Consider the following 105,854-nt stretch of genomic DNA (forward strand, 5'->3'; position numbering starts at 1 on the left):
GTCATCATCATCACCATCATCCTCATGATCGTTGTCGTCATTATCATCTTCAGCATCATCACCATCATCCTCATCATCGTCGTCATCGCCATCACCACTACTATGAACACAACCAGTCACAACCATCCTCCTATATACATCAATAATTTCATCACCTTATTTAGTAAGAAATTACCAGTTTACCACCAGACACTAGACCCCACCACCACCACCATGCACCAGTCATGAGCTGAGGTCATCAACATCCTCCAAATTTCTTTAACACGAAACACAACTTCACAACAAGCATGACAAGTCATGATCATGCATGCCATCTGTTGCTTTTCATTAATATTCACTGCAACATGCTGCAAAGCCACGGCAGTGAGTTAGTTTGGATCTTCACAGCTAGCACAGACATTCCTATCATAGAAGTATTCTACATTTTATCCTTGTTATACACGTGTTAAACCAAAGAGTTGGGAGGACAGGCCGAACGTTAGAACTGGCGTGCAATTCGAGTACCGGTATGTTACTATGTAACAAAATTAGACCCGGGGACGGGACGGTGTCCAGTTATTTGACTGAGTTAATCAGGTTAATATATTATTTGTGAAAAAGACGAAAAGAATACGAACCTTTGTCACTGTAATTTTGATTATCCTCTGTCTCGTTTCAAACGCTGCCACTGCTACACTGTTGCTGAATTCATGCAAGACAATCTTGCCCACAGAAACAAAGCCCTTTGTTTTCTATAAAATATTAGCTATAGTAGTACAGTATGCGATCTGCAAAGATGCGGCATTCAGCGGCAATCCGTTGGTCCACGTCCAGCTCGCATGCGCCCCCGGATCTTTAGTTTGCATGCTCAACGAGACACTTTCAAAGGAGCAGTGTTTGGAGGACGTATCATTGTTTACATTGTACGTCGAGGATAGATGGCGCTATGAATTGAATAGTTTGGTCGACATACATTTGTATTATCATTTTTATCATTTACCTAACTTCCTCGATTATGCTGATTAAAATTATATTTATAACTGTCAAAATTAGTAAATTCAATAATTGTATAAACTTCGTCAATATTATTTTTCACATTTCGAAAATACAATTTCATTTGTATGTCTTGGGAATTAAGTAAAAACATGTTTTTATCTTCAAATTTCCTACAGTATGTTACATGAAAATTCAATTTCATTTAAATTTCTATTTGATTTATATTTGATTTGAATTGTTGAACTCTTAAAAACTGTTGTTACAAAAAAAATAATAAGCAGTTCACATTGTTCTATATAAGTTATTATTTTTCAATATGTAGATTTTAATTTTATTTTGTTCATATCCGTTTAAATAAGTGATAAAGCACGAAATAATGATGACCTTATTGGGGTGATATCGATACACCAAAAAATCACTAAAAGGCAAGATATTACTAAATTTTTATTTTCCACAATTCAATTCTAAAAATGACATTAAACATCAGTTGTAAAAAGTTGCACAATACACTCGATGTAATCATATTAAGAAATCGAATGTTTTAAATATGCCTATGTGGTTAATTCGGTCATTGTATGGTTCTGAATGAAAGAAGATACAGAACAAAAACAGTTGATAGGACAGATGTAGGACTATTCTCCTGTGTTAATAATTAATTTGAATGACTGGGGAAGTATATCCAAAATACATACACAAACAGGATAACGAGGCATTTTTATAAGTGCATAATATTATACCAAACCACCTGCGGAACATGACTATCAAGATTTGATTTGACTTTATTTTACATATTTCACAAGTTCAAACAACAATATGAAAACAATATCAGAAAACTCATGAGAATACAATCAGACAAGGCATAACAATTAATTCAAATTAAAGAAAATAGCGATTTGGAATTAAAGACAATTTAAAAGAGTGAAATATGAGGGAACCTGCATAAAAAAGCAAAGCTTGTTAAGTCTGCAGGATCCAGAAAAAATACCAGTCTTAATGAGTAGGAGAGGACAGGTATATAAGTAAATTGAAAGTAATGCAAAAATGTGACAATTGTGGATATGTAAGGAATACAAAAAAATAAAAAGGAGTCTGCCAGACTGCCACTCTATGACTATTATTTATTACTCATTACTCAGCCAGAGCGTATTAACAAAGTACATGTATATAAAAGTTTACACAGGGAATTTATAAGAATTGATAAGCATCGCTTTCAATTTACGTTTGAATATATTAAGTGAGGCACGTATACCATATCATGGGGAAGATCGTTCCAAAATCTGGGCCCTTCAAATGCAATTGTTCTCTGAGCAAAGAGAGTGCGAGTCACCAAGTCACTGAGTCAAACAGCGTTTATAAGAAATGTCGCTCCATGTACAAAAATGCATATGAAATATTGCTGATATTTCATCTAAAAGCCAAAAAACTATCTCTTCAAATTTCATCATATTCTGATGCCAAATAAAAATTCATTTCAATTTTCACTAAACTTAATAGAACAAACGTGGCAAGAGTGATGCGTAAGTGAGGCAATTATGTACGTAACACACTCCCTATATAGCTTTTTTTTTGCGAAATCCAGTTCTTTTCAATTTGATAATAAACAAGCTCTTGATCTTGTTGGTTGAATGAAGCAACATGATACAACAATGCTAAAATATCGATTGTATTCAAACCACGCTTTGCATAAAAAAGAGAAAATATCAATATGTATATATATAAGTTTTATGCCTATTTTTTTTGGAAATTATAAAAGAAATAATGAGTGTGAGACGCCATTACTTCCTTCATTTTGGCATTCCACCCGTGTTATTTGTGATATCAACAAAAAATTTAAAAATGCTGTACCTTTCTCCTTTTAAGATTTTAATGAAATAAAACAAAGCACACAGCGTCATTGCTTTTGACTTCTCTCTTTGTATGTTGTTAACGGGTTGTTAAAGGTTAAGTCCACACCGAACAAATATTAATTTGAATAAATAGAGAAAAATCAAACTAACATAACGCATAAAATTTCATCAAAATCGGATGCAAAATAAGAAAGTTATAACATTTTAAAGTTTCGCTTATTTTTCACAAAACAGTGATGTGCACAACTCGGTGACATGCATGCAATAGTGAGTGGATGACGTTATCAGTCTCCTCATTTGCATACCGACCAGGATGAGCATAACTGTTTTGTGAAATTAAGCAAAACAATTGTCATAACTTTCTTATTTTACGTCCGATTTTTATATTATATAATTATATATATATTGGATTTTATTGCAATAAAAACTATCAAAATACAATCACAAGCAGTCAAAGACTGAAATGTGTGAAAGTTTACATGTACAGATAGAAACATAACAAAATATAAAGTAACATTATAAAGAGATAAATAATTAAATACAATACAGATTCATCTAGATGAAAAAGAAATGTATATCATAAGTAAATACCAAAGGCCATAACATAATTACTACAAAGTGTCACCAATGAAGAACAGGGAGGGTAAAAGATTAGGGAGAAAGAGGGGAAGGATGAGAAAAGGGAAAGAAATAGGGATAAGACAAAAGAAAAGGGAAAGAAAGAGGTGGAAATTGGAAAGAGAATAAGAGGCAACCTTAAAAATAAAAACTCATTATACAATACGAGACATTTAATAATGGTTACTAACTAAAATGTAAGTAAAGTAATATATTTTTATAGTTGATTTTGATGAAATTTTCAGTGTTATGCTTGTTGGATTTTTCTCTTTTTATCCAAATCAACTTTTTGTCGGGGTGGACTTGTCCTTTAAGAAGCACGTGGGAAAAATCGAATACTTTATATCAACGCTTCACATTTTGGTAAAGTTGGAACAATCTAGTATAATAGGGGCGTATCCAGGATCAGTCAAGAGGGGGAGGCACTTTTCATATTAGGGTCGGGGGGGGGGGGGTAAATTCGTCCACTGCCAACTCATCACATGGCCTACTTTCATTTCGTCTAATGCCATTCCGTCCATCGACATTTCGTCTAACAACATTTGGTCCAATAACTATTTGGTTCAATAATCATTTGGTCAAACCATCACTTCGTTTAAGACCATTTCGTCTCATAAGCAGTTGGTCTAAAATGGATTTTTTTTATTTTCATTCATTTCGTCGAATTAAAACTTAGTCCAATTAGACCAAATGGTATATGGACTAAATGGCTATTGGATCAACTAATTATTATACGAAATGATAGTGGAAAAACTGATGGTAGACCAAATGACGAGTTGGTAATTGGCCGAATTGGCATTAAACCAATTAAAAGTAAACCCGGTAACAAGGCCCGCACTACCGGATCTGCGCCTATCCGTTTAAGGGCCTGAATCTTGTCATCTGGTATAGCTCTATGGTATCACCATGGAGATAAGGATTTATGTATGTCTAGAAACTAGATTCCAAACAACGCGTTTCCATGGCAACAGCATGATTGTTTCTCCTGCAGGTATTTAATATTTCATATCTTTCATGTCTTATTCCTTCTTTATCTCTTATAACTAAACAAGCCAACCATCTGCTGGCGGCAACAATCTTTATACGTATAGATAATTATTATTCGCCATTATCAAATTTACAGAAAAAATACTGTTTTTCACATTATAATATATATACAAGACAAGCACAAACTGTATTTCTTTATTTTCAAAATATTGAAATTCTCTAAAACATCAATAATCTTAGTTTAGGCCTTAGTGAATTTTGTTATTCCCCTTGTTGAAGGTCAAGTCCACCCCAGAAAAATGTTTATTTGAATAAATAGAGAAAAATCAAGCTAGCATGACGCTGAAAATTTCATCAAAATCGGATGTGAAATAAGAAAGTTATGGAATTTTAAAGTTTCGATTATTTTTTCACAAAATAGTGATGTGCACAACTCAGTGACATGCAAATGAGTCAGTCGATGATGTCCATCACTCACTATTTCTTTTGTTTTTTATTATTTGAATTATACAATTTTTCATTCTTTACAGATTTGACAATAAGGACCAACTTGACTGAACCATATAGTATTAAACAACGCTAGCTACACATGTTAAGGGAGGAATTAATTGATGTTTCACTTGACAATGAGGAGAAAATTAGAATATTTCATATAATAAAATATAAAAGCAATAGTGAGTGGATGATGTCATCAGTTTCCTCATTTGCATATACCGACCAGGATGTGAATAGAACTGTTTTGTGAAATTAAGCGAAACTTTAAAAAGTCATAACTTTCTTATTTTACATCCGATTTTGATGAAATTTTCAGTGTTATGCTTTTTGGGATTTTCTCTTTTTATTCAAATCAACTTTTGTTGGGGTGGACTTGTCCTTTAATTTGATTTATCTTCGGAAAAATATTTGCAAATGCGACAATAAAGTAACATAAATGTGCATGATATGATATCAACGTGTGCACGTGATTTTTTTTAAAATTGCAATATTTTACAATATCATTAATAGATCAGGTTTAGTTGTAGCAAATCAGTGATATGTTGCCAGAAAGAGATCGGCATTCAATTACTAATTTGCAAATAATTGCAAGACTTATGACTGATCTATATGGACTCCAAAATAGATTTGCAATTGATTGCAAGGGACTCGCAACACTCCTTTAGTGATCTCCAAGAAAAAAATATATAGTTAAATCGTATCTAGCTCGTGAGCTTCATCGTATCTTGCTCGTGAGGTTCATGACTCATGTGCCTTCAAATCCTTCCATAAACCCGCAAGCCACTTTTCTTTTGGGCTTGACTTGAGAGTTGTACGACTCGACATGCTCGTGTTCCGAGGAATAGCTCGCGTCGGTGTGTACATCGTGGGCTTTGCCTGCGATGGGTACGAGCATTCGGCATTGGCTACGTCGTGACTTACTGGACCTTTCCTGTACGATCTGTATGGATCCTTCTTGTAATGTATGGTGGCGATGCCATCTTGTGCGCAAGGTCGAGAAACCGATGCGGCTATCAGATGCGTGAGAGCTATGGGAGGTATAACAAAATGATTTGAGTAAAAAATCATTCAAAGGGGAATCCACAATAAAAATGGATTTAATAAAGGGGGAACCCAAATAACCTAAGCCCGTTTTTTTTTTCACTGCTTCAAAAATTAAGGGGCGGTCTCAACCCCTGCCCCTCCTCCATGCGCCGCGTCTGTTCGTACAATAATGTCTTCGGTTATAGTGAGATTGATACATGGCCTCGGGAAGGGGGTCGCTGAGGGGGGGGGGGGTGTCTCAAAGGGAAATCCCAATTTTTTGCTTTTTTTAATGAATACATAGGATGCAAATACACCCATTTTGGTTTGAATCGTCTATGTTCTTTAGATCGATCTATACATTTCTCGTAGCGACAATCAGGTCATTTTTTGACAGAGTTACCCCGTTTTGTCTCTTAAGTCCAAAGTTCTGCCAAAAATAATCGATGACCTTTTTTTTGCCCCATCCTCAAATCACTAAATTCCGGATCCGCCTATATGTTATTTCATTTTTTTTTATGTGCAGTCTATGAGCGCCGATTGTACCAATATTATATAGAACAATTATTTGTTATATATAATATTGGTACAATCGGCGTCTCATAGCAGTCAAGTCTTATTTCACTTTCTATCAGTGGTGTACACCAGTGATGTATATATAGAGCCAACATTTGTTATGGGATCCAGTCGTGACAGATGTGACATAAAAAAAAATCTACTAGGGAGGGAAGCGAACGAGCACAAATTTCGTCCTTTTTATAAAGAAATGTAATTTTGTGATAGATTTTGACATAATACTCCAAGAAGATCGTATTTTCCCTTTCACCATTCCTTTCCCTTTTCTTCTCCTTTATTTTCTTGGACGTTTTTTTTTTTTTTTTTTTTTTTTTTTTTGGGGGGGGGGGGGTCATCCGTTCATGGCCCCAAGCCCCCTCCCCCATCTGTGCACCATTGCTTCAAACTTACCAACAGTGAAAGATATGAAGAGTAAGCGAGTCATCATCATCATCTCGGCTTTATGCGAGTCTTATCTTTTCTTTTGTACCAATTTAATGAAACCTAAACAAAGAAAAGGAGAAAAATAGTGTTGAGCACAGTGGGCGTAATGAGCCAAAAATATTGAGGGGCACAACATGACGTGTTTGACAATTTTTGAAGGCTCCGGAGAGTGAAGCGAGCTAGCAAAATTCTTGACCTTTTGAAGTGAAAAATCTAATTCGGTGATAGAGTTTGATCACCAGAATATAACATTAAAAATCTTACCATTTTGTCTCTATTTTCTTGCTTTTTTTCCATGTTAATTTTTTTTCTTTGTCGTGGAACTTTTTGGGGCCATAGCCCAAGCCCCCCCCCCCTTCTCCCATCTGTACGCCAGTGGCTGAGCGAAAGAAAATCAACATCTTTGCCTTATATCAGTCTGGCTTTTTCTATAACATAAGTAAATCCTAAGGTGAAGAAACCAACAAGAGGAGGGTTGCGCGAAAAACAAAATTATTGTGTCCAAAAAATAAATTGAATAGTATGATGATCCAAATACCTAGCTCTCCCACTGTCTTGCGATCCTTTACGAAAGCCACGATTGACATTTCGTAACTGATCGCGAAAATGTTTGAACCATTTAAAAATTTTCTACAATCAATACGATGATCTGATACGATCTGATAAGATCACTACGACTACTCCACGATTAAGTACGCCGTTTTGATCGTAGCGCGAATCGCGACAGTGCATGGGAACTATTGCTTTCCTTTCAGCTTTTGACAAATTAAATCATGCTCTGAATTGCGAAAGGTTTTTTTTTATCCCTAAGGGGGAAGGGGGAGACGTCCGTCTCCCATAGGTTGGTAAATAAATTCGAGGGGGGACACGCCCATCCCCGGGAACACCACCAAGGAAATAAATAAATAAATGGGATTGGTAAGCTTACCGGGGCTATGGCTCATAATTTTACAGATGAAATTACAGAAAAGGAGACCAAGAAAAAATAAATAAAAACGATAAAAGATAAATACATGACCGGACGGTGGTTCTGATGTGGTAGAGCGCCTACCTCATGAACGGAAGGTCGTGTGTTCGATCCCAGGCCGAGTCAGAAAAGACTTTAAAATTGTGACCTTCTGCCTTCTTGCTAGGCGCTCAGCATTTAGATTGGAGAAGGGTATTGTGCAAGGCCCGCTGTAAGAACAGCTTACGGCTGAAGCGCATGGCTACCCTGGGTAAATAAGAGTTATCATTATTATCATTACAATATCAAGAACTTTACCTTCCTGCTATCTCGAAAATAGGCATCCGAAGTTTGAAAGCTCCACAGAGAAGATGACAGATTTATAGGATCAGGAATGGTGAAAGAAGTGAGTATATAGGCCTACCTATAGCCTGCTCATGAATTATCTTTTGATGTTAGCAACTGTTTAAATCACCTTGCAATATAAACGCACACAAAATGGTTAAGTCTGACTAACCATAATTATAGCGACAGCGGCGATATGAATTTATGATCATCGCAGAGTGGCGCCAAGTGAATTAATGATAATGGTCGTATGTCGGGGATGGGGGGAGGGCAGTGGCGTAACTACGGGGGGCATGGGGGGCACGTGCGTGCCCCCCCCCCCCAATCGGCTGGCCAAAAAAAAAAAAAAACGGGGAAAAGGAGAAAAAGAGGGAGAAAGGGAAAGAAACGTAGTGGGGAAAGAAGAAATTATTGTTAATTATAATGTTATATTATGTTATAATTATGTTATGTTATATTACATTAAAAAAAATCATAACTTTATGAAACATAATTTGCGCAGGGCCTATGTCTTCATTGTTCCTGGTGCTCGCATTGTATGTTTAACAAGATATATAATCCTGTTGTACTAAAACCTCCCGTTTTCAAGTCAATATACACCAAATATATTTCCTCGCACTTCGAATTATTATTGTTTATGTAGTGACATATGCTTCTATTTCATGACTACTTAAAGTGATTGCCCCATTTTAAGGTCTTAATATAAACCATTTCCTGTCCGTGCTTACGTTCGCATTCGTGGATTGGTGAGATATGTCTGTTCTTCATGAATTCCCAAAATCAGTCGTTAAAATGTCCCTTTTCTGATCTGAATATCAAAAATTTTCAGCTTGCGCTTCGCGCTCGCATCATTTGGTTAGTGAGATGCGTATATGATAATGACTACAAAAAGTGCTTCATGTGTCATTTACATGTAATTCTAACAAGATCAGCATGCGTTTGACACTCGCATTAGATGACTATGGTGAGATATGTACTCTTAATGGATTCCTTAAAAAACAGTCCTTATATCCCTGTTTTGGGTCAATGATATGCAAACATTTAAGCTTGCGCTTCGCGCTCACATATTTTTGTGAGTGAAATACGTATGATCTTCGTGAATTCCTACAAACAAGCCTTGAAATGTCCCTCTTCAGATCTGAATTTCCTAAATTTTCAGCTCGCGCTTCGCGCTCGCAATATTTGATTAGTGAGATGCGTATGTTAACCATGATTACAATGATTACAAAAAGTGCTTCATGTGTTTAGATGTATATTATTCTAACAAAATCAGCAAGAGATTGGCACTCACAATAGATGACTATGGTGAGATATGTATACTCTTAATGGATTCCTAAAATATAGTCCTTAAAATGTCCCTGTTTGGGGTCAATATATACAAAAATTTCAGCTCGCGCTTCGCGCTCGCATGGTTTGTTTAGCGAGACAGGTATGTATTATGATTACAAGAATTTGCTTATAATGTCCTTTTTAGGTCTGAATTTTAAAAAAAATTAGCTCGCGCTTCGCGCTCGCATTATGTGATAAGTGAGATACATATCCGTTTAATGACACTGTTCTAAAAATGTCTCTATTATGTCAGTATACCTGGCAACTGAGCGCACTTCGCGCGCTCTTTAAGTGACTCAAAATTTTTGCTGGTGCCCCCCCCCCCAATGCCGTGACCCACGGTACGCCACTGGGGGAGGGGGTAGCGCCTCTGCAGGGGTGTGTATGCCACGCGAGGAATAGAAATAAGGGGAGAGGTTTTTTTTAATAGTAAACTTAAACTTCGAATAAAGCTATACACTGTTCCATTCACGATTACCAGCATCATTGGGGCTTCTTAATTACTTTGTGAAAAGAGAAAGATTCCCGATAAAACAAGAGACAAATAATGAAAGACACTGCACACACACACAAACCGCACAAGATAGCTCTAACATTATTCATAATGATGGTTGGTAAAAATAATAATAAAACAAACTTGTAAAAGACGTGTATATCCACTTGGTCAATTAGCATTTGGTCTAATCACCATTTGGTCTAACCATTACTTGGTCTATTACACAGTAAAAAAAAATCATACAACGCTGTTTACTATATGAACCTTACAGTAATTGTTTAAACAGCTTAAACAAGTGTTTAAATCTTAAGCAACAAAGTTAAATTTTCAATATCTAATCTTCAATAAATTAAACATGATTGTTTAAACGGTTAAACAAATACTGTAAGGTTCATATAGTAAACAGCGTTGTATAAAATCTTGAACAGCGTATTTACTGTGTATGATGTGAAAGTCATTGTAGCTTGTCCAGTATTTTTAGAGAGTTTGCGCATTTACTATACGGAGACACTCTCTACTTTAACAGCGATTCCTTTGAAAATGCAATTAAAATCACAATGATAATGATGATGATAAGACACACATTAAGTTGGCCATTAAGTTGACCTATTCCTAACCCTATACCTGGTTGGGTGAGCAAGGGTCTAAAAAAAATTGTATTTTTTGTACTTTTTCTTATTATTGCATTGTACATGCTACCTTGTTTTTTTATTTCTGAAAGTGCCGAATAAAATAATGATAATGGAGAGCTGAGAGGTTTTTGTCGAAAGTTGTCAGATCATCCGACGATTTTCACCGGAATAAAAATTATTGCGAATATGTGGTTGTCCAGAGTCAAGAGTTTCCGATGCTGTACCAGTCCACCAACTTTTGACAAAAGCCTCTCAGCTCTCCATTGTGATTTGACTTGCATCTTCAAAGGATTTGGCGCGTTGTAGAAAGTGTCTCCGTATAGTAAATGCGAAAAGCGCGGACTGTGAGCGCCACCGCCACAGCGGTTACTGACCGGAATGCTCCCCTGGAGTGGAGGATGTGATTGAATCCGATGACCGGGATAATAATAATTATTTGTTAAAAGGAGTTGTTGTAATATGAATTGATAAACCCATCTTTTTTTTCTTGTCAGAATTCTTTCCAGGGGATTATGACAATTTCTGTGTAAAATGTTAGGAGGCATTCAAATATAGCAAGTACTGAAGTGCACACGGGTGCTAACTCCCTTTGAAAAGCTTGTGTGGACTTTATTTCTCAAATATAAAAAAGGAACCTTTTACGAAATGACAGAAAAAGACTCCTCACATTTTCATTTTTTGTAGAAAACAATAGGCTTTAATTAAACGATTGGCGAATTTGTGAAGAGATCAATCATTGAGAAACACTCTATAGATAAAGTACATTAGAACAAACTATCTATTTGAATGTAATTGAGGAAAATTTAAAAAAAGCATAATACTAAACATTTCACAAAAATCAGACGTGAATAAGAAAGGTATAGCATTTTAAAGTTATATTTATTTGCACAAAAACGACTAGGCAGATCGCCCGTGATATGAAAATATGATAGCCGATGATGTAAAACTATCAGCTTTTCTTTTTTATTCTATACTAAGAATATAAGACACGAAGCCTATCTTTTGTTAATGGTTTATTAATTTTGTTTCTTTTTTGTGAATTTAGTTATCTTAATGGATAATGTAAAAGTCATCATTATTATAATGTATTGAGTTAGGGTGGATATCCTCTTTATGGTGTATTATTAATTGGTCTAATACCAATTCGTTCAGTTACCAACTCGTTTACTATAATTAATTTTGGTCTACCATCAGTTCGTCCACTATCCACACGGTCTAATAATCTAATCATAATTTCGTCCAGGCACTCACCATTTCATCTAATAAATGGTCTAATAGCCATTTAGTCTAATTGAGTGTTAATTGGACAAGAAAGAAAAACAAATGAATAGTAGACAAAATGGTTATAAGACGAAATGGTCATAGTTATAGACCAACAGGTGATTAGACGAAGCAATGATTTTGACCAAATGGCTGTTAGACTATAAGGGAAGTTACTGAGACCATTTGATGAGTGGACGAGTTGGAAATAGACGAATCGGCAGTTTACCCTCTTTATCATTTGAAGTAAAATCTGAAACCACTTGACATGAAACTATCCGAGGATTCCCTGACATAGCAACACCCTATTCACACCCTGCATGGATCCAATCACGAACCGTAGGCGAATAACCCCTTGGTGCATACATTCTTAATTCCGAAGCTTCGTTATTCCGAAGGTTCGGTTATTCCGAAGGTTCGTAATTCCGAAGGTTCGTTCGTCCGAAAACGAAATGATTAACGAACCTTATTTCGTTTTCGGACTAACGAACCTTCGGAACAACGAACCTTATTTCGTTTTCGGATTAACGAACCTTCGGAACATCGAACCTTATTTCGTTTTCGGATTATCGAACCTTCCGAATAACTCCACAAATGTTCGGATTAACGAACCCTTTTACGTTTTCGGATTAAAGAACATCAATGTATCGGCAATTTACGTGTTTCGGAATTACGAACCTTCGGAATAAAGAACCTTCGGAATTACGAAGTGTAACCGGAAGGTGCATGCATATTATAGTCTATTGTTCACTCACAGTGCATTCCATGATAACGACATGGAGATAAGTCACTTTTCAAAAGTGAATTACAGTCATTGATCTGACATCTCCATTACTTTTTTTAACAACTGTATATACTATTATCTAATGATTTGTGATTTGTTGTTTGGTGTCAGATCAAAGAGCACGAAATTCAACTATATCTAACTTCATCTATCTATTTATTATTATTTTCTTTAATTCTACTTATTCATTTGTTTATCTAGTTCATCTATATTTATCACTTCTTATCCATTTTTTATTCATTTATTTAATTTCTCATTATTTATTCGTTCATTTCTTGCAACCATGACAGTTTGATTATTCAGAATATGAAAATCATGCACATGCACGCATAAACAATACGGATAAAATTAAAAAGGAATTAAGAAATAACTAGAATATAAAATGTATTTCGCCCTCTATTTTCTCCTTAGGTCTCTCATCAAATCGGATAATGCTCTCATAACCTCGGCCTGCTCCATAGCAGCAACAAGTGCCTGTATGGTGTTCCCAAAAAAATAAAAGAGAAAAAGAAATTTGAAAGATGAGCAATTAAACAATTTATAGTTTGATACCAAGATTATAGTTGATACCGTCGTCATGAGGAACAGGACAGAAAACTGAGGATACTATTAAATATTATATTCTTAATAAAACATCTGAAACGGGCCGACGGATGACCATTTCTTTCAAAATAGTTATGACTTAAGTTTTTTAAATGGCACTAGACCGGATTTGAACCGTCATTGTTTAGAATCCCTAAAACAATAAAAGTGGGTTTACTCCTTTGATGATGATGCTTGATTAAAACAAAAGAAAATAAGATGACTTACCTCTTCTCTCTTCACATCAGAAGCTAAGTCTTCTTGACGCTTTTCTGCATTAAAATTCACGAGAGAAATAACATAGAATGTTAATACAGTCATGTAAACCATAAGCTTTAAAAAAGAATAAATAAACTATGAATATCCCAAACTTGCCTTTTAAACTTTTTTTGATTTTCATGTGAAATTTGTCAAATGTCATTCAACACACGATATTGTGTTGATTGTTATCAATAATGCCTTTAACAAATAAAATGACAATAAACAATCAAATATTACAGGTGATTTAATCATTGAGTTCACCATTTCTGGTTGTTCGTAAATCTAGCTGTAAAACTATACAGGGGCGCGTCTTACAAAGAGTTGCGATTGATCCGATCAATCGCAACTATGGAAAGCCAGCAAAGTCAACATATAAAATGCTTGTTTTTTCCCCCAAAAAATCTAGATAATTGTGTATGTATATCCATAAATTCATTAATTTCTTGACAATTTGGTGTGTTCTCCTTCGTTTACAAAGCACACTTTGCAAATTTACTCTAGAAAAAAATTATGACTCTGATGGATTTCCATAGAGTTACGATTGATTGGATCGATCGTAACTCTTTGTACAACGGGGCCCAGGTCTACAATCACACAAAGGAAACCAAATCTGGACCAATCAGAGATATTACATTATTTCTAATTACATCGGCCGTTAAATTTGGAGTCAGTTTCGATCGTTGGTATAACTATGACAGAGTAATGAAATGTATCCGTTGCTCTCATTTATATTGATGTAATGATATTGAATAAATAAGTCAGTAAAATTTACTTACTTGGTAGACCACCACCACGAACTCTCAAAATAAGAATCAGAAAAATTACAATTTGAGTAAACAGGATCATAAATAAATATTTGATTTTGATTTGATTTATTGTTTTCTTCTGCATCCATAACATTCGTATTATACATTTTTCATAACATAATAAACATAATATGCTAGCATTTTGGCATGAATCATAAATAAAGAGTATTAAAAAGATAATTTCAGACAAAAATGATTAACTATAATTATGATATTCACAATTTGCAGGAGAAGGATTGTCATCATAAGCAGATTGCTTGAAAAAAATGACAATAGAATGCAAACCGTACGCATTTTTATTATTTTTTTTGCTGGGGGGCAGGAAGCGTAAACGCTTTCGAAAAAAAAACTTCACCGCCGCTTCTGGTTAAAAAAATCTCGTTGTAATATTATATACTCCAATCACACAAACAAAAGTACTACCGGACCGATCAGATATATTATTTCTACGCTCTTAAAATGTTGGGCAACATACTGTCCACACAACAATGGATTAAACAAATTATCCAACTCCGGGTAGTTTTCAACCAATACTGTGTATTTTTCACCCAAAGCACACATTATTGGTTTAAAATTATCCAGAACTGGAAAAAGTTTTAACCGATTGTTATGTGAACGGTATGTTGCCCAACATTTTTAAGAATGTAATGACACCAGCAGTTTCGTTGGTGTTACTTTGACAGAGTAAAGGCGACCGCACACCTTATGATTGGTCTGCGACCCGATTTCAGAATAAAATGTAGTGGAATTTGATGCTAATATTGAGACTTGAAATATCTTACTGTGTAATGTTCTTAATCATCGTACGAATACCTATATGTTTAAATCTGTGACTATGCTATCATCCTTCTTAGAATAAAAGCAAATTTAATATCTAGTCATAATGACGTCATAACAGTCTTACGATTGGCAACGATTTGAAACTAGTTTGGCCTTTACTCCAAAATAAAGGCTTGCAATCTTTCGAAATGGTTATATTAGTATTCTTTCAATCAATTTTAACCTCAAATAAAATGATATATTCAATTCACATTTGCAGAAAATGAGCAAAATTCGATTTTTCCAAAATCGAATCGCCAACAGTCGTAAGGTGTACGGTGGCCTTAATGGATATTGGTGAAAAAATATGTTGATGTTGAATAAATGATATGAAAAATTACTCACGTGGGCGCCAACCACTGTCAACTGTCAAAATCAAAATCAGAAAAAAGTACAATTTGAGTAAACGTTTTTTTTTTCGTCAGGAAAATCAGTAAATGTGCATGTCGTGGTGCCATGACTCTCGCCTTCCAAACAGTGGGTTGTGGGTTCGAATCCTAGCCATGGCGCGTTTTCCTTCAGCAAGAAATGTATCCGCACTGTATACTGCACTCGACCCAAGTGAGGTGCGGGGTACCCGGTAGGATTAATTCTTTGCATGCACTGAGCGAGCGCCGGTGATGGTAGCTCAAGCCAAAGCAGGGGTAAAAATTATAGCAGCTCTTTGTATTCTCTGGCAAAAAACGCTATATAAATCCAGCAATTATTATTATTATTATCATCATCATTGTTATTATCATTATTATTATTACTATTACTACTACTATTATTATTATTAATATTACACTCTAAAAAACGAAGTGCTAATTCAGCTCTTAAAGAGCGTGTATAGTGACTGCACTTCGGAGTGCTGATTTTTTAGTTCAAATTTGAACGAGAAAATCAGCACTCCGAAGTGCAGTCACTATACACGCTCCTTAAGAGCTAAATTAGCACTCCAGTTTTTAGAGTGTATTATCATTATTATTATTGTTATTATTGTCATTATTATTAAAGAAATAGAATGCAAGCTTAATTAATTTAGGGAAATACGCATGTATTGATATAATATGCAGGGTGGGGTGGGGTGACGAAAGGGACGAGACGACCTCTCTTATTGACAGCGATACAAAATTCGAAATTAGAGGGGGCTGCCCCCCCCCCCCCCTCCGGATCGCTGCCAATGCATGTACATGCAGGGCCTATTCTGTTCATACCAACTACACCCAGTAATGGCAGCGAACAATTTTAATTCTGAATATTATTTTGTCCAGGCTTACACCGGAAATACGAAATGAAATGAACTTTCGAATGTTTTTGCTCAGACCGCCGTCTGACTTTTCATGAAATGAAAATGACAATCAACTTTGATATGAACAGCAAATATCGCTATTATTGTTAAATGAAAACGAAAGGCCTATGTTATTCATAAGAGTTTAAAATTTCGAGTCTTTATGTAAACAAAACATTTTTTAAAGAGAATGAAGTCTCACCTGTATCATTGTCTGTAGAATCTGAATTGAAAGAAAAATGGAATAATTCATGTAGGAAATAATTAGGAGACGATACATTTTAACACAGGATGTATGCATAATGATTTATTTTTTTGTTTTATTATGATTAAATCGTATGTATTGCATTTTATTAGGTTTTATTGTAATAATTAAGCTTAATCGAAATACCAATAACGATAACGCTAAATATAGTTCATTACCCTTCGTTGATTTAAAACAATCATGACAATCACAATCAGTTTCCTTATGATGTAGAGCCGTTATCAAAGGATTTCGTTTATTTGAGTAAGCAAGGAAAAGGAATTTCTCCTGCATTGCCAAATATTTATGTTGAAAATCAAATGGAATAAAAAGGGTAGAAATGTGTAAACAACATTAATTTTACCGCTTACGACCGACTGTGGATGATTTACATAAAACACAAATACTAATGGAATAAATTGGCAAATTATGTTCTTTTTGACAATACCATACCGTTAGATGCTTGTATGATTTTGCAACTCTTTGTCTCTATTAAATAGGCTTATGATTATTTCTATTAACAGAGAAATCAAATCTGACCTGTTTCTTGAGTATCATCGGTTGTGGTATCAGTGGTATCTAGTGTACGAGGAAGAAAGGAAAGAGATTAATATTACTATGTTCAGATGAATTCTTTGAATTCATGAGAATAACACGATTTTTTTTTGATTGGTTGTTCAGGAGTCTTTATTGAACATAGAGTACATTTATGGCATGGCGGCATTGTGTTGAGAGACAAGATACTGACGAATTGAGAGCTCCGGGTGGGTGTTTCATAAAGCTGTTCGTAAGATAAGAGCGACTTTAAGAACGACTGGTGATCCTTTATTTTGGTAAATGGTATACACCATTGGCGATGGTTTAGCGCGTAAGAAAGGTTCACCAGTCGTTCTTAAAGTCGCTCTTAACTTACGAACAGCTTTATGAAACGGCCCCCTGGTCTGATGGCTCCTAGTCAGGTGTTACAATCATTGTTGAGTTTGAGAAGAGTGTTGTATGTGTGTGTTGACGATAGGCTGGAAGTGGATGCTTATTTACCAGGGAGGAGGATTCCATCGTATTTCTGCTGGAACCATTTCATGGCTTTCTCCTCGTTGACACGGTGAGTGCAGCCGACGCGTCCTTTCCTGCGCCTCCGAGTGTGGCCCACACTGAACCCAGGTCGCCCTAGGACAACGTAGAAGTCCATGTCATAGATTCCAATACTGGGGTCATACTTGATTCCAAGATCAATATGTTCCTGGATACCAAAGCCAAAGTTGCCGGTGTCTGAGAAATTGCCCTTGTGTAATTCATACTCCCTGACCTTCAAATCCCTTCGTCTCCAGGATTTCTTCAGCCTTCGGACCACGAACGGTGCAATGGACAGCAATACCAAATGATCGCACAGTGTAGCGAGCTTTGGAGAAGACTGGGGACTGTCCAGTCAGGGCTCCAAAACCGTTGCAGCGCGGGTGCATGATCAGTCTATCACCACTCTCTCCAACGTACGCATATGTTGAGGTAGAGCTTGCGGATTCGCAGCTCACGCAAAACATATTCTTCTTCTCATTGTCTTTTTCGCCTTTGTCCGCCATGTTTGATAGAAAGAGCATAATAACGCAATTTTTGTAATGTTCTCTAAAGATCTCTAATGATCTCTAAAGATTGTCCAAACCGCGCTTTTCATCAGGAACTGTGACACCTTTAGCCTTGTTCAGACGTGGGTTCCAAATTGGAGATTACGCATGGGTTAAAATTCAAAAGATATTTCTTTTATCAAGACCGAGACGTAGTCTGTTTTGGGTCGGAGGAATAGTCCAGGATAGAAGAGGCATAACCTTGTTTTTTCATATATACAATATTTTTTGATGGTTTCTTGTCAATTCGAGGGTGCTGATTACGAATCTGAATGATGCCACTCGTGTAACCTTAAGCATTTTCCGCAAATTGGCAAAATCCCATATGGCCGCCAAAATATGCAAATTACCCATGAAAATCATAAAATCGCCTGCACATTGGCTATAAAATATGCATGAAATTGTGTGGCAGGAGTGAAATACTCTCTGAAAAAATAGTTTTTGACAAAATATTTATTTTATGGATATTTAAAATGGCCGCCATAGGCCCCTGTATACTCTATTATGTACAATATGAATAGAGAAAAACAATTTTCACCAAAATGAGCACTAAACTGCAAGAAATTGTGATATATGAACGAAGTACTGTATGCAAATCACCATTACTAATAACGAGATATATCATTTATTATGTCTTGTATTAATTTTAGAAATGTGAAACAACATTTAATGCTTGCGACAGATGAGGATTTACATAAAACATACCATACCATCAGAAGTTGATTGTGTTACTCTTTGTCTCTATTAGGTTTATGATTATTTTCCAGTAAAGTGGATATCGGTCACGTGAAAAACAAATGCTCAGTCATGGACGAAAGTGGGCGCTGTGGAAAGTGACCTTTTTTAACATTGTGAATGCATAAATTGAGCAAGATGTCTGTGAAATTCAGCCGAGGAGGATGATTTCATTTCTCTTAGTTTATTCAAAATTTTGACATTTCCAAGAAGAAATTTTGTCACACTCATATTGCCTTAGATCAGTTCTTGCTTATTCAACAGCAATCACCCATACACCTGGATTTTGTGAATCCTTCACCAAAACTATCTTCGAGCTTTAAAAGAGAAATGAAATCTAACCTGTTTCTTGAGTATCATCGGCTGTGGAATCAGTGGAATCTAGTGTATGAGGAAGAAAGGAAAGAAATTAATATTACTATGTATAGATGAATTCTTTGAATTCTTTGAATTCATGAGAATAACGCGATTTTGGTAATAATCTCTAACTTGTCTAAAGATTATCTAAACCGCACTTTTCATGAGGAATGTTGACACCTATAGCCTTGTACAGACGTGGGTTCCTATCATAGTCGGAGTAAAATTATATTAGGCATGGATTAAATTTCCAAAGATATTTCTCTTATCAAGACCCAGACGTAGACTGTTTGGGTCGGAGGAAGGTCGGTCGGACGAAAGGTCGGAGGAGTGCCCGTCTTGACAGAGTTGCTCCGACCTTCCTGGTCGGAGTATCTTGGTCGGAGTTACTCTGGCCAGACTGGCACTACTCCGACCTTTACTCCGATCTTTCCTCCGACCAAAACAGCCTACGTCTGGGTTGTGATAAGATAAACATCTTTTGAATTTTAATCCATGCATAATGAAACTTTTGCTCAGACTATACATAGGTATTCACGTCTGAACGACCCATTGGCAGGTGCTGTGAAACATAAAAAGTAGAATTAAGTTGTCCCTACAATAAACAATATATTTTATTAATATTTATTCGGCACTTTCAGAAATAAAACACAAGACAGCATGTATGTCCCTACAATAAAAAATATATTAATATTTATTCGGCACTTTCAGAAATAAAACACAAGACAGCATGTAGATTGATTGATTGATAAAAAATTAACGACACTATCAACACATGCGTGACAGCATGTAGAATGCAAGAATTAAAATAGTACAAAAAATAGAAATATTCTTAGACCCTTGCTCACCCAACCAGGCAGCCAGGTACTAGGGAATAAGCCAACTTAATGGCCATGGCCCACAGGCCTTCCCTGCCATAATTTATTGTGTATACTTTTCACATCGCCTGATATATTTAAGTCAATATCCCACCATCCTTTGCCCGAAGATTGCCAAATTATGCAAAGGAACATATAGTTTACAGGCATAAATGTAATTTGATTCTGCGAAACCCAACTGCTTGCAGACGACATCTGCATCGCCCTTGCCCCACTGGTCATCGCATATTGTCCCCCAAAGGCCATTGTGGAGGATTTCTACACGGCCTTGCGAATTAGTGCTGCCCTCACCCGCAAGTCGAATTTCTAAAAGAAAGAAAGAAAGAAAGAAAGAAAGAAAGAAAGAAAGAAAGGAAGGAAGGAAGGAAGGAAGGAAGGAAGGAAGGAAGGAAGGAAGGAAGGAAGGAAGGAAGGAAGGAAGGAAGGAAGGAAGGAAGGAAGGAAGGAAGGAAGGAAGGAAGGAAGGAAGGAAGAAAGAAAGAAAGAAAGAAAGAAAGAAAGAAAGAAAGAAAGAAAGAAAGAAAGAAAGAAAGAAAGAAAGAAAGAAAGAAAGAAAGAAAGAAAGAAAGAAAGAAAGAAAGAAGATAGAAATAAAGAAAGAAAGAACGGAAGAAAGAACGAAAGAAAGAAAGAGAAAAACAAACAGCTTAAAGGTTGTTTTACAAAAATTAGTCAAATTGTTAGCTTATACAGTTTTACAAAATTTGATGGTGATGCTTTCGTACCTTTTCTAAGTTATTGCTAAGAAAGCACGAATGCTTGTTTGTGAAGGTGAAAAGAAAACCCTTTGGACATTATACCGCAATCTAGAAATAATTAAATCATTTGTCTACTTATTTCTATTTTTAAGCGAATCACATCTTTGCAAATAATTTTTCTTTGTTGCTATAATCGTGGACTAGGCCTAAATTATCTTACACCTCCCTGCTTTTTTTCTCACTTAGTTCTTATTTTAGATTTACATCAGAAGACTAGCTTGGCGTCATAGAAAACGCTGCCCACAAGTTCTTTAGTATTAATGGTGGATAATAACTCAAAACCAAACCGATCGACTGTGTGCTATTCTTAAAGGTCAAGTCCACCCCAGAAAAAAAAATTGATTTAAATAAATAGAGAAAAATCAAACATGAATAACGCTGAAAACTTCATAAAAATCGGATGTAAAATAACAAAGTTATGACAATTTAAAGTTTCGCTTATTTTTCATAAAACAGTTCTATGCTCAACTCAGTGATATGCACATGAGAGAGTCGATGGTGTCCCTCACTCACTATTTCTTTTGTTTTTTATTGTTTGAATTATACAATATTTAAATCTTTACAAATTTGACCATTAGGATCTCCTTTCTTGAACCACAAAACGTTAAGATAATAGAATCCCACGTGTTCAGGGAGGAATAAAACTTTGTTTCACATGACAATGACGAGAAAATCAAACTATTTCATATATCATATAATATATTCAAAAGAAATAGTGAGTGATTGATGTCACCAGTCTCCTCATTTGCATACCTACCAGGATGTGCATATAACTGTTTTGTGAAATTAGGCGAAACTTAAAAATGTCGTAACTTTCTTATTTTTCTTCCGATTTTGATGAAACTTTTAGTTTTATGCTGGTTGGATTTTTCTCTTTATTAAATTCAACTTTTTGTTAGGGTGGACTTGTCCTTTAATTAATGTAATAGCTTTGGCATGCTTTGTTGGTCTGAAGTCAGTGTCGTTTGTGTTGCTGCAGCATAACAGTTTATGATCCAATTCCTCACCTGCACCTCGGTCTCCTGTAACATGCAAATGAAAAAAAAAGAAACAAAAGACAATGAATCATATTTTCATGGCAAAGCATCATGAACAATATATGTTAACAATTAAGGAATGGTCATAGTTTCAATATATTTATTGTTGTACATGAGACAAAGGATTTTATGGCAAATGTCACTGAAAGAAAATGAAGTCTCAAACAAGCACCTCCACACTAGCAGTTAAGTGTTTCACTTTAGAATAGAGATATTGAAACTGAAGTTTTGACAAAAAGAAATATGAAGAGGCTATGTAAGAAAATTAGTCATTAAAACTTGATTTTCTGTTTTTAACGAATGTGTGAGTAAGTCTATTACAAGGAGTCAAACAACATATAGAGAAGAAAAGAAAAGTCTCGAATTCAATGAATATGCCGTAGGCCCTAAATTTTTTTAATCGTATAGATCAGAATATGTAAAATATGAAATTATTTATATTCATATCAGAGTAGGATTTGATTTAAAATCCAGAGTCTGAACGATTACTATACACAGCCAATCAGAAAAGATATGAAATCTACGAAATTTAGAAAATATTTCTCAAAGTTGCTTCGACAACCCACTGGAGATTAGCTCCTGGAGCCCGTAACACAAAGCTTAGCAATGATCATAGAACATTTTTCTACGATTTATTCCATTGACTACTATGCACATTTTTATTAATCGAGAAATCGAGCGTACGATTAATCGCTAAACTTTGTGTTACGGGACCCTGGGGCCTTTTACACAAAGCTTAGCAATGATTGTAGAACATTTTCCTACAATTGAATGCATTGACTACAATGTACACTAAATCGAGAAATCGAGCGTACGATTAATAATTGATCGCTAACCTTTGTGTTACGGGATCTTGGTCACCCTGGTTTATTTCCAATTCGTCCAATTGCCAACTCGTCTACTACCATTTGGTCTATCATCAGTTCGTCCATTCACCACATGGTCTACTTTCATTTAGTCTAATGCCATTCTGTCTAATAGGCAGTTGGTCCTATGGCCATTTAGTCCATATACCATTAGGTCTAATCAAAGTAAAGTGTTGATTGTGCAAAATGAATGAAAAGAAAATGGGTATAAGACCAACTGGTTATAAAGACGAAACGGTAATAGACGAAATGGTGATTAGACGAAATGATGATTGGACCAAATGGTTATTGGACCAAATGGTTGTTAAGACGAAATGTTTATGGACGGAATGGCATTAGACTAAATGAAGGTAGACCATGTGGTGAGTGGACGAGTTGGCAGTGGACGAATTGGCAATTTACCGTCTCCCTTACCTTTGCAGATCACTCCAGCGTCCTCAAAATGCATGCAGTTCTGATCCCCGATTGGATTAGCTGGACAGTCGGTGATCCTTTCCTCGGTGCCCACACACCTCACATTGTCGAGCCATATTGGTCCAGATCCTTCCCCGAAGTCATTAGGTCTAGGGAAACCGCATGACATCATGGTGCAGGCTGCGACAGCGCCCTCTGCGTAACCGAACTGTCTACAGACCACATCAGCATCGGCCAAGTCCCAGTCGTCATCGCAGATTGTTCCCCATCTGCCCTCGAAGAAGATCTCAACACGACCTTGCCTGATGTTGCTTCCGTGTCCTGCGAGACGAATCTCTGAAATCGACAATGGGAGAAAAGTTTTACATGTATCTTGTAAGACAAAGCTCTGAAATGTGTATCGTATAAAATGTTCTGTGTGGACTCCGTGAAACACAATAGGACCTTGCCTGGCGTCGCAACTGTACGTGTAGGCCCTATTCCGCAAGGTAAAGGTAATATGTGAACTCTGCCGAGGATGTGAATACGCCCTTGCATGACATAACCACCGCAGTCTCCTGGGCAAACCCTTCACTCGAGTTAGGGGTCTGAATGTGCAGCCTACTCATGCCTTGTGTACTGAAGGCTCTCTCATTGAAACAGCAAGTTTTGTATGTGCTAGTCTGCGTGGAGGCACACTTGTTCAAAGTTCCAATCAGGGTCTGTGCCTGCAGACTGTAACTACCGTATCTCGCAAGACGAATGTGCGAACCCAGGTAGCAAGCCAACGTTGGCTCCACGTTGGAAACTTGAAAGTCGTTGGACGTTGGGAAAACTTGATGGATTAACGTTGAATCGACGTTGGAAACTAGTTTGATGGAAAGATGATGGACAATCAACAATGACACGACGTTGGCAACATTGGAAACTCGTTAGTTGGAGAGTTGTTGGACAGTCGACAATGTCACAACGTTGGAAACACGTTTGATTGGAAAGTTGTTGAACAGCCAGCAAAGGCACAACGTTGGCAACGTTGGAAACTAGTTCGCTGGAAAGTTGTTGAACAACCGACAATGGCACAACGATGACAAAGTTGGAAACTAGTTTGTTGGAGATTTGTTGGACGGTCGACAATGGCACAACGTTGGAGACTAGTAAGTTGGAGAGTTGTTGGACAGTCGACAATGTCACAACGTTGGAGACACGTTTGATTGGATAGTTGTTGACAGCCAGCAAAGACACAACGTTGGCAACGTTGGAAACTAGTTCGCTGGAAAGTTGTTGAACAATCAACAATGACACGACGTTGGCAACGTTGGAAACTTGTTAGTTGGAGAGTTGTTGGACAGTCGACAATGGCACAACGATGGAAATTAGTAGGTTGGAGATTAGTTGGATAGTCGACGATGACACAAGGTTGGCAACGTTGGAAACTAGTTCGATGAAAAGTTGTTGAATAACCAACTATGGCACAACGTTGTCAAAGCTAGAAACTAGTTCGATGGAGATTTGTTGGATAGTCGACGATGGCACAACGTTGGAAACTGGTAGATTGGAGATTAGTTAGATAGTATACAATGACACAACGTTGATAAAGCTGGAAACTAGTTAGATGGAAAGTTGTTGAACAACTGATACTGGCACAACGTTGGAAACTGGTAGATTGGAGATCAGTAGGATAGTCGACGATGACACAACGTTGGCAACGTTGGAAAGTTGTTGAACAACAGACAATGGCACAACATTGGAAACTAGTGTGTTGGAGATTTGTTGGACAGCCAACAACGTCACAACGTTAGAAACGCGTGTTTGATTGGATAGGTGTTGAACAGCCAACAAAGGCACAGCGTTGACTACGTCGGAAACTAGTTCGATGGAGAGTTGCTGAACAACCGACAAAGGAACAACGTTGGAAACTATTTTCTTGGAGATTTGTTGGACAGTCGACAATGGCACAACGTTGACAAAGTTGGAAACTAGTTGATGGAGAGTTGTTGAACAACGGACAATGGCACAACGTGGACAGCGTAATTGGAATAGTTTATTGGAGAGTTGTTGACAGTTAACATTGACACAATGTTGGAAACTATAGTTTGTTGGATATTTGTTTGACAGTCAACATAATGTCCCGGCATAATATACACAGTGTTGAGAACGTTAGAAACTGGTTCATTGGAGAATTGATAATTGATAAAGTTGGCGGAGTACAGCAAGTCTGCATATGCCGACTTAACCCAAGACAAGACAAGACTACTCGCATAATTTCCAATGGGGCCAAGGGGGGGGGGCGGGGGGGGGGGGTCGATCAAGTAAGTTTGCTTGTCTATCCATGTCACCCTTGGTATCCCCCAGCAATAAGGGGAAAAGAAATCGAGAGAGAAGGAAAATAATGGGAAGGGAAAGAGGAACTAAAACCAAGTCTAAGGGGAAAACAAAAATAAAGATGGGGTAGAATAGAGAGGCTGCATGCACCGGGGGATGCAAATGTGTCGATTAATATAGAAAATAAAGAAGAAAAACAAGAAAAAAAATGTAGTTCAAGACCAGAATTTCCAGAAACGCCCTCGTCCTTTGCAGCTGGCAAGGCCTTTCACAGTAAGTACGAGATATGTCATAGGCCTACCGTCACATAACTAGAAGAAATTGAAGAAGGAAATACAAGCATCAAATGTGCCTATTTAAAAATACCATACTATTCTGATGCGCAGAATTAGTCGCGACGTCGGACTCCTTCTGTCATGTCTGTGTAGTCTGCTTCCTTCAATTTTGAACTTGAAGAATCTGGCAGAATTTGGACTGGATAGTTGATATAGATAAGTAAATTCCAGAATATCTAGTGATCTGGAACAGTACTTATAAGCTGCATATTTAGGACCTACAATCTACAGTGGAATTTTCTTTGCACTAGTTTGCAGATAATCGGTAACTGCAACCATTGATCCCCTCCGAAAGATCCCGGAGTCAGCTTCTGTGCGCGTACAGTCCGACGCTAGTATATCCGTGTACTGTAAGTAGTAGTAAAGTAGTACTTAACACCAGTCACTGCACAGTATAACATACTAACTAACCTCGTAATTAGCTTGTGTGAGTGACTAATACTAACCTCGCAATACGTGTGAGTGGGAACGAGTATGCGATACCAATGGCAAGGCAACAGTCATTGGATGATTTTTCAAAATTCATGTACAGTGTTGAAATCTGGTGTTGATGGTGTAACCCAGGCACCCAAGGGTTCATTACATCATACATGCCGCCGCGCACAGAAAAATCAAGCCATAGAAGTCGTGTGTTGTGGACCCAAGAAGTGAGATCCCAGCACGTGCGACCCACTAGTAAGAAATCCACTGCCAAACGCCGTTCGTGGTGCGAGGTTAGTATACTAATACTAACCTCGCAATACGTGTGAGTGTAACCCAGGGAGCTCCGGCCCGCTGCGCGGGCCGGAGCCCAGGGGCTTACCGTGTAATTCACCATACCCACGGTAGTAGCGTGAAGTATGGTCTAAATAATTATCCGAATAAATAGTTAAAACAGAAATTAAGCACTTACCACGATTATATGGATGAAGGTCTAACGAGTGGCAGCTTCCTGACATCGAGGCACAGACTGGAACCTAAAAACACGAAAAGTTCTGTCGCGGTAGCTCTCCTCTTTCAGAATTCAAAACAAAATGGCCGATTGAGACCGAGACTAATAGCACTAGTGCATATAGACTTTGTCAAATTCGCGCATGCGCCCTACACCCTCGGTATACCGGTCTCGAACGGCCATTTTGCTATGAATTCTGAAAGAAGGAGAGCTACCGCGACATAACTTTTTCGTTTTTTGAGGTTCCAGTCTGTGCCTCGATGTCAGGAAGCTGCCACTCGTTAGACCTTCATCCATATAATCGTGGTAAGTGCTTAATTTATGTTTTAACTATTTATTCGGATAATTATTTAGACCATACTTCACGCTACTACCGTGGGTATGGTGAATTACACGGTAAGCCCTCCGGCCGGAGCTCCCTGGGTTAGTGTTGGTGTTGTGACAACACCGTACTTGAATCAGGCTGGTGTTGAGATTGACCTCGGAAAATATGGTGTATTTCCGGCAGTTTGTGTTGAAGGCTGGTGTTGATTGTCATCTGCTGAACCCAACACTGCACTGTGGCTGCATGGTGTTGATGATCTACAAGCAATTTCCCCATTCAGCAACACCGACGTACCCCAGGGATTGGGAGAATCGTGATTTAAAGTTCAGTGTTGGTGTTGATGAACTGTAGCTTACGAACAGGGGGCGAACACGACGAACCATCTCCGTAAAATTATCTTTTGCATTTAAGATGAGAGCAAATCATTAGAGTTTTAATACATTTCAATGAAAAATAATATTACGCTTGATGTTGGAGCTCAGTTCAGCAGCCCTTTCACGCTCTCAACACCGTACACCGTACTTGAAATCACCCAAATGACTTGCTACCTGGCATTCCTGCCTTATTTATTATACGCTGCCTTGAATTGACTTGGTCGGTCCTGCCTGGCCTAGCCTGGACCGAGGGTTTTCCAACTGCAGTCAAACCTGTAGTTGCTATGTGAGGCATGCTACACTTGACGCTGAAATATCATTTAATAGTTATGACACGAGCGAGACTAGGCCATGGCCATGCATATTGAGATATCAGTTGACTTCTATCTTAATCAAAAAGAGGCACTCTTTAGTTACAGTAGGCAGTAGCTACGTTACTCTGAGTGAGGCCAAGTTACGCGACCTCCTTTTTTGATTTTGTAAATACTGAGAGACTGCAATTACACATGTGAGTTTTTGTGATGAATACTGACGTTGCAATTGGCATTGCATACCGAGTCATTAAACAATTGTAGACAGAAACAGAGATTGCAACTCGCAAGAAAATGTAATACATCTTAATTTTTATTACATATGCATATGTTTTTTTGGTATTAGTCTTGTTTGAGAAAAAGAGGATGTCAAAAAAGTTTGAATGCTACAAAGGCCTCAATAAATATCACACGTAATTCTCTTGATTCCTCTTAATTATGTGAAGAGACTTGTAACAGAAAGAATGAAAAGAAATGAATAGCTGTAATAATAGTTGTAATGTTTTTTGATAGAATCATGAACAGATTACAGATGATGATGGCACAGTGTTGAAAACTGTTTGATGGAGATGGCGCATCGTTGGATTTGTTTAGAATTAGACCAACAAAGAATCAACGTTACAACAACATTTAACCGATATTAGACAAACATTGAATCAACGTTTACGCCAATGTTGGACTAACATTGGACTAAAGTTGAATCAACTTTCCATCAACATTGGACCAACATTATACCAACGTTGGATCAACGTCACCCAACGTTGGACCAACATTGGACCAACGCTGCCATACCTGCCTCATCTGGACAATGATTATGCACTCATGAATATTCATTACATCAGTAAATGACCAAAATTTTAGGTAATATTGCTATAATAATTATAATATTTATGTTTATTCAATATTTCCACCATGAAAAGTTTCAGAAAAGTATGTGGCTCCATTACCACATCATTTATAATCAAAACATATTATTCTAAGTGAAATATTCAAGGTTAAGTGTGGAAAATGATATTAACTGTATTCTGCCAAGTATAGCAAAGTTGCTCTACATATAGGAGTCAATGACAGGATACAGTGGATAGGTGTAGGATGATAGGAATAGGATATAGGATTAGGATGTAGGATTTTAGGATAGGATAAGACATGATGATAAAGATTTGAGTGTAGAGTTGTAATGGTGGACTTCAACTTGAAACCAATTAAGGTTTTGTTAATTACTGCCATACGTTGGAATAACGTTGGAGCAATGTTGGAGCAACGTTGTGACAACGTTGTAACAATGTTGGAGCAATGTTGCCAGACAACGTTGGAGCATTGTTGCTGGACAGCGTTGAACTGACGTTGGAAATGTTGTTGGTCTGACGATGTATGGACGTGCACTTCTATCGATGATGCAACGTTGCTTACCAACGTTGTAGCAATGTTGTATTTGACTATTTAGCCAACATTGGATCAACGTTGCCAGACAACGTTGAAACATTGTTGCTGGACAACGTTGAACTAACGTTGGAAATGTTGTTGGTCTGACGATGTATGCGCGTGCACTTCTATCGATGATGCAACGTTGGCCTGTCAACGTTGAGGCAACGTTGGGAAAAAATTTCCCAACGTTGATCCAACGTTGGTCCAACGCTGTATTGTTACCTGGGAAATTGTAAGAATGTTAAGTGTGGACCCTGGTGTGGACACACGACCTTGCCTGACATAACTACCGTATCCCGCAAGACAAAGTTCTGAAATGATAATAATATGTGTGAAATCAGCACATCATACGTGCGTGCCAAGGTACCAGTAAAATCGAAGAAAACATAATTTGCATAAATGCACAAACTAGAACTAGATTTGTGTATAAGGGTAAATATTTTTGTTTCCAGTGATCAAATCATACATCAATAGACTACGGATGAATCCCGTAGTCTGACCCATTTTTTTGAAATAAATTAAAGGCCCGGTCCCACTGCACTTACGGATGCAAAGCGGATTTAAAACAGAAAAAAATCTTGCAATCCGTTGAAAAACGTTATGTATCCATTGTGTACTCTTTGCATACATGTTTCATACGCTATATATCCAGTGGCGTACCGTGGGTCACGGCATTGGGGGGGCACCAGCAAAATTTTTGAGTCACTTATATAGTGATCGCGCGAAGCGCGCTAAGTTTTCAGGTATACTGACCTAATAGAGACATTTTAAGGAAGCACTTGTAGTCATTGTAATCATGAATAACATACGCATCTCAGCAATCAAATAATGCGAGCGCGAAGCGCGAGCTGAAAATTTTTGATATTCAGACCTAAAAAAGGACTTTATAATCGAATTTTTGTAATCATGATACGTACCTGTCTTGCTAAACAATGCGAGCGCGAAGCGCGAGCCGAAATTTTTGTATATATTTATCCCAAACAGGGAGATCTTAAGGACTATATTTTAGGAATCTCTTAATAGTATACATATCTCACCATAGTCACGTAATGCGAGTGCCAAGCGCTTACTGATTTTGTTAGAATTACATCTGAACACATGAAGCACTTTTTGTAGTCAATGTTATCATGATTATCATACGCATCTCACTAATCAAATATTGCGAGTGCGAAGCGCGAGCTGAAAATTTAGATAATTCAGAACTGAAGTCTAAGGCTTGTTTGTAGGAATTCACTAAGACTATACGTATTTTACTAACCAAATGATGCGAGCGCGAAGCGCGAGCTGAAAATTTTGGATATTCAGATCAGAAAAGGGGACATTTCAAGGACTGATTTTAGGAATTCATGGAGAGCAGACATATCTAACCAATCCACTGAAGCGATCGTAATCACGGACAGGAAATGTTTTATATTAAGACCTTAACATGGGGCAATCACTTTAAGTAGTCATGAAAAAGAAGCATATGTCACTACATAAAACAATAATATATTTGGTGTATATATATTGACTTGAGAACGGGAGGTTTTCGAACAACAGGTTTATATCTCTTTAAACAGACAATGCGAGCACCAGGAACAATGAAGACATGGACCCTGAGCAAATTATGTTTCATAAAGTTATGATAAAAATGTTTCCTATGTAATATAACATAACATGATTATAATACAATATACAATTATAATTAATAATAATTTCTTCTTTGCCACTACGTTCCTCTTCCTTTCTCCCTCTTTTTCTCCTTTTCCCCGTTTTTTTTTTTTTGGTCAGCCGATTGGGGGGGCACGTGCCCCCCCATGCCCCCCCCCCCCCGTAGTTACGCCACTGTATATATCCATCGAGCATCCGTCCACTGTGATTTCATTGTTCGCCCTTTTTGTCCATTGTCTGGAGCGGATGAAAACGGATGGAGCCACCCCGAAATTTTGCTTGTCCGCTATATCAGTTGTGAATACGTTTCGTGTCCTTCGGCCAGTGGGACCAGGCCGGCGGCCACTGCCATTTGACAGTGGACAGCATCCACGACAAAATCCACGGAAAAGGGGTGTTTTTCACGGGTGGGCACGGAACTAGAATAGAGTGTCAAAAACGCCTAAAATGAGAAAAGGTCACCCCGGATGGTCCCCGAAATCATGATGGCATAAAACGCGAATGGAGTATGTAATCTGCACCGAATTCGACAGAACGTCTGTCTGGGCTCGAATCCGGCAATATCAACTCTATTTCAAACACAGAAAGATAAGTAAAATATTAGTATGTTTATGTTAGTGCTTGCAGCAGTCGCCCCCAATCGTTGCTCCCAAGTCCAGTCATTGATTCGAATGAGAGTGAGATTCCCCTAAAACACAGAAAAACTTATTATTCAATGAAAAGGCTGACTTCACTGAGGTAATTGTTCCTTAATTCCTGCTTTTCTTTCACAGAAATAAAGAAACAGTTCAAAGAAAAAGAAAAGAGAAACAGACCAGGGACAGACCACGCATCCGAACACATTCACACACAATGAAAAAAGTAATCAAGGCGGTGACCCCCCCCCCCCCCCCATCCATGCATCCCCTCTCCCACATCCTCTCTTGAGGAAATTGGAGCAGTAGTTTCTAGTGCATGGCCATGAAGATGGACTTGAATTATTATATCAAATCAGATCAGAAAACCCAACACCCCACCATCAAACACTCTGCACTTACCTTGTGAACTGGAAAGAGAGATGGCGAAAAGCAGCAACGAAAATATAGTGAAAGCCTCCATATCGTAGCTCTTACAGCGCCTGATGTTATCCACCGAACACCTTGGAAATTCTCTAAAAACTGACCCCTCTGTTGAAATTCCCGAGACGACTTTTGAAAGAGTTCTTTTCTCGTGTCATTCAAAGACGTTTTATGTCCTGACTCGGCTGGTTGGTAATTAAAGTTCAACTCTTCTCGATGCACTCACTTGCTTGAATGATCACTCCTCAATGGTTTGCAATGGTGTAAGGTTACAAAAGGGCGGCGAAAACAAACAAACAAAAAACTGAATGAACGCCACCCCCGCGTCCCTAATTAACAACAACAACAACAATAAAGAGAGAAAGATCGAGAGTGGCGGGGAGGGAGAGACAGATAGTTTGTGTGCGTTAGAGAGATCATGTAATAGGTCCATGGAAAGATAGAGTATGGGTGTCAGATCAAGAGAGAGGGTCTTAGGTAGGGGGAGGGGCGTTGTGCCGTGGCCGAGTGGTCTAAGTCGCCTGACTAGACATATCAAAGTCCGGGTTCGATCCCCTCACCTTTGCCCGTGAATAAGGCATTTCATCGGCAGTGCTCTTTTATCCTGAATTGAAATGCTATATGCATTCTCGGTAGCTCGGTGTGCACCTGTTTTTTAAGGGCGTGAACCAGAGAGGGGGAGAGAGAGAGAGAGGGAGAGAGGGGGAGATAGATTTAAAACAACAGCAAAGAAAGATAAGGGGTGGGAGAAAGGGGGTCGTGATTCATACTGGAAATAGCATTTCATTTCTTTCGATATGTGCTTTTGGTTCCAAATGTCCATTATCATGATTATCCCAAGGGTTTTCAAAAACTTTTTTTTTTCTTTCTTGGGGTGTATGCCTCACTCAACGTCTTATGACGCGACAATTCCGATTTGCTGGCCGCCACCCTCTTCACAATAAGGCGACAAGTGATCTCGCCTCATTCAAAGTGGGCCATCACGAGACTAATGAAAGGGTTATGGGATAGCGGCCCTCTTCGAAATCATTGAAGCAATTCACGCTGAACGTATGATAAATTGCTTCCGTGAAGTTTTAAAGAAAGTTCCTCCAAGTAAATTCTTTGTTGTAATGCGAAAGTTATACAACCGAAACCGACTCCAGATCGATCAAAGCTATTACGTTATTCAGAATGACAGAACAGCAATCGGTTTGGAGACGGTATCGTTGGTGTGACTGTAATATCAGGCAGAGAAAACGTTTTTTTTTTTCCATACATGGGTGACGCCCTTTCTTGTAATTGTGACTGTTTACCCCCGATATATTTTGGTAATAAGATATATCTATTTCAGTAGTTATATGACTTGGCATGCATATGCACACAATCGATGCCAAGTATTTTCCACTTCTTTTGCTCCCATCTCGATTTATTCGTTTCTATTTCTATCATTCCCTTCATTTCATCATACCATTGCAAACTATCACTCTCATATTACAAAACGCACCAGGGATGAGTGGCAGTTAGCCAGATAGAAATTCCAAACCCTACGTTTTTATTGCATGTTTTAAAGGGTTTGATAAACCAAAGGGTTACATGTATATCCATCAATTTAAATGAAAAGAACGAATGTAGAATATGCCTTCATAATGACCAGCTCACCCCCCCCCCATCTCTTCGCTCTCTCGGCAACAAATAAAAAAATACCCCTATTCTTGCTGCCCCCACCAACCCCTTGAAAATCCTAAAAGGCCTCGTGTCATAAATCTCACATTCTCCATTATGAATTTGAACTATTTCACCCTTTTTAGAAGATAAACTTACCCTTAAGTCAAGAAAAGTTTGAAACAAGTATAAAAACAAAACAAATATGGTTTGCGAAAGACAAACTTAAAGGTATTGTTTAACTTTGTGAGCAGCCGATTAAAAAAATTCTCAAACCAAGATGAAACATGTGTACAAGTGCATGTATTAGAACTAATAAACCCTGAAAACAACCATTATTGAGAATGAAAAGCTAAAACTACAAGGCAAACCCCGATTTTGTAAATAGGCGTCTTATAGACTCCTAAATAGTACACATAAGTGTATGGGATGAAATTAAGATGGTGTTTTCGGTCACTTTATATTTCAATTTTTTAAGCACTAAATAATTATTTTTGAACGCAATTTTTTCTGGGCTACATTTTTATAACATATCACAGACACAGGTGACAAGTGTGACCTTCTAGCTCAGATTTTTTTAAAGTCAAACCAATGTTTACCAATCACTTTAACCTTCTATCTTTTGACGCCAGAAATTAGAGATAGAGAGGAAATTTAAGAATTGAGATATAAAACACTAGAAGTCAGATATAGACAAGGCAAAAAAGACTTGATTTTTTGTAAAAAAAATCTTTATTTACACTATTTACACAGTAAACATAAAATATGTTATTCCCAAGATTGCATGTGGAGCATTAACGGTCACCTTCTCAATCTCTTAGTTAATTTAGACAATAGATTTCGAAGCCGCCCCCCCCCCGACCACAAAAAAGTGAATATTTGACTGCATCATGTTATGGAAATGGTATCGCAAATTTTCATTCACGTAACAACAATTCATGAATATTTTTTTTAACGACTTGGTGAGTGTTTCATTTTCGAATTAAAATTTATCGAATTGCGAATTAGCAGACGACTCAATTTTCTAATACTTTTTTTCGCGATAGAAATGTTGAACCAGGCCCCCCCCCCCCCCCCCCCCCTACTGAGAAAGATTATTTTCCTGTATAATTTTCATATACGGTTGCACTCTGCGTTTAGTAGTTTATTATATACACGAGTTTGAAACTGAATTGATATACACTATATTACATAAATTACAACCGAATGAGGTCGCAGACACGTCATCATCCTCGGAAGACAGACGAATGGTCACCGTCGAAGAAACATTTTCTCCCAGAATTCCTTGTGCTCCGGAGGTCAGGTATCTCTTCCGGGTACATGCTATGGTACCTTCAAAAATGAATAATGAAACAGAAAAAGAGATATCATCATAATCATATCAGGATTATTACCATCGTCGTCATCATTGTCATTATGAAAATACTTATATTTACTATGCTTATCCTCTTCTTCATTAAATAAAGACCACCATCACCATCATCATTTGCTTCATCATCATCATCAGCAGCAGCAGCAGCAGCAGCAGCAGCACAACTACCATCACAAGTCATCATCATTATCATCACCATTTTAGACCCCACTGTCGCCATAATGACCACACCCCCATGCACTACCGCCGCCGCCATCAACATCCTTCCATTCTCCCCCTCATCACCACCACGGACACCACCATCATCAGCGTAACCAGTCATCACGACTACCCCACAACCATCACCACCACCATTCCATCATATCAACACCATTACCAGCTATGCTTTCATAGTCTTTTAGAGCACATATTCAATTCAATTCAAGAGTTCTTTATTCGCTTTAAAAAGCACATATAAAAAAAAAAAAATATATATATATATATATATACAATATATTCTACAAATAGGCACATTCACAATATATGTAAAGACAATAAAAAAAACAACATCAACAACAAAATACATGTATAACAGGGTAAGATCAGAGTGTGCATAAATACGAGATAATTTTCTCGCACTCCTCTCGGTTAAGGAAACCCTTACATAAATAATCATCCCTCGAGTTGATCAATTCCTTTACTTGTTCAACTATGCGTATTGTCTCATCATTCACTTGGCATTGCACAGCCCACTGCTTTTGAATTTCATTGTTATCCATGAAGTACTTATCATTCAAGAATCTTATGTTACCTCCCAACACAGAATGAGCTCCATACCTGGCCATTCCAGCTATATGTGCCACTGTATAATTTTTGGAATTCATACTACTAATTCAATATTTGTTAGGTTTTATGTCAGATATGACGTTTGGTGAAGTTATTTCTGCAACACTATGTTTTAACTACTTTCATTTATAAACTGGTCTCTTACCTCTTATGGGCTTCAGACTTGTATCTGAGGCCAAGCCGATGGGGTGTCTTGCTTCCTGCTGGTGTCAGGCATTCCGACAGAGGAGCTGGTGGCAGAACAAGCGGTGCAGCTTGGTATCCTTTCCTGATCATAATCCGCTTGGCAATCTCATCATGCAGCTTCCGAACAGGGTCCGAGTATGGCCGAAGGCCTGGCAGTGAGCCGAGCACACCCGAAGGCTTCATCGGCTGCATTCGGTAGCTCGGCGGTATCACGAAAGGCTGGTTCTGCTGCCTGGCGAGAAGCTGCGGTGCGATGTCTTCGCCTCCCATGGTCAGGGGAAAAGTGTCTCCTGCAGGGTGTTTGTCCAATCTATCTGATTTAAGACTGGCTAAGGCGGATGAACCGGACTTCAGTGACGAGGGTAAAGGTTCAATCGGAAGCGTTGACGGCTTTGGACCAAGAGGCGGTCGAGGAATATACGCAATATGTTCTCCAATCTTGGAAGACGACAACATCTTCTTCAGTGGATCACTACGACCCCTTGTCGCCGATCCTGCAGACACTCCTGCAGGAGGGTTGGTGATGTCCCTCCTCTCTAGGAGCTGTGAACCTCGAATGTTTTCAATGACCAACGAGGTACTTGGTGGCCAGCATGGACCTGTACCTTGCAGCGGTGGGGAAGCAACAACAGTCCCCGCACTGCTACCACTCAGCTCCGAAGCGTGATCATCTCTTGCAGAAGCTCGACTGTCAAGGATCTGAACCTGTGGTGTTTCATTGAAACTGACACTGCGTTTGGTTGATTGAGACTTGGATGACTTTGGTCGAGTGACCGACCTATCAGCGTCTGAAACGAGGATGCCTCTCAGCTCTGACGATCCACCCTGAGAGGAAACATCCTCCTCCTCCTCTTCATCCTTGTCGTCCTGGCCCTTGTCATCCTCCTCTTCGTCATCTTCGTTCTTCTCCTGCTCATCAGTACTCTCCTTTCCCACATCTTCCCGGTTGCCACCTTTCAATCCCCCTCCTTCTGTCCTCACCACCATCCCTCCATCGTCTCCTCTCAAACTCTCTAACCTTGAGTCATGAGGAGCAGTTGTGCCGTAAGGGTGTTGACGAGACCCTGAGGTCTCCTGGAAGTGGTCCTTGTATGTTTGCTGGTAGAGCGAGGTGTGGTGCAGCTTATTGTGTAATCGTCGGAGTGCATCATCGTAAGAATTAGTGGTATTTGTCTGTGAGGCAAGATCACAAATTCCATTATTAAAATTAATACTGATTATGATTATAAAAATAATAACATTACTCATTTATAATGTGTACTTGGTAATATAAATATCATTCAAGTCGCTCATACAGACTGCCACTACCCGGACTATCAGCATGATCAGATTCAGTCAGTATTGGTCTTATTCTTGATTAGATTGTTGGGGGTTAGGTGTAAGCATAATGCTATCAAGAACTAGACGATTTTTTTAACATTGTGTAATTATTTATGTCATTATGCATTTTATTTGCCAGAGAAGCATCTTTGAAGAACAAAGAAGGGAAATTAATTAATTAATTAATTAGAATTTTCGAATTTATTATGAAAGTTATTGTCCTCATTCGTTTGAATATGTATAATGGAATCATGCTACTGTAATGATCTACATTATAAAGTCTTCTAATTTGAAATGTAATGTGTTGGATAATTCTTGTAGGCATGCCAAAATTTCAGCCATTTGGCTGCCACATGTATGTAATTGAATTTGTGAAATAAAATTCCATTATTGAATTGAATAGGGGAATTGATAAAATGAGAAACAAAGGGATTGGGTATATTTACCGAGAATGAAGATCGGCCATCAGACGTAGAATCTGTTCAGGCAAAGGGAAATGAAAAGAACCAACTATTGAAAACTATCGACATAACCATTAATATCAAGTTACATGTATCATCAAAGACTGCGAAAGGGGATGACGGCACTGTGGTGATACCCGTGATAATGTCTATTTTGGTACACTGAAAAAATTCCGGTTTTGATTTAACACCAGCCCGGAATCTATATATGTCCACACCGGATAAGTGTTAAACAACACCAGTTTGGTTTTGGTCTAACACCAGATTTGTGTTTATACAACACCAATTAGTATTAAAACGGCATCGGTTTGATTCCAAACTGGTGTTGTTTCAATACTTCTCTAGTGTGGACATATATAGATTCCGGGCTGGTGTTAAATCAACACCGGAGTTTTTGCAGTGTAGTTTTGGTACTCTTGCTGATGATTTGAGAACGATGATATTGTTGGTGGTGATGATTTATTGGTTCAAAGTTCGCGCCATCTCCTTACTAGGCGATAGAGGCTGACTTTGTCATTGCAAGGTACGGTATGTGACAAATTAAAATGCTGATTTTGACAAATGAAAATTTGATACCTACCTTGTTCGGCGTTTGGCTTCACTTCCGGAAAAACTTCAAAGATAGATTTATGTGAATAATAAGGATGGTTCCCCGGCCACTGTGCACGCTGAAGGGGAAAGCTAGAAAAAAAGAAAAAGAAAACAAAAAGACCAAAGTTAAAAAGTGGTTACAATTGAATGCATAAATGTCGTTTCGTTCAACAGTGAGAATATAATATTTGTAGATAATGCATTGTCAACAGTTTCTGTCCACAACATCAATTTTCATCACCCCTTTACAAAACCACACTCCGCTATATTTCGATTTCATTTCCCAAAGAAAGGATCTCTTCATGATTTAATACAGTTCGTGCAGCAACATTATAATTTCACATCACTCACTCGAATTCATCCTAGTAATGTTGTTGTTCTGACATTACGATGAACATTATATACACACATTTCCGATAATGAATATTAATTAACAGTCTCCGAGCTGAATGGCTTTGATTTTGAAAAAAGAGGACTACTTACTCGTCTAGTTTTGTTTTCATGGGAGCTGACAACCTTTAAAGAAAAACAAAAACAAAAAACAGAATTATCGGATGCATCTGGTATGGAGAATAAAATACAATTATGTAAACTTAATAGAATATGATTTCTCATAAAATATCACATCAAGTCCTCCTGATAATAGTTACGGACTATATTATATTTTTTGCTTCCTTAGAAACGGTTTCACATTCATTTGAAGCCCATTAAGACGACTAGCCTAACATCATTTGACACTCAGCCGATGCATCATGTCACGGGGTGGTCAAATTTGTCAAGAAAACCTGGGTCCCGCGTAACACAAATCTTAGCGATTATTCGTTGATTTTCACGATCGATTGTACATTGTAGTCAATGCAATCAATCATAGAACAATGTTCTACGATCATTGCTAAGCTTTGTGTTACGGGCCCCAGGTTATTAAAAAGGGTACATTCGTTTATTTCGGGTTGCCCTGACAAATCGATGTCCCTTATATTTTAGGAATCAAGAGCCGAGTTGAACAACATTTCCTTAGTAGAAATTTGTAAAATATATTTTATTCAAATTTGAAGATACTTGATAAGTGGGTCTTAATAGAATTTTCATTAAAAAAGAAGATTCCTATCATAATGAACAGATTATTTTTTTGGTTAAAAGAATAAAAATTCTACTACGTATCCTCTGGTAAGGCATCTATTTATATTTTGATAGATTATTTCAATGTATGCCTGCGCAATGATTCTTCTCCAAAACGAAATAATTATCCTCACATTTTACCATGTATACAGTAAAGATGTCACTAATTAGAAATAAATATTACCTCTCATCATTAATACGACATCCACTTTTACTCAGGTTGGTCACCCTATAAGGTTGATCGTACGTGGCACTGTAAAATAAATTGAGATGGAAGGAATATTGAAAAATCAATCAAATTACACACTTAGAATGTTGGGCAACATACTGTCCACTGTGTTGGGTAATGTATGTTGGTAATATATATATATGTATATATATATATATATATATATATATATATATATATAAGTGTGATCAATCATGGCGATGTACGTGTACGGGTCTCCTTCATAACTATATTTTAGATCAAGAGTATGGAGAGGGCCGTAGCAAGGTCAATACCAGTCTTCATCAAGCTTTCGGGCACATGCCCTTCATCAGGATCTGAACCAATATATATATATATATATATATTCTGGGCAATTATTACCCAGTTGAGTAAATTTATCACCCAATTATTAGTTTTTATCACCCGATTTGGACAGACTTTAACCAATAGTTGTGTGGAAAATGTGTTGCCCAGGGTAGGTTAAAAGTTGGGCATTTTTTCTTTTTGCCTAACTGGAGAGTGTACATAACAAAGGGCTTGCTATGTTTAAACATAAATAAAAACATCAATGCAAGTGCCAAATGTGCCCACTTTTTTTTTAAATCAAGGGGAATTTGTTGTTAGAGTTGCAATCAAAGCAAGGTTATCAGCAAGCAGTGGTGGATACAGGTTAGGGCACATCCGGTCCTTGCCCCCCCCCCCCTTTGAGAGGCACCAAAAAAGTTTTAGACGTATATGATGTAAAGCCGGGGTAATAATAGCAGGGCCCGCTGGGAGAACAGTTTTCGGAACTGAAGCGGCTACCCTGGGTAAATATACCGCTATTATTATTATTATTATTATGTATACGATAGTGATGACCCCTTTTTTTTGCTTGTTAATTTTTCCTGGAATAAACTGACATCGATTTTTTGCTTGTGTTTTTTTTCTTGTACAAAAATGCCCCCTTTTCGAAAAATCCTGGATCCGCCCCTGTCAGCAAGCAATTACAAGTGAAACCTCTTTTTTGTGCAGTGCGGTAACAAGCATGGGTCATTGTGTATTGGTATACCAGAAAATTGAGAATTTCAGAGAAAAAAAAAAAGGATACCGTAAAAAAGTAGTGGAAATAAGTGTGAATCATAATGGAAATTGCATAAAATCGTAATGATGGTGACCTCAGTCTGATCGCCACTTTTTTGTTACTTTCTCTTACATTTTTTTCTTTCTTGTTATATACGTGCATTTATTAAGTACCCAATTATTAATTTTCAAGGGGGATACACATCGTTGCTTTTAGTGGACCCCTTATTACCATATGCTCCATCTTGTACTGCTTCTTTATTGCCAATCCTTTAATTTCTTTTTGATTTATATTACTTTGTATTATGTTTAAATGGAAATCAAAATAAAGAGTTGAATTGAATTGAATTAGTAACGTACGCTTTTGTGACGCCACTGCCAAAATGCCTATGGCTTCGGGTGACGAAAAGATCACGAACTCGTTGTTGCCCGTGGAAGGGATAGCCTCCGATACCTCCATACTCTGTGAGCTTCTCTCCCCAGTACTTCCCGCCGAGTGGAGGCACTGCTTGCTGGTACTCCCTGGATGCATGGAAAAGATGATCATTAGAAGAAGAAAAAGTAGAGGGAGATGTCAATTAAAATAGATTTTAAAAAATCGTCTTTAACTTAATGAGCTATCATGTTTGTTAGCGTAATAATCCTGAAATTGAATCCAAGCACCGATCTTTGTTTTGGTTTTGGAATGTTGCAAATAAATTACTTCATCACCACCGCCTTCATTTTCACATATTCATCCCCTACTCGTCGTCGTCCTCCTCCACATCACCGTCTTAATAATTACCATCCATTATCCACGTCACCACAACCATCATCATCATCATCATCAGAGGGTCGTGGGTTCGAATCCCAGCAATGGCGTAATTTCCTTCGGCAAGAAATTGATCCACAATGTGCTGCACTCAACCCAGGTGAGGTAAATGGGTACCGGTAGGAAGTAATTCCTTAAAAAGCTGTGTGCGCTATGAACGCCTAGCTTAGCCGGGTAATATAGGAGCGCCTTGAGCACCTAACAAGGTGGATATGTGCGCAATATAAATACCCTATATTATTATTATTATTATTTTCATCATCATCGTCATCATCATCATCATAATCATCATCATCATCATTATTATCATCATTATCATCACCATCATCATCATTATCATCACCATCATCATCATCACTATCATCATCATCACTATCATCATCATCATCACTATCATCATTATCACCATCATCATCATCATCATCATCATCACCATCCTCAAATGCAAACTCCCCACCTTCAATATCACGAGCTTCACTTTGCCTTTACGATATAGATATTACCATGTTTTTAGAAAATTATAAAAGAATAAAATCATCATAAAACGAGGAGTTTACCATTTCCTTCTCTGCACCGCCTGAACGGCATCCAGCATCGTCATGGACGCCATGATATCAGCAAAAACAAAATCGATCCTCTAAAATTTCCCAAAAATGACAAGAAAATATTCTTTATCGTTCATCGAAATCCATCGTCTGCCCCATCAGTCTTCCGGTAGTCGCGATTTCTGACTAAAGACATGCAGCCCTATGAGTTCTGAATTGGTTACAATGTCAGCCTAAAACATAATGCATAGTGCGGATATAAATCGAATTTCGAATTTTTATGACGAAATTAATAAATATGTCACCTCAAGACCAACACAGTTCGGCAACACATCGAATCTTAATTTCGTGGGATGACGAAATCATTAGAAAACTTGAAACTGCATGAATAAATCAGAATTTCGGCTTCTAGTTAATAGGTCAGGACTAATTGTCAGTATTTCAGAGCAATTGTCTTGGTATATGTTGGCACAATGTGGAAAGTCTTTGATTCACATCCGAACATCAAGAAATACTGTTGACGAAGAACATTTTGTACTAACAATCACATCTTATCCAGTATGTCCTGAGATTGAACGGATGAATATTGGTATTTGACCTCAATGAAGATCAACTAATGTGTAGAAGTTTCCACGCCAAAAATGAAATAACCTGCTGAAATTTGCTAAATAAAAATCAATTTGATAAGTATGCCCTGCGTCTTTCTTTCGAAATCGACGCGAAAGGTGATGACGAAATTTCTTTTGCCGAAACAACGAAACTGCAACACTTCAGTGTCCTGAGTGTTATAAACCTTCTTTATGCAGGTTATGAGATATCAAGAGGGATAAAGATGGCAGAAGTATTGCATTTAAAGAAAGGGGGGTCAAGAAATATTGACGTCTGTCTTTTGTCTAATAAGACAGAAAATACGTCGTGATCGATGAAATCTTTTAAGCAAGACAGCTCCTTTTTACGCAACGCCATCCCTGAAATATCGACCAACAGCTAGCCTTTTACGAACCTGAGATATATAAAGATTTTTTTTTCTTTCAAATAAAATTTTTATTAATTTTTAAAGGTAAGTCGTAAAAAGGAAAGAAAGAGGGGATAAGTGTTAACCCCTCTCCCATGATGTGGGTTTCCGAACGAGCAGATAATATTTTATACGCATAGACATGTTCACAATGTCCAATTGGGTGTAGATGCGGGTTACGTTTTCAATTCATAGTCTAATATCAAAACTAGTTAATAACATCGATGTCTTGAAAGAGACCATAGCATCAGTACCATTGAGGACAGACACTTACTCTTGCTATCACGAAAAACGGCACTGCAAGTTCCAAAGAGAAACACACAGGTGCATTGTAATTTCGTCACACAATGCCGTGTCGCATTGCGTAAAATAGCACCACCATCGGCATGATCGGTTCAAAGTGTGAAAGGTTCATTTTAAGCATTTATTGTGAGATGCAAATAACGCAAATCTTTTGTCACTTCTGTTTATATTCAATACGGTTTTAAGTAATGGATGACACTAATTAAAGATTCAAAGGGGCTTTGTTATGATGAACTAAAAAGATTAAGTGCTATAAATATTTGTCAACTCTTGGACGGTGTGAGAAGTTTAGAAAGGGACAAGGTACTACCCTCCTTACTAGAAAAGAGAGAAAAGAAGTAGAAGAGAAAGAGAAAAAGTGATGATGATGATAATAACAATTATTAATAATAGATGGATTTTATATAGCATTTTTGCTAGATGATACAAGAGCTGACTTTAGCTGGAGCTACGTACCACTTTATCAAGAGCGCTTAGTGTATTCAAGAAGCGTAAGTTTTATAGATTTAAGCTACACATATTGGGGGAAAATGCTCCATGAGGGTAATTATGTCTCCAACCAACATTGGTCATTTCTTTGGGGCATTCTTATTTATCCAGTGTGATGAAAATTTTCCCATTCTAAAGTAATTTCTTTTTAACCTTACGGGACAATATGCTTCCCGCATTGGGTAAAATACTGCCCCAAATTGGTTGGACACATAATCACCCTCGTGCTCGTTTCTTCTGATTAAACATTAACAAGGGCGGACCCAGGATTTTCCAAAAGGGGGCCGGGGCACATTTATTGGAGGATATTTACATTACACATTTTTTCATGCCTCTCAGGGAGGGGGGGGGGGGGGGCACGGGCCGGATCCGCCAACTTTCTTTTCATAGAAAGACTGATCATATTGCCCACAGATCATAAGTTGATAGATCAGCAAATTGAGAATCAGAGTAGTAACTACAGATTGTGGTTTGTTTCAAATCATTTTGTACCACTGATTGCATGTTGTTTTGAACTTATAACCTTGGCTCCTCCTTCGATCCATTAAACCACAGGTGCATAGACCGCGCCCGAGACCACATATACCAGGGACTCAATCACAAAGTTCTACCAACCAGACAGGTTGTCCCATCTCTTCACCTACCTAACGTATGTATTTACACACACCAGCCCTAAGATATGAATTACACCACTCTTAATCCAAACTCAATGGTCGCCCAGTAACCGCCCAAGCTTTCCGAGCTGTATGCCGCCACTTGTGAAACGGCACAATCAGAGTACTTAGCACACCGATCAATAATACATACCATTCCAAAGTCCTCACTTTACCAAGTGGCGGTTTATATTTACAACTCTTTGACTATCTAAACCTAGAACAATCGCATTAAAATAGTATTTGCGTGGTGTAGCGGCAAAGTCCCACACAACAACACGAAATCTCCATAAAAGTATACAACTATAACTTCAAGGAGCAATAAATCAACAATATTTCTACAAATTCATGGACTAAATTCATATATCTATTATCGTCAAGTCATCGAAGAGAGTGCATTGGTATAGGTTGTGGAGTGTAGTTGAAAGGCTTCATGATTTTCAAGACGTCCTGATCATTCTTCCTGTGATTTTGTTTATCATACATAAAAGCTGGACCCAGTTTAATCTTCTTTTATACCACTTCAGAAGGACCACAAGCCTGGTATGTATAGGACTACAGGAATTTATACCAACTAGGAATGGCTAGACTACCTCTTATGGGAAGAGCTATTTCTATACTGATCATTCAAACTTTCTGTTAAAGATTCATTTTAATTCCCAATCAAACATTTACCATTTCTCTGTTTTAATTCAATCGAATAAAAATACTCGATTATAGACTCACCATGAATATTGAAGTATTACAATTTATAGAAATAAAGTTTCTGTATTAACCCCAGCTGTCAACAATTATTCATGAAAGTTTGTGAACTAACTAAAAGCTAGTATGAAATTGGGCCAACATAACAACGCTTCATCATATTATGATAATTTATTTCAATCATTTTATTGTCATTCCCATAATGTGAATTATATCAGCTTTGTGTGAATAGTATGAGCCAAAAATTTAGAGGGGATCAAACACGGCATGTGGGGCAAAATTTCTACACAATTTAGAGTGAGCGAAGGAAGCGAGCAAAACCTTTAATACAAAAATCAAATTTTGGGATAGAGTTTTTAATAAAATAATATCGAGAATTGGATCACAATTACCATCTTCCCTTTATATTTTCTTTATAATTTCCCCCTTTTTCGTGACGAGAAACTTTTGGGCCCCCTTTGCCCCCCATCTGTACGCCAGTGTATGAGCGTGATATCCTCTCATAATCTGAACAGGATGAAAAGGTCTAAAATGTAGAATTGATATGGTTGATCCGCGAAGAATACTTTGCCCTAAAAGCTCTTAAGCTAACATTGAAATTGACCTTTGACCTTCCGCAGCAACACAGGTCTTCGGGGTAAGAAAATCAATGAAAAAGGCGGCGTGGGGGGTGTATCCCCCTGAATTCCGAAGTTTGAAGAGTAGACCAAAAATATCACATAATCACTGCATGTCGGTGATCAGGAATAGGAGATTAAAAAAGTTCGATTTTAACAAACTAGTCGTTATGAAACTAAAGACACCTTACAAGTTATTTCATGGTTAAACATCAAATTTTACAATTGCCGCGGATCCAGGATTTTCTATGGGAGCACTACCCCCCCCCCCCCACAAAAAAAATGTTCTGACTCTAGATCCTCAACATGTTGTCGAAATAGAATGAACGAGATTTTGTATACTATTGTAGAGAAGTAAAAGACGTGGACTGGAAGCGTCGTAGTTTTCACTCTCGCCTTGTTTTTTAAAGCGATCTTGAAAACTACATCGCGAGGTGGGTTTCTGAACCGGTTTTGAAGATCGTTTCGATCGTTCTCACTACACGTTTCCACTAAACTAAACCCATCGCGGCCTAGCATCCTTTGACAAGGCATCAATTCACACTTTGCCACTCTCCACACAGGTGTTAAATGGGTACCCATAAGGATGCTAAAGCCTATGTAGTAAGTCTCGCTATTGAGTCTTGAAACTCTTGTTGTGAATCTTGTGTGCTCCCCAGGGAGTGGAGAAAGTATATGCTTAGTGTGCGGGCATGCCAGGATCCGATGACCGGGGTAATAAAAATTACAATGTAAAGTGCTTAGGAACACAAAATATTGAGCACTTTAGTAACTATTGTTGTAAAATTTTTAGAATTAACGTTATAATAATTCATATTTTCGTTCCCCCCCCCCTTCATTTTACAGACTCCATAGCAAACATGCCACTATCAACGTTAGAACTCAGGCCGAAAATCGACTACACCCAAAACACGTATGGCGACCAGAAGTACAACATCATGCATCTCATCAGCATTTGCAACCAAGACTCCACCCAATCACCATGGCAACAGTCAAAGGGGAGTGCCCAGATCACCCAAATACACAGCATCAAACTCCCAACCTTGAACTCGTCGGGTTTCGCCAATCAGAGCGGCGCTTTGTATGCGTCATCATCGCAGCCACGCCTTAATCTACCGAGCGTTGGGCGTGGCATGGTCCACAGTACGCTGATGCCGTTTTCTTCGTACGGCAAACCGACGTGCGGCTATTTCTTCACAAGGACGACGGAGCATCGAAAAATGAGGATGGGGATTCCCCCTAAATTTGGGTACCTGAACGTTTCTGCACCGCCTATGAGATAAATCGTCTTAAAAATGAACATATGAACATATCGAACAGATGATAATATTGTTTTTTGAAATATTTTCGCTTAAAATTGTGTATATAATGTACATTGTTTTATGATGAAACAGCGTATTATGGCATAAGATGGTGTAGGCCAATTTTTAACTAAGGTATATTTTTTCTTCATTCCAAATCTATGAAGATATTTTGATCAAATTACCCGTCTTCACTCATGGCCGTACGCAGGAATTTCTTCCGGGGGGGGGGGGGCAAGATGCGTATTTTTTTGAAGAAATTCCAAAGCGAGGAAGCGCAGCGGCCGAGACTCTCATGGGGCACGTTTGCATTTTCAAAAATGAGATTAAAATATTTCGTGCACTCTTTTTGGTAATTTTTTGTTACAAATTTTCAGTCAAAATGTAAGTTTTCCAAATTTCTGCACCCCCCCCCCCCCCCCGCTGCGTACGACCATGTCTTGATTGTTCTTTGGCTGTTTATACGAGCAAAATTGGGCATAATAATTTCGTTCAGGACACTAATATGGTGGGGAGTAGTCTATTATCAACCTGGTAGGAGGTGGATGCAATACCATAATGCTATGTTAGGCAAACACAGAGCAAAATGCATGTGACTTTTCTCTACTGTTCTTCTATTCTACCTATTCAAAACTATAAAGACTTCTCATTTTGATGTTATATGAAGTAAAAATTGACAATCATAAGAAATTCTTCATTGTATTCTATTGGCGATGATGAAATTGGTAAGGCAAAAACAACGAAAATAATGGTGGTGGTGATGATGATGTTATCAAACTGTATTATTATTGATAATAATAATAATAATAATACTAATGGTGATATTAATAATAAATAATGATGATATAGTAATTTTTTACATGATGATAATTATAATAAAGATAATAGTAATGATAGAAAGAAGAATGATAACAATAATTTTATATTTATCGAAATAATGATTAGAATAGTTATGGAAATGGTGATGATGATAATAACTTAAGTGATTAATATGTTTATGTACAAAATCCGTTTCTTATGTATAAAATGCTAATATGCCAAATCTTTATTTAAAGTTGTGGGTTTTACCATATTCTTGTAAATAATGTCGGTGGATGTTTTTTTTTATGAAACCATTTGTTTTCATGTATTTTCAACAATAAAATGATGATAGCAGTTTATTTTGACGTTATTTTTCATCATGTACTTTTCATGCATAACTGCAAAACCTTGCAATATTCGTAGCTCAAATGTCGAAGGAGGGAGGGAGGGAGGAAGGGAGAGAGAGAGAGTAAGGGAGAGTGAGAAGGAGTGAGGAGATTTCTTCATCATTTATTCAATAATTCGTTTACAGGGACGTTTTATCCGACAGTTACCAACTTAAGGTAACATGGATTCTCAGCCAATCAAAATCAAGGAAAGTTGTCAGATCTGACTACTTTATTTTTATGCAACGCTCCCCGGGATTTTTGGCTTGGGGAACAAAAACTTCCTTTTCGATAATTATTCTTTTTTATTATTTCACTGTTTCTCTCTTTCCCCCTTTCCCTCATTGTTCTTTATTTCTTGAAAATTCGTTGGGGCCAATAGCCCCCCAAAGCGGCGCCCCTGATTCATTATTTTTCTTGCCAAGATACTAATTTTGAAATTATTTAAAACTAGACGCCCACTTTAGTATACCAGTAAATAATGATTATACCGATTATACAAATTGAAAATAAATGTTCGTTGATATCAACATGTTATTAGAAAGGGGAATAAAATAATTCAATACTCACGCGATACTCTGTTGTGTTTGTTTCGGTTCCCCATAAGGCCCGAACAGATCGGTTGATTGCACCGTACGGGAGACGAGGGCGGTGTACATGGGAGGACCCGGTGGGTCCCAAGTTCGAACTTCGGCTGGGACAGCAAGCATCTCTTATGGTGCCCAGCTTATTGTTTTCAAGTTTCTGTTTTGGTTTACTTGCTTCAGAGTACTTTATTGTTTTAACAGTTTGTTTCAGTTCATGTTTCTTTTTGCAGTCTTTTCATTTTCCCCTCCGTTGTTATGACTTTTGTTCCCAGCATTTCGGTATTCAGGCAGGTCCGATTTATAAAGTTATGATAAAAATTGTGATGTCATAATTTATTGGGGTTTGTATCGTGCGCGCCTGCGCGCTAGGTACCCATGGAGTTTGCATAAATTATCTGCATGCGTTGATGACGTAAACAATGCCACAATTTCAACGCGCATGCACAGGCATATTCTATTATAAGAACGGGGAAGAATATTTCACCTTCTCTTTATGATCATATGATGATTTTTTTTTCTAAATATCAGTCAAACCGCGTCAAATTGATGTATTTCACTATGTTAAAAAAGGGAAACAAAACAATTTCGATGTTCAATGTAGACTTTTTTCGGGTTCATAAATTAGGCTGACCAAAGGAACCAGATTATTTTTTATCATGATTTTCAGCCGCACATAGGACCTACAGTATGTTTTCTCAAAATTTGGAACGCTACCCACAATTTTTTTGTCCGATCATTTGGGTGTGGTGGAAATTGCGCACTCTTAAAGTGAGAATATGGTATAATTGAAAAATGAATAAAGTCAAAATCAATAACAAAATAGTATTTTACATCACTGAAAAGAATCATGTGGTTGGTGTAAATTGTTGAAAACGAAAAAAAAAAATACAACAACATATCTCTAGGAGTGAAAGTGTGAAGCAATATTTTCCTAAAAATCCACACACCCAAGATATCCATGCTTGATTGACATTTTCATTTTATTTTCCACCAGTGTTGTAATAAGCCAAACAGTTTGAGGGGGGCCAGTAATGACGTATCGAGCTAACTGATTTACATAAATTTACGAGCAAGTGAATCGAGCGAGCGAGCAAAAATTTTGACATTTTTATTCCAAAAATCAAATTTTGTGATAGACTTTGACATAATAACAGATAATAATTCCCATTCTCTTTTTTTTTCTTGGTCGTGATTTTTTTTTTTTTTTGGGGGGGGCAAGCGCCCCAGTCCCACCATATGTATGCCACTGATTTTCACAATACATAAGGCCAAGCGTTGGCCTAATAGCTGTGCAAATTTATGTTTGCAATTAAACATTAAAGCGCTCTTATTCAAATGTAAAATACCCCCTACAGAATAAAATAGGAGAGATCCAGCCATGCATAATAAGCTAGTAACGATACGCTCTTACGCTAGCAACAAAGGGCACCGCACTTTACTAGTTTCTGCCAAAGTCTCCGGGGCATTTTAAAACTAGTCCGGGATTTGCAATTATTTGCATAAAACATGATTTTTTATATCATTTTATTACTGTTATTTAAGATTGATAAGGAGGGATCACAACAGTTTCATTTTAATCTCACTTGCCGATAAATCAACCAAAATATTCACATAACCGGGTTGCAAGTTTAGTAAAGGGTCTCCGAAATGAAGCTAGACAAGCCATTGTGCGCATGTCTTTTGTGTCAGGTGGGGCGCGCGTCTAACAATACAATAGTCTGGGGACAATACAAGAACTCAGCAAAAGCCAGAAGTCAACAAAAGAATTACATTTCATTTAATAACATTAAAAATATCAATCAATTGTAAAAAGTAACAACAAAATACAAAGAATACTAAGTGCAAGATTATCATATTTGACGGATTGGGTTATTTCAGCGAAGAAATTGACTTGATTTGAACAGTAATCAGCGATTTGGCGGAGGAATTGATTCCAAGTTTTGCAGACGGCATCACACCTGTTTACTTTCTCTCTCGCTTGCTTCACCATCGCCGCCATCATGCCGAACTCAGGCTTCCAGGGGCAGATCAACCAGAAATTCTACGGTACCCATAAGGGGGACTTGGTCCCGCTTGGAGACCGCTATGTCTCGGGGAACCTTCCAAACCCTGCATTTTGGAGGAGATTTATTCAAGAACCAGCGTCAACTTTTGAAAGTTCGAGTCCCCGGGTTCTGACAACGACAGAAGTTCTTGCCCCCATTCGGCCGAGCAACGTCTACGCCATGACAATCACCAAAGACAACAGGTAAGAAAACCTCGCTGTTTCTTTCTTTTTTATATTCTAATTAATTATTGGTTCATTTTGTTTTTATTTATTTTTTACTTTGCTAACACATTTTTTCTCCTTTTTTTAAAGAGAGATATAAGGGTGGAACGTGTTTGCATAGACATTAATGAAGCAATATTTTAGAGGGGTGTTCAAAGATCATGTTGTTCATGATATATGTTCACATAGTGTTCAACCATTTACTCCTTCCCCAAATGATCCCAATAGTCCTATATGATTATGATCTATTCAAAAGATTCCACCATCGTGTGCTTGCATTTGATATGTATGTATAGAAAAATACCCCCCCCCCAAACAAAAAAACCCCACAAAACAACACGTATAAGGCTTAACGTCTGCATTGACGCAACCTGCATAATTATCTTTAACTCGGTTTTTTTTTCAAATGGATCCGTCTTAAATTGATTTGGTAGTGAAGAAAAGTAAGATATTTTCGAAGAACATTTTCGAATAAATTTGTATATTTTGGCGATCGAAATATTTGCTTAAAACATCTTCATAATTAATTAAAAACAACAAATTTCTTGACGTCGTCAACTTGAACGCTTCGTTACCTTACAATTTTTAGCCTCTTTTTCTTGTATTAATTCTTTCAAGAAAACAAAGTTGAGATGCATAGTCTTCCTAATCAGTTAATGAAATCTATTGAAATTTTGATTTGTGTCCATACCACTTTTTATTTCATTTCGATTGAAAACTTCAGTTTGCTTTTCGACCCTTCATCTGTTTCTCCCTTCATGGTAATTGAAAACAAACAAGGGTTGGCATTTGAACTAATCGATAATGATTGTTTGTGTAAATGACACCATTGTTGTCATCACAGTATACGCTCAACGTAACATCGATATCAATCACCTTGAACTAAAGGACGATGATGAAACATTGATTTTTCACTGAGTTGAGTAATCAGACGAGCGTGTGACACGTGAATGATACCGCGTCGGTTTCCGCTAAAATCGCTCCAAAAGAAAAGATCTTCTCTGTAATTTCACGTATTTCAAGGATTGAGCACCTGTGAAAGTTTTGTTTTCCTTAAGTTAAATTTGTTTTCTTAAAGTAATATTTGATAGCATTAGTATTCATGTTATGCTAGCTAGTTCACCATATTGCAATGCTGATATCTTTAAAAAAATGTTTTGTTTATGAGCGCACTGCAAAAACTGCGGGGTTAATTTAACACCAGTCCGGAATTTATATATGACCACACCAGAGAAGTGTTAAAACAACACCGGTTTGGGTTTGGACTTAGTTCAGATAGGAGTTTATACAACACCAATAAGTGTTAAATTTCAAACCGATGTTGTTTCAACACTTCTCTGGTTTTATCAAATATAGATTCCGGACTGGTGTTAAATTAACACCGCAGTTTTTGCAGTGCAGTGTCACATGCAAAGGTGCAGAGCTAGGGGTGTGACCGGGGGGGGGGGCACGTGGGTGTGTTTTGTAAACTTTACCCTTCGTTTTACCTTCTCTTTACAATATTGTATCTTTTTTTTCTTTGCCCTTTCATTAAATGCCGATATAGGTCAACGTCAAATACTCTACCAAGACTGGAAACGTCATCAACCCGCTCGACCAATGAGGGCTCAGACCACGCCCCTTCCATCCGTCCAAAAAAGCCACCCACCTCTCGGGGGAGGGCTCGGGACTCGAACATACCACTGGTCGCCCTTAACTCGCTCGCTCCTTTTGCCACAACGTACAAACCAACTTGCGGATTTTTCTTCTCGAGGGCGACAGATAACAAGAAGAAACAGATGGGCATTCCAGCGACAGATCTTGTAAAATACCGCTACTATGTGAAATAATAGTTTATCTTCAAACACTGGACTTCTACAAAGTGACTTTTTTCAAACTGTGTATATAATTAGAACGTATTTTGGACCTATATTCTCAAAGAGTTCGTCTGTAAAACCACTGTTTATTGCATGCTTGCCTATTTTGAACTGTCTTCCTTCGTGTGTTTTTCATGAATATCTTTTTGTTATGTGGTAATCTTCGCAATTTACAAACGTGTATATAAGTAAAGAATTATATTTGCATGCCAAATTTTTATCCTTTATTGTCTTTTGTTCTGGTTTTGTCACGTTAGGAGTGTGTTACCTGCTTGAGCTACGTATTTCATGAGTGTGAATTTTAGCAACCTTTCAAAGAAAATGCATAAAAAGACGCACAGATAACTCCAAAATGTACGGAAGCCATCTTCAATTTAGCTTGCCACGCTGACTTAATAAACTTATGTCGACATAGTGATCGAGATACATTGTCTTGCCAAAGTCAACTGATAAAAAAGTGATATGTCGTCATGGCGATTTATGTTATTGTAATCTCCTACGTTTTTCGCCATGACATCGTTGGCAAATAATCTTTTATGAGCTGGCTTGCCAAGAAAACTTTACTCGACGTGTCGACACACACGGTATTAAGTCGACATGGCAATTATTTCCATCTCATCAAGTAGATGGAACTCCATAAAATGAGCTTAAATCCACTCTACAAAGATGTACAGTGCCCTCCAAATAGGCTGTTCCTTATAGTCTCACTACCATAGAAGAGTGATCAGGGACCCGACTAGCTCTTTTGAATTCGCAGAGTAACATTCGGATAAAATAAACTTTAACGGATGAAATAATATCCAGTCATTAAAGGAGAATGAAACTCTTGGAGCAAGTTAGCTTTTGTGAAAGCAGAAAAATCAAAGAATAAGATCAACAAAAGTTTGAGTAAAATGGGACTAGCAATAAAAGAGTTATGAGCATTTGAATGTCGAGATCAATAATGCTATGGAGATCCTACTATTGGCAATGCGACCAAGATCTATGATGTAACAGATGAACAACTCTCCCCTTTTGGACACTGGAAATATACCCCAAAACATCTCTTTTTGCTCATTCTAACCATATGACAAACGATTCATCAATGATATAATGTTGTGAAACCTCTGTACTTGTCCTCTCATAAAGAGAACACATCACCTTGTGATAGACTCTATAAAAGTGAGAATATAAGTGAAATAAGTACTAAAGTAATGAGGGAGTTGTACGTGTGTGACATCACATATCTTGGTCGCATTGCCAATTGGAGGATCTACATGGCATTAGTGATCTCAATATTCAAATGCTCATAACTTTCCTATTATTCATTCAATCTTCCTCAAACTTTCAACAATATGTTTCTTTGATTTTTTTTCTTTGATATGGATTCAGCTGGTTTCAACGGTTTCATTCTCCTTTTTAAATACTCCGCAGAGTCTCCAATTCTGCTCCTAAGTAGACGTTGACTCGGAGATGCTCGTTTTGTGGCCCTTTTTCAAACTTTGTTGTCACCAATCCGAAGAACTCATTTTTGATTTGTGTTTGAATATCTAAGTTCTGTTTTAGCTCAACTTTTTCTGAAACGATATGATTTATGAAAGGACGGAGTTAAGCAAGTTTTTTAAAATGAAATGAATTTGTAGAAATCTTCCGATTCCATTTTCCCTCTTTTATAAAAACCTGAATCTGTTAAATGTAAGCATGAAAATGTCATGCTATGGGGGTGGGGTCTCGAACCCAATGCCTAGGGGCATAGCTTCGCAAGCCAATCGGGAGGGGGTGACTGAGAATAAACTTTAAATAATGACAGAAAACCTCTTAAAATCATTTTCAAATAAAATATTTTTATTCACATTTAATATATTAGTCACTCAAACGATATATGTTCATAATTAATATTGCATTTTAATATGATTATGTCAATTAATTTGATAATGATTGTTTTTACCTCGAGCTGGTTACATAATTATATGTGTTAATAATGTATAAATTATAATTATTGTATTGTTTGGAAGAAAGGGGGATAAAACTGTTAAACTGTACACGAGGACGGTGTCGCAAGGGTGTGGGGGCAGCTCGGGTAACCGCAACTTTGGTTCTGCTAGAAAAAAAAATGGAAAAGGAAAGAAAATAGGAAGAAAGAAAAAAAAAAAGAATATAAAAAGAGACACCTGGGTTCGTAACCATTACCCATTAGAGCCAAATGAGAAAAATGAGGTAACCCATGGCCCTGGGAAGCGGGGGTGCCAAAGTTTCCTTGGGGATGCTGCGTGTGTTATTTTCCATAGGCAGCACCCCCTGGAAATCTGATAGGTATATGATAAATGACATAAATGCAATGGAAATGACCGACGTTTTGTAGGACCCCCCCCCCCCCACTTCAGAATTTTTCTACACAGTGATTGAAACAGTGCTTAAATTCACCCTTTTTCAGATCGGATTATCAAATATTTTCAGCTCGCGCTCGCTTTATTGATTTTCATGATTAACAGATGTATTTAGAATGCCTAGATTCTAGGTATAAATCTAAATACGGGTACCACATGTTTGTTCAGATATGCAGCTTGTTTCTTTTATTTAAAACATGCTTAAATTATAAAGTTTGAGATCAGAACATAAAAAAATTCTGCTCGCGCTTCGAGCTCACATTATTAATGTAAGACGGTACCCAATTACCCATCCTTTTCCTGATATACAAAACATAAATAGAGTGTCCCGTTTTTATGTCTGAAATCTTAATTTTGTTTCCTTTCGCGCTCGCATCGATTGTATAGTTATATACCTATCATGTTCATGATTACAAAAAGGGCTTAGAATGTCCCGTTCTTAGGTCTGAAATCTCAATTTTGTTTACACACGCGCTTTGCACTCGCATCAATATTATTCCTATCATGTTCATGATTACAAAAAGTGCGTAGAATGTCCAGTTCTTAGTTCGGAATTCATCATATTCGCTTAGAGAAATTACTTCAACCAAGGAGATATCACTTCTTCAACACAACAACCAACCTGCGGATAGCCGCTGATGCTCGAATACCGGGGGAAGAACAACAAAGAAGAAGAAGGAATGTCAAAATCTTTCTGCCCGCGCTTCGCGCTCACATTATTTGATTGTTGAAATATTTATCGTCATCATGGGTCTCTGCAAATAGTCCATAAAACAGTTCCCTTTCGGTTAGGCCAGAACGTATATCAAAAGTTTCTGCTCGAGCTGATCGCCCTCGCAGTTATTATTTGTTACATACGCATCTTGTTCAGGATCACAAACATTGCTCAGATCAAAATGTTCAATTTTCAGGACAAAATACATGAAATCTCCCATTTTTCTTGGCTCGCGATTCGCGCTCACACTATTAAAATATTATAATGCGTGTGTGTATATATATAAAAGAGCAATGGGAAAATCCTGTTCCCCCACCTTTGAGGAGAGATTTCAGCCCATGTCAGCACCCCCACTGAAAAAATCGTTCCAAGGGCCATGAGGTCACGGTGTTCATCCAATACTCAACGCCGCCCTTGATTTTACTATACCTGTATTTTGATTATTTTGATAAGAAAGATTGTGCTTATATCGCCATCTTGCGACATCAATCAGGACACCCTTCTCGACAGCTGCAGCTACGAGAGATCGTGATTCTACAGAATCATGATTCTGATCATGATTCTGATCATGATTCTAGGGTTTAAAAAATGGCGCATAAACGCTCAGATCAGGGGTCGGTTAAAAAAATAATGGCTAAAATAGCCAAATTTAAAATAACAGCTAATAGCTACTGAAATTATTCAATCTGATTGGTTGATAGTAATTTTGCTAGAGATATTGTGCATTTGTTATTATAACAAGTCTTTATGAAATGAGACCCAGTGTCTGGTTTCATGAAAGGGTTGTTACAAAGAACCGTTGTTACACGTATCGACGATTTTTTTTTTTAATGTGTGATCTAGCGCATAAGGCGTTTGTTTTTTATAATTATCATCAACCTCCAGTTGAGATATTGAAATAATTATAACACCGCTTCTGGAGTTATTAATTGAGATCATGACACATTCTATACCCTAAACATATCCGTCTATATGCGCTGAAACATGAGACTATATCATAGACCCATGAATTCAGCAGAAAATTGTTGGATGGAGTGCAGTAAACATTATCACACAAATTAGAGTTATAATATTGTAATGATGAAAATATCGTATCAAGTCAACCTTGTCTTACCGCCGAAAGGCTTGCAGTTACCCCGATTTTCAAGTATTATAAATTTATCTCAAATAAAATAGTCTATATTTTTTCAAAATCAAAATTTCTACCGCCATGATTGTACCTATTCCATCTGTACAGCCGGTGCCGTGGTCGAGTGGTCTTCGGCGTCCGACTACATGAAGTTCAGGGTTCGATTCCCGGCACGGCCTTTATCACAAGGCATTTTATCTGCTAACATTGCTCTTGAATCTTGTATTGAATAAATAAACATATATGCATTATTGATGCTAACATAACTGTGCAAATCTTTAAAGAAAATCTACGTCAAAATAGCAAAACGGTCAATGGATTAACCTCTTTTCAACAATGATATAAAAACGGATAACAAATCTCGAGATTTAAAAGATCCACGAATGCTGATGTAATATTAATTTCAAATAATATAAGCACACAAATTAATGAAAATATATCATTTTCATCTTTTTCTGCTCTTTCTACTCGTCGGCGTTTTTGTCGACACTTTCGTCGACGCTGTGGACACGGATTTCCGGGCGTATTTGTCGTAGATATCTGGAAGAAAGTTCACTCGCTGTGGCAGGTGCTTTGGTATACTGTGCGTTCTCTTAATCTGGGCTAATTCGGCTACATTGTTCGATTGATGAACACTGTGGTCAGTCATTTCTGGTTTGAGATCACGGTGGTCAGTCATTTCTGGTTTGATCTGGGGTAGAGGTTTCGGCGGCTTGTGTCTCTTAACGACTCTCCGAGCTCTTCGACCAGGGGATTCCATTCGATATTTCCGTCGAAGCACCTTGAATTTCATGGGGACGGGTTTGACTGCCGTCGTCGTAAGACTCTTCGCCTGTGTTATCGAAACGGCATCCAAGTCGGCATCATTCTTATTAGCTTTGTCGAGATCATTGCCGCGGCCACTTGATACCTTGTTGACGTCACGGACACACGCGATGACGTCATCATCGTTATATGTTTGCTTGCCGTTGATTTTCAAGTCCAGGAACTCGTTAGACCTGTGGGTGAAGTTATAGATCGGCTTTACAGGTCCAGGAATGCGAACCAATCCTGATGAATCCTCAATAAATCCCGAATGGCTACTGCCGTCAGTGCTTTTACCATCGCCGGGGTCGACCTCCGAATGGTCCTCGCAATTGCGACTAGTTTTTATGTCGACCTCGACCTTCCCCTTCGGAACGATTTTCGGCAAACGCACACTCTCTTTTCCATCGCACTCCTCTCCATTTGCCTTCATCGCACCATTCATTGTCTTACTATTGTGTCGAAGATTCGCTATTCTCCCTGTCTCGGTGTCGACTCGAGAATCCACATCATCAAGGTCATCAACATCGCCCTCATCGTCCGTATCGACGTCCGTCCATTCGCTATCATCGCTCAGCGATGCCGAGGTCATCACGGAGTCTGTGTACCCGTGGTCGATGGTCCTGGGGAGCTTGGACTTCATCTTCGCCTTCAGAGCCGACATCCTTTTCATTATGGTTTGGATGTCGACAGTGTTGAACCGTGATCGAGGCTTGAGGCTCTTCCGGAACGACTTGAGTTCTTTCGTCATAGAGATGCCTCTGTCATCGGGTTGACACACTGTAAAAGATATCGAAGAAGAGATCGTAAAATATATCGTGAAATGCAATATATCATGACAATGACCACGATGGCTCACACTGAAAATTAGTGGAATATTTCATAAAACAAATAGCTAGAAATCAGAGAAAATCACAGAAAAAAACTTTTTGCATGACCCCCTCTTCCCCGCCCCCGTTCAGTCAGAACTCAGTGTCACTAACCGTCTAGTGAGACATGGAATGTGCCGCCATAAAGGATGAATCGTTTTTAAAAAATCCATGAAAACATTGATAGTGTTTTAAAACTTTAAAAACTATCTTTGAATGATAATTAAAAATATTGTATTAATGATACAAATATTCAAGGGCAGGCATTGGAAAATATTTTTGATTATATTATGCCTCCCCCTTTTTGCTTATCAGAAAATTATCCGCCCCTACACCCAGATTCCAATACCAGAAGACAACTGTTTTACAAACAAGGCTGTCGTCAAATTAAATCTTCTTAGGGCATCCTACCCAACTACTCCCTACTACCCAGAGTGGGAAACCTACTGGGCAGGGCGACACTTCTGTACAGGGGGTGAGGGCGAACGCAAGCCATGGGGGGGGGGGGGGGCAGAAAACAAGAGTAAAAAAAAAGAAAAGAGAAAGAAGGGAAAACAAATGAACGAAGAGTATATAAGAATATTTATACGTCGTCTTGTCCCCCTCTACTCTCCATACTCTGGGTCCGCCCCCTCTTGGTACTTACTATCATACATAATCTCGACGCCGATCTTCCGCATGTCATTCTGCCGCTTGGTGCGGTATTCGAGGACGAGTTCGTAGAGGTCGGGACGAGCGATGTAGTAGAGGAGGGTCTGGAGGAAGAAGAGACTGTTCTCGGCCAGAAGACGATGTCGTTCCAGGATGGACATCAGTCGGCCTCCTTTCATTGTTTGCCGCAAGACATCAGGTGGTTGGACATGGTCTGAGGAAAAAAAAAGAAGAAAGAAAATGATTGACAAGATTGTTGAGATAACATTAAATAGGGATGATTTATAATGCTAGTCATGCCAACGAAACGACGGATGATCTGTCATCGGTTATGTCGTAAGATATTTGTTGGTCTGGAGTTGGTTTTGTCCGTTTGACTGAAGCATAACAGTTAGCTATGATCCATGAGGTCCAGTGGCTAGAGCATTGGACACATAATCGCAAGGTTGTGAGTTCGAATCCCCTCTCTGCCATTGTCTCCACTTTGATAAAAAGACCCGAGAATAAGATCTGTTGTCCATATATAACGTCAGCCACTATGACTGATTAACCAAGACGTAAAATGTTTCCTACGTAATTGGTTATATACCAGCTTGGCGTCTACCAGCAAAAAGCTGTCCTGCCATGTTCCTACGGGATTTACTATAAACAGAAACTTCATTCTGTATACCTTTTCGTCTGCATACCACATCGTCTAATCTCGTCACCCCTCATCAACGACTTCGTCACTCGATTAAACAACAAGATACAAATCTACCAGTGGGTGTTTGGAATGGATTAATAATTTTGCTTTTCGTAAAGTCTCCTCCTTTTTTGGTTAAATTTGTATAAGGAGCGCTAACTTATATCGTCACCCTTGGTCCAATCAATAGTAAGTTGGTCCCACGTGGTATATAACCTCAGTTTTTTCTTGCTTTCTATACCATGTATATACCGGTTCGTCAACATACCACTTCGTCTGATTTCGTCACCCTGTAATTTTAGACTTCGTCCTCCAATGCGCGTCGATTTTTCGGTCTATCCAGGGACGACGATAGGATCATCTCCAGTATGCTGTAGTACAAAATTAAAAAATTAGAGGGGGACACTGCTTGTTTAAAGTAAAATTACATACAATACAAGCAATTACCTCTGCACAGGAATCTCATATCGGCGATATTCTCTCCCGTTAAACTTTCGCCGATATATCGAATCATCCATCGAAACTCCTTTTCCCTCGTTGTTCTCCATCGCCTAACGATCGCCTCGTCTTCGTCATCGCATCCCAGGTTCAGTTTATGGTGACTGGATGTGTCGACCGCTGGTACGAGCGATAGTGGAGGAAGGAGGGGCATCGATCGAGCTGGCCGATAGTAGCGACCGTGATGGTAGTATCGTACTTGAGGCATGGTGATCGTTGTACCAGCCATGCGAGTGACGTCATAAAATGGTCAGAATTGCCATTTTACTGTAAAGATAATGGAAAAATGTATTACGCGTTATTATTTTTACTAGGAGAGTGGGAGGGAGCCGGGAGGGGTTTGGTCACTTTAGTAGCTTATCTAGAAAACTTCGTTAAAAAGTCACCGACATAATGCAGGGGGGTGGGGGGATTTGACCGGCTGCCCACTTCCCCCAAAGTATGCCAATGGGGAACCATCGACATAAATTAAGGATGTAGTTTGTAAGAAAGAATTAAATTCGGGATGAAGAGGAAGAGTCAAAGATACATATTCATGGTTTATTTATTTAAAAAAATACATATTATACGGCAGCCAATGGCTGAAATGTATTTTTGTTAATAAGAGGTTCATAAAAAAATAAGAAAGAAAGAAACCAGATTCACAAGAATACAATATTAAGGCCGTGGGAGTAGTAAAATGGACAGGAGATAATGAATATGTGAAAGCTCAGAGAAAAAGTTTTGTACTAAAACCACTTTAAAACAATGATTTTAACTGCGAAACCGTGGTAACAAAATGGTTATGTGATATTATTTAGTTTCACTCCGATTTAATCATGTCGTGTAAAACCATGGTTTCACAGTCATGCCATGGTTTTACCTTGCCACAATTTTTGTTCGTGGTAAAACCATATGTCGGTATAATTATGTCACACAGTTCTATGACTATAGAAGCGAAGTTAAAACGCGAAAAATTTGTATCGGACCGTACAATTAAAAAATCATTTTATGGAATTGCCCTAATTAAAAGGACAAGAATTAGGTGGATAAGCTAAAATCTAAAACTGTTTACCTCTTTATTAAGATGCATAAATTCTTAAAGAATCTGATTCTTGTGATTGAAAAAAAAAACATGGAAAATATCCCATTGCGCCTCCCTTAATTTTAAATCGACCTATTCGGACAGTTTGATGAAATACGTCGATGGAGTACATAAAAGCTTGGCTGTTTTGTTTCCATTAATCAATGATGTATCGATCACCTGTACAATGTAATGATGTGACATACATATCCAGGGTGGATTGGGGTGTTTTGTTAAATGGAAACAGATCAATAAACATCGTATAACTCCGTCACAGAATGACCCCTGTATTATATGACCATACTACCTAGCTAAACTACATCAATACTACTATCATGACTATATATTTTTTAGTACTACTACTACTACTACTACTACTACTACTACTACTACTACTACTACTACTACTACTACTACTACTACTACTACTACTACTACTACTACTACTACTGCTACTACTACTACTATAACTACTACTACTATATTGGTATAGTAGTAGTAGTAGTATAGTAGTAGAAGTAGTAGTAGGCCTAGTAGTAGGCCAAGTAGTAGTACACCACCACCGCCGCCGCCACAATCGATACTACTACTATTACTATATAGGCCTTCTACGTACTATAGTATTCTCAGAGAAAATGAGAAATACCAATCACATATAAATCTCTCTCCCGTCCCAACTGGACATGTAGGCAGATATATCCTCATGTAATAAACTTGGCATCATTCATCGTGGAAGTTCATGTGATTTTTTGCCACCACTCTTTTATCCGACAAGAATGCAGCTGGCAATATACCCTTTTGTCAGAATAACAAAACCTTTATACCCCAAATTTTACGATTCAGTGCAATTAATAATTGATTTATGCGTACGGTGAATACAGGTTTCTAGGAACAATGATTCTATTCAAGATGAAAAAAAAAGCTATCATGTTACATCGCAATTAATTAATGTATGCGTGAGTGTCATAATCTTGGAACAAACATGACATTGGATGATTTCCATGTTTGTTGTTGCTGTTGATCCTTTCCTAGCTACAACGTCCATAATCTGCATTAAAAAAATGAGTCAACCCCCTCTCAGCTCTTCATTTGAAGTTTGATGCTATGCTAACAACTACACCGCCAAAAGGTCAACGTCGAACTCGAAAACCCTACTGACCCGTTCAAAATATGACAATGATTAGAAATGTAATAACATTATTTCCATGAATACATATTTTGCAAAACTTACTTATTATTTTGTTCGATTCTTGTGCAGCCTATATGGACATGGCATCCAGTGGCAAGACAGATCTCGCGATGGTGTATATGTATACACAAGGTGTTATCTTCAGACGGCCCTCTTCATAATTACTTGCAAAGTGGACACTGCATCGTCCGAAACAACAAAAATCGCTGTTTATTTTACTTCAGACTTCCAAAAATACATGTTATCGGAATGCTGGCAAATCTTATTTGTATACGTATACGCGGCAAAGGGATGATACGCCGATTTGACTGCAAGCCTTGACTACTGTACACAAACTTCCAATAGGAGAGAGAGAAAGAGAATGGAGGAGGAAGGGATAGAGAGGTAAATAGAACATGTGTATGGCTTCGAATTCTATACGTCCCACCAGTACTACTTTGACATGTCGGAGCAGTCTTTATTGACTCTTGGTAGGGAGTATTGATTTGGAGGGGGGTGGGGGCAGAGAGATCCCAGAGATGGGGAGCTGGAGAAGGGGGGGGGGGGTCAGTGAGGGGCAGAAAGGAGATGGATATGAATATAAAAAAATCATCAACCAGGAAAAAAAATATCAACCGAATAAGGATTATGAAGAGAGGGAGGGCCAAAATATATTAAAGAAAGTAAAAAAAACAACCCAACAGTATTACGATAAAGGTAGCAACAGAAGAAGGAGAAGGAGAAAAAGAAGAAGAAGAAGAAGAAGAAGAAGAAAAAGAAGAAGAAAAAGAAGAAGAAGAAGGAGGAGGAGGAGGTGCTTTCAAGTTTTTGTAGACAGTAAACACTAGTCCTTTTTGTTTGAGACCTGTTTGTTTTGCAAACCAATATCAGATTTATTAAAAGTATGTATATTATTTCAATGATACACCCTAATAATGTCAGAAATAATGAATAGAATTACACTTTCTTAATTGAGTTGTATAGTTTAGATCATATGTGTATCTGGGATAATACCTTATACTCTGAAATTTTGTAGTTTTGTAACATTAAACCCTCTACTATATCAATCATCATTCCATTTTGCATACAAGATGAGAGCGCGGCCCGTACGGGAATTCGCCGCTGAACAACCTGTTCCTTCGTTTAACTGTTGCTTAGCTACGAAAAAGATTGTTTTTTTTCAGAGAGCCTCGTTCACATCAATTACATATAAGCTTTTATGAAACGTACGCGATAATTACGGGGCTATAAAAAATATTTAGGAACGAGGCCGTTGTGACCCAAAGGTCACGAATGCCACAGATCGGTCTGCTTTTTGTTCGAAAATCATCACTCAAGCCAAAATATTATCTCATATTGTTGGATTTTTCTTCTACAGATTCCTATATAAATGTAAGAAAACGACTAAGCTAGGTATCAAGTCTTCGTCTGAATGTATTCAGAAATGTGATCATAAAAAATAAGTGTAAACTACTCCCTTTTATGTGGGAGCGTGAAGTGAAGCGAAATGTTTAGTTCAGTCCCACGTTATCATTTCTGTGCAGTGTTGAGAAGTGTGAGTTGCAATGAATTCGATCAATTTTAGGTCTACCGTCTAGATCTATTTCAATTGGTTGGATGAGTGTGATTGAGATTGTAGATAGATTCAGGTGGTGTTGAAAAAAGGTAGAAAGTAGCTATACCTAGGGTTAACTTTGCCAAAACACGGGAAGGGAAAGCAAGGGCGGCTGAGCCTGAGACAGTCTGAGTGAACAAGTCGAGTGCACGAGCACGAAAATCAAGAAGAAGGGGTGAACGAACTTGTCAATTGAAATCCAGAACTAGTTAACTTAAAGATGTGAGTTTCATGATATTGGACTATGATATTCTGACTAATTCTGTCCTTATAAAGTACCCTCACCTTTCCAAGCTAGTTCTGTCGGCAAAAAAAAGGGGACTGAAAATTATTCATCGCTTTTTTTAGTTTTAGTTTTACAAATTAGTGTAAGGTTCACCGTTGAGAAATTGAAAAATTATAAGTTCAGGGGTAGAAAATAATGTAAGTTCTATGTTGTAGTTCAAATCAATCATGGACCAAAAGGGACAAGAAGTGAAACTGAACTAGAGAAGCAAAATGAATTGAACAGAAACCGAAGAAGTCTGGTAGTGCACTGCTTTAATCTCTGAGCTAGTTTGCCTCAGCTAAACTCAGAATGATATACAATTTACATAATTTATTTAAATTAGAATTTAGAAATAACCAATCAAACTAAAGATAATGGAAGGATCAAACTAAAATGTAAGAACCCAATTCATAAGATAAACCAATAAGGAATAAGATGAAGATGATAGATGATGTCTGGTGATAATGTAATGAAAGAAACTAAGGAGTCGGGTGAGGGATGGAATGAGTGGAACACCTGAAGAGAGAATAGAGGAGGAATGAAGATGACAAAAGAGAATCAGAGGAAAGGCATTCAGAGTAGAATGAATGAATGACAACTGAATATTGTTAAACTCAAATAACCTAAGTTCAGACTGCAAGGGCAGTGCTGAAAAGAAATGCAAATGAACTAAACTCTAGACGGAACAGAAATGTAGAACAGCTGGAGAGAACACAAGTTAACTTAAAGGAAATATACAAAATAGGAATATGACAAAATAACCATCTTACATTAGGATGGATTGGGTGTCTGGAAATTCTAAAATTTTGAAGCTTTCTTGTTTGTACTAGAAATTGATGAGACTTTGCTTGTTAACTATGTTAACTCTTCCTAAAACTTGCTGTTTAGAATTTAGATCTAATACATGTAATTGACTGTCTGGACAAGCAACCTGTTCGGACACACAACCGGAGCAAATACATTAACAGTCTTTAAAAAATGATTAGGTCTATGTCATCTGGTAATTCTTGTTGCAGATACCATGATGATTAAAGGATTATTAAGCTATTTCGTCATTTAGCGTGTGATGTATGGGGAGTCTGAATACAACCCTTTTTAGACTTTCAAGTTTCTGGAATCATGGATAGTAGTGCAGGGTCAGGTGGATTTAATCGTTGCTCACATTCTCCATTTCCTCATCCTCTCTGCTTGAGGGGGAATTTATGACTTTAGTGCCCTTTTCCTACGGCGACTCCTTTTGACAGAGTCCTCGTTGCCAGAATTGGCTGTCTGGAGGCCAGAAATTGAGCCCCAGTCTTCTGCAAGCATTTTAACTTTTTGCTTACATTTTATTTAATCATTGTGACTGCACGAGAAAATGTTTGCCCTGTCCTGTTTCTGATGAGCAAAATGAATCCAAAACTTAGTCCAAGATCAAAGAAATGGTGTGAAATCAGGTACTGGAAGGCTCTGAAGGCTCAATCATATGAAGTATGATGAGATTTGGCGCAATATACTAGAATTATATTTACATAGCCTTGTTGTGGGTCATCATGATGGTCAACTTCATTGGTGCCACTTTGTTGCGAATGGACCATGTGTTCTGCTCTGCGCTAGCAACAACAAAATGATTATGCATTAGTGCCAGCGAGCCCTATCAAAATATATGAAAAAAAGAAAATCCATAATTTTTGTTCGAAATAGACATGAAATGAAATACTCCAAAAATTTGCTTTGCCCAATTGATCGTGGGACCGGCAGCTGCTGTGCAGGGCCAGATCGACGAGGCTCTATCCCTTTAATCGTTGAACGCCAAACAGGGTAGCAGCAACTCCCTTTTTTAACGTCTTTTGGTCTGACGCGGCCGGGGTTTGAATCCCCGACCTCCCGGTTGTGAGACGGACGCTCTACCAAATGAGCCAACACACCATTATCATCATTAACCTATTTGTTTATTTTCTTGTGAATTTCTTCAGATTTTGGTGGCTGCTAGCAAAGGAGGAAGTGATATCCCACAATGCCCTCTGCAGGAGCAGTCTGTGTTCCGACTATAACCCCCCTGAGGGTGCCGTTCACTGGGCAGGCAAGCAGTCAGATCGATACCAACACCCTTATTGAGATCAAATCAGGTTAGTTTTATATCATGTACATTTCCTATGTTTTCACTCGACTCTAAATCCAAACTTGAGTATTTGAATTGAGTGATAATTTTATAGAAGATCTATGAAATCAAGGTGTATTTTTATCATTTCTTAACCATTTGCATGCTGATGTTGCAGTCTTGCACATTCGTACAATAAGTTTCAACAACTATAATAATTAGTTTTCTCCCCTACATTCAAATTATATAAGCTAATATAGTAATAAAAGGCAATGGTTCTTGGATAACATCTATATAATAATAATGAGTATCAATGGTGCAATATGGAAATCTTGAACTAATAACATGGAAACAATTGTCATCATTATCCCCCAAAATTAATTCAGCATGCAAAGAGTTAATAAGTTCTGGCATAGTATAAACAAGTGGAAGTTGAATGGTATTGTAAATTATTTGGGGGTCATGGGAAGCTGCATATGGCCGTTATCATACAGAAATTAAATTTCCATGCTGGTGGGGCGAAATTAGTGAAAGAAAAGGGGTATATTCCAGTTGTATTTGCCATGCCTGATACTAGATTAGATCATTGATAAGTTATTCATATTCAGACCGGGTGGGATTCGAACCCACAAACTCTGGATTACTAGACCAGTGTCATAACCACTAGACCACTGGAGTGTCTTTAGTGATCAGGATTTAAGCTATCCCATATATATTTCAACTGATATATGACATTTGTACAGATAAGCCTGTATTCTGAACTCGGGTTTAAATTAAACATCTGGTTTAAAGTTGTGGTTTAACTATGGAGAGCCAATTGGAGCTCAAATCCCTAACAGTACACATTCAATTTATTAACTCGTATGACACCCACATTGTTCATAACTGTCTTGGAATGATAACTGAAGTATTTTTATTCATTATGAAAGCAAAAGGAAACAAAATAGTAAATATAATAAATATACAATATTAACTTAATTTTTGAATTTTTGGCTCCCTATAATTTAAGCAGAGTTAGACCCTGGTCAAGTTAAACCTGACTTCAGAATACGGGCCATATTAATTTTAATCAAATCATAAGGGCATGGTTAAAGTGTCACCTGTCTATATTACAACATTAATTCGAAAATTAAAAAGGGTACAGAAAATATCCATGCCCAATAAGCATCGAGAAAAATCAGTATGACACCCAAGACGCTGTGATCGATCTGTATTGTTCTGTGATATTGAAATATGAACTGATTTGTTCCTCTTTCTTCTTTCATTGACGGTATATCTCTTTCTTCCATGTCTTAGCAACTCGCAATGCAAGTGTGTACTTCAGTACTAACGGTAGTAAACCAGACCCTTTTGTCCGTAAGGACAAGAACACGATCAAATATAAAGGACCATTCCTTCTGAATCCTGGCAAGAGGACCATCAAAGCTATAGCAGTGTCAGGGTGAGTAAGGAGAGGTCATCCCACATAATGTTTTTTTTTGGCTGTTCTAGGGTTTTAATTGTGTATTTGGGGAATTTTGGTGTCAAATTTGGTGTTTTGGGGTCAAATTGGCAATGGAGCAGTTTAAAAATAATAACAATGATAACAATAAAAATATAGGTATATTTACCCAGGGTAGCCACTTCAGTTCGAAAACTGTTCTCCCGGCGGGCCCTGCTATTATCATTACCCCATGTTTAGCTGAGCTGCCTAGGCGCTCAAGCATTCAAGGAATTTCTTCCTACCGGGTACCCATTCACCTCACCTGGGTTGAGTGCAGCACAATGTGGATGAGTTTCTTGCTGTAGGAAATTACGCCGTGGCTGGGATTTGAACCCACGACCCTCTGTTTCAAAGACAGAAGATTAATCCACTGGGCCACAACACTCCAAATATTGCCGTTAGGAACACAGTCTGAGTCATATGAAAGAGCTTCTATGTTTTGTATGAGAGGCTAGGTGTGTGTGACTAGAGTGAATTATCTACACTTCTACCCGTTTATAACAGATGTCTCTGACAGGAATTCTAATACTTGCATGAAAGCTGAACTTGATGGTTAGCTCCCAAAAGTTTTGCGATTAATGTTGGGTAATCTTTCCTTTTACTGTAGCTGTATAGCAGGTAGCAAACATTGGCATTGTGTACAATGCTTCATTGCATTACACTACTCTTGATATTATTGATAATCTGTATACTTCTTAAAAAATTTTGTGAAAATGACGTGGATTTCATTTTAACTGTGGAACGTCCTTAAATAATGAGTAATATTCTATAATTGTTGTGACAGTGATGGAAAAGGTGAGAGTCATATAAACAGTACTTATGTTCACTTTTTACTGTGTTTCTCTCGAGAATGATAGAATCATTCGGCTCTGATTTAGGCAATGTTATTAATGATCTTGAAAATGCCGGTAATTATAAATCACATTTTATGATTGTCTTGACAGTGATGGACAACGTGAGAGCCATGTAAACAGTAAGACGTTCATCGTTGACTGGGTTTCCCCTGACAACGACGAGAATCAGGAAGATGACGATCAGAGTTTTATCATGGACTCTAGGCGCCCTCAGAGATCACTTCACGTGAGTATATGCATAGAAGGAGAGTGTGACTTTAGGATACCTTTCAAGAATATTTTTGAGTTTCTCTTTATCTTGAAAGCTAGCAATTACATATGGAATATTGTAAGAAAGAGAAAAATGCACTGAAAATGTTGATGCCATTTCCAGTGCAGTATGAGGTATCATTCCTGAAATGAGGCCTTCTAACTTCATCATTACACTCATTACACTCTCTAAATTGGCAATGCGATGAAAATGGCCAAATTTGTTTTTAACCGTATTGGCTACTTTTCTTTAAAATTCAATTTACTTTTTGACTGATGATATATCCATGTTTGACTTTTCAGATTTTTAAAGTAAAATGTGCTTTCATTTTATGTGTATGACAGAATTCTTTGAACAATTCTGGTCCTCTAGAGACGATTCAGACCAACGGCAGTATGGCACTGGCAAGGTCATCTATGGTAAGTTAGAGGGTGGGGGGGGGGGGGCATGTGCATGGGGGAGGGGCAGGGTAGGAGGGATAGTCTATCCTCAAAACTTTGTATTTGTAACCAAATCAATTTTATTCCTTATAAAGGTGAATATCAATTGTTTTAAAAGTTGATGCTCAATTCATTTAATTTGAATTTGAAATACATGTATACGATTTTCTCGCACTAAAGAATCCTTTAAGAGTTTAAATTCTAACTTTGTCTGTGTATACATATGGAAATGACGATGACCTGACCAAGTGGCAATTTACCTTATGAAAAGCTATATGTGATTTTTTTACTCACATTACAGCCAATGCAGAATAGCATGCCACACAATGGATGGGTTGGTCCAACTCCGCAGCCACAGACAACCCTCAACCAGAACCCAGACTACTTATTCCAGTAAGTATATTAGTCTATTTGGAGAGGCCAACAGAGGGGATACAAGTTTAGATAGGAAGGTAGATGATGGATAGAGGGACAGATGGATAAACAGATGGATGGATGGATGGAAAGAAGATAGAGAGATGGATGGTTGAATGGATAGATGGATGTTCGATAGAAAGCTAGATAGATAGATAGATAAATAGGTAGGTAGATAGATAGATAGATGGAGAGATATATGGACAGATGGATGGGAAGAATTACTTTCGGATGGTCAAAACTGCTCAAAATCATTTCAAAATACATTACAATACTTAATTTTTTTGAAGCAATTATTCCTATTTGCTGCAGTTAAGGTGACAATTATTCCAATGATCCGCATCGCTGTTCATCCTCATTTCTTGTTTTATTACCAGCTATCACATGCATCAGACGAGCCCTCGTCAGAACTCGTTGCGTCAGTCTGTAGGATCAGGTCCTGCCATGGTTCAGCCTCCTGTGGTTGTTGATGTAAGTAGAAAAACTTTAAAAAAGGAGAGATCAGAATCACTAACATTTTACAAGAGACTATGGTACATTTCTGTAACTTTCCAAACTTTAGATGAATATGAATGGTATGTACTAGTAATTTCCCCAACTTTATACGAATATGATGCTTTTGCTGCCGCCGTGTTCCGAATGCCAAACCAATGGACAACTTGCCTTTCTGCCAACAGGTACACCATATTTGAAGCTTTCTCTTAAAATTGTTTGAATGTTGGCTCACTCCGATATTGAACAAGATAGAACAATGATGTATAGCATTTACAAAGCACTGTTTATCTAGATGCTTTTACAAAGGCGTTCTTATTATTACCTTTTTTATCAGAGCCAGTTACCACTTCTGCTCTTGTATAAATATCGTATTGACATTATTTGTCTTTTTTTTTTTGTATTATGTCACTGAATGCTCTACAAAATTTCTTTTGTATTGATATGTTTATTGGGTCAACCAGACCAAGTATAAACAAAAATAACAAATCAAACATAATTAAACTATTTACAAATAATCATAACATCATTAGGACAAAAAAACAAACATAAGTGATAATAATAAAAAATATTTAAAAAAGCGGAAAGTTTTATGCAATGGCACAAGACATGATATTTAACACAACTTTGATGGCAAGTATTTGTATGATTGTACACAGTTAACAGGATACGTACAATGATACATGTGCAGATGACAAAAATTATAATTCAAACTTCCATTTCTTAAAATGAGCCGCGAGTTTGTGTCTTTTTTTGGCCACACAATATTCAATTTCTTTTTGCTTCTTAACAAAAGATCTAAATGCTCCAAAGTTTGGATCAACTTTGCTGAATTTACAAATGAAAATGAAGTACTTCAATAATAAAAATAAGTAGGATATGAACTTATCATCCGGATCACCAAACATTTTTCTGAAATTAGATAAAGTAAAATTGGAATTAAACTTCTGTATTAAAATAGTTAACAAGTCTTGCCACAGGGGTGAAACCTTTTAACAATCACAAAATATATGAAGCGATGTTTCAGGGAATTTGTTGCAAAATTCACACAAAGGGGAATCTTTCCTTTTAATCTTAAAAAGAATATCATGAAAAGCAATGCATTTGTGAAAATTTTGAAATAAAAAGAACGAATTTTGGTGTCTATCGAACATTTGAAGTTATTGCAATGTATTTTCTCCCATGAAATATTGTCAGGAATGGATAAGATACTGCTCCAATATTCATAACGTGCGCCAGGGCTAAATTTGCCACTCAAGATATTGTAAGCATAGCTGGGTAATTTTTTAATACCTATCAATTTGAGAATTAACATTGATGAACATCATCACTGTTATGGACATCAGCATTCTGAAGATTGGGAATAAGCCAGTCTTTAGATATATTCTGGATTAAAAAATTAAATTTTCTTCTGTCAGAACGGGGTATATTAAAATCCAAGATTAATTCTTCAAACAATTTATGGCCAGGGAGGGGTGGATTAAGCAAATCTGATATCGTGTGAACATTTTTTTCATACCATGCACCATAATAAAAATATTGTTTGGATTTGGAACGAATCAATCTGTTAAAGCATAATGACTGACATGCACCCAAGTCAGAAAAACTACAATCAAAGATATCAAAAGTGGCGTCTCTCTTTCTTTCTCACTCTCTTACCATTCCTTAGGCCATGTCTGGCTACAACAACCAAGACGCCTGGCGCCCTCTCAGCGTGCCCCTCCCAGCAGTCCTCAACCAGTCAATTTCAACCCAGACCGTCGGCCTCTTCTACCCCACCCACGAACAGGCCACTCGCTCAGCCCAGGACGTGGAAGCTGTCCGCCAGGTCAGGGAACAGATCTCCACCGGAACAGGAACGGGCCACGCCCAGGAGAAGCCGCGACTGACGGACATCAGTCCCGGGAAGGGCTACTGGAAGCGGCAGATCGCGCACATCGCTGCTCACCTGGAAGCGTTTTCGCAGAAGGATGCGGAGTTCAGAGCAGGTGTTGGAAAACCCAAAATGGGGAAGGTTGGTATCTTCTAGACTCTTGGGATTTTTTCACCATGATAGTGACCAGATCCCAGTTGAATATAAACTTGGACTTCATAACCGACTAGACAAACTATGAAATCTTTTGAGTTAAAAAACCAAATCTAGTGACATCTCAATCCCTCCTAGTGATTTAAAATACATTTTAAGAACCCTTCCCCTTTTTTTCAAAAATATATACACGTATTTTTCTTCTGTTTCTCTTGTTACACTTATGGAATCAAGATTATGCACTAGTCTTAATTTTACTACTTTTTTAGTCTTACCATGTTCTCCAGTCCTGTATGTACATGTACCATACTTCCCTCGAAAGTGAATTATTTTTCTGTCTCAAAAGTGTTAAATTACATCAGAATCATTAATCAAAGCTTAAGCCTAATTTGTGATATTACTTCTAATCACATAATCATAAAAAATAAACCCCACTCACAAGGGTAATAGGTGATACACCCAGGTTGTCCAATATCCATGTTAGCTGTAAAATAATTTCCTAAAATTTATATCGGTTTCAATACAAAATGTAGTTTTGAATGAATGTACCGAGAAAAAATAGCCCACAGCAGAATCACCCTAGTAATTATTTAAATTGAAATTCACATAAGATTTTTGCATATCTTACCATTTTATTCCTTGACCTTAGATCACATATGCCAGTGTAGAGGACGATGGAGTGGACGTCACATTGACCATTAGTCTTGAGTCCAGGGGGTCAAACCCACCGGTCAGAGGAAACAGGGCGCAAGTTGCGAGACAAGGTAGGTTTCTTTGGACTAGCAAGCTTTTCAATAATGATGATAACACAGTGAACCTGTAAATAAAGACTACTCAAGGGTGACAAGAAAAGTGGTATTTATGAGCAGGTGGTCTCTATGGATATGTTCCTCTATGTTTCAGTGGGGGATACTGTTCAATGGAAACCAAATTGGTGGTCTTTTTTCGACAGGTGGTCCTTCTGAACAGGTGGTCACTAAAGCAGGTTTCCTCTATGTTTCAGTGGGGGATACTGTTCAATGGAAACCAAATTGGTGGTCTTTTTCGACAGGTGGTCCTTCTGAACAGGTGGTCACTAAAGCAGGTTTGACTGCACTTATTCATTTTAGAACACCCCTCTGCCACGTTAGACAGCCTCATTGCACAGACACATTTCACAAACTGCAAGAATATTGCTGGTGATCAAAATATATGTACAGCAGTCTAAGAATTATAAAAAAAGAAAAGGTGACAAATGGTCAACATACTTATATGCTGAAAATAAACCAAGTGATAAATGAATACATATTACAACTTGTCTTTTACTGCTAATATCAACAGTGTGACCTTTGCGATACATCAACAAGGTTTTAATTTGATGAAAGGATATATATTACAAGACTATCCAAATGTATGTTCTGAGTTCAGTGCCCTTTTAGAGATGGAATTTGATTTGAAATATTTATGATGTGTTGCTTTGAAACTAATTATTCTTAAATATCTCTCAAATTTTTTTGTAGATGCTATCAATGCAAAGAGCAAGAATGAATCTGGTAAGCAACTTTTATTGAAACATGATCAGAAAAGTGAATATTTTTATGAAAAAGTGGATAGAATTTGTTATGTGTTCATTATAAAAAAGAGAATGTAAAATAAAGTTTCCTACAAATGAATGGTTACGTTATGATAACGACTTAATCTTTCAGTGACATTTAGAAGATTCATTTTGTGAACCAAACAGAAGCTTGAAAATTAAGAGTATTAACATGCATGTTAAGTAAATTTCTGTTGATAAGCTTTTAAATCATATTTGTTCATGCGAATAGAATTGCCTGTTTGTTTGTAAAGATTACATTTCAGTATCCTTATTTCAATTTTAGTTAATAATAATTTGTTTTTATCAAGACTCACCGTATGGAGCGACAACCAGGAAGAAGAAACCGTTGACAAAGAGACTTGCAGCCAAGAAAAAAGTTGAAGAGGATAGACTGACAGTAAGTCGTTTTATAAATATTTTTGAGGTTCAATATAAACAAGTTCTGGGTCCAGTACTTAAAGGACAAGTCCACTCCAACAAAAAGTTGATTTGAATAAAAAGAGAAAAATCCAACAAACATAACACTGAAAATTTCATCAAAATCGGGTGTAAAATAAGAAAGTTATGACATTTTAAAGTTTCGCTTAATTTCACAAAACAGTTATGTGCACATCCTGGTCTGTATGCAAATGAGGAGACTGATGACGTCATCCACTCACTATTTCTTTTGTATTTTATTATATGAAATATTCTAATTCTCCTCATTGCCAAGTGAAACAACGATTAATTCCTCCCTGAACATGTGGAATTAGCATTGTTTAATACTATATGGTTCAGTCAAGTTGGTCCTTATTGTCAAATTAAAAAAAAATGAAATATTGTATAATTCAAACAATAAAAAACAAAAGAAATAGTGAGTGAGGGACATCATCGACTATCTCATTTGCATGTCACTCAGATGTGTATATCACTGTTTTGTGAAAAATAATCAGAACTTTAAAATGTCATAACTTTCTTATTGTAAATCCGATTTTGATGAAATTTTCAATGTTGTGCTAGTTTGATTTTTCTCTATTTATTCAAATCAACATTTTTCTGGGGTGGACTTGACCTTTAAAGGTTTGTGATAAATTGCAAACATAAAAGAACTGATCTGATCAGTTGCTGGTCAGCATTTTTAACAAAGTGTTCATGATTGGTTATTGGCATTGAGCCCTGGGGTTGCGAGATTGTATTGTGGAAGGAACAATCCCAAAGTGTTGGGAAATGTTGATTATAAATAATAATGCATCAAGTGATTATCATGTAGAACTCTATAATATATTGATTATTTTTCTTCATTTGATTTATCTCGCTTCATTGCGTTAGGAGTTTTTATTCCTTGATTATTTTCTTCTGGGAACCTGTCTACAAGCTATGCTTTTTAATAGGTTCCTCATATTTCACGATATTGTATTTCTTTGTAAAACACTACAATTATGTATTTTTTGTCATCATCTTCTCATATGTTCAAGATGTATGTTTTTGTGGAATGTGAAACAATAAATCAAATCAAACATATTTAATGAATTTGTAGTGACTATATTTATACATAAGAAATAACTATATATATGTTTATCTTTTCTTTTCTGGTTAGCCTGAGGAGAAGCAATTGATTAGAGAGCTAGGACCAAGGGGAGATGGCAATACTGACGTTGTGCAAGACATGTTGGATGAGGTAAGAAACATTCTTCTGATATAAACTCTGTGTAAAGTGTACAAAAGAGCTAGGGGCAGTTTCACAAACGGGGGTTAAGAGTAACATCAATTATCCTGTTGTCGGTGTTGTGACTATGGTGGTTGGGCCAATCAGGACTGTCCGCTATTCAAAATATTCTAACTTGCTGCTCTGTAATGGCAGATATTGCCTATAAATTTATTTAATTTTTATAGTAGTAGTAGTATATACAAAGCTTTAAATCGGTTTATCCCCTTGAACAGGGATGGCCAGGGGCCCGTTGCAGAAAGAGTCGCAATCAATCGCAACTCAAAATATCATTCGCAACTCAAAATATCATTCGCAACTCAAAAAATAATGCGCAACTTGATTTTCAACCAATCAACAGCGCGCATTTGGGACTTGCGATTGATTTTTTGGCTTGCGTTTAAACGCAACTCTTTCTGCAACAGATTTACCTAACACTCGCAGCAATTTCCCTTCACTCCTCCCTCCACTTTGCCTGATTCAGTGCACACTCCTTCCTAAACCAAACCTCCTACTCTCCTTCACCACTTGCCTCCACTTGAAAGATACATCAAAATCAAAGCACAAATTTTACCACCAAATCAGAACATTAATATCATTCTTTTTGACTGTGTTTGATCATTCTTACATTACATTATTATCTCTTTAATTTTGTTCTTAGGGTGCTGATCCTAACTGTGAAACCAAGGATGGTATACCTGCTATTGTGTATGCCACTATGAACAATAATATCATTCTTTTTGACTGTATTTGATCATTCTTACATTACATTATTATCTCTTTAACTTTGTTTTTAGGGTGCTGATCCTAACTGTGAAACCAAGGATGGTATACCTGCTATCGTGTATGCTTCTATGAACAATCAGGTTGAGAGTATACCGGTACTAGCAGATGCGGGAGCAGAGATGAATAGAAAGACACCGGCTAGGTAGGTCATACAGAGGATTTATTTATTTATTTATTTGTTTGTTTATTAATTTGTTTATTTATTTATTTATTCATTTATTTATTTAGTAATTTTTTATTTTTATTTATTTGTTCAATCATTTATGTATTTCTTTGTTTATTCATGTATTTATTTTTTGTTTGTTTATGTATTTGTTTGTTCTTTTGTGCGCTCACTCATTCGTTTGTTCGTTCAGTGATTTATTAATTTACTGATTTATTATTTAATTAATTAATTAGTTAATTGATTGATGTATTTGTACATTCACTTATTTTGCTGATTTATTTCTGTACTTGATGTTTCATCTTTTTGTTAGCTGCTTGTGTATTGTAATTTTTGACACAGATAATCCATCTGTGATTCAAACACTTGATATATTTGTTTATTATTAATATTTGATTATGCAATCCATTCATTTATTTATTCATCCATTGCATAATTCAACTATCAATTCAAACACTGATTAATTCATTCATTAAAGCCATTAACAATGGCGCTCACAAGCAATCTCCCCTTTCATCTCACAGGAAAGGCAACACCGCCCTCCACGAAGCCGTCCTCCTCGGGCCAGACGGCCAGGAGGCGATCGAAGCCCTCCTCGACTCTGGAGCCAACCCCAAGGTCCAGAATAACAAGGGTGACACGCCCTACGACCTGGCCGTCGGCAACGGGTACTCTTCAATTGTGGCTCTGTTCACGTCCAGCATGGGACAGGATATGCTGAACAAGATGACAAAATCTAAGAAGGATAAAGGGAAGAAAGGAAGGAGGAAGGAGACGGAAAGTGAGGACGAGAGCGAAGAGGAGAAGCCAAGACGGAAGAGCAAGAAATATAAAGAAAAATTACCCAAGGTATGCTCGGCTTGATGAATTCTGTGATATCAAGGTTTGTGTTGATAATCTGGTGTTGGTGTTAAGTATATCTTTACACCAGCATAACACCAAAATGAGCAGAAGACTTATCTTGGGACAAGTCTCACTTAGTGTTGAGCTATTATTAATTTATTTACCTACTTTAATTATGAGTCTTCTTTTAGTAGGTTGGCCCTGTCAGCAACTGGTATATTGTTATCCTTGAAGGTTCTATTATGTGCTTTGGACCATTTTTGTAAAATCAGATTATGTATTGGAGATGTGCTTTCAACACCAACACTGACACTGAACTTTAAATCTTCCATTGTATTGTAATAATAATACCCTTCTTAAGATACATTCAAGGCAAACATGCCCCACTTAAACTGAATACAGTTTTATCCATTTGTGAAGATAGCCTCTTTGCAAAGTGGATGTACATGTCTTTAATATGAACAGCCTTTAGTTTTAATGAAGCAATCTTTCATAATGGAATTCATCAGAAACCATGGGTGTTGATCCGCTCGCACTTTCTATATTCATCAGGGGGATGGCGCTTTGTATTATTACGTAATATCCCTCCCAAGATTAATATAACTTTCCGAAGGTCAACACCATCGTCAGAAACAGATGAATGGATTCAATCATCATCAAAAGGAATTCAAGGAGACTATTGTAATGATCATTGTAAGTGTTAAATATTGTTCAGTCAGAGCCATAAGGGACCGTACTCTTCAAAACATTTGAAGAAGAGATTTGATTTAATCATCAAAAAGATGTCAAAGTATTTCATAATGATATTAAATTGATAATTTGAAGTGTTAAATGCTAATTACTGCTCAGTCATAGTCATTCTGGATTGTCTTTTTCAAATGTTTGTTTTCTTGTAATGCAGGATAAAGGAACTGTTGTGCCAGTGTCAAAGTTCAACCCAGAGAATGATGCGGAGAAACTCAGGAAAGCTATGAAAGGTCTAGGTGAGTTGTAAGAGTTGAGAATTTAAACCAAAGAATTATACTTATATTGATATCATGCAGTATCGCACACAAAAAAAACTGCAGCTGGAACATTTATGTTTACAAGTTTGTAGGCACAATATACAAATTAACATTGTTTAATCTAGACGTGTCGTACCCGCACAAAAATGTATAACTACCCAGCCGAGTGAGAATTTTTTCATATCACCTGATGTAGTCTAAAAAGTGTATAAACTTATGGAAGCATTGGTTGACAGGATGGATCCTAGATGGACCAGGGGTGGGGGCACTCCCCCCCCCCAAAAAAAAAAGAAAAAAAGAATTGGGCTGGGGGCAAGACCCACTCCTCCCCTCTGCCTCGATCTGTGCCTGGAGGATATGGTGATTGTACAAACTAAGCACCACTATTCGTCCCACATTTTTTCATGTTTTAATATTTTCAATTGAAATGTTTGCAAGACCTTGATGACTTTTGTTCTTTTGAACTTCAGGTACTGATGAGCAAGCGATCATAGATGTTCTCGCCAACCGATCAAACGACCAACGGCAAAAGATTGCCAGACAGTTCAAACAAATGTTTGGAAAGGTGAATAAAAAAAATTCCTTTTACATTTTACTTCAACATAAGACAAGTTGACATGCCAAAAGCTGTTGTTAAAATATTTATACTTTTGATAGCATTTAATTTAAAAAGTTTTTGCATTCACAAAAGCATTTAACATGCCATTGATTTTGCTTTGAGCATGTTTATTACTAGTGTTCATTTGAGAACTCCTTGGCCTGTAAAGGCATATTCTGAAATCAAGTATAACTTAGGTTATAGTCTATCTCTGTGCTTAAGATTGTGGGATGCCAAAAATATTTTTTTTCAAATTTTTTTATACTATTTATTTCTTATATTTACTTTGCTCTCTTCCCATTCTTTTATGGTTAAAAAAAAACTTTGGTTATTATTCTCAAGCAGTTATGAATGATTTAAGTGCCATATGAGCTGACTATTAAGTTTGCATCACTTTTGGCTATCCATATTTAAACCACAACTTTTGACCAAAGTTTAAATTAAACTTAAGTTCTAAGTCATGTGATGTGGAACAAGTTCGTAAAAATTATAGACTTACTTTGATAACAGTATTTGAGCCATGTACTCAATATTTTCTCGCTCTCTCTCTCTTTCTCTCCCTCTCTCTCTCCCTCTCTCTCTCACACACTCTCTTTCTCTCCAATCAGGATTTATTGAAAGAACTCAAGAGCGAGTTGAGTGGTAAACTCCTAGATGTTGTACAAGGACTGATGATGACCCCTGCTCAGTACGATGCTTATCAACTCAACAAGGCAGTCAAGGTAAGAGATGTGGATATTTACCAGTCTTTTATCCTTGTGTTTGATTTGTGCTTGGCACTTAAAATGGGGGTTGATCATAAAGAGATTCATAGTAATAATAACAACAACAACAATAATATTTCATTCTTGTAAAATGCATATGATGTAATAATCAAAATTTTATGTGCGCTTCCAAAGTGACTTTGGATGTTATTACCTTGTATTGAGCCTGGCCATCCTTTTACAGCGCACAAGTATTTCAAAGAAGTAAATAAATTACTGCCAGGTACCCATTTACCTCACATGGGTTAAGAAGCATCACATCGTTTCTTTGAAGCAATCATCGAGTTGGAAAATAGACTGTCCCTTGGATAGGATGTTAAATTGAGGCCCCTTGTAGAGAAGATAGTCATTGCCTTTGCATGTTAAGAACCCATTGCATTATTCATTTAAGTGTAGGATGACACCCTTGTGTAGTGGTCCACCTGCACTCCCCCATTCAGCTATATTGGGAGAAGAGGCTTGCGGGTCACAATGATTAAGTTTGCCTTTTGCATCCCAAGCACGGTTAATGCCAGACAAAATGATAAGGCTCCTTGTCAGAAGTTAAAGTCACGTTTTTTTAGCAGGGATCCTGCACACAGCTACCATTACCAATCATCACATTTCATTATATACATGTACAAGTCTCTCATACACCACTATCAATCTGTACGCACACTGCGATCATCCCAGTCAAGTCTCTTACATATTCCACTATCTAAAAAACCCTGGGGCGATCGAGCCTTTGCTCATGCCGGTCCAGCCCTGTGGAATTCAATACCACAGGAGCTGAAGAACTCAAACTCTGCAACATCCTTTAAGGGCAACCTAAAATTGCATTTGTTCGCCAGCAGGTACTAGATTTGAAGACAGACATTTATCCTCATTTATAATGTACCTTTTCTTGTACTTCTCTAAGTTCTCTTTACTTTTATGTTTTGCTCTCTTATATTAAAGTGCCTTGAGCATTTAATCAAAATGGGAAAGACGTTATATAAATCTTATGTATTATTATTATTATTATTATTAAAACGAAGGGAAATGCGGGAAAGTGGCTATGAAAAGATAAATAGCACCGTTATAGCTGGATTCCTGCTAAAATACACAGCACAAACTTTGACACGGTACCTGATGATTATGAATGATATATGCAAAGCTGCCAACTAATATGTTTTAACGATATTAGTATGTATTTTCATAATCAAAAGTGACAAAATATGATTTTTTATTGCAAAATATGTTTTTTGTTAAATTTGATTGGCATGCTTCATATGTGTAATTTATCAATATTTGTACCAAAATGTGTTTTTTTCCTTCAAAATACGATTTTAATTATGAATCAGTATGTTTTGGGGTCAACAGAGGTTGGCAGCTCTGCATATGAATTTGCTTTCTAGATTTTATAACATTTTTGTTTGATTATAATCTTTCTTACAGGGTTTGGGAACCAATGAGGAGATACTGATTGAAATTCTGTGTACAAGAACAAACGGCTCAATAGAAGCAATAAAGACAGTGTATGAAGATGGTGAGTAGTCTTCAGATATGGAAGCTATTTGAACGCTAGGCTGATCTTAGTCTGGCCAAACCTTTCAGTGCATGGTTCTCAGTCATGGATATTCATATATACAGTGGTGCTCAATAGTTAGTGAACCCCACCGGAAAATTAACATATTCCAAGTGTTGATGTGTTAGATATTCAATTGTGAAGTCAGGAGATAAAATAATACATTCAATAAAGTTTGTTTTCCTGGGCTTGCCGAACATTGTATTGTTGTTGTCTACATTCAACACTTGGAATGAATGAGTGCATTTTGTGGTGGGGTTCGCTGACTTTTGAGCACAAATGTATCTATATTTGTTCAATTATATATTAATTTGTACATGTAGTTTAGGATTTGTTGTATTTACAATGTGTAATAAACTAAAAGTTAATTGTGGGGGACTTTGAAGAGATTCTTGTCATTTATTATTTGGCAAACAACAGGGAAGATTAATAGAATACAAGCAATGTGTGCTACTGGAGTGAGTTTTCTGCACATAATGCGTTCATAAAGGATGGCTCTTTAATGGAAATTCCCATACTTGCAGTTCATGTTGCGAAGGCTAGTCCATGATGGCTGAACCAGAAGAAATGATGCCAAAAGTATTGTGATTAATGCTAGGTAATACATCATGCTGGCTGTATACCAGTAAGTACAAATAGGAAGAGATCCTCATGGATGCTGGGAAAGAAATAAATTTATAGCTATAATCCAGTGGTCTTTTCCGGTCCATCTTGGCTTTGAGCTAGGTGGTGACATAGTACATGAATTTAGACTCATTTGTGATATCATTTCTGTATATAGCATATGGAGAAGAGTTGGAAGAGGCCATTGCTGATGATACGTCCGGTCACTTTGAACGGCTCCTTGTGTCCGTGCTCCAGGGATCCAGGCCAGAGGGAGACGAGGTGGATCCTGATAAAGCTAAAGCTGATGCAGAGGTGAGATGGGGTCTATCTTTCTTCTTGGAAGGGGATGGGGGTTATGAGTAAGTGGTAGAATTGGCTCCTTGTGTCTATTCTCCAGGGATCCATGTTGGGAGAAAATCAGGATGTTGACAAAGCTAACTAATGCTAATGCAGAAGCGAGTGCGAGTCTGTTTATTTTTTCGGCGAGGGGGTGGGGGTGCTTAGGGGTCTGAAGCAGTTCCTTGTCTCTGTGCTCCTGCTCCCCTTATATTCTTCACTCTACATGCACAACAGTGAGCCACCCCCAGCCAAAAAAAAATGATTACTGATGATCAATAATCCACAAACATTCTAGAAAACATATTTTCTACTACATGTTGACCTTTCTATCTCCTAATATTCATATATATAGTGTCCTGCCATAGTTTTACAGATAGAGGCCAGTCTAAACATTGCCTTTGACTGAAAATCGATTTAAAGAACTAATCCTTTCTCTGTACAGGCCCTATACAAGGCTGGGGAAGCTAAGTGGGGTACAGATGAGTCTCGCTTCAACGTGATTATGATGTCGAGGAGCTACGCCCAGCTGAGGGCGACATTCGAGGAGTATGGGAAGCTCGGCAAGCATGACATCGAGCAATCCATCAAGAGAGAGATGTCTGGAGATCTGAAAGATGCTATGTTAACAGTCGGTAAGTCAGCAGCTACAACAACAAAGGGGGAAGAAATTATAGTGATTTACCGTTCAATATCAAAGATGTTTCTTGTATATTGCAAAAGAACCCCCCCCCCCAAAAAAAAAAAAAAATAACTAGATAAAAAAATAAAAATAATAATTAAATGAATGAATGAATGAATGAGTGAGTGAGTGAGTGAGTGAGTGAGTGAGTGAGTGAGTGAGTGAGTGAGTGAGTGAGTGAGTGAGTGAGTGAGTGAGTGAGTGAGTGAGTGAGTGAGTGAGTGAGTGAGTGAGTGAGTGAGTGAGTGAGTTAGTGAGTGAATGAGTGAGTGAGTGAGTGAGTGAGTGAGTGAGTGAGTGAGTGAGTGAGTGAGTGAGTGAGTGAGTGAGTGAGTGAGTGAGTGAGTGAGTGAATGAGTGAGTGAGTGAGTGAGTGAGTGAGTGAGTTAGTGAGTTAGTGAGTTAGTGAGTTAGTGAGTTAGTTAGTTAGTTAATTAATTATTTAATAAAATAAATTAGTTAATTGATTAATTAATTAATTAATAAATGAGTTAAAAAATAGAAAATAAAAAAAAGTAGTTCAAGTAAAAAAGAAAATTTCTATGCATTGTACAGCACTTAGTAAAAAAGATATAAATTGCTTTATTAATGTTCATTAGTATTTAGATAAGTTTAGACTTTGTTGGTTAACATATAATGAACTTGGTGCACCAAATCTATTCACTTACTTTCTAATTTAATTTCTCACTTTGTGCTTATTTTTAGTGTTTCATATAAGTGCATAGGGATATGCTTAGCTATGTGTTATGTGCTATAGAATAAATTTTATCATTAATATTAGTATTATTTTTATTGTTAATGATATTATTGTTACATTAATTTCTTTTATTTCATCTTTCACAGTGAGATGTGTCCGTAACAAACACAAATACTTCTCAGACAAGCTCTATAAGACCATGAAGGTAAGGGGTATGGGATGCGATTTGCTCCTTTCTCCATTATTAGTTCTCAGTCTTCACCTGCATATTTGAGATGGAAATCCACTTGCATGCAATGGTTTGAATATGCAAACTTGGTGTCGAAAGATGCATAAGACTTGAAGGAAAAGAAATGTAACGACAACTTTTTTCTGCTTGTCATGTTATAGAAATATATCACACAAATTAAAGTATTTTTTATAGATTCTACCAATTAATCATTGTTGGCATTTCCACTTGGATAAGGTTAATAATCATTATTGCAGTTTACCAAATGATTGTCATTGAACATAATAATGATTATATTAGATGTCCTTTCTCCTCTTTTTAGAGCGGATAGCATTCATCTTTGATTCATGCGATATTGGGCCTAACTTGTGGAATATTTCTGGTATCCCAATCATAGCCATCCAATATAATATTTTACTTAAAAAAACCCTGTTTCCACATATTCCACTCAAGGTTGGATTATCATCTTAATATTTCAATTTTTATTTTACCTTTAGGGTGCTGGTACAGATGACGACACTCTGAAGAGGATTGTAATCTCCCGTGCTGAGGTCGACATGTTGAACATAAAAGGAGAGTTCCAGTCGGCTTACCAACAATCCTTGGGACAATTTATTGCAGTGAGTATTCAAATATCATTCCTTTTTAAGGGTTAGTCTTAAACCAGCTTTGTAGTAATTCAAAAAAATTATGTTGGTAGTCAAAGTTTGAAAATAGATGTCATCTGTCCGTCACAAACATTATGACACATAACTCTGCAACCGTAAGTCACTTTTCACACAAACTTGGGTTGTAGATGTACTGAGGAGACCTGCATGTCATGGCGCAATCAGAGGTCACATGTTAAGGTCAAAGGTCATTTTGAGGTCAATGTTATGACACATAACTCTGCAACCGTAAGTCACTTTTAAACCAAACTTGAGTTGTAGGTGTATTCAAGAGACCTGCATGTTATTGTGTTCGGAGGTCACATGGTAAGATCAAAGGTAATTTTGAGGTCAATGTTACGACACATAACTCTGCAACCGTAAGTCACTTTTAAACCAAACTTGGCTTGTAGGTGTACTTAAGAGACCTGCATGTTATTGTGTTTGGAGGTCACATGGTAGATCAAAGTTCATTTTGAGGTCAACATTAAAGTTTACATGCAAGACTCTTATGACAAATGTCATTCCATCCCAGTTATTCACAATGAAGTTTTGATACAATCCTGTTGTGTGCCCTCGCAAATTTCTTGTTATTTCTTGATATTTCTCGTTATTTTCATAAGTGGGCAAGACACAAAATCGCTTTTGCCTTGTTGTATATTATTACTATTCAATTATTATTTTTTTGATACACAGGATGATACATCAGGAGATTACAAGAAAATTCTACTGGCCCTGGTCGGGGGTACCAACTAAGACGGTGTGAACACATTCGGGTAGCAACTAAGATAGTGTGAACACATAAGGGGGTAGCAACTAAGACATAGTGTGAATACATTAGGGGATACCAACTAAGACATAGTGTGAATATGTAAGGGGATATCAACTAAGACACAGTGTGAACATGTAAGGGGATATTAACTAAGACATAGTGTGAACACGTAAGTATTGGATCAGTCATCACAATGAGGTATGTATGCCCATGTTGAGAGTCAAAGACCCAAATAATTTCCATCCTTATCAAGAGTTTTAACCAAATTTAATTAGAATGGAGCATTTCTTCAATCATTCATAAAACTCCTCAGACGAGGGCATCGTCTTACATTGCACCTTGATTCATTTCCAGCATTGCCTTGCTTCCCTCTAAATAATATCTTTTCTTATTATAAATTATTTGGCAAGTTCAAGGATGAAGCCTTTTTTTAAATAGGGCATAAACTCTCTATTCTCAAGTTATAATTGGCTGTCTCTGACACAGCCTCAAATGTCGGTCGACCTGATCAGTAGATAAGGAAGGTCTCTGCCCCCTTTTAGTCAAAAACATGATTTAGTTTGAGGAAAATAGATAAATATCGGTCTGGATTCCCAGTTTTGATGCCACCCGACGGCTCTCATGCAGCGATTGGTCGTATCGGTTACCGAACCCTTTGAAGATCTACAGGTATCGATGACGCACCCTTGGGAATAGTGAGAAGAGGAGTTTTCTTGCACTTGACCTTGTGTAAACAAACATGTCTCTTGTAGAGGTCGTGGAATGTGACCTTTGACCCGCTCATCTTCTTGGTTGTCAGATTGTCAGAGGCCTGAGGGGCAGGAAGGGGGGGTGAGGTAAAGATGTTGAGATTGAAGAGTGATGGGGGGGGGGTTAATAATAATGATGAGAATACAAATGGATATATGAAGGATATTATTGTTATGTACATCATTCTGAAAGATATTTAATAGATAAAAAATTAACTAAGATATTGGATTTGAAAGGAGGCACACAGAGAGGGAGAGAGAGAAAGAGAAGGGAGGGAAAGTGAGGGGGGTAAAGAAATGGGAAGGGGAAGAGGGAGGGAATGAGGAATTTGGGGTAAAGAAATAAGAGATAAAGTCGTAGAAAAATGAAGGAAAGAGAAAAAACGGATGAAAAATAAATGGAATATTTTTATTTTATTTTGAGGGGGGGGGGGCTCATTCAAGTTGAGTGTCATGTGAATAATTGATTAACTCCACCTCCTTCAGCTATATCATCACTTGTTAAAATCATTTCTTGTTGAAGAATCAGTATTTAAAAAAAAAATCTCGGACCCTCCCACTTTTTTTGGGGAGGGGGGCTCCCCTTTATATGCTCACATTATCTAAAAGAAAACAAAATGAATAAAAAGTCACTTTAATAAACAATGGGATTGCTTTATAAATTTATCACCTATATCCCTTTTCCCGAGGGGATTTTATAAGTGCTCTTGGTGATACTTACAAACCTTTTTCCATGTCAAAGTTCAAAGGTCGCGCTGATGTTAATCATGTTGCAAGTTGGATGAGATGTTTCAGATACATTCTCAAATTTCTTTCTTTATCTCCAGCATCTATGTTTGTAGATTTATACTTTGTTCTGAAGATGGGTATACATTTACCACATTGCAATGTAGTGTATGGTATCAAAATGTCTTACAGAGTTTTATGGTAGTCTTGTATGTCTCATATATATCTTTTAAATGTTTAGAAATTTATTCAAAGTCAGCGTTTGTGACTCAAACATTTCTCCCTTTTTGACGTCTTAAGAATTTTGTTTGAAGTCTACTTGTGTGACTTGAATATTTCTTGCTTTTTAATGTCAGTCTAGAATAATGATGATTGTAATCTATACAATACAAATTCAGGTATAATCTGTGGCAATTTATTTTAACTTTCTGGAATCAAAAAGTTTTATCTGTACTTCTGTAATATACATTTATTCCATTATACAAAATTGAATTTTATTCTCAGATTTCTTGTATTCAACAATCTTAGGCCTAGCAATTATTCTTAGTATGCAAATTTTTATTGTAAATGTGATGTGTATGATAATTATGAATATATGACTCTACTTTATTAATAGCTTATATATCATAAATGTATCTATGTCTATCATGCATTATGTAATACGGTATTTAAATATGTTTAATATTCATGCAAACATGACAATGATACACACGTATATATTGGTAACTTTCCTTTGGTGGTAAATGAATGCATTCTTGGCAGGAAGTGTCAATGATATATTATATATCTAGTTCTTTGGATAACCTTATGCTCTGTACTTCAATTCAGATTATCAGTGTTGTATATGCTATTTGTTGAAGATTAAATGTTGTAAATACGGAATATGGTATCAAATGTACTTGTACATGTATGTCTAGAACAATTGATAAGGGTATATTTGTAGTAGACAAAGAGTTTTTATGTATATAATTGTTACTTATAAAGGTTGATTCATTAATACAAACATACTAGAACAACTTTATATATAGATTGGATATACATGGATATTATCTAAGGAAGTAATAATATTGTCTGAGGAAATGTAGGGAAGAATACAAAAAAATTCTGAGGGAGAAAAAAAAATACTGGTAATTCTTAAAATTCAAATTAAAATTATTGATAGTGTATTTTTTCCATTCCAAGTTTTGAATATCAAAGAACAGGTAATAACCAAGAAACAATGTAATTAAAAGTTGATGTTTAGTTATAAGTGATATTGCAAAGGAATTCTGTTTTAAAGAATTAACTGAAATAAAGGTTTATGCATTTCCCTGAAGTGAAAAGTGATACGTAATTTTGTGGTTTGTATAAAGTCTCCAGTAAAATCAAATTTACTCATGTATTTAATTATTGTTATTAATGCTTATGAGTTAAGGCATTGTATATTGATATTACTTTTTCAAAATATTGAACATTCTTGATGACTTTTTTAAGATTATAAATTGTCATAAATTTTGAGTCAGAAATTCATCTCAAATTTGTAATTTACCTCAAGAGAGACACCTTGATTTTGATGAAAAGTATTGAATCATTAATGATACTTGATGTTTATAAGTGATCTTACTAATAGGCCTAGGTTTGTGTATATTATGTGGATTGTCAGTAGAGGATGAAAATATTGAATTCTACATTATATTATGTCTAATTGAGGTATATTTATTCATATTATGCCGGTATGACATTGTATTTGTATTCAGGGCCCAGGTTTCATGAAAACGGCATCAGTTTAGCTTCTAAGACAATCCCTTGAAATGTGTATTATACTCATATGGTCTATATCTCACATATCTCCATGGGATGTCCATGAACTTAGACTTATATATGGTCTTGTGAAACCGACCCCAGACTCTGTTAGGTGTATGTGTATTTCTATAATGTGAAGCAATGTATACAAGTCTTTCACCTTGATAAATATTTAATATTCGAATCATGTGTAAGTAGTGTGTAAATATTTCAATATGGGTATCAAATCATTCTGTATTTCTTGCTTTAAAGAAAAGTACTTAGTTTTTTATAAAAATACAACTAGCACACCTTAGCTCTGGCTTTGGCTACAGAGTTCATTGATCACTAGTGGATTTTATCTGTCAAGCCCACTGTTTGGTGAATGCGCACATGTGGATCATTGTGGCCCAGTGGATTAGTCTTATGACTTTGAAACAGATGGTCGTGGGTTCGAATCCCAGCCATGGTGTAATTGCCTTCCGCAAGAAATTATCCACATTGTGCTGCACTCGACCCAGGTGAGATGGATGGGTACCTGGCAGGAATTTATTCCTTGAAATGCCACCACGCTGTAAAAGGCTGCGGGGCTAAAGCCGGGGTAATAATATCCAAGTCCTTTGAAAGCGCATATGGACGTTATATCATAATGTGATCTGAGCTATACAAGAACTGTGTTATTATTATAATTGAAATTGTTGTAGCATTTGTATTTTGATGTACAGTATTTATACGTTTAGCAGACTAGCTTCTAAAAGCACTGTGGTAGATTCTAGATTATAACTATAGTTAGTCAACATACTTGTATTTCTTCTGAAGAATTTCTTCGGATTTTAGTTGTTGCCAAATATATTAGTTTCTGGGTGAAAAAGCATTCTAAAAATGTATCAAGGAGAAAATATTTAATATTTACATTAGGCATAATACATGTATGTTGTTCACTACAAAGTTAATGGATGTTATAAGTGGATGTAGGTGAAAGGTGGGGGGGGGGGGGGTCGCCCTTTCATAAGTTGAATGGTTTTATGTAAGTATACTACCTTTTTCTTTTTAGTATGTCCTTGTGTGTATGTTCAAATTGAAATGAATCGTGTAGTATGATCCTAAATGTACAGAAAGATTATAGAGAGTCCATGTGTATGTAAAAATAGAAATAAATACTCCTATTCAGGAAAAAGTAGAAGTAATTCAAAAACTGTCTTGTATGTTTTGTATCTTTGAATGAATATGAAGAAGGTATGGTGCTACTTTGAGTCATAATCATGCATTCCATATTATATTTGATTGAGGCTATTATTATCCACGACTTGGGTCACTTTAATGATAATGGGTACTTGGACAACCCTGCAAGAGGGGGGGGGGGTGGAAGGCTGCCTTGGCAATTTTTCTAGTAGTAAAAAAATGGGGAAAGTGAAAAAGTGAAGGAAAAATGAAAGAGAAGGAAATTAAAGGAGAGTATAAACATAAGGGTCTGAGTCGTGTAACTCGATATTATTCAGTTGAGAGAGAGAGAGAGAGAGAGAAGAAAAAAGGACATCGCCCCTTTGCCAGGTATTCTGAAGTCAGGTTTAACTTAGACCACGATCTAACTCTCATTATGGGAAGCCAAAAATTATGCTTGTATTGTATATTTCTTATGTTTACTATTTTGTTTCGGCCTTTTGCTTTCATAATGAAGACAAATACTTTAAAATACTTCAGTTATCATTCCTAGACAAATATGAACAATTTGAGTGTCATATGAGTAAATAAATTGGATGTGTACTATTAGGGATTCGTGCCCCTATTGGCTCTCCATAGTTAAACCACAACTTCAAACCAGGGTTTAATTTAAACCCGAGTTCAGAATACGGGCCCATAGGTCTTCATACTTCCAAATTAAAATACCATGGCCCAACTGAAGTGGCCCCTGATGTGATGATTTTTGTTTGATAAAAAAAATTGAAATTTTATGAAAAACAAGATATGAAAAACATGATGTTCTGTAAACATGATGAAGGATTTGATGTAAAAGGAACAAAAAGACCGAGTAAAAGTCACAATATCTATGATTTCTTAAAAAAGGTTCATCTAGTAGGTGATGCTTACTAAAGTATTGAAAATGATGGGTGAAAGGGAAGCAAAAAAACAATCTTAACGATAAGTCTCTCCAAACTTTTCTCTCCCCAAAGTGTTTACAGTAAATCATATTTACACCTTTTTATCCTTCCCGGGGCATAGTAACCGTCAAACCCCCATTGAAGAAATGGCAATGGAGATGCTGCAAAAATGATCAAAATTATAATTTTAAGGTCACTTTATCAAAAAGAAAGACAAAAAAAAAACCAATTATGAAAAGCCCCGCCTCGGGAATGAATTGAAACTTGATAGGATAACTGACTCCGGATCTGACTCTGCCCGACTTCTGTCATGGAACATACCGTACATCAGCGTGATCTGATTTACTTTTAAAAGTTTGAAAAAAATATATTCCTCAATTCACCCACAAGGTTCAAATTGTCTTTTTTTTTCATTGGTGTTTTGCCGGACTTAATCTCTATATTCAGAGGCCGCGGAACAGGGGGTGCTGGTCTCTGCCCCTCCAATTTATTCAATAAACGTACACAATAATTTAAAAATTACCATCAGATTGTATCTCGTTTTACATAGTAAACCCCCAACTTCTCTGCACAGCTACCCCGCTTTGTAAACTATTCCGTAGCCTCTGATCATGGTCGCCTCACCTGGAAATCGGTGTTGCTGAAACACCCCCAATGTTTTTTTCTGGGAAATTGCGTATACGCCCCATAGCCAGCAACCCCTGGAAATCCAGTTGGTATATTAAAATGTAGAAATTTGTCCAAAATGTACCTGCATTTTGGATCGATTTTTTTTTATTGGGGGGGGGGTGCTGTTCAAATCCTTTGTAGATACAAAAAAAAATCACCTTCATCTTGGAGTGATAACCTTTCGTTATTGTGTTTTTTTTTTTTGCTTTTCCATTTTATTTTCTCTAAACGGGCCCCCTCTTAAGAAATACTTCCCATGCCCATGCCCCTGTCTCTGATATTGTTTGTTATTTTGGCGTTCATACTATAACCGTTTGTGTATTTTTGATCTTGCAAATAATTTTACTAAATAAATGCATCTTGCAAACCGGAGTGGTATCGGGTGGTTCAGGGACGCGCAAATGACTTTAATAAATAACAAAAATGGCAGAAAAAAATTCTTTGAAGCTTTGTCCTTTATAAGCAAATTGTTAAATTCCTTTCTTTCATTCTCTCTCTCACTCTCTTTTTTTTGGGGGGAAAACACATTTTTTTAACCGATAGAGAGAGTTTTCCTTATAACGTTTCTGCCCTAAGTTATTCATTTTGACAAATTTTTTAGTATTTTATGATTCTAACGAGCTAAATGTCAACATCTCTTGGTATTTGTATTTAGGGAGGTTTTTTCACATTCCTGCTGTATTTTGGTGGATATTGTACGAGATTGATGATGTATATTTTTTAAACGAATCGGAGAAGAAAAATAGACCTTCTTCGAAGTAAAAACAATTCTTCTATAACCTCTTTACTCCCTAATTTCTCGTATTTCATGTGTTTATGCGTCGTCAACGACGTCATTCAACTTTTTGGGTCATCTGTGTCATATTTCAAATTGTCAGATCATACAAATAGCCCAGAACTTCTCAAAATAATCAGATTGACGCTTTATCAAGAAGATTTTTTAGTAAGATGACAATATTGTGATCATTTTGGTAACAGACATTGAGGTTCTTAGTAAGATTTAATCGCTGCGCGTACCGACAAATTGAAAGCCATACAAAACAATGGCCAACAAAAGAAATAGTTTTATTGATTTCAAAATAATGTTGATTACTTAGATCCATAATCGTAATTAAAATGCCTGACGTACTTTTCATTTTCTCGTCCTTTTTTCAGATACACTTAAACTGTCTATACCGAACATGATAACAATTTGATTTGACGACATACTGAAACATCGCTCGCATTAGACTCTAGGGAAGGGGAATTCATTTTTTTAATTTTGTGATCGGGTGGTGACCTAGGGATTTCGGTTTGCTATTTAAAAATTCGCTTGGCTGTGTTTCCTGAAAAGCAGTTTTGTTTTGGAACTCTATCTGAAGTTTCCCTTCTCTGAAAGCAACGGAATTTCATGATGAGCACAAGCGGATTGACATTAATACTGCTCGTAGTCAGTTTCGTCTTCGACATCATCGACGTCGGTTATTGTGAGCATTTCCGAGGAGGGTCGATGTCATGGAGAGCAACCGACAATGGGGTAAGTTTCTCGACGGGGATGACTACTTTCGTACTGATAATCGGAATTATCAATATTTGATATAGTTTCATGAATGTAAATGTTTCGGATGGGGACAAAACTGAAAAAAGTCGGAATACAGAATTTTGCGCGATATTTTTTAGACTAAGTTTAATGATTTTGTATTGCTTTCCAATTCTTTAAAAAAAAACATATTGCATCATATACATTTTTCAAATTGTCAAAATGATTTGGGGTTGGAGCAAATCGACATGCTCCAAATATTTTCATGGGGAGTTCACCCCGGGTCAACGCGCCTCTGACCACCACCACTATCTCCATCACCACCACCACCACCATCATCACGGATCACGACCACCACTACCACGCCCCCATCACCACCACCACCACTATCTCAATCACCACCACCACCATCACTATCTCCACCACTACCATCACCATCACCACCATCATCATCATCACCACGGACCACCACCACCATCACCACCACTATCTCAATCACCACCACCATCACTATCTCCACCACCACCATCAACCACGGATCACAACCACCACTACCACGCCCCCACCACCACCAACAACAACACACACTACTACCACCACTACCACTACCATCATCCCTAAATCCTCATTCTGTCTTACACCCTACCTTCCAGGACGTCGAGATCATGTACCGACTTGCCTGGAAAGCAGACACGGACGAGGGAGACCACAACTGCACTTTCGCCCGGATCTCTCCGACCAACACCCTGGTCAGTGGTGATTCAAGGGGCATTCGGATCCAGTATCCGAACGTCCCCGAGAGCATCGGCTATCAACGACATCGTCTCGACTATTATTGCACAACAAGGTAAGAACAAGAGGTTTCCACAGCTCAAAAACAAAATCCCTCTAAATCCAGTGGCATTGTCCAGAATCGCCAAGACGTTTGTCATGTTCGTTTTTAAACGTTTGTGATGTTTTATATAAAAAAATCGGTCCATTATAACAGCAAAACTGAACTAAAATCTAGTAACCGAAAACTCAAGGAATTTAAGACCTCTTTTGTGCTCACGCTCTCCCTAAAGTCAGGGTGGAATCGCCAATCCGATGGCGAGTTGATAACGACACAAAATAATGCTCTGTCAGTTGTTTTACTACTGATTTTCGGATTCCTTTTAATTATGTGTGGAACTAACGAACTAACCGACAATCACGAGGGACATTAAATTTGCATACATTAGTTAATGGGGATGTTACTTTCGTAACGTAACATCCTGGCAAAAATAGACTGAAAATAAATTATTAACGTTTGACAAAAAGTCAACCAACAACCATACTGGAATAAAGCAACAAATATATTAATAAAGTCATAAATAATTATAGTGTATTATAGTAAAAATCTTCAAAATAGTGATATGAATAACAAAAAACACAATTTTTGTTAAATATTATGTAAAAATGAATAATAAAAAAGTTTTGCTATTATCAAATATAATTTTGAATCAAAGTGTGCATTCATGAGAGAAAAATCCAACATTAATAATAAATCATTATGTAATCGATTGTGTTTTCAGTGACTTCGATTACAATGAAAAAATATATAATATTGGCTTCATGCCGGATGGACATGTGAGAATTAAAAAAAATTACTCCAAGATTGCGACATGATTGTGACGAGGGAATGTCATTGCCTGAGATATATAGAAATGGAATCAATGTTGAATTTGTTAAGTTGAAACTTTGAGCCAAAAACTAAAAAGTCACATTTACTATGGTTAAAAAGTAACGAGTTTGACTTCAACCAAGTGTCAATGTCCATTATGCATCTTTCAAGATTACACAGGGATTGTGTGGCACTAGTTCTCCTTCTTCTTAAATAAACAAGAACAAAGAACGACAAAATTAATTCAGAATATAAATATTGAATCGGGGAACGAAGAATTTAATTATTTTATTTCTAACATTTTTATTAAAACCAGGCAAGGTGGAGAAACGCTTACGGGGGGGGGGGGGGGGTGGAGGTCACCCTTCTGATGAAGATGTTTCTAATAAAGCACCAAAAAAAAGAAGAAGAAGAATAAGAATAAGAAGAAAAAGAAGAAAGGTAATGAAAGTTTAGGTGAAGATTTGACGAAAATTCATTTTGATTTTTTTGTTTCTTTTTTGGATTTGAATAGTGACGCCACATGCAAGCAGCTCAACTGTCCCATGTGTTATTTATTATGGATTCCATGAAATAATATTTTCTCTGAGAAATCGACGTTATAAAGTGTACCTCTGCTAACAACTCATTCGCCTATGCAAAACCCCTCTTCCAAATAATGAGTTCATATCGTAATGTCACTGACGAGGAAATGAAAACATTTTTTAAGTTAATGATACTAATAAATGATGATATGCAACATTTATATAGCGCTTAATACCAATGTTTCTAAGCGCTGCATACTATTACCCCTGCCTTAACACGGCTACCCTGATCGGGCGCTCGAGCATTCAAGGAAATCTTTCCTATCAGGTTCCAATTTACTACACCTGGGTGAGGAGTGGCAAATATGGATAAACGCCTTGCCAAAGGACGCGGGTACTGCATTGACATTTGAGCCCCGGCGGACCTTGAGGCTCAAATTCCGAACACTTATCGACTGAGCCTCGGTAAGGTTTCCACTTTTCGACATACAGAGGTATATAACCGATGTGAATTCCTCTCCCAAAGAATTCCTCTTTTGCGAAGTTAGCTAAGTACACACGGAAACAAAACTCTAAGTTTATAAAAATTAATTTAAAGTAATATTATTTTTAGTGTACTATATCCATATCCCTTTTATGATGATATCATTTACGAAAATGTAGATTTTATCATTTTTTTAAACACAAAATGTACCAAAAATATTTTTCGTACGATTCATATCAGTGTAACATAACTTGCTAATTCTGATGTAAGTAAATGAGATAAGAATCCAACTATTACGAGCTCCTTTAATGTAATCGATTACATATTCTTGAGAGTATGTTGAGAGAATAAGTCGACTATATGTATATTCAGGTACATTATTATCATCAATATCATTTATAACTGTGTTGAAAGGTAGTGTGATATGGAGTTTCAATGTAACACTCAGTGATACAATACTGTGTTGATACATATTGAAGAAAATTAGTAGCAAGTCAAAGAAAAACAACCACATTATTTTGATATATTGTGTTGGCTTATTATATTCACTCGCGTTCGTAATCACTCGCGTCGGGTTGGTAATCACACGCGTTTTTGATTTTTGGCGATTTTTTTTTTTTTCGGTGCGATTTTTTTTCTAACGGTGTCTTCAATGGGACAAACGTACTGGAAAAATAAAATGAAATTGAAATTCGAGTTTCGTTTTATTTTAAGCTGGTAAGTGCCTTAAATAAAACGTTCTCGACCACTGTTTTAAGATAACAAGCAAATTTTGACTACTGTTTTAACATAATCACATTCCACATCTTAAATCTTAGAGCCATAGGCGGCGGAAGCGGGGGGGGGGGCTCCCCTAAAAAAAGAAAGAGGGGGGGGGGAGAAAGGAAGGGAAAGAGGGAGAAAAGAGAAAGAAAGAAAAAAGACAGACAGAAAGAAAGAAGCAAGGAAAAAAGGAGAAAGAAAGGAGAAAAGGAATAAAGAAGAAAAAGGAGGAAAGGCTACTCTCGATTTAGCTTTGCCTTTGGAGGATTTTCCTGAAGTCTGTGGTATTCTTTATAAAGCATAGTGAGGTGCTACAATTTCATAATATCACTATTTATTTGCTTCTTCCTTTCTTTGTGAATTATTCTACACTAACGTAAAAATCAGGGAGGAAAAAAGTGCTGAAGAAGAAAAGCAAGAAGGAGGAGGAGAAGTAGAAGAAGAAAAAAGAAGATGGAGGACATAAGGGGGTAAAAATAAAATTAAAAAGAGAAAATTGAGGGGAGGATGTAGAAGAAGAGAAAGAGAAGATAAAATAAGGGGAAGACTGAGAAGAGAAAAGGAAGAAGTGAGAAGGGAGATGAACAATAAGGACAAATACAGAGAAATAAAAAAAAAACAAATACAGAGAAATACAGAGAAATTTAAAAGAACAAATACAGAGAAATTTAAAAAAAAATTAAAAATGTTTGAAAAAAACTCCTCAAAACAGACTGCTGCCAGCTGTCTGGGGCGGATCAAGCTTGTTATCTATTCTTGGTACTTAAAACAGTAGTCGAGTACATTTTATTTTAAGGCACTTAATTGCCGGCTTAAAACGAAACTCAAATTTCCCTGCATGTCTGTTTCATTGAAGACACCGTTAAAAAAAAATCGCACCGAAATAAAAAAAATCGCCAAAAATCCAAAACGCGAGTGATTACGAACCAGAACGCGACGCGAGTGATTATAAACTGCCATTGTGTTAGTGCTTCCAAAAAGAAAGTACACAAAATACACAGTGTGAAGTAAATGACTTTCCAATTTATCAACTGATTGATAAAGAGATGATATTTCATTTTCTATATGTATTTTATTTTGTATATATGCCAAGATTCGAAGCTATTTTCAATTAAAAAACGTTTTAATACAAAATGAATGACGTCATCAGCCCACCGTTATGAATATTCATGACGCTCGTGCATATAACCGTTATTAAATATAATCACACTTAAAAAAAAAACAATAACTTTGATAACTGTCATCAGAATTTGATAATTTTTTCGCCTGTACTTCTGTGAGTCGCCTGTATGTAGATAGATTTTTTCCCCTGAGTACCACTTTTATTATTATTATTACTATTATTATTATTATTATTATTATTAAAGGGCAAATTTAGACTGATGACAAATGTGCTTCAACAAACGGAGAATAAAAATAAAGTAAATATTGTTAGAGGTTTGACGAGATTCCATCAAAGACGAAAAGAGTTAGGATTTGGTTAAGATTTGAATTGACGACGTCACATGCAAGCATTATTTTAAAGGAAATCCTTAAAATGCTAACATCTCTAAAAAATCAATTCACTGAATGACAAAAAACACCCCCTTCGAACAATACTGTTTTTACAAAGATAATTAAGACTCATTTTAAAGTACGCAATATTTACATATACTGAGCCTCTGAATATACTGAATATACCTCGAAGGATACCACCGCTCTCAAGGACATGATCGTTAAGTTATTTCCGAAACTACAATGCAACTGTTCTTTCAAGAAGGGCCGTGGTGTAGTGGTTCTGACTCTCGCCTTGTAAACAGGGGGTCGTGTGTTCGAATCGGAACTGAAGTGGCTACCCTGGGTAAATATACTGTTATTATTATTAGCATCATTATACATATATATATATATATATATAAACCCCTCAAAAAAAGTTTGGAAATCTGTGTTTGGCCATTAATTTCTCCCAACTCCAAATTTTTAACAATGCATTTTTTACATCATTCAAAAGATCATTTAATTCTCTTTAAAATGATACCATGCTTGTTATGATCATGCCATCACGAAAAGAGCAAGATTCAAAAGTGTTGGATGAGGTCTGAATTGAAAAGCTGCAAAACGAGCAGAAATAGTCATGAAGGGTCAATACAGAACATGATTCTTTTGTCTGAGTCAATAGAGATGAAAATCCATTCAAATCAAGCCTCTGGTTCTGTAGTAATGGTTCTGTGGGATAAAATGGTATGAGTGATAGTGGTTTGAAATACCCATGCATGTTTGTTTGTTTGTTATCTGTTTGCTTGTACAGAGGTGTGTTTGTTTCCATGTTAATGTTGATGTTAAGGTGCATGAAAACCGCTGAGAAACTCACTCATCACCACTGAAAAAAGAACAGTGACTTTCAATATTGTGTCATTTTGCAACTTTTGAATTTTGACCTTGCCCCACATTTCAAGGTACTGTACCTTCATGTGAACGATAATCATATCATGTAGGGTATCATTTTAAAGAAAATTAAATGATCTATTCATTGACATTAATTACACATTGATATTTACTAAAGACGATGAGGAATTATCGATGAAAGTGAGAAAAAAAACCGCTGAGAAACTCACTCATCACCACGGAAAAAAGAACAGTGACTTTCAATATTGTGTCATTTTGCAACTTTTGAATTTTGACCTTGCCCCACATTTCAAGGCACTGCACCTCCATGTGAACCATAATCATATCATGTAGTGTATCATTTTAAAGAAAATTAAATGCTCTTTTTATTGCTATTAATCATGCATTGATATTTACAAAAACCGAGGAGGGATTATCGATCAAAGTCAGATTTCCAAACTTTTTTTGAGGAGTTTATATATATATATATATATATATATATATATATATATATATATATATATATATATATATATATATGTATTTAAAACTCTATTAATAAACTCAACATACTCATTATTTTTTTCGAGTGTCAAATATTCACGACATAGCATAAAATAAGAGATTTTCAAATAGAAAAAAATAAATCAGCAATAAAACTTCGTCAAATTAAAGCCATTAGAAAATATTCTAATAAAAAACCCCATCACCTCGGCCTCTTCACTCAGATATTTCGTATCCTAAAAACATAGTCTCAGCCCTGGCTAGGGCCTTACCGAATCCCCCTCCCTAAGATTTTCGTATTAAGAAGTCTTTATTTGTCAACAACTTCAATTTGTATACAAAATGAAATACATATATCAACTAGAATATCATCTCCTTATAAAGTAATATATAAATACATTGAGAACTCATATATTTAAAGTGATTGGTTAACATTGGTTTGACTTTTAAAAAATCTGAGCTAGAAGGTCACACTTGTCACCTGTGTCTGTGATATGTTACAAAAATTAAGCCCAGAAAAAATTGCGTTCGAAAATAATTATTTAGTGCTTCAAAAATTGAAATATAAAGTGACCGAAAACACCATCTTAATTTCATCCCATACACTTATGTGTACTATTTAGGCGTCTATAAGACGCCTATTTACAAAATCGGGGTTTGCCTTGTAGTTTTAGCTTTTCATTCTCAATAATGGTTGTTTTCAGGGTTTATTAGTTCTAATACATGCACTTGTACACATGTTTCATCTTGGTTTGAGAATTTTTTTAATCGGCTGCTCACAAAGTTAAACAATACCTTTAACAATTTACATTTTCTTTTTTTTATTAAGTTACAATAAAACTTAATAAACTCAACGTACTCAAATATTTTTCTATTGCCAACTATTCACAACATAAAAATTAAATTATAGTCGAATTGACTAAAATTTAATGTCGTAATCGATTATAAGTAAAAAAAAGTATTCGCCTGCCAATTTGTAGGTTTATTTATTCATTTTTGTAAAATAATTTTTATATATTTCTATTAGAAAATATATTCATTGAATTTTAAATTTTAAAAATATATTTTGATTATTTTCTATTATCTACATTGCAAAATATAAAAGTATACAATAAATTATATAGAAAAAGTATTTAAAAACTTATTTTTTTAAAGATACAATTTATATATATCTTACTCCCTTGTACTTCTACATATCAACGTCGATTCAACGTATCAAGTTTTCCAACGATCCAACGTATCCAACGTATTCAATTTTTGGTCGGGATCGGTTCTCCGAACGAGCGCCGACCCATTAATGCTTAGGAATTCGCGAGATCGCGAATACATTCCTTCGATATTCCAATAGAATTACAATTACAGGAAAGAAAAAAGGTATTCATTCAACCAAACCCGTTCCAAGTTCTTAAAATTTGATATTGCTGATTGACAAAGGTGAATGAATATGATTGACCATCTAGCTCAGACAGACCGTAGGGTGGGCAATGACAAGGATTTTATTTCTTTGACGGCCCCTCCTGGGGGCATAGAAGAAATATAACAACTTACAACAATGGCAATAAGAGGCATAAGAAAAAAAATACCAAGGTAACAAAAAAAAATAGATTTTTGGTTGGCGGAAGAATTACGGCTACTTTACTGTTTCAGGTGATGAATTTGATCCCGTCAGAAGATGCCTTCATAAATGCCGATTTATTTTTAAATTGAGCTGGCTAAGGTACTCTTTTCTGGTCAGATATGGAATGTCAGATACCTATCACATCCACTGGTAGTAAACATTCGACCCTTGAATTTCAACTTTATTTTCTATATGATTTTTTGCTTTTAACAGTGCCATTTTAAAACACGAAACTATGGAAAATGTTCTACGCGCGTGATCACTAATAGTACGGAAGTTTACAGTGCCATTGACATGATTGACTTAGAGATCACGCCAAGTTGACATACAAAAGTTATGTGTGAACTTGGCAGCGTGGCCAGTGAAAAAATCCAATTATGCTAGAGGAGCAGCGAAATTATGCTAAATCGCGACAAATTATGCCAAACCGTTTTTTTTTGACAAGCAAAAAAAAAAAGGTTATCAACATAAATTTTTGACAAGCTAAAAATAAAAGGTTATCAACCTAAATTTTAGGAGTGGATGCATGCATGTGAACGATTTCCCCCTCTTCTGTCGGTGCTGGCGCCGTTCATTAGTTAGTAGAAATGTGAAAAATGAAAAACAACATGTGGGGGAAAAAAACGATCAAAATTATGCTATTATTATGCCAGATTCTTTGCTTAAAAAAGTCTAATTATGCCAAAATTATGCCAGCATAATGAATTATGCTGAAAGGGTCGAAATTATGCCAGAAAGCATAATTATGCCAGTTCTGGCAACGTTGCAACTTGGCGAAGTCTCCAAACCAAAATGTGCATATCAACTTGGCCAGAAACGAACTCAGGAGAGCGTTTCATCAACATTTATTATCTGACAAGTTTTCAAATCCGACCACTTTCCTTGAGTTTGATTGACTGGGAAGTACTGTTGCTATGGTAACTGTCTGATAAAACGGTACATTTTGGACAAAACATCTGACAAGTTCTTTTAATGAAACGCTCCCCAGGAAATGTCGAAAGAATGAGTGAATTTTAACTCTCATTTAACTGCATTGGGAGTAAATATTACTCAACTTGGAGTGAATATTTCTCGTTCGTTATTTTTACTTTATAATTACTTCATTAGTTGTCTGCTATTATTTCAACTTGTACTTGTAGATTCCTTTCCTTCGAGGTGCGGAGATCGGTGGAAAACCTTTTCTTCAGGGTGAACATCCCTTCTTAGAGACCAGTTTGGAGTTACCTAATGGACAATTTTGGTCAAATGACTATTTATTTATTTCAGTTTGATATAGGCAGATTTCAAAGCATGGTATCACGTAAGCATGCCTTACATAGCAGGATACAGAAATTGAATAGACTAGGGCCCCATCAACCCTATGGAAATCCACCAGTGTCATAATTTTTTATATAGGAAATTTGCACAATGTCCATTTTAAACAAAAAGAAGCATAGTGAATTTTCAAGAAAAAAAATGAATGCATGAATATACATGTACATCATAGTTAGAAAACATTTTGAACAAACATGAATAATACATGTTGACGTTGCTGGCCGTCCATATATAGTTGCGATCGATCGGATCAATCGTAACTCTTTGTTAGACGGGCTCTGGGCCCGTATTCCATAAACGAGATAAGCTTTTTGCTTAAGTTTGAGCAATATGTCTTAGCATTTTGCTTGTCTAAGAAATCTTCCCTATAACGATATTCTATAAACTTTAAGACATTTGTCTCAAGTCAGACGATATGGCTAAGCCAAAGTGTCAAATTCTATGACGTCATGAGAAAATTGCAACGTCACGCAACTTTTGTCGTGAACGTAACAGCTGCTCCGCGGTAAAAAGTCTATGCGTTTTATGTGTTAAAGCAAAAATCGCATCAAAACAAATATCAAGATGGGGGGCTGAGATAGGAAGGCCAATTTCAATAAAAGAGATAAATAAAATTACGCTAATAGCAGAAATAAGAGAATAGGGAAGAGATCTTGAGGCCCATGCACGCTTAAATCACGAAACACGTTTCAGGATAAAGAAAAGGCGTGGGCTGAAATTGCCTTAATTGAAACTAAAACAATTAGACAACTCACAACTGTCTTAAAGTTAGGGCAAATTTCTTAGCCATGTTGTATTTATTGAATACAGACTCTGCAGTTTTAAGAACAGTTGCTTAGCCATGCATCCTATATCTGTCTTAGTCGTGCAAAAACTCTTAGCCAAATTCTAAGACAAAATTCTTAGCCAATTCTTTATGGAATACGCATTTTGGCTAAGAATTTTGGCTTAGACAGAAAATAAGACAAATGCTTAGAATTTTGACTTAAGCATGCTTATCTCGTTTATGGAATACGTACGGAGCCCGCCAGGTGACATGAGGAGAAAAAATCTCCGTCATTATTTCGTTCCCACGAAATATTATTTCGTGGCCACGCAATATTATTTCGTTCCCTCGAAATACTATTTCGTGGCCACGCAATATTATTTCGTTCCCACGAAATACTATTTCGTGGCCACGCAATATTATTTCGTTCCCACGAAATATTATTTCGTGGCCACGCAATATTATTTCGTTCCCTCGAAATACTATTTCGTGGCCACGCAATATTATTTCGTTCCCACGAAATATTATTTCGTTCCCACGAAATATTATTTCCCCTCTCTCCGATCCGCCGTGCCGCACCAACCGTGTATAACACGTGCAGCATAGCAACATGCTTTGGTATGGTATGCGCTGATCGGGGCGCTGATGATGGTGGTGATGATGATGGTGGTAATGATGATGAAGGTGGTGATTATGATGCATAGGCGGATCCAGGTGGGGGGCCGAGGTGCCCGCCCCCCCCCCCTTATTGGCGGAGCAAAAAAAAAAAGAAAAAGAAAGGGAAAGAAAGAAAAAAGGAAGGAAAAGAAAAGAGAAAAAGAAGAGGAGGAAGACGTATGAATAAAATAAGATGAGAGGAAGACTTGGAAAAAAATATTTCATGTCACTAAATAAAATTTTCGCTCGCGCTTCGCGCTCGCATTGTCTGTTAAGTGATTCACATATCTTGTCTGTTTGCATTTATATACATATCTTGTTCAACATGGAGCTTAAATATCAAGTTTGGAAGTAAATATTCAAAACATATTTCCCCTCGGAAATAATTTGTGTGATTTACAAATTGATTTTTAAAAATTGCTCTGTAAAAAATTAAGTTTTATGGTCTGAATATTAACATTTTCCGCTCGCGCTGCGCGCTCGCATTATTTGATTGTTGAAATATGTAACGTCTTCATGGCTAAGTGCAAGCAGTCCTTAAAGGGCACTTTTCGATATGTTCAAAACGTATACAAACATTTTCTGCTCGCGCTTTGCGCTCGCATTTTTAATGTAGGAAGATCCCCTCTTACTCGTTCTTTTCATGAATTACAAAACATGAATAGAGTGTCCCGCTCTAGGTCTAAAACTAAATTTTTTCCGCTCGCGCTTCGCGCTCGCATTTGTTGTTTAGTTATATAGCGATCATGTTCATGATTACAAATATTTATTAAAATTTCTAATTTTTTACGTAGAAATGTCAAAGTTTTTCAGCTCGCACTCGCATTATTTGATTGTTGAAATATGTAACGCCTTCATGGCTAACTGCAAGCAGTCTTTAACAGATAGGCCTACCTTTCCGATCAGTTCAAAACGTGTATATAAAATTTCTGCTCGCGCTTTGCGTTTAATTATTGCAGGTACATTTTTTTGCAGAATGTTCAAATTTTAGGAAAAAATGCATACAATTTTTTAAAAAAATTGCTCGTGCTTCGCGCTCGCAATATAAAATAAGGATTATGATATTACATATTAATGTGATTTCAAGAATAAAGCCAAGGAGATTTCACTCTAACCCCTTTTACTACACCTGGGTTTTGATAAATGTCTGGCTAAAGGACCTGAGTGCTAGAAAAAAATCTTTAAAAGAATTAGATAAATTGCTTGGATTGAAATCTCCTTGATAAAGCTAAGAAGTGACTTATAGGAGTACCCCTTTCAAAGAAACCGTAAAAAAAAAAATCATCTTCGAGCGGCCGATCGGGGAAAATATGGCTGAAAAAAAATCGCCCCCCCCCCCGTATTGGCGAAGGCTGGATCCGCCCCTGATGATGATGGTAATGTCATTTCGTCTAACAACCATTTGGTCTAATAATCACTTTGTCTAAATACCAGTTCGTCTATGACCAATTTGTCTCATAACCAGTTCGTTTAATACCCGTTTCCTTTTCATACAAACTTGGTCCAATTAAACCAAATGGTATACGGACCAAATGGCTATTGAACCAGCTGGTTATTAGACAAAATGGTGAGTTGACGAAATGGCAATTAGACAGTGTGAATAGTGGACGAACTGATGATAGACCAAATACAAAGGGTATGCCTACGGTTTATTTTAATTTGGTCTACTGCCAATTCG

At 37.0% G+C, this 105,854-nt stretch overlaps 5 protein-coding genes, 2 long non-coding RNA genes and 1 pseudogene across 11 annotated transcripts; 3 read left to right on the forward strand and 5 right to left on the reverse strand.

The window, feature by feature from the left end:
• Positions 1–1,406: 1,406 nt before the first annotated feature.
• Positions 1,407–7,220, reverse strand: LOC135157583 (uncharacterized). Its single transcript, XR_010296576.1, has 2 exons — positions 6,912–7,220; positions 1,407–5,950 (listed from the first exon to the last, which is right to left on the reverse strand). It is a non-coding gene; the product is annotated as an uncharacterized LOC135157583 (long non-coding RNA).
• Positions 7,221–11,552: 4,332 nt separating this feature from the next.
• On the reverse strand, positions 11,553–32,666 carry LOC129282581 (neurotrypsin-like). 5 transcript variants are annotated; one of them, XM_064113819.1, is made up of 11 exons: positions 32,072–32,352; positions 23,383–23,718; positions 22,073–22,087; positions 20,599–20,613; positions 19,415–19,453; positions 17,259–17,297; positions 16,677–16,697; positions 15,550–15,570; positions 14,356–14,376; positions 13,547–13,590; positions 11,553–13,210 (listed from the first exon to the last, which is right to left on the reverse strand). In XM_064113819.1, exons 1-11 carry the CDS (start codon positions 32,130–32,132, stop codon positions 13,133–13,135), a joined length of 690 nt encoding a protein of 229 aa, XP_063969889.1. In that variant the 5' UTR covers positions 32,133–32,352; the 3' UTR covers positions 11,553–13,132. The 5 variants fall into 5 exon arrangements, with proteins under 5 accessions (XP_063969889.1, XP_063969887.1, XP_063969890.1 ...); XM_064113817.1 differs by having other exon boundaries at positions 20,452–20,613; XM_064113820.1 differs by lacking the exon at positions 20,599–20,613.
• Positions 17,660–18,383, reverse strand: LOC129282582 (large ribosomal subunit protein uL5-like; annotated as a pseudogene).
• Positions 32,667–34,445: 1,779 nt separating the features above from the next.
• Positions 34,446–43,217, reverse strand: LOC129282413 (uncharacterized). The gene is made up of 8 exons (XM_054918310.2): positions 42,252–43,217; positions 41,244–41,405; positions 39,795–39,863; positions 38,975–39,007; positions 38,481–38,581; positions 37,886–37,917; positions 36,079–37,292; positions 34,446–35,068 (listed from the first exon to the last, which is right to left on the reverse strand). The coding sequence occupies exons 1-8, from the start codon at positions 42,302–42,304 to the stop codon at positions 34,963–34,965; spliced, it is 1,770 nt and encodes a 589-aa protein (XP_054774285.2). The 5' UTR covers positions 42,305–43,217; the 3' UTR covers positions 34,446–34,962.
• A 1,676-nt stretch (positions 43,218–44,893) lies between these two features.
• On the forward strand, positions 44,894–48,479 carry LOC129282358 (uncharacterized). Its single transcript, XR_008586595.2, has 2 exons — positions 44,894–45,242; positions 46,865–48,479. It is a non-coding gene; the product is annotated as an uncharacterized LOC129282358 (long non-coding RNA).
• A 2,329-nt stretch (positions 48,480–50,808) lies between these two features.
• On the forward strand, positions 50,809–53,432 carry LOC129282458 (uncharacterized). The gene is made up of 2 exons (XM_054918355.2): positions 50,809–51,341; positions 52,909–53,432. Exons 1-2 carry the CDS (start codon positions 51,094–51,096, stop codon positions 53,189–53,191), a joined length of 531 nt encoding a protein of 176 aa, XP_054774330.1. The 5' UTR covers positions 50,809–51,093; the 3' UTR covers positions 53,192–53,432.
• A 1,589-nt stretch (positions 53,433–55,021) lies between these two features.
• Positions 55,022–63,600, reverse strand: LOC129282607 (uncharacterized). Its single transcript, XM_064113871.1, has 4 exons — positions 63,227–63,600; positions 60,882–61,199; positions 59,748–59,966; positions 55,022–59,012 (listed from the first exon to the last, which is right to left on the reverse strand). Exons 2-4 carry the CDS (start codon positions 61,159–61,161, stop codon positions 57,874–57,876), a joined length of 1,638 nt encoding a protein of 545 aa, XP_063969941.1. The 5' UTR covers positions 61,162–61,199; positions 63,227–63,600; the 3' UTR covers positions 55,022–57,873.
• An 829-nt stretch (positions 63,601–64,429) lies between these two features.
• Positions 64,430–90,441, forward strand: LOC129283083 (uncharacterized). The gene is made up of 23 exons (XM_064113666.1): positions 64,430–64,555; positions 67,002–67,154; positions 68,423–68,567; positions 69,554–69,689; positions 70,058–70,132; positions 70,455–70,546; positions 70,945–71,038; positions 72,729–73,073; positions 73,735–73,849; positions 74,585–74,617; positions 74,970–75,058; positions 76,238–76,318; positions 77,143–77,273; positions 77,819–78,143; positions 79,039–79,120; positions 79,612–79,706; positions 80,348–80,461; positions 81,920–82,010; positions 82,831–82,967; positions 83,437–83,626; positions 84,517–84,575; positions 85,097–85,219; positions 85,943–90,441. Exons 2-23 carry the CDS (start codon positions 67,043–67,045, stop codon positions 86,000–86,002), a joined length of 2,724 nt encoding a protein of 907 aa, XP_063969736.1. The 5' UTR covers positions 64,430–64,555; positions 67,002–67,042; the 3' UTR covers positions 86,003–90,441.
• Positions 90,442–105,854: the final 15,413 nt, after the last annotated feature.

This window comes from Lytechinus pictus, chromosome 19 (genome assembly GCF_037042905.1).
Source record: "Lytechinus pictus isolate F3 Inbred chromosome 19, Lp3.0, whole genome shotgun sequence".
Taxonomy (NCBI): Eukaryota; Metazoa; Echinodermata; class Echinoidea; order Temnopleuroida; family Toxopneustidae; genus Lytechinus; species Lytechinus pictus.

What these genes read in the sequence shown, in the direction of transcription:
- LOC129282581 (XM_064113817.1), bottom strand. Translation starts at nt 32,132, where the DNA reads ATGGAGGCTTTCACTATATTTTCGTTGCTGCTTTTCGCCATCTCTCTT. An exon ending in ATCAAATTACATTTATGCCT is followed by an intron (nt 19,454 to 20,451) that starts GTAAACTATATG and finishes CTCATACACTAG; the next exon opens with ATTCCACTGATTCCACAGCC. An exon ending in TGACAGTGGTTGGCGCCCAC is followed by an intron (nt 14,377 to 15,549) that starts GTGAGTAATTTT and finishes TTATTTTGAGAG; the next exon opens with TTCGTGGTGGTGGTCTACCA.
- LOC129282413 (XM_054918310.2), bottom strand. Translation starts at nt 42,304, where the DNA reads ATGGCGTCCATGACGATGCTGGATGCCGTTCAGGCGGTGCAGAGAAGG. An exon ending in GCGGTGCAGAGAAGGAAATG is followed by an intron (nt 41,406 to 42,251) that starts GTAAACTCCTCG and finishes CCATGCATCCAG; the next exon opens with GGAGTACCAGCAAGCAGTGC. An exon ending in GGCAGTGGCGTCACAAAAGC is followed by an intron (nt 39,864 to 41,243) that starts GTACGTTACTAA and finishes TTTATTTTACAG; the next exon opens with TGCCACGTACGATCAACCTT.
- LOC129282458 (XM_054918355.2), top strand. Translation starts at nt 51,094, where the DNA reads ATGCCGAACTCAGGCTTCCAGGGGCAGATCAACCAGAAATTCTACGGT. An exon ending in ACAATCACCAAAGACAACAG is followed by an intron (nt 51,342 to 52,908) that starts GTAAGAAAACCT and finishes ATGCCGATATAG; the next exon opens with GTCAACGTCAAATACTCTAC.
- LOC129282607 (XM_064113871.1), bottom strand. Translation starts at nt 61,161, where the DNA reads ATGGCTGGTACAACGATCACCATGCCTCAAGTACGATACTACCATCAC. An exon ending in TATGAGATTCCTGTGCAGAG is followed by an intron (nt 59,967 to 60,881) that starts GTAATTGCTTGT and finishes TTTTTTCCTCAG; the next exon opens with ACCATGTCCAACCACCTGAT. An exon ending in CGTCGAGATTATGTATGATA is followed by an intron (nt 59,013 to 59,747) that starts GTAAGTACCAAG and finishes TATCTTTTACAG; the next exon opens with TGTGTCAACCCGATGACAGA.
- LOC129283083 (XM_064113666.1), top strand. Translation starts at nt 67,043, where the DNA reads ATGCCCTCTGCAGGAGCAGTCTGTGTTCCGACTATAACCCCCCTGAGG. An exon ending in CCTTATTGAGATCAAATCAG is followed by an intron (nt 67,155 to 68,422) that starts GTTAGTTTTATA and finishes TCCATGTCTTAG; the next exon opens with CAACTCGCAATGCAAGTGTG. An exon ending in CCTTGGGACAATTTATTGCA is followed by an intron (nt 85,220 to 85,942) that starts GTGAGTATTCAA and finishes TTTGATACACAG; the next exon opens with GATGATACATCAGGAGATTA.